Source organism: Emys orbicularis, chromosome 2 (assembly GCF_028017835.1).
Source record: "Emys orbicularis isolate rEmyOrb1 chromosome 2, rEmyOrb1.hap1, whole genome shotgun sequence".
In the NCBI taxonomy this organism is placed as follows: Eukaryota; Metazoa; Chordata; order Testudines; family Emydidae; genus Emys; species Emys orbicularis.
In genome coordinates, this window is record NC_088684.1 from 294763497 (window position 1) to 294897626 (window position 134130).

Here is a 134130-nt window from a genome sequence, read left to right on the forward strand (position 1 = left end):
TCCTCCAAAGGAGGCCACCCCACCAGGGGCCTGGCCTGCACACTCCTGGTATTTCTAATGTTAAAACATACGAGAAAGATGACAACCCTTCAGGTCTTTTCACCTGTCGCAAAGAGGCCCAAGCTCTGGTTTCTTTCCTCTGCAGCTCACCTGTAACTTGCACACTCCTGCCCTGCCAAGGCGTTGCATTTTTCAGTCAGGGAAACAAGTTCTCCTAGTTCAATTAACGAACGTGTATTTTATCTTCCTCTCTGCCCGATGACTCCTCTACCTTAGCTAGCACTAACCTTCATTCTAGTGAACCAAAGCAGTTTGTCACTAGCCCAGTTTTATTTTCTGAGAAGTCTCTCGTGGAAATCAATGCTGACAGTTTTCTGAGGTCAATTTGTTCATTTCCTTGTATAGAACACAAGGCAAATGGCTCTGTCCTGTCCCTGCTATATGACATGGAGCGCCGCCGGGGGTTTGTTCTTCACCGTAGCCATGATGAGTCCAGGTTTCTTGTGCATTTGCTGGAGGGCGGCCATGGCTCTAAAGTACTTGTGCTGATAACAGAAAACAAGATCTAGTTATTAAAATGGCGGTGGTTCTTCAGGCCTATAGTTTAGATGCAGAGATGGTTAGGGGATCCGGCACAAAATTACTTTCACCAGCGTCACGCTTATTTGGAAAAGTCGTCCTCATCAGGAACATGGGAACTGCCAGAGCCCTTCCCAGTAACCCAGCTCCAACACAGGCCCATTCCACCTGATTCAGAAGAAGGGGCAAGAAACCCATTAGTGGGCAGTTATGGGATAACCTGTCCCCAGGAACAGTTTTCTCCTAACCCCCCATCAGCTAAGGGTTGGTTTGGGGGTGTTTGGTTTAGAATCCATACTACTGTAAGCCTGGACGTGGCCACTACTGTAACGTGGTGGCCACCACCCAAGCAGCCTGTGGGGCCAGGGGTGCCTCTGCCGTGCTCTGCCCCGTTTCCCCTTCTCCAGGGCTCCTTGAACAAACTCTACACAGCCTCTCAGCCAATCACAGCCCTTCTTGGGGTTTGGTTTCTGTATTAACACAAAGTTGTCAAACGCAACCACAAAAACACATCTTCCACCCCGCCTTAAGCTCCCCGAGGTATTGCCCCTTCCTGCTGCCTGAGCAGATGCAGGGCTTGGCCTGTCTTCTTTGCCTTCTCCCAAAGGAAAAACAAAGCTTTCAGCTAGGTTATATTGCCTGGCCCCAACTCCCTGCATGAGACCCTCTCTCCCTGCAGCTTCACTCTGCAATTCCCTTTCTAGCTGTGCCCTCACCTCATTAGCGGAGGTGACGGGCAGAAATTCAGAGTTCATCCTGTAGCATACGACCACCAAGCGCCAGTGCCCGGGGTGGGAGAGGAAGCGGTGAACGGGGCTGCAAACAGCTCCTTGTGCAGTATAACTGAACAGGGGCCGTTTCAGAGGGTATTGCCGATGCCCCATCCTGCGCACAGGGGGAGTTTACCCCCAACAGAAAATCCTGGCACAGGATTGCACTACCAGCCTGGCACCGACTCACACTACCTTCTGATCAGTCTTCATTTTGGCATTGTAGAAAGAGGTGGAATCTGGACAGGCTGGCAGCACTTCCCCCTGCAGCCGGTCAAACCGCTCCTGCTCATCTTCATCCTGGGAGGAAGAGAAGGCGAGAACCCAACTGTCACAGGGTGACTGGCCCCTTGGAGGGGGATTAGGGCCAGCCCCACCTGTGCAGCAGTTAACTGCATTCCAGCCTGAGGGGGTGGGACTAAGGGGTCAGGTGTTAGCAGGGTGAATGCCTGGGCCCCAGAACTAAAAGGCTCAAGGAAACACAGTCAGAGACCCTGTGATCAGAACCCCAGGGAAGCCCTGAGATAAGGGGAGGGGAAACCTGCTAAGAAGCAGGGCCTCCGGGGAGAATGCCCCGGGAGGCCGTGCTCCGCCTCAGGAGTGGAGAAGGAACGGTGCAGGGCCTGCAAGTAGGGGTGTAGAGCAGGGAAATGCAACATAACCCGAGAGGGGCAGAAGAATCATTGTTTGGACATTTAATTGGATTCTTTAGTTAGACTGCGGTTACCCTGGAATGGGATCGAGCTTTACCTGTGACCTGTCCAGAGGGCTGAATTACCCAGAACAGATAACTGCAGAAACAGATCAGCTGACAAAAGGGGGCGGGGGACAGAGTGGGAAAAGTCCCTGCAATGCTGCGTCCTGACCTGAGGGGGCGCTCTGCTGGTGAATGCGCCCCATAATGCCAACCCTATATGAACAACGAAGGATTAGACAAGAGGCTGCAGAGGTATCTGCGACTGCAAATGAAAGAGTTGATTCTCTTATCAATTAAGGGCAATCTAGGTCCTTCACATGAATGGAAGTTAGTCTCCTGTGATACTGCACTCGGATAGTATGATCTTGGGGGCCATATAAGAGGCTAGAAAGACATGGACCGGAGATGAGAGCTCTTCCCCTTTCAGTGCCTGGGGTATACGAGGAACCCTGGGCAGTTTACAGGCAGCCAGTCAGCACCTTAGACTCTGACAGGAGGTTCCGTCATTTCTCTATTGGCGGGCCACACCAGCAGGTGTAGGCAAGGAGCAACTCTTCTCATAGTTGTGCTCTATCGATAGCTACATCCAGGACAACCTGTTCTCCACTGCAGGCTGGAAGATGACATGGGGCTTCTTGGAGCAGAAAAAGGACTAATCTGCAGCGTCTAAAGTCTAATGCCACATGTGCATGGTGGGCTTTGACTCACTGGAGCTGGTGGACAGACACCCACCGATGCGTTTATCTGAACAGCCCTCTCCTTTAATGCCCACCTTCTAAAGTCTCCTTGTCCAGCACTTGTCCAGCACGCCAGCATGGAGGGCATGAGGACACTGAAGAGAAATGTGCGTTCGAAGGATACCCAGATCTGACAGTGATTGGGAGTGCGTTGGGGTCAGGTCTCAAGTGAGCACCCTCAGGAATATATTTTGTCTTTTCATGAATGGCTTGGAGAACGTGGAAGTCAAGTTCATGAACAATATAAAAATGGGAGGGTCAGAAATTAGAGGATTAGGCCAAAAGAAACCTGATGAGGTTCAACAAGCACAAGTGCAGAGTCCTGCACTTAGGACCGAAGAATCCCATTCACTGTTACAGACTAGGGACCGAGGGGCTAGACAGCAGTTCTGCAGAAAAGGACCTAGGGGTTACAGTGGACGAGAAGCTGGATATAAGTCAACAATAGCCCTTGTTGCCAAGAAGGCTAACGGCATTTTGGGCTGTATAAGTAGGGGCATTGCCAGCAGATCGAGGGACGTGATCGTTCCCCTCTATTCGACATTGGTGAGGCCTCATCTGGAGTACTGTGTCCAGTTTTGGGCCCCACACTACAAGAAGGATTTGGAAAAATTGGAAAGAGTCCAGCGGAGGGCAACAAAAATGATTAGGGAGCTGGAACACATGAGTTATGAGGAGAGGCTGAGGGAACTGGGATTGTTTAGTCTGCAGAAGAGAAGAATGAGGGGGGATTTGATAGCTGCTTTCAACTACCTGAAAGGGGGTTCCAAAGAGGATGGATCTAGACTGTTCTCAGTGGTACCAGATGGCAGAACAAGGAGTAATGGTCTCAAGTTGCAGTGGGGGAGGTTTAGGTTGGATATTAGGAAAAACGTTTTCACTAGGAGGGTGGTGAAGCACTGGAATGGGTTACCTAGGGAGGTGGTGGAATCTCCTTCCTTAGAGGTTTTTAAGGTCAGGCTTGACAAAGCCCTGGCTGGGATGATTTAGTTGGGATTAGGTCCTGCTTTGAGCAGGGGGTTGGACTAGATGACCTCCTGAGGTCCCTTCCAACCCTGATATTCTATGATTCTATTAAATTGGGTGGAGAATGGTCTTAAATCTACAGTATGAATGCCAGAGGGTGACTGGCCCTTTAAAAGGGAGTGGGGGAGGCCAGTGCACCTGTGACTGATTACCAGCTGCCCAACTGGGCTAAAGGGAAAGCACCTCAGCCTTATCAAGAGGGACACAGCAGCAGGGGTGAGGGGCTGCCTGCTGAAACCTCCAGGCACAAGGGTAAGGCGAGTGTTTGGGCCTGGTAAGAAGCACCTGGAATCCTGGGCTAGAGAAGAAGCTCGTATCCAGGGCTGGAGCCCTGAAAAGGAACCAGCTGGGAAAAGGTGGCAGGACCTATAATATTAAAAGACTGTGTTTGAATCCTGGGCTAGGGAAGAAGCTGGTCTCCAGGGAGCGAGCCCTGAGAATGGGTGAATGGGGAGAATTGTAAGGAGGAGAGGCTGCTGTTGTCCGTGGATGCTGGGTTTTAAAACAAGGTAAATCCTCTTGTTTGGGGGAGGGATAAGGTGACACTGTACCAATAAAGAAACTTGGGTTGGGCATAAATGCAGATAATCCTGGTGTAATCCAAATCTGGAAACCCTAATTTGTGGGGGAAACACAGGCACGCAGAGTGCTGCAGAAGCATGCTTGCCCAGAAGGGGGTGCTCCAGGGCATTGGAGCAATGGCATGGAATCATTAAATTAAGATTCAATACAGACAAATGCAAAATGTTTCAAAGTAGGACGAAATGATCAAATACACCACTCTAAACCAAAGGGCACAGGCCTGGGTGGTGCTCCCATAGAGACAGAGCTGAGGCTTGCTGAATAGAAAAGAATTAATGCAATGCAAAGCAACTGCTGCACTGGGTTGTATTAACAGGGGCATCCGTGTGATGTAAACCTGTAGTATCAAAAGTCAGAGGGAGCTACGAGACACATTTTACGCACCTTTTGGGCCCGACTCATAAGGAGGACAAGTAGTCCAGGGTCGGAAACCACTCAGGAAGCCTGTGTGGGGAAAGGTTTTGATTCAAAGTTGGGAGCCCAGAGCTAGAAAACACACTTTAAGGAGGTGTTTGGTGGACTGGACTTTCCGAGATGGTAAACAGCACAGGAGAAGCCAGGATGTCTGAACTGCCGACTCTAGGCTGCATGACCTTAGCTGGTTTTCTCCTTTAAGAGGTGTTGGAAGAGAAGCCCAAAGACTGTCTTCCGGGTGAACCAAGACTAGGGGAGATGAGATGGTCCAACTTCTGACTAGTAGGGCCGCCCGGGGGGGGGCAAGTGGGGCAATTTGCCCCAGGCCCCGCAGGGGCCCCCACGAGAATGTCGGAGGCTCCTCCCTGCCTCCGCCTTCCCCCATCCCCTGGTGCCTGAGCGCGGCGCGTCCAGGAGCGGCCCTGGACAGCGCTGCAGCGGCATGGCTCGGGCGGGGCCTGAGCTCCTCCCGCTCAGAGCCGCGTGGTAAGGGGGCGGGGCTGCGAGCTGCGTCCGAGCAGCGGGAGCTCAGGTCCCGCTGGAGCCACACCGCTGCAGCGCTGTCCAGGGCTGCTCCTGGACGTGGCGCGCTGAGGCTCTGGGAGAGGGGGAGGCGGGGGTAAGCGGCATGGTAAGGGGCCGGGGGGGTTGGATAAGGGGCAGGGAGTCCCGGGGACAGTGAGTGGGCAGAGGTTCTTGGGGGTGGGGGGGCGCGGTCAGGGGATGGGGGGTTGGATTGTGGGCGTTCCGGGGGTCTGTCAGGACTTGGCGGGGGGGTGGATAGGGGTCGGGGCAGTCAGGGGACAGGGAGCGGGGGGGGGGTTGTGGGGGGTGGGGTCCCAGGGTGGTGATTGGGGGGGTTTTGGGGGGGCAGTCAGGGGACAAGGAGCAGGATGGGTCAGGGATTCTGAGGGGGGCAGGAAGTGGGTGGGGGTTGGATAGGGGGCAGGGCCAGGCTGTTTGGGGAGGCACAGCCTTCCCTACCCTAAAGCTCATTCAGCAGTTTGAGGCTTGCAGACAGCTATTTAACACAAAGGGCCAAGCTGTTCTCTTTTCCTTTAGGGCTACCATCCCTTTCACTTCTCAAATGCCAAATTATAGTCTACATTTAATTTCAGTGCCATAGGGAGATTCATGTCAGGGGAGGGGAGCTTCATTTAAAATTAGCCACTTTAGATTAACAGTGATAGAGCCAAGCGAGCCATAGGGGAGGGATCACATGAGAAGAGCAATATCGTACACCACCTACATCCTTCCCAACCCTACCAAGGGAGACCCCCCCCCCCCCGCTGCATTCCCAGAGGCTCCAGAGGGGTTAATTCAGTGGTTCTCAAACTTTTGTACTGGTGACCCCTTTCACATAGCAAACCTCTGAATGCGACACCCCCCCCCTTATAAATTAAAAACACTTTTTAAAATGTTTAACGCTATTATAAATGCTGGAGGCAAAGCAGGGTTTGAGGTGGAGGCTGACAGCTCACGACCCCCAGTAATAACCTCGTGACCCCCTGAGGGGTCCCGCCCCCTAGTTTGAGACCCCCTGGGTTAATTTAATTTTAGCACCCTGTGTCCATTTACATGCATGTGCTATTTTGAGCATTTCAGTTTTCACAACATAGGCTCATCCCAGATTCTGGAACAAGCTCAAATGCTCAGTTCGTGGAGTATGTACATAAGCTATACTAAAGACAAACCCACAGTAACTGTCTCCAGTTTCTGAGGGACCCCATGGAGCCAGTCTCTAGGAAACAGATAAATTCATGGAGGTTAAAAATGGAGATATCCTATCTCCTAGAACTGGAAGGGACCTTGAAAGGTCAGCAAGTCCAGCCCCCTGCCTTCACTAGCAGGACCAAGTACTGATTTTTGCCCCAGATCCCTAAGTGGCCCCCTCAAGGATTGAACTCACAACCCTGGGTTTAGCAGGCCAATGCTCAAACCACTGAGCTATCCCTCCCCCCCATTAAGTCCATTAGGAATGGTGTCCCTAGCCTCTGTTTGTCAGAGGGTGGAGATGGATGGCAGGAGAGAGATCACTGATCATTACCTGCTGGGTTCATTCCCTCTGGGGCACCTGGCATTGGCCACTGTCGGTAGACAGGATACTGGGCTAGATGGACCTTTGGTCTGACCCAGTATGGCCGTACTTATGTTCTAACCTAAATGAACTCAAAGTTATGTAGACAGATGTGAGTCAAGGAAGCCAGCAGAGAATCAGAAACCTGGACAAATCTCTGACTGGATGGGCTCAGGCGTTTGGTCACAAGCTGAGGTGGTTCAAAAGTTTTGGATTTTTTTTTAAGCAGAATTTTTATTGTTTCTTTAAACAATCAAACACAGCAAGCAGCAAATATTTGGCCACACACTTCTGAAACCCCAAACCATGTTCAGGTTTTGGCAGACTAATTTCAGCTTTTCAATTAAAAAAAAAACCACAACAAATTTTGAAGGAAAGCAGACATTGTCCGTGATTTTTTTCTGCTTTCTAAAAACCCCTAGTTTTCGATCCAAAAAAAAGTTGAGACGGAAAATATTTGGCCAACCCTTTTAATGAGCTTTAGTGCCTTTTAGCACTAGCTGATGCTGAGAACCAGTGATACCTTGTAAAGGTGACTTGAAAAGAAGTTTCCTCAAAACTGGGTTTGTGCCGAGATACGGAAGGTTTTTAAATGTTTATTTTTCCCAGAGCCGCCCGGGGGGGGGGGAGGGGGGGAGGGGCGCAAGTGGGGCAATTTGCCCCAGGCCCCACAGGGGCCCCCACAAGAATATAGTATTCTATAGTATTGCAACTTTTTTTTATGGAAGGGGCCCCTGAAATTGCTTTGCCCCAGGCCCCCTGAATCCTCTGGGTGGCCCTGCTGAATTGTTCTAGAACTGGACAGGGTTATGTTACTTCTAATAGAAGTTACTTTTGATGTGTCTTGCTATGTGAACAGTGAAATCTAGTCCCATTGGCATCATGGGAGTTTTGCCATTGACTTCAATAGGCGCATTCACGCTGAGTGTTTATCCCCTTTGGGCTGGTCTGGACACCTTTTTTTAAATCTACCATGATCCTTGTATAAATATTTGTCTGTAGTTCAACGATAACTTTAACAAACCTGTTTCATTTGCCCTCACTTTATACCTGCTCTTTATACTCTGGAGGTGGAGTAATTCAATAGGGAGGGAAGGCACCTACCATGATTGCCCTTGAAAAACACTCTAATGTGTCTTTCTAGAGCAGTTTGGGAGGTAACGCTTAACTCTGAGCTTTATATTCCAAATAAGGGTACATTTGGTGGCAAAATAATTCCTTTTCAATTTTTCTTCTAAAAAAGTAAACCTGCCAGATCCCCTTGCTATGGTCAGGATCTGCAGAATTAAGCAGGGATAATGCAAATATGTAATACAAAGTAACCCCACCCTTCTCAATACTATTTGGGTCTCAGCTGTCATGGTATACCCCAGAGGTAGCTGCATTTCAGTGATACTGTATGGATATAGAATGAGAAGTGTTTTGAGCTTCTCTGGGATTGGTGGCCCCAGGTCAATGTCAAACAGCATTATAGCTTTGAATCCCACATTTTAAAAAAAGAAGAAGCCTGGAGAGCGCGTTCAGAGGAGAGCAACACTAATGAGGAAAGGGTTGGAGAATGAGAACAATTAGGAGAACTGCCCATGCTCAGGCAGGAGAAAGTTCAGGGATTGCATCTCTCTACAGCGGTCTGGCTAAGTGGCAGTGGCCAACAGGTGGAGACATGACAATTCAAGAACTAGGGGTCACCCAATGAAATTAATAGGCAACAGGTTTAAAACACACAAAAGGGAATATTTCTTCACACAACACACCGTCAACCTACGGAACTCCTTGCCAGAGGATGTTGTGAAGGCCAAGACACTAACAGGGTTCAAAGAAGAACTAGATAAATTCATGGAGGATAGGTCCATCAATGGCTATTAGCCAGGATGGGCAGGGATGGTGTCCTGAGCGTCTGTTCGCCAGAAGCTGGGAATGGGCGACAGGGGATGGATCACTTGATGGTTACCTGTTCTGTTCATTCCCTCTGGGGCACCTGGCATTGGCCACTGTCGGAATACAGGATACTGGGCTAGATGGACCTTTGGTCTGACCCAGTATGGCCAGTCTTATGTTTTTAAATTAGTTGATGATAGAGACTAGAAACAATGCCTCAGTTACTCCCTGTGCCTTCTTGACCACCCGCCTGGTTGTTGACATCAAGCGGATGGTCATGCACTTGGATCAATAGATGTTTTGTTCGTGTGATCGTGAACAAAAGAAAACAATACCACAAAAACAAGACACGTACCAGTAGCTGCCGTCTGCTTCCCCTGGCTGGCGTCCCAGTGCTACACCTCACTGACCCCAAAAAGTGCCAGAGCTGCAAACCTCCCTCCTCCCCCTAGCACTGGTAGTGCCTGTGACGACAGTATGACACACCGCTGTCAAGCAGGGAGGGCAGCAGGACTCCCCAGCACAACTCACCAGACACAGGACTCTGTTCATGGGAATCATTCCAGGTCTGATGTTGCCTCCAGGCTTTATCGCTTCCTGCACATCCTCAGGGATAAGGAAGGACTCATTGTACCAGATTTCAAATTCTGTAAGACAAAGGGGGGAGGGGGACAATAACCAGGGCTGTGGTAACAAAGGGGGCCAGGTTTGTATTTTTCCTGGCATGCTGCACAATGACTAGACATGCACCTCCACAGCAGTCTAAATCTGTACCACAGTTAGTGACCTGAGTGGCGCAATCAGTTGAAATATGCTGTTTAGGGACTGGTCATACTCCTCCACCCTTAAATAGGAAGCAGGCACTAAACAGTCTCTGCCCCCTGCGACAGCCATAGGGAACGTGCGGATTAGAACAATCTGAGTGGCCTCTAGAGGTCGCTCTTCCTACACTGCTAGAGATGAAAACAGTTTTCAATCTGACATTTGGAAACTTGGAAGAAGCAATTTTAAGCAGTCAGCACATTTTTGGTCGGACTTCGCCTCCAGTGCTAAATGAGCATCATAGCCCCTTGCCATCCCATAATAGCAACTGAGAATGCACAAGAGGCAGAGCAGTGCTGCTGGAACCTGTGTTCTTATTACTAATAATATGCATTTCCCAGGCACACGTCTCTAAAGCCTCGTTCCTCTGGCATGCTCTGCCTTAGGGACTAATCCGAGGGAACTAAGCCTTGAGAAGCACTGTAATCCCCCAGGAATGTCCTGTGTTCGTTTTATGTCCTGGAAAGTATGGAAGAATGAAGAAAGCCAAATACAGAGCCCTGCTTTTCCTAGGCACTGCTGACATGACTATAACACCACTGACTTTATACCCTGGTCCAAATGAGTCACCTCCACATTCCATGAAAACACCAAGTGCGTTCATACGAATCGTCACACCGTTGTTTGCACATTCAAATTAACACAGACATCGGCAGCTCCAAATATGGGCCAAATCCTGATCCCACTTAAGCCAATGGTTAGGAATTGGCTCTATGTGTACTTACCTGAATAACACAAGGCATTTGTTTCAGTGTGGGCTGCTCCTGAGAGATGCAAACTTGTGCCCTGGCATGTTTGTAGAAAACAGAGCATTGCACAGCTTCCAAATGCTGAGGACTTTGATATTGATACATCTAATGTCATCAAACATACTGGGTCAAATCCAGGCCCCAAGCATAGACCCAGGCCCAAACTGGGTGCTGCATATCTGTCCAAGTTAACTTGTACCAGAAACAAGTGTCATCCGAGTGAGGAGGGTACCAGTGAGGAGGTGCATGCTAAAATGTATGGACCAATGCCCCAGACACAAGGCCCCATCCTGTAACACTGGGACTTGAGGCGCACTGAACTCTTACGGGCTTCGGAAAGGTGCAAAAATTGCAGCGCCTGGTTCAAGCCTTGGCCCAGTGCTGTGCTAGCACCACAAGTCGCTGTGCCAAACAAAACAATGGGTGAAATCCTGGCCCCACTGAATTCATTGATTACTAGTTGCATCTCGACATCTGATCCAGAAGTAACTGTGTTAACATGGGAGGAACAGAATCGGTAGGAGCTAAGTGTCTCATTAGAAATTGGGTAACATTTATAGAATATGAGCTGCAATGATGATTAACGAAATCACATTACAGGGTCACTGGGACTCAAGGGTCCCTGAATTTTAGAGGCTTCCAATTCTGCAGGGACAAATGATGTCATTTAAATATATGCCCACCTGTTCTGTGAGCACAATGCAGGGCTTACAGATCTGAGTGCGATCGAATGCACTAGCGAAAGTGCATGCCATTTCCAAACCTCTGGCCAGCAACATGAGTACCTGAGATTAGTCTGTTGCGGCACTGATCCACCAGATGCTGACAGTATTGGACTTCTGCTTTCAGGTCCCGCAGTTCATCAAAATCACACCTGTACTGTTTCTTCAGATCCTTAAGTTTCATGACCAGTAAAAATTCCTCCTCGTCAATTATGATCTGTCCTTCCTCATTCACATACTCGCCTGCAAGGTGAGAAGGACGTGACAGGTTCTCATGAGTGGAAGGAGAGTGCCAAAGAACAGGGATCATACATGGAGGTTGACCACACAACTGACATTTCCTTAGATACACTGTTCTACTCCCAATGGCATGGGGATGGAGTGGTTACTGAACTAGCTGAGATCTCAGTTCCTCTTCCAACCCTAATCTTCTATGATTCTATGATACCTCCCTAATCCAAGAGGTACATGACTAAGAGTGGGCCGATTGGGTTGCCCTGCTAACTCTTGCAAGACAGACTGTGTGAAGGTATCACTTAGGGATTGCACACATTGTTCCTATTGCAAAACTCTCACTGGTGTCACTGAGAGCAGGACTGGCCTATTAAGGCAAGACATTGGAGATAAACTGGTCACTCCCCAGATACCGTTAGCATCCAGCTACCTCCCACATTAAAAACCTCTCCTTGCTCATAGTTCCATAGAATCCTAGAAATGTCAGGTTGGAAGGGACCTCGAGAGGTCATCAAGTCCAGTCCCCTGAGCTGAGGCACGACCAAATAAATCTAGATCATCTGTGACAGGCCTTTGTCCAACCAGTTCTTAAAAACCACCAATGATGGTGATTCCACAACCTCCCTTGGAAGCCTACTTCAGAATTTAACTATCTTTATTGTTAGAAATTTTTTCCTAATATCTAACCTAAATCTCCCTTGCTGCAGATTAAACCCATTGCTTCTTGTCCTACCTTCAGTGGCCATGGAGAACAATTGATCACCACCCTCTTTATAACAGCCCTTAACATATTTGAAGACAGTTATCAGGTCCCCCCTCAAACTAAACATGCCCAGTTTTTTTAACCTTTCCTCATAGGTTGGATTTTTTTAAACCTTTTATCATTTTTTTTTTGCTCTCCTCTGGACTCTTTCCAATTTGTCCACATCTTTCCTAAAGTGTGGCACCCACAACTGGACACAGCAGTACAGCTGAGGCCTCACAAATGATGAGTAGAGCAGGACAATCACCTCCCGTGTCTTACATACGACACTCCTGGTAATACACCCAAGAATAATATTAGCCTTTTTCACAACTGCATCACATTGTTGATTCATGTTCAATTTGTGATCCACTATAACCCCCAGATCCTTTTCTGCAGTACTTCTGCCTAACCAGTTATTCCCCATTTTGGCTGCCCATTTGATTTTTTTCTTCCTAAGTGTAATACAATTATCTTTACTGAATTTCATCTTGTTGATTTCAGATTAATTCTCTGATTTGTCAAGGCAGTTTTGAATTCTAATCCTGTCTTCCGAAGTGCTTGCAACCCCTCCCAGTTTAGTGTCATCTGCAAATTTTTATAAGTATACTTTCCACTCCATTATCAAAGTAATTCATGAAAATATTGAATAGTACCAGACCCAGGACTGACCACTGCGGGACCCCACTAGATATGCCCTCCCAGTTTGACAGCAAACCATTGATAACTACTCTTTGCGTAGGGTCTTTCAACCAGTTGTGCACCCACCTTTTAGTAATTTCATCTAGACCACATTTCCCTAATTTGCTTTTGAGAATGTCATGTGGGACTCTACAAAAACAACAAGGAGTCTGGTGGCACCTTAAAGACTAACAGATTTATTTGGGCATAAGCTTTCGTGGGTAAAAACCTCACTTCTTCAGATGCATCTGAAGAAGTGAGGTTTTTACCCACGAAAGCTTATGCCCAAATAAATCTGTTAGTCTTTAAGGTGCCACCAGACTCCTTGTTGTTTTTGTAGATACAGACTAACACGGCTACCCTCTGATACTTGACACCATGTGGGACTCTGTCAAAAGTCTTACTAAAATCAAAATACACATCGTGTCTATTGCTTTGCCCCAAACCACTAGGCCAGTAACCCTGTCAAAGAAGGAAATTAGGTTGGCTTGGCATGATTTGTTCTTGACAAATCCATGCTGGCTATTCCTTATAACTCTATCATCCTCTAGGTGCTTACAAACTGATTGTTTAATTTATTCCAGTATCTTTCCAGGTATCAAAGTTAGGCTGACTGGTCCATAATTGTCTGGGTCCAATTTGTTCCCCTTTTTAAAGATAGATACAGTAAAAGCTTTGTTATCTGGCATGTTGGGGAAATGGGGGGTGCCGGTTAATCAAAAATTTTGGTTATACTTACCAATGGAACCAGTTTTCAAAGAATTCGAATACAATAACATGAATAAAGTACAAAATAGTATACAGGTACACTGTACTGCACTGCAGAGTGGTTGATTTCTTGAAGCACTTAGGTGTATACAGGTAAAGTTTTCTATACAGCAGGTTATTTTATGATGCTACATATCACTATGGGCAGCGCATGGCCTACACCCAGATGACTAAAAATACACTTAACACTAAAACTAGACTGAACATACTTTAATCTTTCTTTGATGATTCAGATGGCACTTCAGGATCTTGCAATGCCTGAGGGTCATCATTATCAACAGCAATTATTGTAGATGTAGACGGTATAGGAGATAGGGTCATTACAGATTCAGCCCAATGACACCCTGGAAGCTGCTTTTTTGAATAAATCCTTGATATCAGCTTGCTTGCTTGTCTTCTTCCTCTTTTGCATAAAAGTAGAGTGCAGAATGTGCAACTGCATAACCTCCTGGGCAGTATACTAGTCCCAGTTACTAGACTGAAGATTTGTATTGGGACATATCAGAAATGCTGGTTAATAGAGCTTGACAAAGTGCCGGATAACACAGCTTTTACTGTACTATGTTTGCCCTTCTCCAGTCCTCTGGGACCTCACCTGTCCTCCAGGGGTTCCCAAAGATAATCACTGACGGTTCCGAGACTGCTTCAGCTACTTCCTTAAGTACCCTAGGATGAATTTCATCAGGCCCTGCTGACCTGAACACATCTAACTGATCTAAATATTCTTTAACCTTTTCTTTTCCTATTTTGGCTTGCGTTCCTTCCCCCTTGTTTATATTGTGCTGAGTATCTGGTCCCATTAACCTTTTTAGTAAAAACAGAAGCAAAATAGACATTAAACACCTCAAAAATAACAGGAGTACTTGTGGCACCTTAGAGACTAACAAATTTATTAGAGCATAAGCTTTCGTGGGCTACAACCCACTTCTTCCATCCGAAGAAGTGGGTTGTAGCCCACGAAAGCTTATGCTCTAATAAATTTGTTAGTCTCTAAGGTGCCACAAGTACTCCTGTTATTTTTGCGGATACAGACTAACACGGCTGCTACTCTGAAACCTGTCATTAAACACCTCGGGTTTCTTGATGTCATCAGTTATTAGTTTTCCTTCCCTGCTAAGTAGAGGACCTACGCTTTCCTTCATCTTTCTCTTCCTCCTAATGTATTTAAAGAACTTCTTATTTCCTTTTATGTCCCTTGCTAGGTGTAACTCATTTTTAACTTAGCCTTTCTGATTTTCTCCCTACATGCTTGTGCTATTCTTCTGTACTCCTCCTTACCAATTTGTCCATGTTTCCACTTTTTGTGTGATTCTTTTTTGATTGTCAGGTCATTAAAGAGCTCCTGATGGAGCCATATTGGCCTCTTACTATTCTTCCTGCCTTGCCTTTGCATCAGGAGTCTCTAATGTTTGCCTCTGATCATGTTACTTTAGTGATTTCCAGCTTCCAGAATAAACCCACCAGTTTGTAGATATGAAATACAAGAGTAAAGACCCAAGTCACTAAACTAAGGGACTGATCTTAGGAGGTGCTAAACACCCTCCTTTCATTATGACTTCAACAGGAGCAGAGTTTGCTCAGTAGCTAGCCAAGAGAGCTCAGCACTTTGCAGAACTGGACCCTACATGAAGATGCTCCTGGTAAAAAAGTTGCTATAATGATTGGGCAAAAACCAGTGGTGTGATTGCTGGTGGAATCCGGTGTCCAGTTCTGGCGCCCACAATTCAAGGAGGATGTTGATAAATTCAAGGGGTTCAGAGAAGAGCCATGAGCATGATTAAAGGATTAGAAAACATGCCTGATAGTGATGGACTCAAGGAGTTCAATCTAGTTAGCTTAACAAAGAGAAGGTTAAGGGCTGACTTGATTAGTCTGTCAGTAGCTACATGGTAAACAAATACTTAATAATGAGCTCTTCAATCTAGCAGAGAGACGTATAATGATCCAATGCCTGGAAGATGAAGCTAGACAAACTGAGACTGGAAATAAGGTGTATATTTTTAATGACGAGAGTAATTAACTGTTGGAACAATTTACCAAGGGTCATAGTGGATTCTCCATCACTGACCATTTTTAAATCAAAGTTGGATGTTTTTCTAAAAGCTCTGCTCTCGGAATTATTTTGGGGATGTTCTCTGGCCTGTATTATACAGGAGGTCAGACTAAATGATCACCATGGTCTCTTCTGGACTTAGAATCTCTGACTCTATGAACCTGCATGACAGCATGCAGGTGTAGCAGTACGCATACGAGCAAGAAGCTGCAGGATCAGGGCCTGAAAGAATTGACACGTCTTAGAATTTGGTGCTGTTTAGAGTCTTCTTTCCATTTTTTTTGTTTTAGAGGGTTTTATGCTTGAGGTATTCTCACGCAAACGGGGAGTGTGGTGTTTCATATGTCAGGGTCTGAGCCAGACCCATCAAATCAAATAGAATGACGTATGCCCAGAAACAAAGTCACCATTACTCTAGCGTGGTAAGAGAACCCTGCATCGAATGGCTTTTACAGTGAATTGGCCTAATTCTCCATTTCATTACACCAATTTTATGCCAGCATAGCTCCGCTGAAGTCCATGTGGAGAATTAGACCCTATATCTTTGATGTGTTCAGTCTGGCTGAAACTCACTTCGGCTGCAGAAAGCCTGAGTGACTGGGCTCCGTGTGGTTGAAGTGCAAGGGGATGAGGCAGTGGAATTGGCTGCTGAACCCGAGGCCAGGTTGCAGAGGTACAGCATAGACCCCTCTGGCTGCCCCTCCAGCCTGTGGCACAGCAATGGTGTCCTGTAATGTGTTCCAACAGTTACAGCTCAGAGAAATGAAACAAACTCTCCCTGCTCAGATCTGTGTTGTCCGATCCATTCTGTATGCCACTTACCCTGCTCCTCCCTCTCCTTCTTCTGGGCCCCGAGGGCCTGTTTGGTGACGTCCATCTCCTGTTTTATTAGGTTGAGTCTGTGGGTGATCTCGCTCGCTTTCTTCTTCCTGTTGCTGAGGATGGCTTTGTTCTCCTTAAAGATCCGGTTGATCTCACTTCCTCGCTCGTTTTTAAACTCCTCAAATGCCACTAGCTTAGCGGGAGGGGAACTGCGCCAGGGTTCAGAGAAGGAGAAAATACAGGAAGGGTCAGTTGTTCCAGCTTCAGGTTTCCTTATTGCACCTGAGTGGACTGATAATCAGTGTCTGCAAATTACACCTCATGGGGCGTTTTCAGAACCTATCGACACTTGCAGCCTCACGGTGCTCTCACTGTGCTAACCTTCAGGCCTCCTTCTCTCCCAGGATGGCTTGGCCTATACTAGCAATTTATGCTGGTATGACTCCATCACTCTTCCACACCCACCTAACTCCCAGTGGAGACGGCGCTATGTCAGCGGGAGGGCCTCTCCTGTCGAATAGCTCCCACCACTTGCGAAGGTGGCGTACCTGCGCTGACGGGAGAAGCCCTCCCATTGACACACACAGCATCTTCACTGACACGCTGCAGCCGTTCAGCTGCAAAGGTACAGCCTTTTAAGTGTAGACAAACCCGACCACTCCAAGAAGGAAGAGTTACTTACACAGAAGCAAAGTTCCCTAGCAGCTGTCTCAGTTGAATCGTCCCAGAAAGTTGGATCTTATGGATCCAAACTTCTGAGTCTTGTTGCCTCTGAGGCCAGTCTGGGAACCCAGGGGAGGAGAACCAGAAAGTGGTCAGCAAAGATCTAAGATGGTGCTAGTATTTTCTATGGATCTACATCTTAGGTTAACCTCCCACGGTCTCCCCTAGGGAGCCACGCCCTTGGGCTAACCTCCCACGGGAATCCCCTAGGGAGCCAGACTCTTGCGCGAACCTACAAGAGGGGTGAGGAGTGTGAATCCATAGAAATAATGGTTCACCTTCAGAGAACTCTTCTGACACGGGCAAGTCATTCATCTCTTACCTTAAAGGAGCCTACCCTGTATTGATCCCCTAGAAATCGCAACAAAACTAGACAGATGCCTGTCAGATGGCATCCTGCCCGATCTTGGTCAAGCCTTCATATCCCCACCATGAGAATGGTGATAATACAGCCTTACCTCATAAGGGGGATGTGAGGCTTAATTAGTTAATGTGTGTTAAGCGTTTGCGAATGTAAAGCCCCAAAGCAGCACCAGCTCTGTTACTGAGCAATGGTAACATTTTAGTAGTTCAGAACAAAATGTTAGGGCTGCTACCGCTTACTGAAAACCATGTCTAATGGGACTGATTCCTTTGCTGGAAGCAGGGACGTGTTTTCGACAGCAGAGAGCAGAAGCAGGGCGGATGCCGGGTGCAATGGCTGGAATTTACCCAGCAGCTCACTTCGAAGCTAGTGGGAGCTGGACCCAGAGCGGGGAATGCAATGGCAATCCCCAGGTGGCAAGTGACAGGAATGCCAAATCCAAGAGAACCAAAATCAGGAGACACACCACACTGATGTATTACTGCACTGAAATGCACACACGAGCCACTCCCATGTATGTGCATGGTGCCCCATTACAGTACCACTGCAAACAGCAAGGTGTAAGAGCAGGAAACCTAGGCCAAAATACCATGGAGTGAGGACAGCTAACACTACGCGTCCCTTTTGCTAAACGGAAACTACTTCCTCAGCCTTGGCCCTGTCCCCTCTGCCCCCATCACAGACCGAGCCTCCTCAGACCCAGCTCAGCGACTGGGCACTCTGTTTGGCTTTGCACCCTGAATGACCCCACCTGTTTAACTTTGCAAATGGAAAGTGCCTCATTAAGGTGAAAGGTTACCTCGGTCGGTGGGACTCCTCCTTGGGCACTGACTCCGAGCGATGTGTTTCAATACTAGCTGCATCCTGCTCCCGTATTAGTCCCTCCTTCACATCCAAATCCTTTGCGGAAGTTACCAGCTGACTCCTTGATGGGGAAACAGAATCCAGATCTTTCCCCAAAACAGGGCTTCCTAATCCTTCCTTCCTGGTAGTGGGGCTAAGAGGAAAGAAATGGTTAATTTCCAGCATATGACAAAACACTGATACTAAAACTACACTGCAGAAACCAGTTCTGATTCAAGAACTGGAGGTCTGAGCCTGCTCCTCTGAAGTTAACAGTGAAAGTTCTGCCAACTTCAATGGGGCAGGAGCCATTGTCTCTATTGTCACAGCTCCCTGCTTGCAAACCTAGAGGGACCTCCCTGAATATAAAATCTGTAGGAATAGCAGCACACGCAGGATCAACTTCTTGTGAAGGTTCCCGAGAAGTCCATTCGCATGCACAGGTTACACGGACCTGGCTAGGGCACATTAAGAGACTGAATATACAAGTGTCTGCTTGGAGCAAGCAGCAGGCAGTGGACCCCTATCCACCCTCAATGGAGCCCCGTAGCAGAGTCCAGAAGACCTGGCTTAGCCCCCAGTCCAGTTTAAGGAAGAAGAGCGGAGAGTCTCCTTAAACTGGCCTCCGGGAGTCTGTTCAGCAAGGGACACCCAGTGTGAGATGTAAGAGATGACAATGGAAGCTGCATGTTAGTGTGGAGAAGCACTCTGGCATCAACCAGGGCAGCACACTCCAGCACCCCTCCTGGACCCAGAAACGTGCAGGGGAGATGCCCCCCACTCAGGGGTACTAGGACTGAGGTGGTGCCTCCTTCCCCCATGCAGTCTTGGGGAACAGCTGCAAGGAGAAACCAGCCAGAGACTCCAGCCAGCAGGAGCAGAAGCAGCTAGAACAGGGGCCTCTGGACATTCAGAGAACGTTTTACTGTTCTGACTGGACTTTCTCTGCCCTGTGCTGATGGGCTGTTTGCGCCAACCCTCCCTCTAGTCTCTTTAGCTCAGGTTCACTCCACATTTGCGCCTCTTACTCTCTTCTCCCCCCCCCGTCCCTCTCATCCCCCTTCCCTTTCCATTTTGCTGATCCCCTTCTAACTAAACCAACCCAACAACAAAATCATGGCACTAACATGCCATGTGCTGCCATCACATTGGTCACTCTGCTGGTGTGTTCTATCCCTTCCCCATCCTATGCCTGCCTGGGGGAGGGACTATCTACTACTCTGTGTCTGTACAGCACCTAGCACAATGGGGCCCCATTCTTGGTTTGTCCTTAGGTGCTACTCATAATAAACATGAGTAGCCGTTTGCAGTAAATCCTGCACATACCAGACTTCCACAAAACCAAACGGATTTGAGTCTGACGCTGACTGTGCAAAGACACATTCTGAGGAGCAGGTTTGATCTTTGTCATGGGCGGTACGTAATGGAGGCTCAAATCTCATGCCGCCAGTGGGGCAGTAGTGGATTTGAGGCCCCCAGAAAAATCTCCCCCTGCCACAGCCACAGGGAAAGAGGCACTCTCACTCCCTGTTATGGCCGTGGCAGGGGCACAGAGCTTTTCCGGTCTTCGGGCAGCAGCGGGGGGGGGGAGGGAGGGAGGGAAGGAGCAAGTGGGGGCAGGGCCTGGGGGGAAGAGGCGGAATGGGGGTAGAATGGGGGCAGGGCCACGACGGAAGGGGCGGAATGGGGTGGGGTTATGGTGGGGCCACGGTGGGGCCGTGGGCAGAAGGGGCGGAATGGGGGAGAGGCTTGGGGCTTGGAGCTCCGGCCAGGGTGGAGCTCTCAGCCCCCTTCGCGCCCACCCGGGCCAGGGCCATTGTGGGGAGGGGCTGAGAGCAGCGAGTGGGGACGTGGCCTTGGCCAGAAGAGGTGGGGCAGGGTCTAGCCTCCCCAAGGGGAAGCTTCACCCGCTGCCCGTCGTCTTTGTGATCAGGCCACAACCATGTATCAACACCAATCCTAGTAGGCCGGGACCTCCTCATTGAAACAAGCACAGAATATCACAAGGGCTATTGGGGCTGTTTCTCCACAGCCTTCTCCCTTGGGTAGCTACTTACCCCTGTAGGTGTAAAGCAGCCCATAAATCCCTGGTTATGTCACTGCCATAGGGAAGATTTTCATGAGTGGAGAAAGACACCTGACTAAAGGAGAGGGAACCGCTGTTTTACATGTCAACTCACCTAAGCTGCTCTTTGGCTTTCTTGGCTTTAACTTTCTTCCCGCCGGGTTTGGATAAAGGAGCAACTCCAATCCCGAAGCCCTGTCCGTCCACTTCCCCCACTAGATGGCCCTCTGCATCAACCAGGCCTGCCTGAAAACAGAGGGGGCTGAAGATGTGAATACAGAAGTATTAGCCCTGCAGATGTCCAGCTTGTGAGAATTAAATACTCTGCTCAGAGGGGTAAGTCTGTCCAATTCCTTAATCTAAATCCAGATTCACCTCATGGCATCTTGGTGGAAAAAATCATCTTAAAGGTGAATTGAGAAGCAAAAAAGCCCTTGGAATTATTTTCAGATTCATGTGCTGAGTGCTCCCACTAACTAGGTTTGGAAGAAGTAGGGACTTACATCACAGAAACAGGTTTAAATTAACGTTTAAAATTTCTTCCCCACGCCTTTATTAAATCCTGTTGTATTTTCTGTTTCTTTGAGGATATCCCAGAATGCTTCATTCTGACACCTCACAAACAGGGCCGGCTCTGGCTTTTTTGCCGCCCCAGGCAAAAAAGCCTCCGGCCGCCCCCCCCCCCCCCCCCCGCGGGGGGGGGGGCGGAGCTGGGGGGGGGGCGAGCCCCGCCGGGGGCTCCGCTCTCCCGCCGGGGGGAGGGCAGCCGGAGCCCCGGGGTGAGGGTGGCGAGCCCCGGCGGGGGCTCCGCTCTCCCCCTGCCGGCCGGGGGCAGGGCGCCGGAGGGGAGGGCGGCCGGAGCCCTGGGAGGAGGGCGGCGAGCCCCGGCGGGGGCTCGGCTCTCCCCCCCCCCCCCCCGCGGCCAGAGCGCTGGGGGCAGGGCGGCGAGCCGCGGCGGGGGCAGGGCGGCGAGCCCCGGCGGGGGCTCCGCTCTCCCCCCGGCGGCCGGGGGCAGGGCGCCGAGGGGGAGGGCGGCGAGCCCCGGCGGGGGCTCCGTTCTCCCCCCCGGCGGCCGGGGGGAGGGCGCCGGAGCGGAGGGCGGCCGGCCGGAGCCCTGGGAGGAGGGCGGCGAGCCCCGGCGGGGGCTCGGCTCGGCTCTCCCCCTGGTGGCCAGAGCGCAGGGCGGCGAGCCCGGCTGTGGCCCCGCTCTCCCCGGCGGCCCGAGCGCCGCGCCGCCCCCCTCCAGGTGCCGCCCCAAGCACCAGCTTGGTTGCCTGGTGCCTGGAGCCGGCCCTGCTCACAAATACCAGAAATCTCACTGTAATCATGGTGTCACTAATAATATCAGAGAATGACGCACTCTGGGTTATCTTCATTCAACGAAGGAGAAGTTTGCAAGAGGATTTCATAAGTAAAATCTGATTTCTGTCAGTGTCTCAACAGCACGGCTAAATGGCCCATTCAGCACAGAAATCTGCTTAACTCACATTTCATTTCTGTTTTCCAGATCAGCTTCAAATTAAAGCCTGGAATGGGGTCTGCCTGGAGATTGTGCAGTTTTGTGTTATAATAATACTTCACATTTCTATTGTGCCTTTCTTCTAAGGATCTCAAAGCACCTATAGTTAAGCCCCACAACTCTGCAAGGTAGATAATTATTCTTATACCCATTAAGTGAATAAACTGAGGCATAGTCGAAGCATGGAAGTAATCAGCTCAGAAGGTGAACGTTTCAGAAAGTTAGGACAAACTAAAAACAAGCTGATAGTGAAAAATGTCTTGCATCCTAAGCTACATAAGGAAATCCACATCTGCCTTTAGGGTGGGGTACGTCTCCTTTATGCTGCTCCAACAGTGCTAAGGGATCATAGCAGGGCCAGAGGATCTAGCCCAGTATTTTACAACAGACAGACATGCAGGCAGGCATTTTTGATGTAATCGTTCTCATGTATTTTCCTTTTCTCTATTTTATAAACCACCCTGTTAAAATACTGGGCCAGATTCTCTGCTGGTGGAAACTGGTGCAGCTCTATTGACTTGTAGCAGTTCTGTTCTTCTGTAATGCCCATCACCATGGTAGCTCAGGGCCTTGGATTTCAATGGTTCCTCTCAAGTAGTGTAGGAAGAATTTGAGGCAGAAGGTCAAGTCTCAGAGCCCTACCTTCTGAGCAGCAGTAATGGCTGCAAAGTCACCTTTGTCTATCAGGGTGTATTTGTTTCGTAGTCTGGCTTCCACTTCCTGCTCCTGTTGGCTGGGGAGAGATAACCGCCCTTTTCATTGTGCTCAAGGGAACATTTCATACAGCCCCAAACTTGTAAATGTGTCATACTTCAAAAGAAAGCTGTGTCTAATATCACCCCATGTCTATCTCTGCTCTCCTTTCCTCCTACTCCCCCTCCTGCTTCCTGCATTCTTCCCAAGCTGCTCTCCTTCATGCACCTGTTCTGACCTCCTTCTATTTTCTTCTTCCCACCTTTTTTCCACACTGTCCCTTAGGCCTGGATATCTCTTCTGTTAAGACACGTATACATTTCACTAGCTTTTGAAATACTTTAGGGAGCCTTTTTTATGGCCCAAATAACATGACTCCACAGTAGTTTAGCCCTGGAGGGTGGAACCACCATGAGAAGACCTGATCTTCTTGCTTTATTTTAACCCCATAAAAGGATTCCCCGAGGTACAAAATCCATGCAAAACACGAACACATAGATCTGGACCAGTTTGGATTCCTGTGGAACAGGAATGCCCCCCCCCCCGTGACATACCACAGACTTGCCACTTCCCTCCTCAAAGCCCAAATCTTCCTGCAGTGACATCGTGTTACTTTTGTAACTGTAGCATCAGACACCAGAGCACACTTAACCAATTCATGGAGCCCATCATCCAAGGACCAGCCTCATGATCTATCAGTGCCACGGGGTTAGCCAGCAGCAGCTTCCCCCTGACCAAGCCATCAGGAGCTGGGCTGAGCGTCTCACAACTACAACTTATTCGCTGCATATTCTACAATGACATCACCAGCGGTGTCATGACACCGTGCTGTGCTGTCACAGACAGAAGCTTGGTGGAGAGTTTCTAAATCTCCGTATCCAATGCACATACCCCGGCTACACCATCTTACCTTAAAATCACTTTGAACTGGTTAAATACCTCTTGGATTTGCCTGATGTTCATTATCTGAGGAAGAAATCCGTACATTGAAGATCTAATGGGAGACAGGTCACATTCACTGTGCAATGTTTAAAAAAACTTGCTCTGTAAGGCTGGTTCAAATACTATAGAATCCCAGGGCCCCCTTCTCTAGCCTCAGGCTACAGATAACTTAACCCTGTATCCTGCACCGGGAAAATCAGGCCCCGTGTGGCTCTGACCATCACTCATTGTTTAAGAACAGAGGAATCTATCTGATAGGCTGAGGCAGGTGCCAGCTGTGAAGGTATCCTGTAGGACCCCAGCGGTCAGGAATTGTTAGCCAATTATCAGCCAAAGTGTAACACACAACATTACGCAGGAGGCAGCTTCCAACCCTCCAGGCCATGCAGCTCTCTCCTCACTCACAAACTGCTGAGTCTATCTAAAGTACTTCTCTGGTTCCCAGCGCCAGAGCATCTGAGCCCCTCACAAGCTTTAATGCAGTGCTATTATCCCCAGTTTACAGACTAAGGCCCAGATCAATCAATAGAAGTTAGGAGCTTAAATGCCTTTGCAGATCTGGGCTTAAGGCACTTACACAGGGTCATACATAGAGTCTGGGACTTAGAGCTCCCAAGTCCTAGGCGAGTGGCCTAACCACTGGACCATCCTTCCTCTCTAGGAAGTCTTGAAGTACATTCTCCCCACTCCCAGAGAAGCATCATTCCCGCTAAAAGATTCCATGACCCCACTAAGGACATCTTTCCCTATAAGAAACTCCTCAGTCCTTCCCATCTCCTACTTAGGCTGACCATCCCTGACCCTAAAAGACTCCCTGGATTCCACAGAAGCCAACTCTCCTCAACCCCCATCAGCTGCAGGAAAATTTTCTGGGACCTTTGAGGGTGGGAGAAAAGCAAAGAGTAGAGAGACAGGGCTGTAGTGCCCCAGAAGTTCCCCTCTCCCAAAAAAGGTGGAACACTTTTTGAACAATACTTTGGGAACACATCTCTTTGCCAGAAGCTGGGAGTGGATGACAGGGGATGGATCACTTGATGGTTACCTGTTCTGTTCATTCCCTCTGAGGCACCTGGCATTGGCCACTGTTGGAAGACAGGATACTGGGCTAGATGGACCTTTGGTCTGACCCAGTATGGTTATTCTTATGTTCTTATGACATGGTTTTACCCAGATGGAGAATTCGGACACTGTCTTTTTAAGGACGTTCAAAGCAGACCATCCCACTGAGTTTGAGGCCAGGGTGGAAGCCTCCTAGAGCTTCCTACTCACTTAAGGGGAGATAAGAATGAGAGGAGAAGGCAGGTGTCCAGAGTTTCCCTGTAAATAACAGGGAAGTGTTCAAAAAGTTAGTGCCACCTTTAATTCTAAATTCAGTTCCTCCACAAACTGATTTCATTCCCTCTAGCTGAAAGAGCCTGGAATCCAGCCAACTATAACCAGCTGAGCAAGTTGTCAGTTAGGTAGCTACTCACATCAATATCATCTGTGGCTCCTTCTAGGTACCTGCGGACTTGAGAGTTAATCTCTGCTATCTGGATTTCATTCAGAGGGTCATAATTCACCAGAGAACGGTTGACCTAGGGATGAAAAGGTGAACAGCTGAACTGCAACAATTTACAATAAGCTGGGCAAATGCTAGCCTGACGGTCACCTGGCTGTGCTCTGCCTTGCCATGGCAGGTTTAATTCTTAGACTTTGCTTCCCACCCTGTGGACTGGCTGGGCACTGGACTCTGGAGTTGGCTGGGAGTGGTGCACTCCCTGCCTCTCCCTTCTGAGCAAATTAAGGACAGGCACTGATGGGTTTTGAAAGGCTATACTGTCTGGCATCCAGGACTCTGCGGGTTAATGACTATGACATGGAACCTTGTGGAATGGGAAATGAACAAGAGGGAAAACTGGTGGGGACCCCTTAGAACTCTGTCTAAACTCAAAGGACTCCACTGGGGACACAGTGGGAAAGCAAAAGCTTGACAAGCATGGATATAACTGATCCTAGAGATAAATTAAAATCAAGATAAAGCACACACTAATATCCCCAGCAAGTTGGCTTAGAGAGAAAGCATAGGCAGCAATTAACGGCTGCAGCCTGTTCCTTACCAAGCTGTCATGCATGGCTAGTTCCTGCTTCAGAAGAACAATCTCCTTCTCCAGATTCTTGACCATCCGCTAGCAGGAAAACAAAAAGATGCCAAGTGACCAAGTGCTACTAGAGAAAGAACTGTCCAAAGCCACTTCAGATTGGCTGCTGGCATGGGCGTAGTTTGGTGGGGGGCAGGGGAGGTGTTGCCCCCCCAAATTGCAAGCCTAAGGCAGGCGTGGAATTTGCCTCCCCATTGGCTTGACTGGAGCTGCCCCCCACAAATATAGATGTCAAACTACACCTATGGCTGCTGAATAAAATCTCAGCTGCGTACCAACTCCCAGAGAATTCACTGCTGGGCTTACAGCACTGAAATGGTGAGTAAGTGATCTGGAAATCACTTGGCCTTAGTATAGCTTCCAGCAGGCAGCCTCCTTTGCTGTGTCTTGAGCCACCCTCTGTAAAGTCACTTTAAGCTTTCAAGGGAAAGCCACCTGTTAATCTAGTCAGTGCTTCACCGATCTGATGCCCCTATACTGTGGTCTTTCTGGATTACATGGCATTATTTTGAAAACAGAAGGCACAGAGCCCCAGTGCTGCTTTCACTGAAGGCAATGCCAGTTTTGCCACTGACTTTAACAGCAATGCATTATGCTAGCAGATTCACACGGCATACTTGAGACCTGCATGTCTCCCTAATCTGGAATATTTTAAAGCTTTGGCTATTGAGGGGGCAATTCCCATTGAAACTCAGTGGGAATTAATTGCCAAACTGCCCTTTGTGCCTTTGCAAAGCTCCCACTTAGCATCCACATGTAATAATCTCATTAAATGCATTTCAGTTCTTTTCCACTCAGTTCATCAGGCAGCAAAAGAAAGGGAGCTGAAGAGGAAAAGTTTGTTGCACAGTCCACAGCCTCGTCTGAAAACTCTTGGAGGAAGCTGCTCTATGTGGTTCTCTGCTTCCACCTACTGTGGACAGACACGTGAAATCGGACAGTTCAGTACAGCAAGGTTTTCTCCTGCCACGTGTGCTGTGCAGCAGTGGTTCCCATAGTGTGGTACATGGACCACCAGTAATTCATCGAGCACTTGCTGGTGGTCTGAGGAGAACTGGTTGTACACAAAATGCCAAGTCTCCTCCCTATTTTAAAGTGCATTAAAAGAAACTAAAAGATATTGATTACTTTTCTAATGTTACTTTTCCATGTGAATAATTGCTGTAGTTGTTGCAGGGATGTTGTGTGACCAGCCGTGGGAAAGGAGGTGGTCTGCAGGGTCTCAGATAGGACTGGAGATGATCCTCTCAGTGGGAGGGAAGGTGTCCATGGGACAGTTTCTCTATTAAGCTGTGATACACATGATGACGAAGCTTGGGAAGTGTTGTCTTAATTTTTCCTGGATCTGAGAAAAAGAGAACCTCCTTTCTTCCATTTCCCTTCAAAAATATACATACCTCTGGGTCGTATTTCTCATTGATGGCTGGCTCCGTTGTGACCCATTTCATTCTGGTAGCAAAACGGAGAGAGGACAGCTGAAAAACATTACAGTTTGCCTATCAACCACGAAACAAGTTTGGGTCACCAGACCAGACTCAAAAACCTTTGCTATTTTAATGCTATAGGATCCCAGAAGCTAGAAATGGAAAAGCTATATCATTGTAGGCCACCATTCTACACTATCCCCATTCCAGGAGTAAGTTGCTTCTAGATGATTATTCATCTTTAGATGATGACTTTAGATGGTAAATTCTTCGGGGTGGGGGACTGTCCTTTCTGTTATATGTGTGTACAATGGGACTGGGGCTTCTAGGTGTCACTGCAGCACGAATAATAAATAACAATAATGATATCCAATAGCAGAGAAGATTGTATGATAGGTCATTTAGTTTCAAAAAATGTCTGCTAGTTAACTCCTTCCCTGGTAAACTGCAGAATTCTTCCCTTCAATACTTTATGGTAGTGTTTTGTTCGGCCCAATTTTAAATGACTCAAGCAATGAGGCTACCACCAACTTCCTGTGGAGAATTATTCCAAAGCCTAAGTGATCTCACCATGAGGAGGTTATTGCTGGTACTAGCATACCAAATTGTTTGTGTAGTTGCTACCAAGGACCAAATTCAGCCCTGGTGTAAAGTGGGATGGCTAAGGCCCTATGGAAATCACAATTTCACAGACTGAGCGGAAATCACAAAATTAGCCCATTACCGTGATTTTTCCAACAGCGGGGAGATGGAAGCAGGCATCTGCGTGCTGGTCTTGTGCATTGTGTGGCTCATAGTGCGGGGCAACGTCACATTGGAGCAGCAGTTCGGGGGGATATGGCAGCCAGCTTTATGTGAGGAGAGGCACAGTAGCCAGCGCCACTGCCATTTGGAACATGAGCAACCGCGGCCTCAGCGGGGAGGTGGAAGCAGGCATCCGTGCATGCCAGTCTTGTGCTCTGTGTGGCTTGTAGGGCGTGTTCCAAGTGGCCGCCGCACTGGCTACTGTACCTCACATAAAACCAGCTGCCACGTCCCCCCAAACAGCTGCTCTGACATGACACTGACGTGTGCCAGGCATCACACTGAGCATAAGACCAGAGCACAAATGCCCATTTCTTCCTCCTCACTGAGGCCACAGCTGCTTGTGTTCCAAGTGGTGGCAGCACTGGCTACTGTGCCTCACATGGGTCCCCCCCCGCACTGTTCCTCCAAGGTGATGCTACTGCGCACTACCAGTTGCACTGAGCACAAGACTGACGTGCACAGATGCTCACTTTTGCCTCCCCATCGTTGGAAAAATTGCAGCACTTCGCGAGGGACTTGGCTGCCAGGCATATTCTATGAAAATCAACACTTCATGCGTGGCACTACTGGGCATTTTCAAAAAAACATCTCTGATTATAACAGGGCCTTAAGTATAACTATTGACTTCACTGTGTGCTGTACAGTTCCACACCCATTGTTGGAAAGGTACAAATAATAATAATACATAACAAAACTATGCATGCTTAGATCCAGGCTGAATTTGGCCTTGAGTATTTATCTGGGTGAGTCTCGTTTTCCCCTTGGAAGATTAGCATCCTCAATGGATGGCTTATGTGGCCACAAAGTGGCCTTAGCAGACTGGAAAAACCAGCCCCATATAGTTCCATGCTGCATTTGATGCAATGTCAATGATTTTGTTGAATTCGACATGATACTTCCCTTGGACCTCAAACTACAGCGCTGTGCATGCTACAATTTAATCATGGTTATTGCTAGCATGATTTTGACTGTAGCGCAGACAGGACCAAAATGTCTTTAAATGAAGGACATCATTTCTGAAGGAACTCTCTCCACTTACAGGTTTCAGAGTGGTAGCCGTGTTAGTCTGTATCAGCAAAAACTGACCCCCCACTTGGTTAGGCAACTCCCATCTTTTCATGTACTATGTATATATATATATATATATATATATACACACACACACACACACACACCTGCTACTGTATTTTCCACTCCATGCATCTGATGAAGTGGGCTGTAGCCCACGAAAGCTTATGCCCAAATAAATTTGTTAGTCTCTAAGGTGCCACAAGGACTCCTCATTGTTTCTCTACTTACAGTCTCCTCTATCTGAGCAGCTTCACCATAGATATTTGCCACCAGGACTGTATTGCAGTTTCCCCCTGAAAAAGACAGCAAGGGGGAGGAATGTGACTTCCTCTGTGTTGGGTTCCCTCCTGGAGAATTTTACATTCTGTAGTGAGTGAAGAATGAAAGACACAGCACGACTACAATGAACATAGCTAGTTTGTAATTTTTCCTCCAAGGACACAGGAAGGGTTATCAGTGGTGACCATGAAAGATAATGTTCATAAGCATGGTGGTATGGAACGAGTTAAGGGAATAGCCAATATTCTGGCTCCAGCCTTCTGAGTTAGTGTGAAGTATGCGGCAATGCAAACTGTAAATGGTTGGAGTGGGGTAAAAGCTGAAAGATGGAATTTTAAAAGCACTCAGTGTTGGCCTCTCATCCAATGAAATCAGAGGGAGGAGCAGGATTGGGCCAATGCTGAGAGCTTTGAAATTCCACCCTAAATTTGTATGATATCAGTTCCTTACTGCCAACGTCTACAGCCTGTCTTCAGTTGCTTTCTCTATTCAGACTGTGTTATACAGTGTTGTTGAAGTGGATTCCTGTCCTACAGATTCCAGATGTAATTACAGTTTTTGCATTTATCATGTTTGCCCAGGTCCTGATCATCCTCAACTCCTGCAGGACTCAATGAGAGTTGATAGCACCTGCAGGATCAGAACTTTGAAAGGACTGTGGTGTGTTTTTAAAGTATTCTCAGCTGAGAAAAGTTTAGTAAAGTTTCTACTGGCTTGATCAGTATGAGGCTTGTGTGTACTGTGACAAAGTTCCTCCTCTATCTTGGTGGGTCCTGCGCTTATTGGCGGATTTTCTTGCCTCAGAGATTCACCATGTGGGTTGGGGAACAGCCCAGAGACCTTCCCCTCTGGAAGAACCCACAGTCCAGGTCAATTGGGAGGTTTGGGGGGAACCCGGGCCCGCCCTCTACTCCGGGTTCCAGCCCAGGGCCCTGTGGACTGCAGCTGTCTATAGTGCCTCCTGTAACAGCTGCATGACAGCTACAACTCCCTGGGCTACTTCCCCATGGCCTCCTCCAAACACCTTCCTTATTCTCACCACAGGACCTTCCTCCTAGTGTCTGATAACGCTTGTGCTCCTCAGTCCTCCAGCAGCACACCCTCTCCCTCTCAGCTCCTTGCGCCTCTTGCTCCCAGCTCCTCACACTCGTCCCACAAACTGAAGTGAGCTCCTTTTAAAACCCAGGTGCCCTGATTAGCCTGCCTTAATTGATTCTAGCAGCTTCTTCTTAATTGGCTCCAGGTGTCCTAATTAGCCTGCCTGCCTTAACTGGTTCTAGCAGGTTCCTGATTACTCTAGTGCAGCCCCTGCTCTGGTCACTCAGGGAACAGAAAACTACTCATCCAGTGACCAGTATATTTGCCCTCTACCAGACTCCTGTACCCCACTGGTCTGGGTCTGTCACAGTACGTATGCCTGATGTTTCATTAGGGTAAGAAAAACAGAAACCACTGCTAATTTTTCATGTTAGACTATTAACTGAGGGCTTGTCTCCACAGTGATTTAGCGCATGGCCAGCCAGGGCGTGACTCTATCGTGCACTAGCTTGCCGCGCACTAACTGGCCGTGTGGACAATGCTACAGCACACTGTAAGTTCAGTAGTGCGCTTTGACATACTGCTGTTTGACATGGGTGCACATCATTGAAATGGTGAGTGATCTGGAAATCACTTTGCCTTGGTTTAGCTTGTTTGGAATGGTAGGAGGTCAAAGTGCACGATGGAACTTTTAGTGTGTTATAACAGGGTCCACAGGGCCAGTTAGTGCACAGCAACCTAGTGCGCTGTAGATTCACACTCTGGCTGGCCACGCATTAAATCACTGTGTAGACAAGCCATCAGATTGACTGAGCGTGTTTGGTCGTGGCTTGATCTCCCCAGGAGAACCGAAACCAAGGTATTTTCTCGTCCCTCTATTCCGATTCCAGGTCCTTACCTAATGAATCCTTAAGGGCATGGGTGAGCTTGCTCTGCCGGAAGGGGACGTGGTCCCTCTTACGATCAGCCAGTGCAATGATAGCTTGCTCAAGGAATGACAAAGATTTGTTGATATATGTGGCTTCTTTCAGAACCTGCCCCTCGGACTGCAAGAAAGACCAAAAGGCAAAAAGTTTCCACATGCATCTTTCTGGGTGAACTGCGAAAGAGTGTGTCCCTCACTGGGCTTACAGCTCTGATTGAAGTGGAGGATAAATGAGATGATGAGTCCAACACAGACTAACTATGAGATTCTAGATCCTGAAGGGCTTCCTGCAATTTGAGAACAAGTTCTTCAGGGCTGTGATTTGGCAATAACAAGTCTGCCAGAATATTGGCTTTCCTAGTTCTGAAAGGGGAAATCCTCCCTTTGTCACAAGGCTGCCCGGGGATTTCTTGCTCAACACAATATAGTATATCACAGGGGAGCACTGAAGGTTTAAGTTGTTCCCTATTCTTCCAGAAAGGCGATTGCATCAGTCTCCATAGTATCACCAGAAGCAGAAGGATTTCTGCTTTCAGTGCAGTTGCAGAATGAAGCTGAATTACAAAGAGTTCCCCATAAGGCGGATGGCTCAGGCTCTTGCCTAGACTGAGCAATGGCACTGTTGGAAGGAATGATCGAGCAGGAGAGAGTTGCATGGAGGATGGAGTTTTGCACATTTGGACTTGATAAAAAGACATTACAGCTACTGAAGATAACCGAGCTCCTCTGATGCTTTCATGGGGTTGAGATTTGTCATGGTTCCTCCTATCTACTGACCAGGGGGTTGATTCTTGTGTCAAGCACAGATTCTGAAAAATCTTCAGCTCCTCATGTGCAACTGTGGTAAGGGGTTGCTGACACATACTTAAGGATTAACAACTGAAGAGTATATTTAACACCAGAATCAAGCCCCTTCTCGTCCTGACACCAGATTCCCAGAAACAAGCTAGAATAAAATTCTGTTGGCTAAAGCAGAAATATAAATTATGTTCACTATCAGCCTCCTTTAGAGGTAAATGTTCAATGTGACATAAAGGGAATTGAGTTTTGCTGTTTCCATTAACTATAGTGGGAAATTCCTCTGACTCCACAGGCATCACTTTAACAACTGGACCCATCTCTTAGAGAGCAAACATTTTTTCCCATCTGCTTACCCCAGTCTTCCCCAGTCTCTCTGAACCTGCCAGATCCACTAGGTTAATTTTTGAAGCAGTGTATTTGGCATCTGACAAAATTCTGGAATGAGACTGGGAAAAAATTTGTATTTAGCATTACACACAACTGAAGTAGAGTACACATTTAAATTCTAAAGACCCCTAGATTTCTGAGCCCCCAGGAAACCTGCCAGCAGACTTACCTCAATATAGATAGTGAATATGCAATGGGACCTGGATGAATTTTTATTCAGAGTATGTTCACCTATTATTCTGTTGGTCTCACCCTGAAAATGAAGATAAAATAGAGGACATTATTTTTATTAAAAAATAAAATAAATACTAGTAGAATAAATGTGAAGGGAAGACTATTGAAGTCACAGTTAAATAAACAATGCTTGTATCTTCAATACGTAGAGATAATAATAAAATTGGTCACTTATCCACAGCCTTCTATCTGAGGCGCTCCCAACATCTGTCTATGGTAGGCATTTCTAGCATGGCTCTCGAAGCACATTACAAATATTCCACTCATGAAGACAGGTAAGGGATCACTACTTATCTCTCATACTGCTTCTTTGAACATTCCATATTAACTAGATTCCCATCCTTGGGGCTCAGGTTCCTAGTGTGAAAGGGGCCAGAGCTCCCCTAACCCTCAAAAAATGTGGCCCTTTGAGGAACAGGCAGGCAAGGCTTAGTGCGTCCATGCCTGCTTCCGTTCCTTGATAAGCATGAGGCAAAGATCTCCCCTAAATGTAATAGACACCCAAGATTACTTATAGGATAGGAAGGGACCACAAGAAAATGAATCAGTCACTGAAAATGATGCTGTGACAGTCTGTGATGGCTGACAGGGAGCGTCACAGTGGAGCATGGTGAGAAAGGAACTGAAGTTCTAGAGGGCACCACTAAGGCACCTGTAGTGGGTCTCAAAAGGCGGCCAGCCTGCTTGTGTCTCAAAGCCTTTGAGAACTAGAGGAGTTCTTCCCTGCCTCATGGTAAGGAGTCGAGACCCCAAAACAGGAACCCAGTCAAGTTGGTGTCTTTAGAGAAATGTTCTTATCCCTCAAGTATCAGAGGGGTAGCCGTGTTAGTCTGGATCTGTAAAAAGCGACGAAGAGACCTGTAGCACCTTATAGACTAACAGAAGTATTGGAGCATAAGCTTTCATGGGTGAATACCCACTTCGTCAGACGCAGCATCAGACGAAGTGGGTATTCACCCACAAAAGCTTATGCTCCAATACTTCTGTTAGTCTATAAGGTGCCACAGGACTCTTTGTCGTTCTTATCCCTGTTTTACAGATGAGGAAATGGAAGCACAGAGCTCAAAGGACAAATTTTTCAAAACTCAGTCTCCCTTCTTGTACCCACAATTTGCAGACACAAATTACGGTGGTACTGTTTAGATCATTTTGATGTCTGTGTGCCTAGTTATCTCCAAAAACTGCTCTGGCATTTCTCTTGACTCCCAGGTCTTGTTCAGTGGTTTGAGTACTGGCCTGCTAAACCCAGCGTTGTGAGTTCAATCCTTGAGAGGGCCACTTAGGGATCTGGGGCAAAAATCTGTCTGGGGATTGGTCTGGCTTTGAGCAGGGGGTTGGACTAGATGACCTCCTGAGGTCCCTTCCAACCCTGATATTCTATGATATGTCTCCCGTTCTAGAAATCAAGAATGATTGTTACTAGTAACCCAGCTGACTACCCAACGTGAGCTTTTTCAGAACACCTGAACATAGGCTCAGCAATTAGAAAGCAAAAAAAGGAAGGGTTTAAAAGGGCTTGTCAGTTATTGGTGAAACATGCTTTCTACATAGGGAGCTAACTATTCAACTTCCTCTTGTCCAAGCTAAGGCCCCTATGTGCGAAATTGGTGCAGATGTATGTATGCCTCCTAGTTTCACCTGCCCAGCTATCTGAGTGTCCCCTCTGTATGACTGACTAGATGTAGGCATGCCATGACTGCCCCATTTATCTGTAGAAAGTGTCAATGGTAGGTGTCTTCGCTTGGTATGGGAGAGCGTTGACTCAGCCAGGACAGCTGGCAAGCATTTTTTCAAAAAGGAAAGACAACACAGTTCAGACAGTGGTTCTGCTCATTAGGATACCTTACAGACTGTCCTTTGCACTCTGCTTAAGCTGCTCATTGACTTCCTAAATGTGATCACCAGCGCACTGGAAACAAGCCAGCTTGCACTCCCAATCCTGGGCTGCTCTAGGGCTAGAGAGGCCCTCAGCATAATTTAGACAACCCTGGGGACCTGTCTAAGTTACAGCAGCCTCCCTGGCCTGCCCTATGGGCCACAATGCTGCCTGGAATCTCCACAGCACTGTGTGCTGCAGCCCCATCCCAGACACACCTCTTCCACCTCCAGCCTCACCCCAGCACTGCCAATATACCAGGACTTGCAAGGGGGTTCTCAGACAGCAGCCGTATGCTGTTTTCCACAGTATCTGCACCAGGGGAACCCTCCCTGGCCGGAACCAGGGGTTTTATGCCGGGGCTGGAGAAGAAGTGAGGATCTCACCCATGACTTCCCATCTTCTGCTCTAACCCCAGACAACTTTCCTTTCCTCAGCTAAATCAGCAAAAATAAACATAAAAAATAAGGATGAGAAATAATAGTGAGTCATTGTTTTATCTTACCTCAAACAGGAGATTTAAAGCATCTTCCTCGTGGCTGGCTGGATGCATAGATAAGCCCTTCACAAAGACACCCTGTGGGTACTCCACTACAGCCATGTGAGTGTCACCGGACATGTCATGAGGCATAGTGGAGAGAAGGTCGAAGAGAGTCTCATTGTAGATTTCCAGGTAGGACATTCGGACAGTGATGGACTGATCGATGCGTTCTTCAACTGCCCTGAACACCTGCACAGATCATATGCTTGTCAATGACAGTCTGAGTTCACAAACAAGGTTCCTATCAATTTGTGGCTTTTCAGGATGTGAATCACTATAAATCAGTCAGTCAGTATATGGCACACTCTCAGCAGGACTGCAGCGGCTCTAATAAGATTTTCAAAATTATTCTGGTTTTGAAAATATTATACCTTTAAAGGGACACTGTCAAGGGTAGGAAGCCTAAAACAAGAGTTTTCTGTGATTTCTCTAAACAGTAAAGAACATTCCATTTGCTGGCTGAATTGCTTTTTTCTACTTGCATGAACAGCACTTACACTAACACCAAGGAATATAACTAGTAAAAAATTACTCGGGCGGGAGTTAAGGACAATATAACAATGAGCTAATGAGATCAGCTCTGTGATGCAGGAATTAGTTATTTTTTATGCTCGGAAAACACCTAACCCAGTAGCTACTGGAAACAAATAATAAAACGTTCTGTTGCAAAACACCTTCCAGCTTTGGTTTGTGTAGGTTATGTCAGCCCTTCACTCTGCTTTTCAGCTGTGCTTCTGTGAGCAGGCACACAAGAATCTTCACCCAACAGAGTGCCCTTTTGAGAGGTTAAGAAAGTTGCACATCATGACATCATGTTTATGTTGCAACAGGATGACATGTCCGCATGTCGCAATGCAACGTCATCTCATTGCATTGAAATGTCACCTCTCTCACGGCACAAGATCACAGTGTTACAATGAAAAATCACAATGGAACATCGCGATGCAACATAATGATGTTTTATTGTCCCACAACTTCTTTAAGGACCTTATAATATCCATCTCCTGTTAAAATGATTGGTGGTGACCTTGTAGCCCATGTTTGGGGTGGTCAACAAATTTCTCAGGACTGAGAGGACAACAGATGATATGACAGATGTACTAGTTTCTCCTTCTTCCTCTCCTTTCTAATTCAAACCTTCAGTACCTGCTGTATAGCTCGGGGTATGATTCCTCTATGCTTGTAGTTTTCAGTTGCTCCTGTCATGGTGTATGTTTTACCAGCTCCTGTTTGCCCATAGCACATTATAGTGCCTAGAAAAGTTTTAAAACAAAAGAATAAATTCAGTAGAACTCATTCATTTCTCCAATGTAACATCAAAGGGATCTTATCCTCAGATGGGGAGCCCCACTATTTCTTAAAATAACACAAATATCAATTAAAAAATTACCATTATAGCCATCCAGAGCTTGGGATACCAAGTCCCTAGCTACTGCATCATAAACCGAATCCTGGGAGGCATTGTGAAGAACACCATCCAGTTTAAAGGACCAATCAGTCTGCTTGTTATTGACGACTCCTTTCTTAACATCTCTCCTGATGTAAATATCTATGCTCTAAAAAGACAGAGATGAAGAATGTTGATGTGCTACAAGAGATATTGGGCCAAATTCATCCCTGGTGTAACTGCAGCAGGGTTAGTCCTCATTTCTGCTACCATAACTTAAATCAGAGTCTAGATCCATTATGCTCCTGATGTCTCTTGTTCCTTTACCTTATTGTCTGGCCCATACTTGATCATGTCTTGAGGAAAATTAGCTGTTGGCTTGACTCGCACAAATGCATGTACTTTACTTTCTTTTGCACTCATTGTAACTAAAAGAAGGGGGAAAAGGGAAAATCAGGTTTACAAGAAAATACTGTGTTCCCTAAAATACAGTTTAAATGCTTTAATCAGCAAAAGGTAGGCTGCAGTGTCATCAATTTTTAAAATAAACTGTTTACAAATGTTAAGCTGTAGTTTCTAACTATGGTTTATTAAGAGGAACTATAGGCACATATCTAGCCTAAGCAGGGAAATTTTTAAAGTCAGAAAAGTGAACATGTAAAAATAGAACATGCAAAAACCTTCTTAGTCATTACAATTTCTTCTTGTGCATCTGAATTCTAGCTATTTACTGACACAAACAAGCTTCTCTTCCTGCTAGTCCTGCAGAACAAAACAGCTACAGGAGAATGAAATGGATTCTATTCTGCCTCATGCATCATCAATGCAACTCTCAGCTAACGGCCGGATTCTGCTCTCTGATACAAAACCATTGACATTGATGCAGTTAGGCCATCTTTACAGTGGTGTACCTGAGTGCAGAATTTGGCCCTAGGTTCTGTCAGCAAACTTTTGATCACTGGTGAATTGAGAGGCAGGGAGAGCCCAGCTTGATTTTCAGATCCCAGCGTGAATAAGTGATGCTGACAGCTGGAAAAATAACCTTTTCACCTGTAAACAGAGCACTGGAAGTCACTGAGAGAGTATAAATGCAAAGACCGAGCCATGTAATTCTTACAGTAACAGGAGGATGTGTTAAAGGCGCAGTGCTACAGCAGCAACAATTTAGCCACAAACTTTTAATGAAAATGTTTTACATCAGACATAGGATTTTGTGATCCATGGACAAAAGCTGCTATGTTATTTATTCATTATTAATTATTATTATTATTTCACTATGACACCCAGATTCTCTGATTAAGATTATGGCCACTTTGTGCTAAGCACTATACAGACAGAGAGATAAATGTGGTCCTTCCCCAAACAGCCTGCAATCTGAGAGTTGCCTTAACTTGTGCAACTAGTATGGGCACTGTGGGCCTTGAACAAAAGGGAATAATTGAGAATAACTAGGAATGCTCTGGCCACACCTCCTCCTGCCCGGCCCTACCTATTCATGGACCACTCCAGAACACCCCCCTTTGTAGGGGCTCTGCACCTCCCAAGGGCATAGATAGCATAAAGTGGCCATTACACAGGGGTGAATACCCCTGGGGTGTTGTATGTTAGCATATCAGCTTTCTAGGGTGATCATTTGTGTATTGTTCACCTAAGATCAAATGACCTGAGACAGGGTTACAACATTACCGATACCATGTAGAATAAGGCTCTGCATTCCTTACACTGCTTTAGGTGGTTTATTATCCATCTGATTCATTTTTTAAATTAATAATAAAATATAGACATTTCTTTGTCTCATGATCATTGAAAAGCACCTTTCATGTGAGGCTCTCAAAGCACTTTACAAACAATCTGAATGGCTCAAGAAACACAACCCAGGGCATGGATGTGTATTCATTTCATATGAGGGGGATTTCTCTTTAATTGTACCTAATGATTCCCTTGTCATTTTCTTTGGCTCTTTGGTTTCGCACGATTCTGCACCCTGGTTCTCTCTCCCTAGAGTTCAGTAATGGTTGGATGCAAATGCTTTTGGTGTGCACTCCTAAAATAGAGGACATCTGGAAGGTCAAATTCTAGTTTCAATTAACCCTCTCTTAATGCACCAAATGACAATATTCTTTTCATTCAGATTCCTCCTTAAAACTAAACGAGGCCCAAACCTGGCACCCTGAACCCAAATCCAATAGGATTTTCTGGAATGGGGATCGGATCCAATGCACCACTACAACCGTGTGTTTTCTGGCTCTGGTTTAAACATGGCAGAAATATCATGAAAAAAGTTATTTTTGTCAAATTTTAGCCCAAGACATTGAAAATCTCACACGAACAGCTGATTTTCAAGAATTTAAAATGACCCAATCCAAACCCAGTTCAGTTTATATCCCAAACTCCTAGCATAATCCGGATCCAAACACCTCAAGATTTCCTTCTTTATCAACACTCCAGCATAGAGGATTATTAAAACCTTTACATTGCATTGACATATGACCATTGTCTGGTGGTATGTCAGGCACTGTGTCTAATTCATACTGTTAATCTAATTTAGGATACAATCCTGTGAGCCCGAGATGCACAAAACTCCCACAGGACTCAATGACAGTTTCACCAACTAAGGACTTGCAGGATTAGACCCTTAGATTGGAAAATTCTCACCATCTCATCAGACTCATGATACTCACCAACTAATACAGATAATGGCTAGTGGGGACACCTGGAGGAGATGAAACAGATACACATGAATATGCACTTTCTATGTTATTACTTTAAAATGTATTTAGTGCTAGTGAACAACTGCTAGTCCCGGAGAGTGAAGTTCTTTCTTTATCCAAAGAACAGGTACAGTTCAGGTAGTGGTACTGTAATCTTTCACAGTACCACAGCAATAGGCTTCTACCTTGACAAGAAGATTGTGAGGATAGGTGCACTGTTTCTTTAAAGCCGTAGCAAGAAGCCAGGCAGGAAGAGGGAGCTGGAGAAGGTTCTAAGCAGAAGCTCTAAGGTGAAGCACAGAGAGGGAGAGAATAGCCTTGGGGCTAATGCAATTTTTCTTATTCTAATAAAATTCCTCGTTCAGTGTTAGAAGAAAGTGACTCCTGTGACTCTTTACCATTGACAGAAGGTTCACAGCTATGGATAAGAAAGGGAGTTCAATCTCCACAGCCCGTTCAGTCCTTGCAAGGCCTTTCTGCTGTCACTGCAACAAGGATGCCAATTAGTGTCACTTGTGATGGTTGTTTTTGTCACATGGGCACCTATCCACTGATTGAGATCCACCAAAGTCATTCCACACAGGCCACCAAATAGCCTTTCAACTTTGTCAGCAGACAGGCTTTTAATCAGTGACCTAGAAGTACAAGGCTCCATAGACCATTACCAATCTCCCAAGCCATGTAGTCAACCAGGTTTTTTAAATGCCTGGGACGTGGTTACAGAGCCAACAGTGACACAGGGCTGTGGGATTAGAGATGGCATGAGGATCGTTGGGATGTGGGTACAGAAATGGAGGTGATGCAGGGGTGAGAACATGGGATGCAGGAGCCGTGGCAATGTGAGCTCAGGAACAGCTGGGACATTGGGGATGGAGGCAGATATGCTACAGGGATGAGGATGGTGGTGACATGGGAGCAATGGCAATAGGAGATAGGAGATGGCTGGGACACAGGGAAGAGGACGGTGTGATCCAGCAAGTGAGGTTGAAAGAGGTGATGATGAGGGGTTGGTTGGGATGTGTCGATGGTGGCGGTCATGCAGGGACAGCGAGATGCATAGACAGTGGCAACACAGGGATGGCTGGGATGAGGGGGAAAAAACAGTGGCAATACAGGGATGGGTGGGAAGCAGGGATGGTGGTGGTGATAGGGAGATGGTTGGGATGTGGAGACGAAGATGGGGACACTGGGAAAGTGGAGGCAGTAATTGTTATGGCTGAGAGATGGGGGTGGCTGAGAGGTGGGGACGAGATGGCTGGGAGATGGGGATAGTCACAGGGAGATGAGGATGTCTGAGAGATGGGGTTGGTGACATGGGGACAGAGATGGCTGGGGAAGGGATGGGGACAGTGACAGGGAGATGGGGATGAGGACAGGGAGACAGGGTGGAGACAGGAGATGAGGACAGGGAGACAGGGTGGAGACAGGAGGATGGGGATGCTGGGAGGTGGGGACAGGAATGGGGATGATAACAGAGGGATGGAGATGGCTGGGAGGTGGGGATGAGGCTGGGGGTGGGCACAGAGGGATGGAACAGCTGATGAGGATGGGGACAGTAACAGGGATGGGGGTGGCTGGGAGGTGGGGATGAGGTTGGTGACGGGGATGACTAAGGGGTGGGGATGGGATGGGGATGATAACAGAGGGATGGAGATGGCTGGGAGGTAGGGATGAGGCTGGGGGTGGGGACAGAGGGATAGAACAGCTGGTGGGGATGGGGTCGGTGACGGGGATGGTGACAGGGGAATGGGGATGCCTGGGCGTTAGGGACGGAGGGCAAAGATGCTGGACGGTGAGGGTGGGGATGGAGACAGGGGATGGGGGTGCTGGGAGGTGGGAAGGGGCCGGGGGATGGAGACCAGGACACTGGGAGTGGGGATGGGGAGAGGAGATGGGAACAGGAGTTCTGGGGCCGGGGGATGGAGACAGGGGTGCTGGGAGGTGGGGAGAGGAGATGGGAACAGGGGGGTGGGGAAGGGGGAAGTGGGGCCGGGGGATGGAGACAGGGGAAGGGGGCGCTGGGAGGTGGGAAGGGGCCGGGGGATGGAGACCAGGACACTGGGAGTGGGGATGGGGAGAGGAGATGGGAACAGGAGTTCTGGGGCCGGGGGATGGAGACAGGGGTGCTGGGAGGTGGGGAGAGGAGATGGGAACAGGGGGGTGGGGAAGGGGGAGGTGGGGCCGGGGGATGGAGACAGGGGAAGGGGGCGCTGGGAGGTGGGGATGGGGAGGGGAGATGGTAACAGGAGTTCTGGGGACGGGGGATGGAGACAGGGGTGCTGGGAGGTGGGGAGAGGAGATGGGAACAGGGGGGTGGGGAAGGGGGAGGTGGGGCCGGGGGATGGAGACAGGGGCGCTGGGAGGTGGGAAGGGGCCAGGGGAAGGGGGCGCTGGGAGGTGGGGATGAGAGATGGGAACAGGAGGCTGGGGACGGGGGTGCTGGGAGGTGGGGACGGGGGATAGAGACGGGGCGCTGGGAGGTGGGGACGGGGGATGGAGACAGGGCGCTAGGAGGTGGGAAGGGGCCAGGGGAAGGGGGCGCTGGGAGGTGGGGATGGGAGACGGGAACAGGAGGCTGGGGACGGGGGCGCTGGGAGGTGGGGACGGGGATGGAGACAGGGGCGCTGGAAGGTGGGAAGGGGCCAGGGGAAGGGGGCGCTGGGAGGTGGGGAATGGAGACAGGGGCGCTGGAAGGTGGGAAGGGGCCAGGGGAAGGGAGCGCTGGGAGGTGGGGATGGGGAGGGGAGATGGTAACAGGAGTTCTGGGGACGGGGAATGGAGACGGGTGCTGGGAGGTGGGGAGAGGAGATGGGAACAGGGGGGTGGGGAAGGGGGAGGTGGGGCCGGGTGATGGAGACAGGGGCGCTGGGAGGTGGGGCCGGGGGATGGAGACAGGGGCGCTGGGAGGTGGGAAGGGGGCGCTGGGAGGTGGGGACTAGGGTGACCAGATGTCCTGATTTTATAGGGACAGTCCCGATTTTGGGGGCTTTTTCTTATATAGGCACTTATTACCCCCCACCCCCGTCCCGATTTTTTACACTTGCTGTCTGGTCACTCTAGTGGGGACGGGGATGGAGACAGGGGCGCTGGGAGGTGGAAAGGGGCCAGGGGAAGGGGGCGCTGGGAGGTGGGGATGAGAGATGGGAACAGGAGGCTGGGGACGGGGGTGCTGGGAGGTGGGGATGGGGGATAGAGACGGGGCGCTGGGAGGTGGGAAGGGGCCAGGGGAAGGGGGCGCTGGGAGGTGGGGCCGGGGGATGGAGACAGGGGCGCTGGGAGGTGGGGACGGGGATGGAGACAGGGGCGCTGAAAGGTGGGAAGGGGCCAGGGGACGGGGGCGCTGGGAGGTGGGGACGGGGGATGGAGACGGGGCGCTGGAAGGTGGGAAGGGGCCAGGGGAAGGGGGCGCTGGGAGGTGGGGACGGGGGATGGAGACAGGGGCGCTGGAAGGTGGGAAGGGGCCAGGGGAAGGGGGCGCTGGGAGGTGGGGATGGGGAGGGGAGATGGTAACAGGAGTTCTGGGGACGGGGAATGGAGACGGGTGCTGGGAGGTGGGAAGGGGCCAGGGGAAGGGAGCGCTGGGAGGTGGGGATGGGGAGGGGAGATGGTAACAGGAGTTCTGGGGACGGGGAATGGAGACGGGTGCTGGGAGGTGGGGAGAGGAGATGGGAACAGGGGGGTGGGGAAGGGGGAGGTGGGGCCGGGTGATGGAGACAGGGGCGCTGGGAGGTGGGGCCGGGGGATGGAGACAGGGGCGCTGGGAGGTGGGAAGGGGGCGCTGGGAGGTGGGGACTAGGGTGACCAGATGTCCTGATTTTATAGGGACAGTCCCGATTTTGGGGGCTTTTTCTTATATAGGCACTTATTACCCCCCACCCCCGTCCCGATTTTTTACACTTGCTGTCTGGTCACTCTAGTGGGGACGGGGATGGAGACAGGGGCGCTGGGAGGTGGAAAGGGGCCAGGGGAAGGGGGCGCTGGGAGGTGGGGATGAGAGATGGGAACAGGAGGCTGGGGACGGGGGTGCTGGGAGGTGGGGATGGGGGATAGAGACGGGGCGCTGGGAGGTGGGAAGGGGCCAGGGGAAGGGGGCGCTGGGAGGTGGGGCCGGGGGATGGAGACAGGGGCGCTGGGAGGTGGGGACGGGGATGGAGACAGGGGCGCTGAAAGGTGGGAAGGGGCCAGGGGACGGGGGCGCTGGGAGGTGGGGACGGGGGATGGAGACGGGGCGCTGGAAGGTGGGAAGGGGCCAGGGGAAGGGGGCGCTGGGAGGTGGGGACGGGGGATGGAGACAGGGGTGCTGGGAGGTGGGAAGGGGCCAGGGGAAGGGGGCGCTGGGAGGTGGGGATGGGGAGGGGAGATGGTAACAGGAGTTCTGGGGACGGGGAATGGAGACGGGTGCTGGGAGGTGGGGAGAGGAGATGGGAACAGGGGGGTGGGGAAGGGGGAGGTGGGGCCGGGTGATGGAGACAGGGGCGCTGGGAGGTGGGGCCGGGGGATGGAGACAGGGGCGCTGGGAGGTGGGAAGGGGGCGCTGGGAGGTGGGGACTAGGGTGACCAGATGTCCTGATTTTATAGGGACAGTCCCGATTTTGGGGGCTTTTTCTTATATAGGCACTTATTACCCCCCACCCCCATCCCGATTTTTTACACTTGCTGTCTGGTCACTCTAGTGGGGACGGGGATGGAGACAGGGGCGCTGGGAGGTGGAAAGGGGCCAGGGGAAGGGGGCGCTGGGAGGTGGGGATGAGAGATGGGAACAGGAGGCTGGGGACGGGGGTGCTGGGAGGTGGGGATGGGGGATAGAGACGGGGCGCTGGGAGGTGGGGCCGGGGGATGGAGACAGGGGCGCTGGGAGGTGGAAAGGGGCCAGGGGAAGGGGGCGCTGGGAGGTGGGGATGAGAGATGGGAACAGGAGGCTGGGGACGGGGGTGCTGGGAGGTGGGGATGGGGGATAGAGACGGGGCGCTGGGAGGTGGGGCCGGGGGATGGAGACAGGGGCGCTGGGAGGTGGGGCCGGGGATGGAGACAGGGGCGCTGGGAGGTGGGGACGGGGATGGAGACAGGGGCGCTGAAAGGTGGGAAGGGGCCAGGGGACGGGGGCGCTGGGAGGTGGCGACGGGGATGGAGACAGGGGCGCTGGAAGGTGGGAAGGGGCCAGGGGAAGGGGGCACTGGGAGGTGGGGACGGGGATGGAGACAGGGGCGCTGGGAGGTGGGAAGGGGCCAGGGGAAGGGGGCACTGGGAGGTGGGGACGGGGATGGAGACAGGGGCGCTGGAAGGTGGGAAGGGGCCAGGGGACGGGGGTGCTGGGAGGTGGGGATGGGGATGGAGACAGGGGCGCTGGGAGGTGGGAAGGGGCCAGGGGAAGGGGGCACTGGGATGTGGGGACGGGGATGGAGACAGGGGCGCTGGGAGGTGGGAAGGGGCCAGGGGAAGGGGGCACTGGGAGGTGGGGACGGGGATGGAGACAGGGGCGCTGGAAGGTGGGAAGGGGCCAGGGGACGGGGGCGCTGGGAGGTGGGGATGGGGATGGAGACAGGGGCGCTGGGAGGTGGGAAGGGGCCAGGGGAAGGGGGCACTGGGAGGTGGGGACGGGGATGGAGACAGGGGCGCTGGGAGGTGGGAAGGGGCCAGGGGAAGGGGGCACTGGGAGGTGGGGACGGGGATGGAGACAGGGGCGCTGGAAGGTGGGAAGGGGCCAGGGGACGGGGGCGCTGGGAGGTGGGGACTGGGGATGGAGACAGAGGTGCTGGGAGGTGGGGAGAGGAGATGGGAACAGGGGGGTGGGGAAGGGGGAGGTGGGGCCGGGGGATGGAGACAGGGGAAGGGGGCGCTGGGAGGTGGGGATGGGGAGGGGAGATGGTAACAGGAGGCTGGGGACGGGGGTGCTGGGAGGTGGGGATGGGGGATAGAGACGGGGCGCTGGGAGGTGGGGCCGGGGGATGGAGACAGGGGCGCTGGGAGGTGGAAAGGGGCCAGGGGAAGGGGGCGCTGGGAGGTGGGGATGAGAGATGGGAACAGGAGGCTGGGGACGGGGGTGCTGGGAGGTGGGGATGGGGGATAGAGACGGGGCGCTGGGAGGTGGGGCCGGGGGATGGAGACAGGGGCGCTGGGAGGTGGGGCCGGGGATGGAGACAGGGGCGCTGGGAGGTGGGGACGGGGATGGAGACAGGGGCGCTGAAAGGTGGGAAGGGGCCAGGGGACGGGGGCGCTGGGAGGTGGGGACGGGGATGGAGACAGGGGCGCTGGAAGGTGGGAAGGGGCCAGGGGAAGGGGGCACTGGGAGGTGGGGACGGGGATGGAGACAGGGGCGCTGGGAGGTGGGAAGGGGCCAGGGGAAGGGGGCACTGGGAGGTGGGGACGGGGATGGAGACAGGGGTGCTGGGAGGTGGGAAGGGGCCAGGGGAAGGGGGCACTGGGAGGTGGGGACGGGGATGGAGACAGGGGCGCTGGAAGGTGGGAAGGGGCCAGGGGACGGGGGCGCTGGGAGGTGGGGACGGGGATGGAGACAGGGGCGCTGGGAGGTGGGAAGGGGCCAGGGGAAGGGGGCACTGGGAGGTGGGGACGGGGATGGAGACAGGGGCGCTGGAAGGTGGGAAGGGGCCAGGGGACGGGGGCGCTGGGAGGTGGGGACGGGGATGGAGACAGGGGCGCTGGGAGGTGGGAAGGGGCCAGGGGAAGGGGGCACTGGGAGGTGGGGACGGGGATGGAGACAGGGGCGCTGGAAGGTGGGAAGGGGCCAGGGGACGGGGGCGCTGGGAGGTGGGAAGGGGCCAGGGGAAGGGGGCACTGGGAGGTGGGGACGGGGATGGAGACAGGGGCGCTGGGAGGTGGGAAGGGGCCAGGGGAAGGGGGCACTGGGAGGTGGGGACGGGGATGGAGACAGGGGCGCTGGAAGGTGGGAAGGGGCCAGGGGACGGGGGCGCTGGGAGGTGGGGACTGGGGATGGAGACAGAGGTGCTGGGAGGTGGGGAGAGGAGATGGGAACAGGGGGGTGGGGAAGGGGGAGGTGGGGCCGGGGGATGGAGACAGGGGCGCTGGGAGGTGGGAAGGGGCCAGGGGAAGGGGGCGCTGGGAGGTGGGGATGAGAGATGGGAACAGGAGGCTGGGGACGGGGGTGCTGGGAGGTGGGGATGGGGGATAGAGACGGGGCGCTGGGAGGTGGGGCCGGGGGATGGAGACAGGGGCGCTGGGAGGTGGAAAGGGGCCAGGGGAAGGGGGCGCTGGGAGGTGGGGATGAGAGATGGGAACAGGAGGCTGGGGACGGGGGTGCTGGGAGGTGGGGATGGGGGATAGAGACGGGGCGCTGGGAGGTGGGGCCGGGGGATGGAGACAGGGGCGCTGGGAGGTGGGGACGGGGATGGAGACAGGGGCGCTGGGAGGTGGAAAGGGGCCAGGGGAAGGGGGCGCTGGGAGGTGGGGATGAGAGATGGGAACAGGAGGCTGGGGACGGGGGTGCTGGGAGGTGGGGATGGGGGATAGAGACGGGGCGCTGGGAGGTGGGGCCGGGGGATGGAGACAGGGGCGCTGGGAGGTGGGGACGGGGATGGAGACAGGGGCGCTGGGAGGTGGGAAGGGGCCAGGGGAAGGGGGCGCTGGGAGGTGGGGATGAGAGATGGGAACAGGAGGCTGGGGACGGGGGTGCTGGGAGGTGGGGATGGGGGATAGAGACGGGGCGCTGGGAGGTGGGGAGAGGAGATGGGAACAGGGGGGTGGGGAAGGGGGAGGTGGGGCCGGGGGATGGAGACAGGGGCGCTGGGAGGTGGGAAGGGGCCAGGGGAAGGGGGCGCTGGGAGGTGGGGACTGGGGATGGAGACAGAGGTGCTGGGAGGTGGGGAGAGGAGATGGGAACAGGGGGGTGGGGAAGGGGGAGGTGGGGCCGGGGGATGGAGACAGGGGCGCTGGGAGGTGGGAAGGGGCCAGGGGAAGGGGGCGCTGGGAGGTGGGGCCGGGCGATGGAGACAGGGGCCGGGGGCGCTGGGGATCGGGATGGGGACAGGGGAAGGGGCCGGGGGCCGGGCAGTACCAGGCAGGGCCCCGGGTACCTGGTACTGACTGGGAGCGGCCGCTCTTCCCCCCGCCGCCGCCGCCGCCTGCTCCTGTCGCTCCAGGTCCCGCAGCGCCGCAGGCACCGGGGCGAAGCTGAGGCAGGTGGGTGTACACACCGTTACCATGACTACCGCCACTTCCTGCCGCGTCCGGAAGTGCTCCGGGAGAATGCGGAAGCGAGGGGAGTCCGTTTCCGGCCGGGGCCCGAGGGCTCTGGTTGGTTACGGCGGCCGGGAGGGGCCAGCGTGGAGCTGGAGCGGACGGAGGCGTCTCTCTCCTCGCGCGTTGCCCTCCCTGCGGCGAGCGCGGCGGCCGCGGCCCGGGCTGGGGCTCGGGGAAGATGCTGGAGGCGGCGGCCGAGCCGGAGCTGGACCCCGAGGACCTGGTGCATTTCTCGGTGGGGGACCTGCCCAGCCGGGGCTACGGGGTGATGGGCGAGATCCGGAGGCAGGGCAAGCTCTGTGACGTGACCCTCAAGGTACCGGGGGCGGCGCGGGCCGGGCCGGGGGGAGCCCCCGGGGGGTGACATGGGCCGGGGAGCCCCGGGCCGGGGGGGGGGCGGCGGTGACATGGGCCGGGGAGCCCCGGGCTGGGGGGGGGGGCGGCGGTGACATGGGCCGGGGAGCCCCGGGCTGGGGGGGGGGGCGGCGGTGACATGGGACGGGGAGCCCCGGGCTGGGGGGGGGGCGGCGGTTACATAGGACGGGGAGCCCCGGGCTGCGGGGGGGCGGTGACATGGGACGGGGAGCTGCGGGGGGGTGGTGACATGGGACGGGGAGCTGCGGGGGGGTGGTGACATGGGACGGGGAGCCCCGGGCGGGGGGGGGGCGGCGGTGACATGGGACGGGGAGCCCCGGGCGGGGGGGGGGCGGCGGTGACATGGGACGGGGAGCCCCAGGCTGGGGGGGGGCGGCGGTGACATGGGACGGGGAGCCCCAGGCTGGGGGGGGGGCGGCGGTGACATGGGCCGGGGAGCCCCGGGCTGGGGAGGGGCGGCGGTGACATGGGACGGGGAGCCCCCGGGATGGGGAGCTGGGGGAGGGAGCCCGGGGGTGGGGGATGGGAGGGACGCCCTGGGGTGGGAGGTTGTCTCTCCTTAACCCCCCACCCCCGTCTAGCCCCTGCCTCTGTCTGCACCACCAGTGCTGTCTTTTATAGGGGTCCTTCTCCCCGACCTTATGCAGGGTGGTGGGGGTTTGACAACCCCCCCCCCCCCCCGCATTGGGCTCTGTCCCTTGGTGCAGAGCCAGGGACCCATTTGCCCTGGTTGGTTTCTGTGCCATGGTGAGTGAAGTTGGGGAGGCTTTGGAGTTGGGGCTGCTCCCTCCATGCACCCCCTTGGACCTCTCCTAGCTTGGTGGAGCTCATCTGTCTTGGATGACTGAGACTGGTGCGCACCCCAGCACCGGTGTGCAGCTTGTGTGAAAGTGTATGATACCTGTCGCCACTGGCCTATAACAGCTGGTAGTTCCGATCCCATGTGCTTCATCCCCACAGGAGGCAGAAGCAGCAGCTCTGTATAAACAGTTGCCCAGGCTAGAGACTGTCTCCCATACAAAAGGGAGCTGAAATCCAACCCAGTCACAGTTTGCTAATCTCCATTCACGTCATATGCCTTTGGGTGGAAAGGGGCATCCAGTGAGTCATCTAGCCCAGCTCTTCTCACCCTAAATATTTGTTTAGATGACTTGCCACTAGTCATCCTTGCATGCCAGGAGTGGCCCCATAACTAGTTTTGAGTTCTCCATTGAGGTGCCGTAGGAAATATTTGTTAATTTGAGATGTTCCCACTGCTATCAGTCTTGTAATTCTCTCTAATGCAAGACTGGCGAGCGCTGTTGTGACGCAGGAAACTTCGTTAAAATGGTCACGCTACAAATTAATATTGCTCAGGGAGCTTATGTTTTTGCTGCTTGGAGATATTTATTGTGTTACAGTAGCTTCTAGGTCCCACAATCAGGGATCTGTACGCGCACAAAATGTAGTGGTGGCTCTACTAGAGAGAGACTGATTTAAACCCATAAATCAGAGTAACGGGTTGGCATAGGATTGGCCCTTTAATGCTACATGTATGTGAGCCATAGGCCTGGTCTACATGGGGGGGGGATCGACCTAAGATATGCAACTTCAGCTACGAGAATAGCGTAGCTGAAGTCGACGTATCTTAGGTCGACTTACCTCGCATCCTCACGGCGCGGGGTCGACTCTGCCTCGTGCCGCGGTGGAGTACAGGAGTCAACAGCAGAGCGATCGGGGATCGATTTATCACGTCTACACTCAGGCCTGGTCTGCACTACAGAGTTAGGTTGATGTAAACTGCCTTGCATTGACCTAACTATGGAAGTGTCAATCTTAAATTTGGCTCCTGGTGACGTAACGGCCCCGCTACGCCAACTTAATAACTCGACCTCCATGAGTGGCGTGGAGTCAAGGTCGATGTGGTTAGGTCGACGCGGTGTCACTGGAGGCACTGCGTTGCTTGCGTTGACTGTTACTGGCTTTCAGGAGCCGTCCCACGCTGACAGCACGGTCGATACAGGCACTCCTGGTGAGGACGTGCACCTCCGACACAAGGAGCCAAGTGTAGACACGTACAAGCTATGTAATTACTGCGGCGGCTGTATGCTGATGTAAGTTAAGTCAGCTTAATTTTGTAGTGTAGACGTGGCCTCAGGCCGACAACACTACATCAGTTTACATTTGGCTCATGTTTGAAAAAATACCTTCACAACCACAATGTCTAGAAACTTTAATTTTAAAATGAAAGAATCTGAATGTGTCATTAAAGCCACATAAATGGGCTGGGTATTTGACACCTCTACTCGTCTAATGGAAAAGTGCACGATTAACAAACAGCAGTATTCAAATGATCATTGCCAAAAGAAACCTGTAAGGTAAGTTTAACGTTGTACCAACACTTCTCTTCCAACTTGTTTTCTCATCTGAGAATCACTGCCGCTGCAATTCAGGTTGCTCAATAGACCATGGTGCTGTTTCAGCAGCAGATGGCAGCTTGGTTTAGATGCGATTAGACAAAGAAGTGCTGATTTGACTGGATCTGTCAAATCTCTGATTATTCTAAGCTGGGTTTGGGGAAGTCTGTCACTGCTCCGCATGATCATCTCTGTGAACACAAGGTTTCTGGGCCAGAAGTTAAGCTGTATGTCTGGCAGAAGCGCACCCTGCTAGGGTACAAGGTGCCCATTGAGGGCTCATAAAGGATTTGTCTGGGTTGCTGAGATCAGGGGCTTGTAACACCATTCCTTATTCCAGTCTTTCTCAAACTGTTCCAGATTGTGGATCCGACCTTAAGCTAGATATCATTTTGTGGGCACCTCTCCTCCCAGCCCCCATTCCACTACAGTAACTCCTCGCTTAACATTGTAGTTATATTCTTGAAAAATGCGACTTTAAGCAAAACGATGGTAATCAAATCCAATTTCCCTATAAGTATTAATGCAGGGGTTCTCGAACTGGGGGCTATTGCATTGGGGGTCACGAGCCGTCAACCTCCACCCCAAATCCCGCTTTGCCTCCAGCATTTATAATGGTGTTAAATATATTTAAAAAGTGTTTTTAATTTATAAGGGGGGTTGCACTCAGAGGCTTGCTATGTGAAAGGGGTCACCAGTAAAAAAGTTTGAGAGCCACTGAATTAATGTAAATAGGGGAGTTAGGTTCCAGGGAATTTTTTCTCTGCCTGCTAATACAGTACTTGGTCCACTCCTTGCGGGATTCTCTGGAAGAGCAGCCCGTCAGAGCTACTGGGTGGCGGCTTGGAACCAGGGTGGTCTGGCAGCCCCTCTATCAGCTCCCCTCCACCCATCCCCCAGCGTCTCCCGCCCCACAGTGGGCCCCAGGGATCAGTGCCTGCCCCGCTTCCCTCCCCTGCTTCCTGAATGCGGCAAAACAGCTGATTGCTGCGAGCAGGAGGTGCATGGCGGGACGGGGAGTCTGCGTGCCGCAGTCTCACTCCTCTCCCCTCCCCCCTCCCCCCCCGAGCCTCCTGAACATGATGAAACAGCTGTTTCGCTGCGTTCAGGAGGGGGGAGGTTCTGATCCATGGGGCTTGCGGGCGGGAGGCACTGGGGGTGGTGGAGGGGAGCTAGTGGGGGGCTTGCGGCCCACCCTAGTTCCAAGCCCCCACCCGCAAAACGACATAAGCGAACATTGCACCACTTAAATGAGTATGTTCCCTAATATATCAGCAACATAACGAAACGTTAACCGACAACGGTAAGTGAGGCGTCACTGTACTTCCCTGGGGCAACTAAGTTACTTGGTTCCATGAAGAAAAATTTTAGCCTGTCTTTAAGGAGACAAAGGAAAATCAACTGGAGCGTGGCTGCTTGGATGTATTCCCTGTTCTGTCACTGTGCTGTTAACTTCCCTTTCCCATATAAGGGGATTTATGTTTAATAGAACCAAATCTTTCCTAGTTCCCTGCATCTCCCACTGCTCTAATCTCTTCAGGTTGCTTTGTTCTTTGTTTCTGTCTTCTTCTGTAGCCTTGTCTGTTAGAAATCTTGCACCAGTGCAGCTATTCTAGATCAATTTTAGTTACGCTGGGGCGAGTTTCCTAACAGACGAGATGTGTCCTAGGTTTCCAATGTTAGTACTGTCCGTGAAATAGACCAGTTCACTTTACACCAGAGAATCACCAGAGGCGAAGAGGGGCTCTTTTTTCTGAGTTCAGCGTTTCTAGAGGCTTTTTTGACCGAATCCTAGAATAGAGTACAACTACCAGGAATGTCACTGTCTGGAAACTGACAGGTGTTTTGCCATTGACTACTGTGAGGCATTTATACTGCCCTGACAGCCATGTATCTGGGTGCCTCTGGTGGTTTGAGAACTAGTGCTTGCTTTAAACTGCTTATCTGCAAATTAGGTTCAAACTAGATATCTTGTGAGATGTGGTGTTCTAGGTTGGTCTGCAGCTACAACAGGAGCAGCTTTTCTCTTGCTTTCTCAGAGCCAGAACTAGGGAGTGCAGAGGGACAGGAAAATGAACAGTGTTTGGATCATTTAAACTTCTTTAGAGGCTTTGAAAAGGTTTAGGAGTGATGAAATTCATGCATTTAGCCCATCCCTAAGCAAAAGATGGCATGGCCTAGTAACTTCAACAGTACAGCACAAACTGCAGTACTGAGGTCTTCAGGGATTATAACCCATTGAGTCAGATACGATTTAATAATTCTTTAGTTACAGCTGTGTTGTTTTTTAAACGGAAACCTAATGATTCGATTTTTTTGGTGTGCGACCTTCTGGTTCTGTACAGGAACTGGGTATAAAAACAGTTTTATTGGGTGGTCATGTGGCGTTAGGAGCTGTTCCCTAGAGGAAGGAGATCTTGGTGTTGTAAATTCTTTCATTTCTCAAGCTGGTGGGTGTGTTGTAGTATTGGCATGTTCCCTTCCTTCAGACAAAGCGGTGTGGTTCTTGCTGGGGCAGTTTGTTTGGAAGAACAGGGGAAGGAGAAAATGTGGTCTAATGGTAAAAGCAGGGGACTGGGAACCAGTGGTGTTGGGTTCTAGTCACGTAGCTCTGCTATTGATTTGCTTTGTGGATGAATTGAGAGATTAGAAATGCTGTGCTTGGAGAGATTTTGGCCAGCTCACTTCATCTCACTGTTTCATTTTTTCTCATCTGTAATATGGGAGTGGTCATTCTTGCTCATCCCTCACAGGGGCGTTTGAAGCTTTACTAATGGTGTTTTTGAGATCCTCAAATGAAAAGTGCTATGGAGGTGCCAAGAATTACAGTTAACTGAAGAAATTAGCTATTACGATGAGGTTAGACTCCATTCTTGCTCAGCTCTGGTTGAGACACCCACTGGACTTTTAAGTCAAATCAAAAAACAATTGACAAGGGTTTGCATTCTTACTAAGCCTTCTCGGACACAGATACCTTGTTAGGATAAACTAGGGTTACCATATTTCCACAAGCAAAAAAGAGGACACTGGGGGGGGAGGAGCCCCGCTCTAGCCCCGCCCCTGCCCCACCCCCATCCTCTCCCTCCCACTTCCCACCCCCTGATTGCCCACCTCAGAACCCCCAACCCCCCCCGCTCCTTGTCCCCTGACTGCCCCCTCCTGGGACCCCTGCCACTAACTGCCCCCTAGGACCCCACTGCTTATCTAAGCTGCCCTGCTTCTTGTCCCCTGACTGCCCCCTCCTGAGAACGCCCTACGACCCTACCTGTCCCCTTACTGCCCCAACCCTTATCCACACCCCCACCCCATATTCACACCCCCGCCCCCAGACAGACCCCCGGGGACTCCCATGCCCTATCCAACTGCTCCCCGCCCCCGACAGGACCCCCAGAACTCCTGACCCATCCAACCCCCTCTGCTACCTGCCTGCCTCGACCCCTCTCCACACCCCTGCCCCCTGACAGCCCCCCCAGAACCCATCTAACCTCCCCTGCTCCCTGTCCCTGACTGTCCCAATCCCTCTCCACACCCCTGCCCCCCTGACAGCCCCCCCAGACCCATCTAACCCCCCAGCTCCCTGTCCCTGACTGTCCCAACCCCTCTCCACACCCTTGCCCCCCTGGCAGCCCCCCCCCCCCAAACTCCCGACCCATCCAACCCCCCCTCCCTGTCCCCTGACCAGGGCCGGCTTTAAAGAGCCCAGGAATCGGGCTGTGCTCCGGCCGGGGTTGCGGGGCTTGGGGCCGGTCCGGAGGTGCTCGGCCAGCGCTGCTGGGGCCCGAGCCAGGCCGGGTCCGGGCCGGCGCTGTTGGGGCCCGAGCCGGGCCGGCACTGTTGGGAGCCGGGCCGGGTCCGGGCTGGGGGTGCTGGGGCCCGAGCCGGGCTGGGGGTGCTGGGGCCGGGGCCGGGCTGGGGGTGCTGGGGCCCGAGCTGGGCCGGCCGCCGCTTGGCCAGGGCCGCGCCTCCCCGGAGCTCTCCTCCTCGCGCCCCCCCGCCCCAGCTTACCTGCTGCTGCCTCCCGCTTGCCCCTGCTTCTTTTCAGACTTCCCGCGAAGATCTGATTCGCGGGAAGCAGGGGAGGGGGAGGAGCAGGGGGGCGGAGCGTTCAGGGGAGGGGAGGAGTGGGAAGACAGCTGCGGGGCCGGACAGCATGGTAAGGCTGCAGGGGATGGAGGGAGCCGGGAAGGGGCTTTGGGTGCCCAGCGGCGCTTGGCCGCCACTTTTCTATCTATAAATAGCCGACCGGGGGGAAATCCCGGACATTTTTAGATTTTTAAAAATCCCCCCCAGACGGCTATTTATAGACCGAAAAGCCAGACATGTCCGGGGAAATCCGGACATATGGTAGCCCTAGATAAACGTCGTCTGGACGGGTCTGCTTTCTACAGTTTGCTTTTTTGCTTTGTTCCAAGGTTCAAATAAAACCGTGGGCCACATTAGCATATTGGTGGAAGCCCAAGGACTGCACCCAATTTATATACAATGGAGCCAATTATAGCAGCATTCATTGTTATTACAGAAGTCTGTCTTACAAAAGCTATAGGTCCCAATATCTCTCTCTTGATCTCCAAGCTGAGACAGATCAAGATTGAAGAATAGCCTGCCGGGACATGTGCTTTCTATAAACTATATCTCTTTCAGAAATGACGCCCCCCTCCCACCACTTTAACACTAGTTAGTTCTACCAGAGTTAATTTCTGTTGTTGCTGTTTGTCACCTGGACTGGAACAGTAGGAAGGCCTCATTCAGATTACTACTAATTGCATATGGCTGATTAGAATATTTGAAAGTGGACAGGTCTGGCAGGATATCCTACTCTTATGCGGCACTTAAATGATATACCTTCACTTGAAGTGTAACCTTGCTAGAATAAAGCCTTTATCGGAAACGTCTCCCGATTAAATTGACTGCAGATAGACTTGTTGGCTCTGCTCCAGTGGTTCAGACAATCCTAATCATGCTTATCCCAAAGTCAGCTGTGTCGGTGTCAGAAGGGTTTCACATCAATAAATGCACAGATCTGATTGTCTGTAGTTGTGGAGCATGTTAGAAAACAGACTCATAAAGATATCAGAACTTTCCTTCATCCTTCCATGGTAGATGAATGGAATTCCGTGCAGTTTATTATGCGTATAATTTCAGATGAGACCTAAAAAATCCCAACCCCAAGAACACAACCCTGCACCTGTGTGCTCTGTGCAGATGCTGAAGATCATTGCAACTTTTCTTAACAATGCAGATTTGTTCCAGTGTCTTGACAGAACTGTGCCCCCAATTATCTCCAGCTCGAGGCACCCTCACAATTTAAAATAACAATTCATTCAAGGATTAGCCAACCTCCACTATAACACACACCTCCCAGTACATTTAAAACAAATCCCTAGAAAAACGAACTTGATGTTAAGGTTACAATTACATTACATTGGCTTTTGCAAATTTCAGATGCTTACAGTCAAGTCTCAATTTTTTAAAGTGCTTGGATCAAAAAATTAACAAATCTTACATTGTATCAGCCGGATTCTGCAGACCCATAATCATGTAAATAAGGGTTTGTAGAATGGGGCCCTGGGTATGAAAGGAACAAAGGAAGGGATGATTGGAGACCGGTGTCCCTATAGTGGCAGAATTAATGTCCAAAAACTGGAGCAGGGCACTGGTGGCCCAGAACAAATTCTGAAACATTAGGAAAAGGTACGAGAGTGCTCAGGCAAAGGTGTTGCAATTGAAACCTACTGCGGACAGGGGTGGTGATCAAAAAGGGAAAAGACGCAGTAGAAGAACAAGAGTGCCAAAGAAGTCCATGGACAACGGGACTGTCTTTGAAGACTGACTAGAATGTGTTAAGGGCAGTGTTTATATGCTATGGGGATGTGGTGGCACACAATGTCCTGGTTCTCGCTACCCTATTACAGCTGCCCTCAAGTGTCAACATTCTTAAGGATTTGTAGGAATTCTGGTGGCCTCACACTTGGAAGCTAAGAACCCAAAGGAAGAATGTTGGCTGAATTATATCTTCAGAGAAGCAGTATTATAAAAATGTCCCCATTCCAGTTACAGCTGTTTGAGACTGTAATCCGATTTATTTTTTAATCTCAGCTAGGCACTCTTCCCCAAAACACTGAGATGAACGCTTTGTCTACTTTGCATTGAATTTAAATCTGCGGCATCGCCCGAAGCAATGTACTTCTGTCCTCCTGGGGTATCTTTTATCATTGTTTACCTACGGCAAATAGACCTAATAGGTGATTCTCGAATTCATCTGAAACTAGTGTTTTTAGGCTGTCTCTCTCTACGTGTTCCTAAGAGAAATTACACGGGTAGTCTGTCTTCATCTTTGGAATCAGAGCCCACTTCAAACAATAGCTCAGCTGTATACTAGCACCAAGGCTTTTTGTTAATATAAACTTGCCTCATTTAAACCCTCCCGGGCAGACAGGAAATAGAGCTCATGGTTTAGAGCTCCCTTGGGTCTTGCAGTAAAGGTTGTGAGTAGGGCGTAGTTCTCTGCATAGTTCGAACTAATCAACAGCATTCCCTTTCACTGGAATGTAAGAAATTGGAGTCCAAAAAATCCACCTGGCTCCTCTGAGTTTAAAGCACAATACCACAGTGTGCTCTATTTAAATTTCTTGTTGATGCCATTTTCCCTCTGTTTTAAAGCTACCAGTTGGCCCTACTAATTCCAGTAGGGCATTTTTCCTTCTGTTGCTCTAGATGCTTATTGGTGTCTTTGCTGGTGGTTGGGTTTGATGAGAGATTTTTTTACGTCTAACTACTGTTATCCTGTATCGAACATGAGGGGATCTTTTTATACATAGTGATTGGCTGAATGGTGACATGTGACAATACCCTAAACTGGGATCTTTGATTATCTTGTAGTTCCCCGTCTGTAAAATGGGGATAATGGTACTTCTGTACCTCATTGAAGATTATGAGGTGCTCAGATGCTGTGGTAGTGGGGAGCCACATAAGTGCCATAGATAGATAAGGTTCCATCATTTGGAGATGTCACCAATACCAGAACTGCTTGATCTCTTGGTGTCTGATGTCCTGGTATGATGGGTGCTGTTGTTAGAATGTGTTTCAAATAAAAATTATTCCTTCCCACACTGATCTGGAGTCCTGGGCTAGCAACAGCTGTTTAAATGACTGTTGCTAGCATACTTTCAAATGCAGTGTAGGAAGGGCACAGAAGAATGCAGAACCTGCTGAACAAGTCTGGCATCTCTGACATCTGGTTTGGAATCTAGACTAGCTGAACAACAACCAGGTTACCTCCGGCAGCCAACCCTGCTGCTGTTTCTTTCTAAATCCTTCGCCAGCAAAACTACTGCCCAGGTCAGAGGTTTTGTTCTAAAGTCTCACGAGGTGTAACGGGGCACCGACGAGGCAGTGCGTTCTGATTTAATTACAGTGCTTGTACAGGTTGTTGCGTTATAAGCAGGTTCCTTTCCTATTCTAGGAAAAGTTGCGTGGTGGAAACCTAGTCTCGTTGCAGTCTTCTGCTATCAGTGTGTCACTAACATTCTTGCAGGTGAAGTGCTGTGCAGGCAGGCGTGTGAAATATGTACAGGGAATCTAGCAAAACTCAGCTGAATCCAGGCTGTCTTCTCAGTCTGTAATGTGATCCCACAGGTAATCTGGCCAGGGATGCGGTTATAAAGTGGTGGCCTGTACATGGATTATTGGAGTCAATAAAACAAATGGGGTCCAAGTATGTGGCTGGATGGAAATACGTATTAGTGTGTGTGTGTGTGGCGGGGGGATCATTTGCATAGCAGGGCATCCTGTGACATGGGATCGATCATATGTTCGTTATTGCTTCAGCACAAAGGAGCTGAGTTAAGAGGATCGGGGTGACAATACCACTTTACTGTTGCTACATGTACTAAATGTGTAGTAGTTCAAAGAACACTGGCTCATGCTGTCGCACCACAGGCCCTGCTGGCTTTGGAGAGTCAGAGCCATCATGTTGGGTAATGTTTTTAGCGAGATCATGTTTTACCAACACCCCATGGAACTGATACTTTTTCTTGCTTTCCACCACTTCAGACTCTTGATCTACTTTTAATACATTTTACACCTTCAAACTATGGTAGAAGCACTTACCTTCAATGGTCCTGGCAGGTGGGTGATAGTCAACTCAGTCATATAGGTGAGGGAAACTGAGGCACAGCAGTGCAGTGATTTGGCCAAAGTCAGCTGTGGACAGATTGAGAATAGAGCCCAGCTGATCCCACATCCCAGTCGTGCATTCAGACCACTAGATAACGGTGTCTCACCTGAAAGCTGGCTCAGTGGCTGTCTCATTTCCCCTCTGACTGCTCTTCGTTGTGCACTGCGTAATTCCACAGCCTGATGCTTGTGGCGGGATTTGTTCACCCACATGGAAGTGATTATGCAAAAGCAAAATCTCTTCCAACCTTTAGACACAGAGCTCGGTAATTCACCATGATGGAAAAGGAAATGCAATAAAAGAACATTTGCATAGTAGGAGGCTGTTCCGCTCATTAGCTTCCTGAGGTGCAGAGGCTCTTTAACTGAAAATTTCCTTCCTCTTTGTGGGCTCGGCTCACCAAGCCCCCTCTGTTGGTGTACTTGTGTGAGTTCAATGGGTGTTCCCAGGTAGGCTCAGTGCAAGATTTGGGTTCACTTTTAAGCAAAAGTGGCTTTATAAAACCCTTAGTAGGAGCCCTTCTACTCTCCTTAGCATCCATGGAAACAAATCTTTGGGGGTTAAATAAGCCTGAGGAACTAGCCTGGGACTCTGGAGATTCACGTTCAGTTCCATTCTCTGCCACAGACTTCTTGTCTGACCTTGGGCAAGTCACTTATCACTCTGTGCCCCATTGCAAGACATCTGTGGTGACGTTTGTGAGGCACGTGGGTACTACGGTACTGTAGAAGTATGTAGAAATCTGTGTAGTGGCTGCAACCCAAACACGGCAGAACTGTGCGAGCTGCCGTCTTACTACGTCCTGTTGCTTCAATACCTCCAAAACCAATCCTTTCCTCGCTGTCTCTACTTTTGCTTTGATTATTGTAACCTTTCCTCACTGCCTCTCAACTCTCCCCCTGCCCAATCGGTTCAAAGTGCAGTTGCTGAATAAGCTTCCTCTTCCCTTTTCAGCCAAGTCACGCCATCCCACGGGGCTACTCAAGTCCCTTCGTCGGCTTTCTGTCTTCTCCCACGTCTGATTCAAGTTCACTGTCCTTGCTTGGCATAATCTGACCCCCTCCCCAGCCTGTCCTCATTTTCTAGTTCCCCATTCGTAAACTCTTCCCAGTCCTCCCTCTGGCCTCTTCCCCACTCGCGGCTTCCTGTATGTTCTCAGGCTGCCCTTACCCCCGGACCACTCTCCTTGCTCTCCTCTGTCAGCCACTTCTAATTCCCGTCTGCCTCTTTCTCCTCCACACTCGGCCTCCTTTGAACTCCTAGCTAGTGACTTGTCTTATTTTGTTCAGACTAAGCTCTGAAGGGCAGGAAATGTGTATAAATAATACCGTAGAACTAGAAAGTGACATATGGCCTGCATCTGACTTAACATGATTTATAGACAGAAAAATAATAGGGAAATACCTTTACACTATAGAGCTGGCCTTCCTAATTGTTATTTGTGGTGTTACTGTCTAGAGCAGGGGTGGGCAAACTATGTCCCGGGGGCCGCATCCGGCCCTTCAGTTGTTTTAATCTGGCCCTCAAGCTCCTGTCGGGGAGCAGGGTCCGGGGCTTGCCCCGCTCCATGCGTGCCGTGGCTCTGTGCGGCTCCCGGAAGCAGCAGCATGTTCCCCCCTCCGGCTCCTATGCGTAGGGGCAGCCAGGGGGCTCCGCAAGCTGCCCCTGCCCCAAGCACTGCCCCCGCAGCTCCCGTTGGCCAGCAACCACAGCCAATGGGAACTGCAGGGGCGCTGCCTGTGGATGGGGCAACGCACAGAGCTACTTGGCCATGCTTCCGCGTAGGAGCCAGAGGGGGGACATGCCGCTGCTTCCGGGAGGTGCTTGAGGTAAGCGCCACCTGGAGCCTGCACCCCTGGACCCCTCCCATGCCCCAACCCCAGCCCTGATCCCCCTCCCACACCCTGAATTCCTGATTTCTGGCCCCACCCCAGAGCCCGCACCCCCAGCCAGAGCCCACACCCCATCCCCCAATTTCGTGAGCATTCATCACCCTCCTTACAATTTCCATACCCAGATGTGGCTCTCGGGCCAAAAAGGTTGCCCACCCCGGTCTAGAGGCCTGCTTGATTATTTGCAGTTTAAATAAGGTTATTTTAGTAGGTGAGAGATGGAAAATGTGTTATACGTATGGATAGGATTTATTCTGTTTGTGTGGAAATGTGAATTAGGTCTGTTACAAAGGATAAACATCTCTATCATTGATTGTTGATGACAAAAGTCTCAAGTGAAACTTTATTGTACAAGTTGAGATGCGGTAAGCAACTTAGTGGCAAAAATAGACTTTTAAAACCTCTAGCCATCTGTTAATAACATAGGGAAGGGTATTTGTGTTTTAAAGAGAAATAAGCATAGATTATAAATGCTTATGTATATTGTGTGACTCTTCCCAGTTTGTTTGACTGTATTTCTAATGCGCTCATCACATGAGTCTAAATTTGATGGCTCTTCTTTGGAGCCAGTCATCCAACTGTCTGCGAAGCGAGGTTGTGTTGATATGGTGTAACCACGCAACCATTTTGCTAATGCACATGCCAGAGCGTAAAGTGTGGTTAAGGGCTGTACAGAGAACATAAATATGAGCAGATCTATTAGGGGTGAGGAAGTGAGCTTATGTGGGAATGAAGGTAAATGAACAGATGAGGCATTGGGGTATAATGACCATGATGAAGAAAAAGGCAGAGGCTGAAATCACAGACCGTAAACCCTAAAAAAAGATATGGATTTAAGTTGACCAGCAGCTAGGAATAGGCGGCTGAGGGAAGAGAAAACTAATGACTTGATTCATGTCAGATCTAACTGACCTGGCTGTTTCCCTGGCGTAGGGTGCCCCGACAGCAGAGGGGTGATATGAAAAAATATGATTATAACAGTTTCTCCAGGCAGCTTGGTATTTCCTGTACTGAAGCAGGTCGGGGAGACCGGTCGGGGACTAGAGAAGTCGCGCACTATTGAACTAGTGAATTATTGTAGCTAAACTGACTCTACCGACCTTGGTTGTTGATCATTAACAATCCAGAGTTGACCCCGCTGTTAATCTACAACAGAGTCCAGCAGGTGCCAAACAATAGGCAGTCACAATGGCGGGTAAAGGAGATTGAAAATGTTCCAAACATTAAACCGGGACAGGAGGGAGGTGTTTTTTGGTGTCTACAGTTAGAAACTTATTTCCACATGTAGGCATCTAAATAGAAGTGATCTGATTTTTTTTCAGAACTGCTGAGCACATGCAGCTCTCAATGACTTTAGCTGCAGCTGTAGGTGGTAAGCGCCTTTAAAAATGAGGCCACTGATTTAAGTGCCTAACTCTAGAGGTCAAGTCAGAGAATTTTTGCACAGCCTTTTCAATCCCTGGTTACCCGTAAATGTGTCAACGCACTGAAGTGGATCTTCTAGACCAATAGTTATGCTGACTGTCCTTGTTCCCCTTCTGTCTGTTCATAGGTAGGGGACCACAAATTCAGCGCCCACCGGATCGTACTAGCAGCCTCCATCCCTTACTTTCATGCCATGTTTACAAATGACATGATGGAATGCAAACAGGATGAGATTGTCATGCAAGGAATGGATCCAAGGTAACTCCCTGGGACAGCCAAGGGACCATAGCCAATACGGCTTGTCAGTGGTGTTTTTGCCTATATCTGCAGACAAATGCAAGTGTATAGGTTTAGAAAAATGCCTTAAAGGGTTAAGATAAATCACATTTTTAAATAAATTTATGTTGCTACTAGCATCTTAGATTGTTATTAAGTTGAAATAATCGAATAGAGCTGAACGCAACTGACCCTTTTTCTGCTCCTCTCCACCCTGTTTAGTGCACTAGAGGCGCTGATCAACTTTGCTTACAACGGACACCTAGCGATTGATCAGCAGAATGTTCAGTCTTTGCTGATGGGGGCAAGTTTCCTTCAGCTGCAAAATATCAAAGACGCCTGCTGTACCTTTCTCAGAGAGAGGTAAGGGTACCCTGTGTCCTGTGCCTTTGACTGGTCCCTTGGAACGTGGGGTCATGGGTTCTGGTCTTGCTGTGGAACAGGGTGGTGGGATTGTGCTATTAGAGGACAAGATGCTAAACTGTGGTCCTTCCTTCCTTCCAGTTGCTTGTGGTGGGTTCAGGAAAAAGTTAAATGTCCTTTGGTCCTTTACGAGAAGGGTGGAGGACTCTGTATCTTCATTCCATGTCTCAGTAGAACTGGTTGTCCAGCTGTGGGTGGTGGAGCAGGCTATGAGACCTTAGATGGGCATGAGTTACTATCTGGAACAAAGGTGACCCATCCTGATCACTCCAACTGAAAAATGGAAATGCTAAACGGACATGTTTTACTGCACTCGGTAAGGTTTCATTGTGCAGACTCTCGTACTATGGGCTCTGCAAGTCTACTGCACTCTCTTGATCCACTTCTTGAATGCAGCTATAAACCAGCTTTATCGCAGCTTTAGATCTACCCTTAAAATGTTTCTTTGGGGTTTGATGTAGGAACTTGTACTCCCCATCACGATAATCTATCTGAGCACCTCAAACAGTGATTTTATCCTGTGAAATAGGAAGGGATTGTCCCCAGTTTACAGACTGGGAAACCAGGCACAGATTAAATGATTTATGAAAGGTATCTCAGGGAGCCGTGGAAGAGCAAGGAATTGATCCCAGGTCTTCTGAGTCCAGTCCAGTGCCTTAGCTACAGGACCATCTTAGTAATAAATGTCAAGATCCTATAAAGCAAGGAGTTCGGTTAGTGTCTGGAAATATACCATACGTTCATCATTGGTAGTGTCAGGTAAACTTCGTTTTTGTGTTTTACTATGCCATGTTCTTCCGCAGCTCCTCAGTTCATTCCATGATATTGCACCAAACATACGTAATAAATGCAACATCTCGACCAGTTTTTTTCATTCTGTATGGACTTATCCTAAAATGCATGATTCAGAGAAGAAATCTTCTTTGGCGCTGTTTCAGATGTTTCCATGTGAACCCAGGGGTTCTCTGCTATGTGTAAAACATAGATACTTAACTCAAATAATTAGTCAAATCATTACATACTTGGTTTTTCTGGCAAAAAATAAATTTTTGCACACTGGGCTCGGTACCAAACGGAGAGAAGTGGATTGCACTGGTGAAGTGCTGGGGCCAAGCTTAGAGACTCAAATCCATTTTTAGGCACCTAAATAAAAGTGGCCTGATTTTTCCCCCCAAAGGTTCTGAGCTGCCGCAGCTCCACCTAAACTTAATGGGCGGTGCTTATGCTGAGGACCTTTGAATGGCGGGCCACTCTTACTGAGCTACTAAATATGGATTTGAGAGTTTGAGAGGGTAGTTAAGGTTTTTATGTATAACGAGATACATTTGAAATTCAGTGGGCTCTGATCACATGCCTCAGGAATAGCCAGAACATGCATGTCTAGTTCCAGTTTTTACAAGAAGGATCTGATGACTGGGGGTTTTTCTACTTTGACTTTACTCTGTGTTCCTGGGGATTTTCTGGGTATTGGTGACCTCACAGTTTGCGAGGATGTAAAGTCCAAGGCTGTGTAAACCTTTGCTTGGCAGGCAATGGCTGCTCTTTCCCTCCACTCGCAATATCTAACTCTTTGCTTTGTAAAGTACTCTTGGTTCACCCCATTATTAAACGTGCCACAGTGTTGTTTTAGATGTTCGGCTCTTTATGCCCTGTAAGAGCTTGGCATTGCCAGACCTTCAGGGTTCTGTACTCATCCTCTCCGTGGTCATTGCTTGGATGCTCTGCTGATGTGCGCTCAGAATTGGTTATCTAAAGTTTGAAAGCAACCGAGAAGATTCCCTCTTCAGAGGATCAAATCCAAAAAGGCAGCTTCCTTGTGGTGGATCTCCCCTTGACCCCTTCTGAAGACTGCGGAAACTTGCGCCTAGGGTTTATTTCCGTTCAGACATCAGGACTGAAAGGAGGAGGAAGAGCATAAAAGGAAGATGCCCAAAATTTGACCTTTGGGCTAAAGGCAGTTTATGGAGTTTTTGAATGGTAACACACAGCTAGTAGGCTCTTAAATATGGAGGTATGGTCCCTGGAAATGCCAAGCATGCATGGCTCCATCTTGATCAGAGCATTCTGTTTGCTGCTGCTGTAGTGAATGGTCTCGGCTCAAACCACAAAGTTTGCCCTGCTGTGGTACGGGTGACTTTGTGGTCCCCAGTTAGGCAAAGTTGAGGCATTTCTGTCAGAGTCTGATTCTGGGCATTGTAGGGCTAGTTTAATAGTGAGGCGAGAGTGGTACCAAATGTTTCCACAAACTATTTTCATTTGGGTTAGAATAAGAGAAACTAACAATAGTATTCTGACATGCCTCATATCTATATGACCCATAAATACTGTGAAACAACCAGAATGGTCATCTCTTGTTGACGGATCTGGTGGCAGAATTTCTTCCTTAGATGGGAGTTTCCAAATCTCCCATAGCGTGGACTTGATTTTCAGCATTTTTGCAAGTTTTTAGGAAACATCTGTGCCGAAAGCTCCTTGCACCACACAGGTGCTTAGAGCAATACATTTTCGGTTCTTTTGTGCTGCTTATGATGGCATGCAGCAGCACCTGTTCAGCTGGTCTGATCACTAGTTCATTTCTGCAGGGATTGTTCCTGCATTCTGACCTTTAATTGCTAAAAGACATCCTCAATAGAGCTTTGTTGGCCAGGAAAATCAAGTAAGAAGAGGTGGCCAACATCTCACTTCAGTAATTAGCAAAGGTGTCTGGTGAAAACAAACAAGGTTTGTAAGTTTCTGAAGAACACACTTCTCCTTGCTGTCAAACCAACCAGTTTCATTCCTGGAATCTGAAGTCAAACTTGTGCATGGAATAGACATTGTGTAGACCCTTGCACTGCTACTCCTACATGTCACAGCCTTGACTTTAGGAGGCCCGCCCGGGGAGAGTGCACATCAGTCTCTAGGTCCAGTCAGTCCTTGGTACTTCAGAGAATGTCAGCAAGGGGGCTTATTGTTCGTATGGTGCGATTCCCCGTCCTCTTAATTTGGCATGTGTCAATCTTCATGACTGTGCATACGCTGGCCAGTTTAACCTGCGAACTGGTGTCTGTTGGAAGGGTGAGTTCTCTAATGTGGCACATCCATCAGTTTCATAAGGTTACATTTTCCCTTGGTTCAGTTTCACATTCACTGCTTCTTTGGACCGCATTAAAAACGTGTAAATTGCTAACCTTTCTATTAAAATAACGTTATTTTGCATCCCCCCCCAAGGCTTCATCCGAAGAACTGCCTGGGTGTATGTCAGTTTGCAGAAACCATGATGTGTGCCGTGCTCTACGAATCTGCCAATAGCTTCATCCACCAGCACTTTGTGGAGGTGTCCATGTCCGAAGAGTTCCTTGCTCTACCCTTCGAAGACGTGCTGGAGCTGGTTTCGAGGGAAGAGCTCAACGTCAAGTCTGAGGAGCAGGTATGTGCACCAGCTGGTATATGGTATAGCAGAGGCACCTTTTGCCACCAGAGGATTTGAAACCATTGGGGCAGTCGCATGGCAGATCTGGGTGAGAAGTTGAACTGGTCCATGCAATGATCAAAGCTGAGAAGATGGTCTTGTTGTGGATGGTGGGTGGTGCTCCGACTCTTTCATTCTGTACATAACTTGTAAGAATTGGGGCTTCTCTCAGCTTAGTTATCAGAACACTGTTCTGGAGAGCACCCGTTATTTGCCAAGCATGGCACTGAACTGTGCTGAAATGTTCGTGGCAGAGAAACCTTGACATCCTGAACTCTAGTGATTGTGCCTCTCGCTTTAATGAGTGACTTTCAGTTCTGGAGAAAGGTGCCGACATCTCTGCCCTGGAGGCAATCTCTAGAACTACAGAATAAACAGTGTTTCAGCCTTATTCTGGCGGGATTTCCTTCGAGGGTTGAGATGCTCTACAGCATTTTGTAATGAATCTTCTTCCTGAAATTGCCAATGAGAGGGTCGGTCAGGGTGGTGGCTTACATAATATGGAGGCCTTTGTACAAGGAACTGGACTGAACCACACCAAGTCACTTCATGTAGGCCACTGAATAACCGTCGCCACTTTGACCCGTAGCAGCAGCAATCCCGGTTTGAACGGGAGATCTGCAGCTGAAAGGCTCCGCGTCCTGCTGCCAGTGCTCAAGCCATCGCATCCCCTGTGGTGGTGCTGGGGGCTTATTCCTAGAGAGAGAAATCAGACTTCTAGAAAGTCCGGGTTGGAAAAAGAGGGCCCTGGTTAGAGGTATAAGCATCAGGTCTGAAACGTTTTCTTTCCTTAGAACCTCTTGTTCAAATTTCAGGCATGCTCAAATCAAGCCGCCTTCTTTTGAGGCAGGTAAACTTTAGCGCAGGCTTTGTATCTTTCATAGGATTTTAAAATGAAAGGTCCTCCCCGCTGCTTGAAGCAGTTATGATCCCATGACTCTCCTTGTGAGCGGCAGACTCTGTTCCAATGTCCTTGGTGACCGTTTCCCTTCTAACTGTTGTGCAGCAGGCTGGCTGCCACCCTCCACCTCTGAGATGGTTGCATTTTAGTGTGGTGCAGCATGCAGTTGGATTGTACAGTAGAACCTCAGAGTTATGAACACCAGAGTTAGGAACTGACTGGTCAACCACATGCCTCATTTGGAACCGGAAGTACACAATCAGAGAGCAACAGAGACGAAAAAAAGCAAATGCAGTACAATACTGTGTTAAATGTAACCTACTGAAAAATACAGGGAAAGTTTTTTAAAAAAAATTTGACAATGTAAGGAAATGGTTTCTGTGCTTGTTTCATTTAAATTAAGATGGTTAAAGCAGCATTTTTATTTTGCATTGTAAAGTTTCAAGCTGTATTTAAGTCAGTGTTCCGTTGTAAACTTTTGAAAGTACAACCGTAACATTTTGTTCAGAGTTATGATCAACCTCCAATCCCGGGGTGTTCGTAATGCTGAGGTTCTACTGTACAATGTTTTGGGGTCTTCTGTGGTGCAAGTTGCGTTTAAAGATATGACTACCAGCTGATCTGTGGGAGAAATACTTTATGCTAGAAACCTCTAGAGAACGGAAGTGAGAGGTTCTGGCTTTGACCAGGGTAAAATGAAAGGCTTGGAAACTTTGGTTTGATGTGTGTGGCTATCCACATTTTCTCCATGACAACCCAATATTTAGCAAGTGTGCATGATGGTTAGTGGCCTGTTTCAGTGGCAAGGTTACACCACAAGGTGGCAGCAGTAACCACAAATGCCAATAATCAGATGTTTACAAAGGAAAACTTTTTCTGGTACTCTTAGTTCAGTTCTTGGGAGAAGGGGGCGGAACCGTGTAAACTGTTGGCCTTAAAGGCACTAATTCTGTTCCACATCAGTATTGTGGAGACCTCGGTTCAAATTCTTATCTGCTGCTGATCAGCCCAGCAGGATCTCTGGATGCAGTGGCAGCAGCCTGGTTAGACCAATGGGACAATGCCCCCTGAAAGGGAAGTTCTCAGCTGCACGCCCAGAAGGTCAACAGAGCAATGGGTGGGGAATTGATTCCAAATCTGGGCCCTTATGAAGAATGCCCTGCGTTATAATGGACCCCTCTGGTGGATTCAGGAATGGGGTTGATGGCCTCTGTGATTGAAAGGTGTATGCTAAGAATGGGGAAAGGAATAATGTGGTGAGCTTGGGTGTTAGTTGAGACACGCTGGTTCTGAATGGTGAAGTGTAAGTATCTTTGCTCTAGATCCCTTGAGTAACTTCTGTTTTCCTGATCACCTGTGCACCTTGGCGAGACGTTCCTTTTATTACAGTCCATCTGTTCAAATTTGTCTTCATCCCTCCTTTTGTGAGCAGCCTCAGGACAGAGAAAACAAAATCTCATGTCTCCCCCAAGCGCAGAGACCTAGCAAAGAAATGGCTCCTCTCTCTTCTGGCAGGTATTCGAAGCTGCGTTAGCCTGGGTACGGTACGACCGAGATCAGAGGGAACCCTGCTTACCTGAGCTACTGTCCAAAATCCGACTGCCCCTTTGTCGACCTCAGTTCCTCACTGACCGTGTGCAACAAGATGACCTTGTCCGCTGCTGCCACAAATGCTGGTGAGCGCTTGTTGGCTGTTCAGGAGTTGTCCAGTGTGTGTGGGCCTCCGTGCGGATAGTGTGTTGGATTGGCTGTCCCAGAGACTGAAATCCTCTCTCCATGAAATGGGAATGCCACATGTAGCAGAAGAGCGATTCCCTCATGCTGCCCTGCTGAAGTGGCTAAACCATCATCTAGAAGGATTAGCTCTGTAAGGTAGAGAAGAGATCAGTTGCCATAATCATTGGCAGCTTCAGCAGAGGGGCCAGTTTGGATGGTGGTCCCAAGACCCACCAAACTATCGTTCTAACGTTTGGTCTTAATTTCAGGGACCTGGTGGATGAAGCAAAAGACTATCACCTAATGCCAGAACGCCGGCCGCACCTCCCGGCATTCAAAACGCGTCCCCGGTGCTGCACGTCAATTGCAGGATTGATTTATGCTGTTGGAGGTCTTAATTCAGCAGGTACCTTGCATATCCACTTCTCACAACTACACAGTGACGTGTTTACTGAGTAACGGCATCAGACTGTAAACTTCATTCTTCACCCATAAAATGGGGAGCAGTTTCTCCTGCTCTTCCCTTTTTCTGCAGCCCTTTGTTGACACTCATGCCATCCAGCCAACAAAATGCTGATGGGGGCTGTTGCCAGTTGTTGAACCTTTATCACTCTAGGAATGCTGGGTGGATTGCTCGGGGATATTGTTTCCAGTTTTTGTGAAATTGCACCGAACACAAACTTGTTGCATTCGTCTCTTTAAAATCACGGGGTCCTGTGTAAGTGTGGAGAACCCTGAAGGCAGTAATAGAAGAACATTTTGGCAGGATTCATGCATTGCATTCAAGCGTACAACAGCTAAAATAATTGCAGTGCTCTTTGGTCTCTTTCAAAGAAGCAAAGCCCGTGTAATAAAGGCTGTTTCCATTTCCATTATGAACCTTTCTGTTGTACCTTGACCATGAAAACATGGCTCGTGCCACGGAAGGCTTCATTGTGGGAACAAGAGCACGTGTTAGTTGTTCAGCTTCTCTTTGATTTAGGTACACATGTTGTCGCTCCAAGGACAGTATGCTCCCCATTATCCGAATAGCAGGGGGCACACAAGTTTTATTCGAATAATCAGGAGTTTGGATGATGGAGAGGACAGGAGCCTCTTCCTTGCAGTCCTGGCCAGGGGTCTCTGCGCTGCCCTGCTCATTTGCTCCCATGACACTGGGGATCCAGAGGGCTCGCTGTGCTGCCGCAGAACCATTGACACCCAATCCCTTCAGACACGAACACCCCCGACCAGGACTCTGCCCCGTCAGGACCGCAGCCTTCCCTGCACCTTGTGCCTGCAGGGATCGGATGTCAGTGGCCCTGCGGCAGTGGAAGGATCCCTCTGCAGCTCTGCTGTTACTACCCCACTCGTTCCCTCCCATGACTACCAGGCTGCAGAGCGTTCCCCGCACTGCCACAGGAGCCATTCAGCTGCAGGGCGGCCTCCCCTGCGGCCGGGGACTCGTCCTCCTCGCAGTCCTGGACAGGGGTCTCTGCTCTATTTTCCGAGCCTCCCGGTTATCCAAATCCCTGCCTTGTTTCCCCAGCATGAGATCCATGGGGGACAAGGAAGGGATTTGATAAAGCGGAGGTTCAGCTAGTAGGATTTCGGATAAACTGGACTCTACCATAGTTCTTTAGGCCCACGGTCAACCTGCTTAAACCCAGGAAACTTACAATAGCTTTTAAAATGGGCTGCTGCATGGCATTTATCCTACTCACTAATGCCCTGGATCCAATGAACACATGCATATTACAGGGCTTCCTCCTGAGGCCTGGATTCCCTACCCTAGAAGGATGAAGACAGCCATGTGGGAATGTTGTGGCCGTTATTCCAGGGAGTCGACTGGCCCCTGCGATGTTAATTGTTAAGTCTCAAAGCCTGCTACCCGCTCTGAGGGTCCTGCCTGTGGTTTGATTGCAGGGGCCAGGCAGGGGCAGGATGTCAGGAGTCTGCAAGCAGTTTGGATTGTGGAGCCCAGATTTACAGGAACTCCCTCCAATGTTGAGCAGTTCCCCATCGGGGTTGGGTGGAGATGGGGTGTTCTTGCATCTGCTGACATTTATGTAGGAATGTGGAGATGCAAGGGCTGAGGAGGCTGCACTAACCTGGAGACTCGAATAGGGACCATTTACAGGCTCCACTACCATTTCATAGCCTGGGGGCAGATCCCTTCTCTGCTGCCGCCTGCACAGGCCATCCCTACAGATACTCAAGGCACTGAGCCCAGGTTTTGCCCTTAACACTCAGAGCGCAAACCCTGTATCCCCATTATCCTTCCGTGCATGGATGAACAGATGGGAAAAGTCCATCGCTTTCTGCTTCTGCCCCTGTTCAGCAGACTCAAAAAAAAAAAAAAAAACTATCACTTTTTTTAATTTGAGTAGCAAATTTTTATGCAGGTGTTGCAGTGAACGTGGTGGAAGTCTTTGACCCCATTGCAAATCGCTGGGAGAAGTGCCAGCCGATGACGACGGCACGTAGCCGAGTGGGTGTGGCTGTGGTGAATGGACTCTTGTATGCCATTGGTGGATACGATGGCCAGTTAAGACTGAGTACGGTGGAAGTTTACAACCCAGAGATGGATTCTTGGTCCAAAGTGGGAAGCATGAACAGCAGACGAAGGTACGTGAGACATACACTCCGTTCTGTACAAAGAATTTGAGCGGGAAAGAGATGAAATGGTCACAATGGCAGGGAAAAATCTCAGAAGCAGTAGTGCTGAAAATGGCTGAGGTGACCTGGGAGATCAGAGTTTGCAGTGCGATACAATAGGAGAAAGATCAATACACATTTTGGGCTGCATGCAGAAAGGAATGGAACAGGAAGGGAATGGTGGTGCTTTGCATAGCTCTGGTGCAAGCGCACTTGGAATGTTACATTCTGTTCTGGGCTCCTCTTTACCAGAATGACTCACCAGAGGGGGTTCAGAGAACATCAGCGTGAGTCTAGAGGGATTGATGTACGAGGAAAGATATGAAGAGCTACATATGTATGGTGTGGCTACACAGTGACCAAGGGCGGGGACAGAACTCTATTGGTGTAAGTGTTGGAGGGAGAATTATTTGTGGTGGCACAAAGAAAAATAAGATGAAATTGAGACAGGGAAGACAGGCTGAATATCAGAGAGAATTGCTGGTAGATCTTTAAGGATGTGGAATAGATTCCCAAAGGAAGTAGTGGAAGTCATGTTGCTTGCGACCTTTTAAAAACTAGACTGGATAAAGCAGTGGAAAATGTGTTGTAGGGAACGCTCATTCACTGGCAGGCAGGGTGATGGACACATGGGTCTTCTGTCTCTCTGGTGCACTCATGCATCGCTGAGCGTATAGGCTCCTCCACTGGAAAGCGTAGCCAGTTTACACAATGCAGGGCTTGCAGTCCAGGCTTTGCAAAATGAGACCTGAGTGATCTTATGGCTGAGCGGAAGAGCTGGTGGTTTATATGCTGAGCAAGGGGAAGTTGGTGCAGTTCACACCAACCTAGGAATTATGTTGTGGTGGCACTTGGAAAGGCACACAGTGTTATGTGGCCAACAATGTTGAAAACCCACCTATTAACTCTCCTGGCAGCACTGTCCCTCCTTCCGCAGCAGCCTGTGGCTCGTTTATCTCCTTCCAAATTTAAACATGTTTGTGGCTTTCAGTGTTTTTACTCTGGTTTCTTTTTCCTGCTCCTTGGTCGCTGAGCGTTCTTAAATTGCCCACTTCTGCTAGCTTTGCAGCACGTTTTCCCCATAATCGTTTGTGCGCCTTATTTTAATGTGGTTTCAAATGCTAATCACTTGGGAAGGGCGTACTGCATATATCTTGTTACTTGAAATTCTGTGTGTAACCCGGATGCTTGGTGGCATCAGTGCGATTCTGCTGGGATTGCGCTTGTTCAGGGTGGTTAGCTGCTCTGTTCAAGCAAATACAATTTAAAATCTGTAGTGCATAGTCCGGGAGTTAAGCAGGTTGTGCCAAGTAAACCCTGTTCAGACTGGTAGCTGGCCAAGGCTTTAGGTCTGGCTCCAGGGACGATCTTGAGTGTGAAGTCCTGAAACCATTTCCACGCATATCATAATCTCTAATAGGAAAACTCTGTTTTTCCATAGCTACGAGGTTCCTTGTATGGAGCTTTTCCCACAGTAAGACGACCGCTTTTCTTCCGTAGCTGTCTTATTCTGTTCTTTGCACCAGGAACGAAGCGGCTGAGTTTGCTAATCCCCTAAACAACATTCTGGGCTGCAACCCTGCCATGAGGATCCTGTTCTGCTTGCACTTCACTGGCGTGTGCATCATGAGAGTGTTGTCGTTTCATAGATTCATAGATTCTAGGACTGGAAGGGACCTCGAGAGGTCATCGAGTCCAGTTCCCTGCCCGCATGGCAGGACCAAATACTGTCTAGACCATCCCTGATAGACATTTATCTAACCTACTCTTAAATATCTCCAGAGATGGAGATTCCACAACCTCCCTAGGCAATTTATTCCAGTGTTTAACCACCCTGACAGTTAGGAACTTTTTCCTAATGTCCAACCTAGACCTCCCTTGCTGCAGTTTAAGCCCATTGCTTCTTGTTCTATCCTTAGAGGCTAAGGTGAATAAGTTTTCTCCCTCCTCCTTATGACACCCTTTTAGATACCTGAAAACTGCTATCATGTCCTCTCTCAGTCTTCTCTTTTCCAAACTAAACATCCTCGCTAAAACTTAGTCCTTTGAATCCAAGCAGAGTGGGCGTCCATAAGAGGGTGTTTTACATAGAGCAGAGTGTGCCTGAAGGATTGTATCCAAGAGCTTGGCTTTTGCGGTCCATAATGGTTTTCTCATTGCATGATGAGTGCTGAGAGGAAGGGGGTGGGGCTTTAAGAGAAGAACATAAATGTGAAGCTGCAGGTTTAATTTGAAGGTGGAATTCCATTATCCCATTGTCCCATTCCTTAACGTGTATTGCGAGCCAAATGTTTAAACCTGTCAAATACAGGGGAGGGCTGACCAACTTAACGGAGTTGACATTGGTACAATAAAGCAATTGCTGCCTATATAAGGGTTTTGTACTGAAGCCCATCACCATCTTCCGCACAAAATCGACAGCAAGAGTAAAGTCCCTAGTGGACTTCATGGAGTCTATGGCACATCTCCTTTTTCAGGGTCAAAACTCTTCTTGGGGTAAGGTTTGTATTTTGGGATAGGAGTTGGAAGGGGTAGGGGAACAAAAGGGGACATTTGTATTGGGACTTAATGTAGAAAGGTCTGTTAGTGTGAAACCTGCTTTGGGGGCAGACAAGTGGTTTAGCACACCAGTGATGGAATACTGAGCCTTTCGCTCCTAGGCTGGTTGGTTGATTCCATATTAGGTCAATGGTGACCAAAGTGTGCTCGGTTGAGTTGACCATCTTAGACCACTTTCTAGCTTGCTGAACCTCCGCCACCAGTCAGCTCCATGGGTGGCCACAGTTGATAGAGGTAAAAAGGAGCAAAGTCTAAATGTTATGCTCCCTCGAGTTGATTCTTTCAGGGCAGGGTTGAGGCACATTTGCATAAACATTTCTCTACATCTCTCAAGCTGTTTTCTAATTGGCTGCAGTTGACTTTATTCATGAACATCTCAGTGTTAGCCAGATGCTATGGTCATGGGGGCTATATAAATATGTAGTTCAGTAGCTGTATCTATCGACCTGATTGTCAAACTCCCATTTCCACGTTAAGCTGTTTTATCAACCAGGTGTCAGCCAAGATATGTTGAAAAAATGTGTTTTGTAATTCAACGTGTATCATTTGCCCAAAGCAATCTAACCTGGTGTTGTGCACTTCATTGCAGCGCAATGGGAACAGTAGTGCTGGATGGGCAGATCTATGTATGCGGTGGGTATGACGGAAACTCATCCCTCAACTCCGTGGAGACGTACTCACCAGAAACAGACAAGTAAGAGCTTCTAAACGTACTCCTGCTTCTCCCACTGGGCTCTGCCCATATCCTGAAGCATAGAAGTAACAGCTGAGAGCACTGTTCTTAAAACAGATGAGCTACAATATGCTGAAAAACCTTTTATTTCCTGTATAGCAACTAGATTTGACTTCAGACCATGCGCACTCGCTCGAGAGAAGTGAATCGAGTAAAATTTTGATACAGAGCTAAGGCCCTTCGTTTTCAGTTTTTACTGATTTCCCCTTCTCCCCCCCCCCCCCCATCTAAATTCAGGTACATGGAAATACTGATTTGTGTTAAGAAAATTCAGTACATTACATGAGAGAGATCTATTTGTTGACATCCAAATAGTTAAAGTGTAAATGCACGACTGTTAAAGTAAAGTGACACAGTCAAAGACACCCATGTGCACGTCCTGTTAACATACAGTTCATGAAATAAACCACAGCATTACGTTTTTTACTTTCAATACTCTTTTCCCTATTGCTGCTTTTTTCTGTCCTCCCGTTCCCCAATATTAACTGCAGTATTTACCCAATAATCGGTGACACTAATTTATTGTGCTGGTATTCACCCAATTATTAATCTTTGTAATAAACACTGATAAATTCTAGGGAAATGTTTTGTTTATTTAAACAGAATAAAATCTGAGAACGAAGGGCCTTGTCCAGAGCTTATAGATGGTTGCTTGAAAAATACTAGAAACTCAGTACCTGAAAGGCTTCTGGGTCTTCTGAAACCTTTGTATAATCCATGGAGCAGCTCATTGAATGTGTTTATGTAGAGCTACATGTGCTCTGCCTGTGGAAAGAAGAGACTCTTGCACTTCTGCTGTTTGCTTCTCTTGATAAGGTGGACGGTAGTGACTCCCATGAGTTCGAATTGCAGTGCGGCTGGAGTCACCGTGTTCGAAGGCAGGATCTATGTGTCTGGAGGGTACGACGGTTTACAAATTTTCAGCAGTGTAAGTCTGAATCTCAGCCAGTTCTGCACCACGTTGATTTCTTGTAACTTTGTGCCGATGAAGTTGGACTAACAGCACTGACCAGAGATCGGTAAAAGGGCAGGTGGGAAAGCTTACACAGCTCCCTAAGCTAAGCATACAGCTCCTTAGTCCTTCTCTTTAACGTCACCTGCTGATCTAGTCCTGGATGATACCGGAGCAGGGACAGCTAACTGAGCCACACAAATACCCACTAGGGGCTAGCCTGAGACACTGCAACTCCTGCTCACTTGTGGCCTGAGCCGAGAAGTGAGGCTGCTGCACTAGTCGACTCTGTTCTCACCAGTTCCTCCCTCTTCGTTTAGTAAATCATTTTAGCCTCGTGTCTTTGGTCCTTCGTGTTTCAAGCACCATTAAAACTCCCAGGTGCCTACGTTTGTTGCATCTGAATTCTTTGCCTGTTTGTGGGATGTCGTTTCAGAAACTATTGTGACCCTTTAAACAAACTCCAAAGGCAGCGGGAGTTGACCGTGCAGAACAGAGCTGCTGTTCCTAGTCTGATTCCAGTCTCAGCCCTAATTTATAGACTTCCTTATATTTTTTTATTATTCAGAAAAGGCTGTTATGGGGGTTCTCTTCTGCCCTACTGGGCACAGAAGTGCGGTTTGTTGTATCTGAATCAGTCTTGCCACCCAGTAAGTGCTCTTGGAACATTAGCTTGTTAATTGGAGGTCCAGCCTTTAGACTGGGCTGTAATATTGACTATTACTGCCTTCCCTAGCAGACTAGGAAAAAATCCTATTGTCTGTCAGCCTGAGACACCCAAAAGCTGAATCTGGGATATCGGCCTGCCTGGACCACGACTTTGCCATATTCCTCCTTGAGCTCTGTCAGTTAGGTCTATTGCTGCTGCTCAAGAAGAGGAGTGACTGACCATGCACTCCAGATCTACCACAGAGACATTCTGGCGACCCTCTTTTCTTGTTGAAAAACCATTTTGAGGTCCAAGTTGTCCTTGTAGAAGTCTAGATAAAATTATTACATGGTGGGAGTGCACAACTGGTTGAAAAACCATACTCCGAGAGTGATTGTGAATGTTCACTGTCAGTCTGGGAGGAGATCATCTAGTGGGGTCCAGCAGGGGTCTGTCCTGGGTCTGGTACTATTCCATATTTTTATTAATGACTTGAATAATGGAGCTGGGAGGGGGTGCAAGCACTTTGGAGGACAAGATTAGATTTCCAAATCACCTTAATAAACTGGTGAATTGTCTGAAAACAACACGATGTAGTTCACTAAAGATAAGTGCAAAGTAGTATACTTAGGAAGGAAAACTTGAATGCACAATTACAAAATGGGGACTAACTGGCTAGGCAGTTGTACTGCAGAAAAGGAACTGAGGGGATTACAAATTGAATAGGAGCCAACAATGTGACAGAGTTGCAAAAAAGTCAAATATCATTCTGGAGGGCATTAATAGGAGTGTCGTGTATAAGACACAGGAAGTGATTGCCCCAGTCCAGTCAGCGCTGGTGAGGCCTCAGTTGGAGCATTGTCCAGTTTTAGGCACCACGCTTTAAGAAAGATGTGGACAAACGAGAGAGTCCAGAGGAGAGCAACAAAACTGATAAAAGGTTTCAAAAACCTGATGTAAGGTTATGAGGAAAGATTAAATAACACTGGGCATGTTTCTTCTTGCGAAAAGGAGACTGTGTGGGGGGGGGGGGAGAGGATCTGATAAGCTCTGATATGTTAAGGGCCATTATAGAGAGGATGGTGATCAATTGTCCTACCTTTGGTGGACATGGAGAACAAGGCTCAATCTGCGGCAAGGAAGATTTAGGTTACATATTGGGAAAACTTTCCAACTATAAGGATACTTAGGCACTGGAATAGAGTCCCATTGGAGGCTGTGGAATCCCTATCATTGGAGTTTTTTAAGAAAGAGGTTAGACAAACACCTGTCAGGGATGGTCTAGGTTTACTCGGTCCTGCCTCTGGCGTGTGGAGGTTGGACTAGATGACCTGTGCCAGCCCTACAATTCTACGCTTCTATAAGCCATAAGACAGGTTAGCAAGAATGGCTGAAAGCTGAAGCCAGACAAGTTCAAGTTAGAAATTAAGCCTGCTATTTTTAAACTATGAGGGTGATTAACCATTGGCGCCACCTACTGAGGGAGGTGGTGGAATCACCACCACCATATCTCCAAACAAAGACTGGCTGCCTTTCTGGAAGATGCTTCAGCCAAGTGCAAGGTATAACTGGGTGAAATTTAGTGGTCTGTGTTAAACAGGAGGCCAGACTAGATGAATTGATGGTCCCTTTCTGCCTTAAACTCTAAATCTATGAAGTCATGATAAAAATTTCCTAGTCTGCCTGTAATTATCTTAGTGACATATTACCTAGGCTCCAGTGTAGCTCTCATTTCTTGTCCGTGTGCTACCCACAATGCAGGTGTACAAATGCCAGAACCCACTCAATGTGTCGACACTCTCTTAACTGCAGGTGGAGTACTACAACCATCACACAGCCACGTGGCACCCCGTCGCAAGCATGCTGAACAAGCGTTGTCGGCATGGAGCCGCCTCCCTGGGTAGCAAGATGTTCGTCTGTGGCGGCTACGATGGGTCCGGCTTCCTCAGCATCGCCGAGGTGTACAGCTCCATGGCGAATCAGTGGTACCTGATCGTCCCAATGAACACCCGACGGAGCCGCGTCTCCCTGGTAGCCAACTGCGGCCGCCTGTATTGCGTGGGTGGTTATGACGGACAGTCCAACCTGAGCTCGGTGGAGATGTACGACCCAGAAACCAACCGCTGGACGTTCATGGCCCCTATGGTGTGTCACGAGGGAGGGGTTGGTGTGGGGCGCGTACCACTCCTGCCCATCTGAAAAGGAAGCATTGGTGGCCGTCTCCAAGCAACAATCTCTGGAGAGGTTTAGCAAGGGTTTTATGATGTGATATATCAAGAGGTACATTTCTAGGTGCTCAAGTGTCATTCGCGAACACAAACGGTTCAAAAGAAAGTTGCCCTGCGATTTTTTGGGCTGAGGCCCAACAGCAGATGAATAATTCACCGTTCAGATCATGCGTGTGTAACCTACTCCCTTCCCTTCCCCCACACTTTGGTCATTACATGGATCTAAGGCGAGGCAGATGCTTCCTTCTCCTAGCCTTTGCTTCGGGTTCTGCATTGAACCAGATGTGGTCTACTTCTGGTTATGCTGTTGGGAAGCAATGATGGAGTCTGTATGTTGGTTTGACCCTGTGTAAACTAATATTGGCCAGATCAGTGGGAGAGAGTATGCATGCAGTATGTTCAGGGCAAATTACCCTAATGCCACGATCCAGTTTATTATTAACTACAGGAGCTTGAGTATTGCAAACAGTCCTGTTCATTCTGTTTAGTTACCAGGCACACTGGATTTTACCCACGCTTACAAAACAAGAGGGGCTTTCTCACCAATATCGGTTCTTAGAAGCCCAGGAGTGGGTAGTCCTTGGAGATGTGTAGCTTCCTTAATTTCGGAGGATCTATCCCTATGACCAGTGTATTTCATTTGCTTTATTCTGCTGGATCAGGAAAATTTGATGTAACCATTAAGAGAGATGACAAATGTTTTCCCCTCTCAAATTCTCCAAAAAAATAGATTAAAACATCCAACAGTACTAAAAGCCTGCTGAAAAAAAGTTGAATATAAAAGACACTAGCAGCAAACTTGTATTTAAATAGGAAAATTGCCAAAATGTTAATTATACAGATATCTTTTTTTTTTAAATTAAATCTGTTTTAAAGCTTTTTTCCTTTCACAAAACTTAGGCATTGGTTTCCAAAATACATATTAGAAACAGCTGGATTGCAGTATGGTCAATATCTATCCAGCACCTCACATGTGCTTTGTTTTGGAAAGTTCCTGCTGTGCATTCAGATGTTTTTGATTTCACAAAAAGGTTGTGTGGGTTTTGAAATATGCACGTGGTCCGCTGGCTTCTGAGATCTTACGTCTATTGTTGGTCTGTTTGACAGCTGTCATTCACTTAAGAAAGCTCAAATACAGACTTGGCCTTCACAGAGAAATAATGCATAGGGACAGACAATAAGGGTTTGTGCAAGGGACATAACTTGGGCCCCAGGAAAATCGCACAGCCACAGACTTTCAGCACAGCCGAAGGTTTTGTTAAATCAGTGTCTAGCTTTTTCTGTTTAGCTACACTGGAAAGATCTTTACAGCACGCTTGGTTGATGCTCTGTTAACCTAGCCATGCAGCCATTTTTTTACAGCCAAACAATGACCGTTGCAAAAGTGTGAAATTGTCAACATCCTTCACTTAAAGGAGAGATGAATGTGAAAGACTATTAGCGACCAAGCAGTCAGTCCGGTCTTTCCCCAGGAGTCCGTGCCCATATGTTCCCCACTGTTGTTTTCCTGTCATGCAGCCTACACTGGCAGAAGATAAGGCGTTCTCTACCCCTTCTTCCTTGGTTCTTTGCCTTTTTAATATCCCTGTCTCTCCTCTTCTGTAACTATTGCAAATGGAAGGACACATGGATCCTTGTGTTCTTACTGCAGCTGCGGTGGCACGTACCACCTGACAAAGAGATGCTTTGGAGTCTCCGCGCCTGCACCTTTGCCCTGGAGACTTGTCAGATGCCTTTATGTTGCCTGTTATCCTTTGTAGACCTGAAGAGTGGATGACTGGGTCCAAGTCTAAGGAGTCTCGTCCTACATTGCTGCCCGTGTAGCTACTTCAGGCACCGAGATCCGGCTTTACAATGATTTTTATTTTTTTTAATGCCTCAAGGTTACAAACTTTGCCACTTTTTTGGAAGTAGATCATCCCACAATGATTTGATTCAGTGGCCAGCACGTTGATATGGTTGTGTATTCTAACTGGACAAGTCGTCAGAGTTCTCTCACGTCTGAGAGGGGGACAATTCTTTGAAACCTTCTTTTGTGCTAAATCAAGAAGCAACAACGTTTTCAAAATCCAAGTAGGTCTATGACCACTTTAGTCAGTCCAAGCGTGAAGCCAGCACTCTGCTTTAACTTACATCACAGAGGGGTTAGAGTAATGCATGACACTGACAGCCTATGTGGTATATAATATCTAGACGCAACAGGACGAGGGAAGGACAGCATGGCTAGGAGAGACCCCTTTGAACTCGGGGATAATATTATAAAATGATGTGAAATGTATTTATTAGCTCTTCAGTATTTCACTTGCATGAATATGGTCTGTCACTAATCTAGGGCTTCCTTCTCAGCCTACTTCCCCCTGTATGATCCTTTAGTGAAGCCCTGGGCACAGTCTGTGAGGACGCCAACACAGGCTTCTGATGGAACGAGCAGCTGGGAAGGAAAGGACGCTGTATTCAAACACTAATCTCTTCCATTGACACAAAGGGATACGGGGAAATGATAAATATAAGTCCATTTCTTTTCGTGTACGCTTTTTTATGTTCGAACCTTCCTCTGCAAGGGCCAGATCCTGAGAGACCTGGAGCACCCTAATTTCTGTCGTTCAGTGGGAGCTGAGCGTGCTCTACATCTCTTCAAACGGGGTCCTGTGTCTGAATTTCTGCGCGTCGTTGATTTTTTTGTTTTGTTTTGTTCATATCAAAAACCTCAATGCTGCTTAGATATATATATATTTTTTTTTAGTTTGGGTGTGGATGTGGGCGTCTCTATATTCAGGTACCATGTATATTGTAGGTGTATAATATGAGCATGTGTGGTTCTAAATGTGGGTGGTTTGTCTAGGGATCGATATCTATTTCCTGTTTGTATACATTTACCAACCAATGGATCATGCTTGAGGATAAACATTCGTTTGGCATTTCCATGCTGCTAAGACTTTTTTTTTAAACATTGGCATCACGACTAAGGTGGTTTTCGGGCCATGAACTGAAAGATGGTAGAAAAATAAAATTGTTGTTTGCCACTAGCTGCAAGGCTTTTAAACTGTGTATCCTGGGGAAGGAGTGAGTGTGTGTGGCGGGGGAGGGGGGATTTTAGGTTTATTTGCATTTGAAAGTAAAGTGTGGAGCAAGGAAGGAATCAGCAATTTCTTTCTGTCCTATTCATCTTCCCAACGTGTGTTTTCCACTCTCAGCCAAGCCTCACTAGCAGGGGTCTGATTGAGCAGATTTCTTTAGGGGCCCATGGACCTGTCTATTAATACCGGAGTTTCTGTGTCTTTCTTAGCATGGGCGTTGCATTGATACAGCAAGGCTCAGCAGCTGTCGAGTCATTTGGTGCCCGCTTCCGTAGAGCAACCATGGTGATAGTCATGGGGTTGCTCTCCTAGGGGAGAGGATCGTTTGTCCCCTGCCCATATATTAATCCATCATCCCAAATTGTTCCCCTCAGCGAGAATGTATTTGCATCACTGAGTATGTAAATATCCTGCAGGCCCATCAAAAGTTACCCAAGGGGAGTGGAGGAGGAGAACTTTTTCAAAACTGCATTTACCCTTGTGACTCTCTTTCTTTGAGAAAGGATGAACTTTACTGCCACCCTATATGCAGAATGATTGGTAGGTGCAGTTCTAGAGTTCCACTGGACCTACTTGGGGTAGATCTGCTTGTTCCATAATGAGTAGATGAATGTGCCTTGTTAGGAATGAATTAGATATACTGAACAAGGGAGTCCTAGAGGAATTAGACAACTCGTGTTTTGGCTAATGTCGAATCGCGTTGGGTTAGTTCTCATAGTTTCTCGAGCCATCTCCATTAGCCTTGCCTTGAATGCCTCCCATAATGGTCATTCCATGAGTTCACTTGGCAGGGAGGTTGGAATGCCGATGATGAGATACGTGGTTCTAGTTGACTGGGAATTGCCTGACCAAACCCTGTTTCATGCCCATAAACAGCTGGTGGGCTAATGGTTACTCCAGCAGCCTGTTTGCTAATTAGGGAAGCTTTGTGCATTTTCTGAGTCAATCTTATGCCTGTTAGATCTGTTTGCAGAGAACAGATTCCTAACTGTGTTCAGAGCAGTTCTCAGGGTTAGCTAGACCAGGAGAGATCTGGATAGTAAGTGTTCCGAACACATCTTTAGTAATGTCTTTAATGCCATAGGGTTGCAGGAATCCTCATCCACTACAACTGTGATTTAGGGACAGTTAAGGACTCATATTCAAGTTCACTTCCTGGCTAGCTGAACCAACAAGAGGTAGCAAAGAGATCACTTTGGAGGATGGGGCGGGAAATGTTGCTAGGGGGTCTCTGGCTGCCTGCATTCCCACCTCTTCGGACACAGGTTATGCAGCGTGCATCCAGCAGTTTCAATATCTTATAACCTTATTCCCCACAAAGTGGGCAGCATCCTCTCTTCACCATGTATTTGTATTACAGTTAACAGCCAGGATCAGGGCCCCTGTGCTGGGTGCTGGACAGGTGTCTGGTAAAAGATAGTCCCTGTCTCAGAGAGTTTCCAGTCTAAATGGTGAGAGGGTTAACTGAGGCACAGAGTGCACAAGGTCACACAGCCAGTCCATGTCAGAGCCAGGAATAGACCCCCAGCTCTCCTGACTCCCAGTGCTGTGCCCTAGCCACTAGATCATACTGCTTCCTTTTTCGGGTCACTGTTACAAGGGGCGAGGAAGGGGAAATAGCCTGTTTTAAGATTCCCAAATCCACAGCAGAATGAAATTACAATAATACAGCTGTAAAGCGAAGTCCTTGAAAATCAGCTCTTCCTCTTCTCGCCAAGACTTGAGTTCACCTTTGTTTCTTGGCCTTCTACAGTTGAGGGTCTCCCTAGCCCCAAAAGCGGTGGAAGGAGTGCTGTCCCTCTGGCCTGGTGTCTGGGATAGCACCAACTGCTGCAAGGGAAATGCACAGCCCTGAACTTGTCAGGCCTAACTGTTAGCTAGCCTGTCTGGTCACCATTCTGTCCAAAATACATGTAGAAGAGCTATTGATCAAAGCATTGAAGTCCGTAGAGCAGGGAGCATTTACACCAGCTGAGAATCTGGCTCCGAGCGTACTTGAACTGCTGCACCTTCTCCGATCCCCTGAGCTCCATTCCTTACTTCTCTCACAACCTCCATGCCCATGGTCAGGGTGTGATCTGTCCAAACGTGGAGGAGCTGGTAGAAGAGTCTATATGCCCATATATACCCAAATATGGTGGTCAGGAGGCTGTTGGCCCATTAGCTGGCATGGAAGAGTGCAGAGTTAGGTCTCTCGCTGATAGGTTACTAATGGAAAATTAATAGTATTTACAAATTTAATATTCTAATCAGTTATCCAAACAACTAAAAAGCCATACGGATGGGGTGTGCCTGTGACAGCCTGGGAGGGATGAAGTTGCAAAATCAACTCTAAGCTTCTGATAGGTTGGAAACATTCGGGCCACTCAAATTCTTTGATTAGGTTCTTCCTAGAGCCTGACATGGCAGCACAGTGTTACAGATCTTGCTGAGCGTTTTCTCTAGGCTTTTAGCACACTTCTTACAGTGGTGGTACCTCCCCAAAACAAGGCCCAGACAGCTGGGTTGGGGAGTTCTAAAGCACGGCTCGCATGACCTCACAATTTCCTGCTGGCGTAGTCCACTTCTTAATCCAAGTGACATGCAACTGTGGGATGTACTTGCCTTCTGTTTTACAAAGTGCTTTTTGCTTCCTCTTTGGCAGTCGGATATGTTCATTAACAGAAGGACTGTTACAATGCAGAAAAGCATATGGAAGTATTTATGCTAGGCTAATTGTATAAGACAGCGGGGGCTTTTTCACTGTTATCTGATAACCAGTATTTGAGAATCTGGCTCTTCGCTTTTTTCTTTATTGGATTAATCTAAAACCTGTCATGGTTGGTTAGTGTCACAGCTGATAGGCATCAAGATTATGAATTCAGCCAAGCTAATGCATATTTTGCTCCAGGTCTCAGAGCAGCTGGTGGGAAGAGGTTTGCTTCAAGGAAGTTGGGAGATCTGTTAATGTGATAACTGTGTCCAGTTGTAACAACTCTTGGAAAGGATAGTAAATGCCACCTTTCCTCTGACGTTCTCGATCCTTGCCAACACAAGCTTACCTGGGTGTACATCCATGTGCCATGACAGAAGACTAAGCCAGTCCTTTTGACTCTTCCTTTTTGTATACATGATCTGATTAGGGTTTCTTGAGCTATTGAAGGTTGGGTGAATATTAACTGCTAAAATGATGAGACTAGATGGGTGACCGAGGGCTCTGTTTTTGTCGACGATTGACCCTGATCAAAGTATTTTATGTCTAAATTTTAATGGCCACAGCAGGAGGTGGGATACTGGGCTTGATTGGCTATTGATCGGATCTGATTTGACAAATCTTTTACGTTCTTCTCTATCCACACCAGCTGCCTTGGGCTACTGCAAATAACTGAGTCAGCTTAGTTCTCCAGCTTCAGCTTTCAACAGGCATGACAGCACGTGGCTGGCAGTGTCGGCTCTGACCCCATTAGTGAAGTACCGACACGTACCATGCATTCTGCCTGGTGCCTGTGGCAGAGGTGTTGCAGGTCCCATCTCTTGTGCGGTATTGGAGGGGGACTTTTGTTCCCCAGTAGTGCAAGTCGCCCATTCCCAAAGGAGAAATTAAGTGTCTAACGCCTCCTGCTCTTCCAAGGTATAAACAGGTCCAAAAAGTGGTCTCCAATATGCAGTCTCCCTGCTCTGGGTTCAGCAATGTCTTAGCCTAGCATCTTCCCCCCGACACCACTACCCAATCCTTTCTTCTGAGTGTCTGCCGGACCTAGCAAGCTGAGTCCCATCTGCAGCCGCTACCTGGCCTTCCTGCCTGGTTCCAAAGCTCTGCAGACCAGATGGGAGAAGAGGGGATCTGGGCCTTGTTTGCACCTGGCCGGCCACATCCCCTAAGGCTATAGTGGAATAGAAGCCTTCTAAGGATTCCCCTTGTGGTATGTCCGTCTGCTCCCCACGCTTGAGACTCTTCTGTGTGAATGGTTGTTCCGTGTTCCTGAACCAAAGAGAAATGAGAACTAAGGTTCCCTTGTTCTTCGAAGGCGAGTATGATCCTCGTCCTTGTGCATGTTTTAGGTGGCAGGTGAGCTGCTCTCATGAGAGGTTTACAAGGAAGAATTGAGTTTGTTTGAATGAGTTCCTCTCTGTTAGGGAAACTTTAAAGGTCTCGTTTGCCATTAGTCTATCAGGATGTGTGTGTATTGGGGGGGAGGGGAGAGGTGCATTGTTACACACCTGCCCCGTTAAAACCTATATTTTCAAGCATGAAACATCCAGGGCCTGTTTTTTGGCAAGTGCTGAGGACTTGCGGTTCCCACTGAAATCAGGGGGAGTGGCATGTTGTCCTCCCCTCTGAGGATCAGTCCCTAGGCACCTCAAGTTTGGAAAGCTGAAAGTTGAGGCTACCTTTGAAAGTGAAGGCCTTAGCGACACATCTTGAGAATGAGCCTCAGCTAGAGAAGGGTCTATGGGTGGGATGCCTTCTGTACTTAGCAGACCTGCATTTAAGACACAGCGTATTTCTCTTGTCTAGCGGACAAGGCTGGGCTGCTCAAATGGACGATGCACATTAGCTCTGATGTGCAATAACAGAGGGGGTAAGCGCAATTATTCCTACCAAGGATGTTGTACAGTGTCAAATCAGCCAACCTCCTTTGCTATAGAAACCTAGCCCTAACCTCCCCGCCTGTTGTCCCACCCTGAGGGTATGTGTACGGATGAAAGTGGTTTTCTAGGGCAGCTGCTGTGACTGTATCCGACAGCATAAATACAGCTTTCGGGGTCATTTTATTCACTTTAAATAGCTTATTGAGGCACAGGATTGGCACGTTCCTCCATAGGACAGTTGTCTACATCACCATGATGGTCCCAAACTTTATGGAGATCCGTACCAGTATTACAGGTGGAATGTTAGTGAGCCTTAAGAAACGGAGGAAATTGCCACCTTAAATACACGTTGGATGGCGGGGCTATGGTTTTCTTAGCCTCTCGTTGCAGGACCCAGCTGTGGAGGGAATATAAACCTTCCAAGATGGTCCCAGTCATGGGTGATGGGCCTCCTGGACTTCCACCCACTGTCGAGCCGGTGTCTACGCTGAGCTCGTTCCGAAAACCTTCCTCTGGTGCCATCACACCAGTGCTAGTGGTGGTGAGAAGAGCTAGTGTAGACCAGCTGCCAACATCTTTACCATGTCAATGAAACCTGCTCAGAGCAGGGTGTCCGGCCAATCCAGTGTTAACAAGGCCTGTCTACACCAGTGCTCCTGCTATCACTGGCAGTGGTGGCACGGTGCAGAAACTTGTGGCCACTCTCCGTAGTGGGAGAGGGAAAGAATGTTCAGTCTAAGCGTCGGTCTGTGAATTGCGTTAAGATGGCTATTCGCGCCTTGCTGATCTGCAAGCTCTGAGAACGAGTTTGAAGGTGTATGTCGGCACATCCCTCTTCTACACAAGTTGCTCTGATGCTAGTGGGTCTGCACATGTAATTGGACAGGGTCTGGCGATCAGTGGTGTTATGCTGCCTGACCACATTATGACATCATTTGGTTCTTAGCTCTGCTGATTGGACCAAAACGTACGTAAACCACATTACCTAACTGTTCCTGCCCTGATCTTACAATACTGCCTTGCAGCCCCGTTCTTGTTTGACCTTTTTGTGCATGGAGTAATAGGTGGCCTCTGTCCCCAAGAGCTTACAATCTGAGTGACTTTCCCACCGTCATACAGTCAGTAACAAAGCCATGAATAGCGCCTCGATCGTCTGACGGCCAGTCTAATGCCGTGTTGACTGTAACACAGTTTGGTAAGATGGCTGAAGCATAGTTTGGTACTATCTATGTGGACGAGTACTGAGCCCGTGACTCTCCAACAGACCTTTGTAGCTGGGTCCTTCGATACCAGAGGAAATTCTCTGTGCGATGGGGAGAACTTAAAAATGTTTGATTCTGGAAAATGAACATTAAGGAAGCCAGTGGGACATAAACTGAGTGGGAATGGTGCCATTTTCACCTTGTACATCCCTTTTGTTTCAGTGCATTGTACTATAATCATGACTTTAATTTGAAGAAAACCAAAACTTTTTATAATTTTAAAATTTGCTTTAAAAAAAACAAAAAACGCATCCCACTCCTGGTTCTGCAGCTTCTATTTATTGTCATCGCGTGGCAGAGCGATAGAAATGTGAATTGCCTTGATTGTATTTTTTGGTGCACAAAGATCCAATTCCTCTCCCGCTTGGCTAATCGTGTTCTCTATTGTGTGTATGTGAAAAGGGCACTTTTATGGTAACTTCATCCTTTTTTTATATTAAAAAACGGTAGAAATGTATTGTCTATCCGACTCTTGTGATGTCCAACTATTGTATAGGACAGTTCTGCGTATCTAGATTGCAAGTGTCATCTTAGTCATGAAACATGCTCTGCCCTAGCGATCACCTGGACAGGAGGAGGTTTTCCACCCGGAAGTGACGAATATATTAACCCTGATCTCAGTGTGGGGGGATGTATATTAAACCTGAGCGCAGCACAAGCTGTGGCCTTGTCTAGGATTAAGCACTTAAGAGTTGGTCTTTAAACATGGCTCCAGCTAAGGCAGTTCACAATGCTGGGGCAGCCAGATGGCTTTAGAATGGTGTTTAAAACCCTAGACTGAACTGTGGTTCCCATTTGGCTTGGCCCCATCTACACTGCCTGACCTAAGTTAGAAACTGGTTTAGCTGGCATGAGTGGGAGGGATAGTTCAGTGGTTTGAGCATTGGCCTGCTAAACCCAGGGTTGTGAGTTCAATCCTTGAGGGGGCCATTTAGGGATCTGGGGCAAAAATCTGTCTGGGGATTGGTCCTGCTTTGAGCAGGGGGTTGGACTAGATGACCTCCTGAGGTCCCTTCCAACTCTGATATTCTATGATTTTAACTTTAATTTGGAAGCACACAGGGATGCAGTTTGAGAAATTGCCTTCCAAGGGGAGACCTGGACTTGTACAATGTGATGGGGGTTGGAAGATCTTGTGTTGTGTGTCAGGAAGGTAGGTAGGTGGGGGGGGGGGGCAAACAAAACAACTATTTAGGCAGGGGATGGGAGTTTGTGCGTTGGCATTTTACCAGTGGAGACCCGGGGTCAGATCCTGCTTGGGGTATGAGGTGAGTTTCTCTCCTCATAGTCCATATTCCTGTATAGCACCACACACCCCAATACCATTACCAGCACAGTTGTGTCCCAGTCTTTGCTCTGTGATGGGGAATACTCCTCCTTTGCTGTAGGAGTAAAGTGAAATGGCAGAGCCTGGGACTGAGGAGGAACCCATCCTGAAATTGCAGATGGTACTGAACTACATTGGGGAAGCTTCTCGCCCTGGTAGAAGCTTCTTCCGTGCTCTGCTCTACCCAGTGATATTAATCCCATCACCCTTGTGAAGCAAGGTGTAATCGCAAACTTAAAATCCAGCCGATCCCTTTCCCTTGAACTGATTCATGTTCCCACCTTATCCCTTCCTCCTGCCTCCCCCACCAAAGTCATGGTATGGAAGTTCTCCGACATCCAGTCCATCCTCATGCGAAAGTGTGCTGCTGTATCTGGATGTGGATTTCAGACCAGGCTTCGTTAACTTCCTGCCCCTCTGAAGGCTTCTAGTGCAAACCAACAGGATATGATGATAAAATAGACCAGTGGATTCGTTAGGCCCTCCTCCAGAAAAGTCTGAGGAGGAAAACAGTGGGGCCAAATTCACGGCCAAAATCAGTGGGCTTACACTAGCTCGGCGGTTCCCAAACTGGGTATGAGAGTATATGGGAGAAATTGTGTAAAGGTGGATTTTATGTATTTATTTCATTTTCCTAATAGATTACTCAGTGGAAGCTTTAAAATTTTGGGAATTTGTTATATAAAATTACGGCAGCTAATTTACTTCAAGATGTACCAGTGAGAACACAGATACAGAGATGCTGGTGTACAGAGCAATCCCCTCCAATCACCATACAGGGCGGGTTCAGTTGCCGTGCAACTGTCTAGTCTGAAAGAACTCAGAACTTAGGGGTTTTTTTGGTGGTATACGTTGCACTGTAACTATAACTGTACGTAACCATGAAGTGTGGACAGATGGCTAAAGACAGGTAGTGTTAAGTATCATACAAAGTATCAGTGATGAGAAGGGTGAGGGTATGCGGGCAGCTGGTGGATCTGGAAGGGGTACGCAATAAGAAAAAAGGTTGGGAACCTCTGCACTAGCTTAGTCCAGAGTCGTTCAGTGGGCCTAGTGCCTGGAATGAGAACTGAATTGAAAAGGCCGTGCATATGTTCCCCTTCCCGGAACTATCTGCACTTTTTCTCTTGTTGCACTCTGTTTCCATTTGTCGGAAGAGGCACCGTAGACGCTTCGAGCCATTTGTCCCCCAGGGTGAAAATCTAGAGCTCAGAGACTTCCATAAAGCACCCCTGTGTGCAAATAAGAACATACATAAGAGCTGCCATACTGGGTCAGACCAAAGATCCATCTAGCCCAGTATTCTGTCTGCTGACAGTGGCCAATGCCAGGTGCCCCAGAGGGAGTGAACCTAACAGGTAATGATCAAGTGATCTCTCTCCTGACATCCATCCCCACCCTCTGCCAAACAGAGGCTAGGGACACCATTCCTTATCCATCCTGGCTAACAGCCATTAATGGAATTAACCTCCATGAATGTATCCAGTTCTCTTTTAAACCCTGTTATAGTCCTAGCCTTCACAACCTCCTCAGGCAAGGAGTTCCACAAGTTGACTGTGCTCTGTGTGAAGAAGAACTTCCTTTTATTTGTTTTAAACCTGCTGCCCATTAATTTCATTTGGTGGCCCCTAGGAGTGTCCATGTATGATAGGGAGGTCCTTCCTTGTCCTTCGCAGGCTGAGGAGGAGGAGCCCGTTGCTGTTGTAAAGCGCCTCCTGCATCTAAAATAATCCCAGCAGTCCAGGCTTTCAGTCCGTGGCCATTCCAGAGTTGAAGCATTTAGGAGAGCATTGGGGCGTGTGACAGCCAAGTAGCTGGTGGTAGGAGTAGGGCAAGGGCTGAAATGTCTGAAGTCCCTACATAACCCACGTACCTCATCACTAGTGTTAACTGCTGACTCCCTTCTTCAGGACCAAGACAAGGTGGAGGTGCTATTTCTTTTGAAGCAGGTGATGAACAATAGGAAACCAGTGATCTTACCACAATGGATCTTGGGGGATTTTGCTGCGAGGAACGGGGGGGGGGGGGGGGACGGAACAAACTTGCTCAGTGAATTGTAATTTAGTGGCAGGTGATGGTCATTGGAAAGAACAAGTTAGACAAACACCTGTCAGGAATGATCTTAGTCCTGCCTTAAGTGCAGGGGACTGGACTAGATGACCTACGGAGGTCCCTTCCAGTCCTACACTGCTGGGATTCTCTATTTCAAGTGCACAGATTGTGCGGCATCCCCAAGGAATGGGCCGGTCGGGTGCACTGATTCGGAGTGCATTGTAGACGTGACTTTGATAAGAGGGTTTGGGCAGTGCTCTGGATCAGCCCTCCCTTTGGATGCTCTACTTAGTCTTTGAACCTTTTGGTGCAAGGTCAAAAAATGACTAGCATTGGTGACCACCTCAGCTGTCCTGATCTCCTAGCACTGTGGAGCTTTCCCCGGCCTGGCTGTGTATGCTGGAGTACTCAGAGTAATATCTAGCACCTCTCAGCCCTTCTGGAGACTGATTCAAAGACAACTGAAGCCAATTTGCTTTGCAACAGGTTCTTGTAGCACTTGCATCTCCAATGGCCCATGCAATCATTAACTAACGAACCCACCCACAGCAGAGACTGGTAAGCATGATCTCGGTTTTTAAAGACAGGAGAATAGGCACAGTGAGATTATGGGGCCTATTCCTGGCCCCACAGCAACTGAGTGGCGGAACTACAAACTCCCAGCCCTATGGTCCGTCCACTAACCCACACTACCTCATTAGCTAGCGAAGGTGGTTTTGGCTCCAGGTGGGATGTTCCATGGCGGCTTCAGCAGGGGGAGACATGCCTTCAAAAACATCACATGCTTCTCTAAACCCCTTACAAAGTTTTCTCTCCCATGATTGCCAGGCAACTTTGGCCGTCACTCAGCGCAGCTTTATGGTTCTGACTCTTGGACCAACGGAGACGAAGCTCCTCCCTTCTACTCAGCCCTCCCAGCCGAATATTAATCTGCATAAAGCATGGTTAGTCTCTCTGTCAGTACAGGAATGACTTCACCCGAAGGTCTGAGTTTCCAGTGCCTCTCGGCCAGTCTGCTTTTGGCCAGCTGGGAACCTTCCCTCTCTGGGAGGAGAAAAAAGGAGCCCCACAAACTTCGCTGCACATCAACAAACCTCAAAGGGTTTGGCTGCGTTTTGTTTATCTTTAGCCAAGGCCAGAATTATTTCCAGCTGCATAAATACAAGCGCGTCTTGCCAAGTTTGATGCAGTGAGTTCAGTGACACTGACCCATTAGCCTTGTTGTCTTTAACTCTGGGAATAAAGTGCTGCGTCGGCGTATTCCCCCCCACTGGAGTCAGTGAAGCGGCAGCAGCCATGGCGGTGGTGCTATTCCTGGTGGCCCTCCTGGCGTCTCTCGGGGTGCCCGTTACTGCCAGTTCCCTTTTGGAGGCTCAGCTGCTGTCCCCCCGAGATGTGGCTCGTTCTGCGGTCGAGGCCTATAATCAAGAAACTGGAACGCAGGCAGTGTTCAGGCTGTTCAAGCTCAAAAGCTTCCACAAAACAGTAAGAACTCATTGGTTTTGGATTTTCCTTTTCCCCATAGACGTTAGCCCATAGTGAAGGGGGGGGTGGGAGGGGGGGGAGGCTTTTAAAGTATATGTATAATAGCGGGAAGAACTCCAGGAACAGAACTGAGGCAGGAATGTAAGTGCTGAAGGTACAATGAGGAGTGTGATATAGGCAAGCCTATAAATCAAGTCCTATATAAAGCCAGATTTCCTGCTGAGTTCTCCCCGTGGGCAAAGCTGGTCTACATGGGAGTTGAACTGGTTTAACGGAAGGTGTGAATTTAAGCCAGGATGGGGGGCACTTATTTCAGTGTAGCTTTAAGTAGACCGGAAAGGGATTTAATCTAAATGGAAATAAGCCACCTTGAAATGGAAATGTCTCCATGTGGGTTTGCACCACTTTTACCAAATTGGTTTCAAAATTCACTTTAAACTGGTGCAACTTTCCCATGGAGACTTACATTACAGTTACATTAGTAACTCCTCCTCTCCTAGGAAACTAGGCTGTCCTTCTCCTCTAGCCCGGGGGCTTGCAGAGCGCTGGACAAACCAGTTCAGTGTGGCTTTGTTGGGAAGAGGGGCTGTGCAGAGGATTCTGCAGGGCTCTGCATTCGCTCTCTCCTGGACTCCAGATCAAGGGGGCTGCAAATCCCCAAGTGTGCTGGAGGCTGGTGGGTCGAACGAGCCATGGGAACCGTGCAAGTTGGCTGCTCCGAAGCAGCCTCCTGGTGTTCAGAATGGATTTTTTTTTAAATGGGGACCCCAAAACAGCTGCTCTGGGGCAGGGGGTCCTAGAGAGCTCCAAAGTTTCTGGAGCCATTGAAGTGGGGTGTGCTTGACTCTTGGAATGTCTTTTTTTTTTTTGGTGCATTGAGGCAGGGTGGGGATCAAAACTAGCAGGGGAGAGCAGGCAGCAGCGTGCGCGCTCTCTCTCTCTCACACACCCCACCCCAACAGAGCTGCGGAAACAGCTGGTGGAGTCTGGAGGGAAACTGCCCAGAGCTGGGTGGGGGAGAGGCCAATAGCAAGCAAGGCAACAACTGGCACCCGAAAAGAAGGGACACAGTATGTGGGGAGCCAGTGGTGGGGAAGGGAGCTGTAGCAAAAGGAAGAAAATGACCAAACCAAAACAGCCAGAGAGCATAGTAAGGCAAACAAGGGGAAGTGACAGGAATAGAGAAAGTGTCCGAGAGCTACGGGCCTGTAAGCCAGAAAGGACGGGAGGGAAAATAGCCAGCACATTCCATCAACTGTAAAGAAAGATTGCACAAGAGGATTGCTCAAGATCTAACTAAACCTCTGAAGAACTTTTCCTCCAAACTCAGGGCTTACAGAGGATGGAAACTGACAAGGGAACGTAGAATGGTGGGGTTTATGTTCCAGAGTGCTGTTTTTACCAATTCAGAGTTCTGTTTATTTCACAAATGGAGGTTAGCTACAAAGTGAGTTTAATTAAGATAGCTCATTTCCAACAGAGAACAGTAATTCACCCTGGAAGCCTAAGTAGTGGTTCCTGCTAAAACAACTCACTCTGGTTTACTTGTGATTCTTCCCCACTTAATTGATCCCAACTAATTGAGATAAAACATAATTTGCCCTCTCGATTGCTGCTGCCTCTCCTTATCGCTTTGATTCAGAACGCCCCCACGCCCCCTACTGGTTGGAGTGTTCTCTTTACAAAAGAGAGAAAAATCCATCTCCCTGAGTTCTGAGAGTCAAGCTGGCTGGCTGCTTGCTTTCTTCCGTGTGACCTGTAACACCGATGCCGTAAGCCACCGTCTGGCCCTCCGTGCCACCCACTGAAGCCCCGTGGGCTCCAAAAGGCTTGCCCAGATGTGGCCAAGTGGACCTTATGCATCCCGAGACCTCTCTAAGGAGGAGCGGACTGCAGCTCCCTCCCCCCTTAGCCATGTCCCCTCTGCAAGGCTAGCAGGAGTAAGGAAGAGGTATTTCCGTCTCCGCAGCCGTGACTCTGAACAGGGGAGGGAGCTGGCGTTGTCACATAGACGCTCTTCAGCACAGAACTTTACTGCCTGTCTGACTCCTGTATGTACCATCCCTATTTTACAAATGCATAAACCAAGGCCCTGACGTGAATCAGCCTCAGTCACCGAATGAGTGAAGGGGCTGGGGCTGGATCCAGGACTCCTGACTTCCAGGCCCTTGCTCTGCCTACCAGCCAATGCTGCCAGTGTAAACAGAGCTGCTTGGAAGTGCCAAACGTTTGCTTACGTCTCCTTTTGGGCCAGGTCAGCCTCTGCCAGTGTCCCTTTTTGCTGGTCACGCCTACCCGTGGGCTGCTGCAGAACCGGCTGGGGGGAGGGGACAGCAGAGCTGGGAATGAGAGGAGAAATTATAACGTGTGGGCAGGGGGACAACCTCCTTCAGCGGTGAAATCTCTGTTACACCCGTCTTGAATGTTATTTGACCAAGGGTTATTTTACCGGAGGAAACCCAAGTAAATCAACCCCCAGCCACTGGAGGATGGGAGCATTTACACTCCCAGCTAGGGCCAGTCCCAGTTTTGGCAGGGCCCTATGTGAATCAGGATGAGCCAGGTGCCATCTGTTTCTTTCCCCATCTCTCCATCCCCACAACAATCCCCCTGCCCCAATGTGCCAGCTGCCTGCAAGTGCCCCTCCTGCTGCTGGCTGAAGTTCCCCCGGGGCAGAGACCTATGCACCATTTAAATCAGGGGTGGGCAAACTATGGGCTGCAGCCGGCCCGTCAGATGTTTTAATCCAGCCCTCGAGCTCTGTGCGGTTCCTGTAAGCAGCAGCATGGCCCCCCCTCTGGTTCCTACATGGAGGGGCAGCCAGGGAGCTCCACACACTGCCCCCGCAGCTCCCATTGGCCAGGAACCACGGCCAATGGGAGCTGTGGGGCAGTGCCTGCCGCCAGGGCGCGCCTCTGCATAGGAGCCGGAGGGGGTACATGCTTCTGGGAGCTACTTGAAGTAAGCACCACCCTGAGCCTCCCCCTGTGCCCCAACCCCCCTGCCCCTCTCCTGCTCTCTGAACCCCTTAGTCCCAGCCTGGAGCATCCTCCTGCACCCCAAGCCCCTCATCCCCATCCCACCCCAGAGCCCTCACCCCCCCAACCTCCTGCCCCAGTCTGGAGCCCCTTCCCACACCCTGAACTCCTCGTTCCTGGCCCCACTCCGGAGCCCATACCCCCAGCCACAGCCCTCACCCCCTCCCGCACCCCAACCCCAATTCCGTAAGCATTCATGGCCCACCATACAATTTCCTTACCCAGATGTGGCCCTCGGGCCAAAAAGTTTGGCCCACCCCGATTTAAATCCTCAAAATAGGTTTGGGCAGGACCCAAGTGGCACAGATGCCGGTGCGGGCGCTCAGCTCCCAGGTGAATTTCACCTTCGGTGGATGTCTTGCCGCTGCTCCCTAGCGTCTTCCACCAGTCTGGGTCGCTCTGTGGTGGCCTGGCCTGACCCAGGTCCCAGCACGCACCAAAGGACACCAAGAAGTGCTGGAGGAGGAGGGGCAGTGAACAGGGGCATGCAGAGGAGTTTGAGAGAGACTCCTTTTGGGCAGGCACGTTCTGTTCCCCCACCAAGACCTGGGGTCGAAGGAGCTCGCTCTCCTTCCCCCCCTCCCCCACTGCCCATGGCTGGAGAGTTCTGTGCCGCTGATGATTATTGGGGGGAGCGTGTGCCCTTGCTTGCCCCCCCCCCCCTTGTGCATGCCCCTGGCAGTGAGGGAATTCCATCCATCTTGACCCACTGTGACCGGAGTCAGGCAGGGCAACAGATGGGAAAGCAGGGATGGCTGGTGAATAAGGGGAGTGTGTGGTGCAGGTCTCTATGCTACCCCCTTGCCTAAGACCACCGTGTTAGGATAGTACGAGCGTGCACCATTAGACATGCACCCAGAGATCAGTGCCTTATAGACGCCTGATTGCAAACCGGATGCGCGCACAAGTAGCTATTGGTCTCCTTAAAGACCCCTGTGGGGTTGCCATGTTCCTCGAAAAGCAAGCGGCTTCCTTGACAGGAGCAGGTGCAGCGGATGCCTGGGGAGCCCTGGCTTGTGCACGAGGCATCGTTTTGTGATGCCATTCAAAGATTTGTCCTTGTACCTGTAGCAATTTGACTGGGGCACGCACTTCAGCATCAACTTCACCATCAAAGAGACGAACTGCCGGAAAAGCGTGGCTAGCTACCGCATCGAGGACTGCAGATATCGGCCAAACGGGGTAGGTGTGAAACACAGTTACCAACTTTCACGTGGTAAATAAGCCCCCCGACTTTCACAATAAGCCAAAAATCAAGCTAATCCCATTTCAAAACAAGCCAATCCCTAAGAACCCCAACACTCCATGTGTGCAGTCTGGGACTGCGGTGGGCCCACTGTGTACCCCTGACTCTCTTCCCCCCCTCTCCCTCCCCCCGCTTGCCCCTGCTTCCCGGGAGCCATGGAAAAAAAGAAGCTACAAGCCAAAAACTAGCCAACCAGCAACTCCCAAGCCAATTGAGCCAAAAACAAGCCCAATTTCTGCATTTTTCTCGTGGGTTTGGCATGTCTGTTGAAACTGTCCCCTTTCTCGTTAGGAGCATTGCACCGCTGGGACATAGTAGCTGCCAGCCTGGATCAGACCCCGGGTCTGTCTAGTCCTGTCTCCTGCCTCCAGCAGTGGCAGGTGCCAGCTGATTCAGAGAAAGGTGCACAAAGCCCCCCAGTGGAAGTGTCCTCCTGACCCCCAGCAGAGATTGGCTTGAGCCCTGACGCATGAGGGTTCATATCCCTTCCAAAACTCATGTTTGTTTTTAATACTATCGCTCTGGATATCCTCATTACCCATACAAATGTCTGATCCCTTTTTTGAATCCTGCTAAGCTCTTGGCCTCAGGGATGTCTTGTGGCAGTGAGTTCCACAGGCTGTTGTGTGAGGGTAAAAACATGCATTTCCTTGTGCTACCTTTTAAATGTCATTGAACGTGCCCTTGCTTTTCTGTCATGGGGCTGGGAGAACAAAAGCCCCCGATCGCCCCTCTGTACCATTCATTTTGTTCCAGTTTTCCCTGTTCTAGTTTGGGCGCTCTTGCTCATCTGAGCTAGACATTTACACACAAATTATCGTTGTGGCTGTTGCCATAACTCAGAAAGCTCTGAAGGTGAAAGGAGGCGTAAGTGCAGCCTCAGCCATGGAGTTTCACACCAGTCTGCCACTCCTGCTGACCTGGCATTATATCACGCCTAGCGTTTTGCTAAACTCCTAGAAATGAAATCAGGGGCAGATCATCTGGTTTCGGGTTTCACTGGGCACGGATCTGTTCCTACTTGTCTGCACGCTGTCCAGCGCGCCTGGGTCACATGACGGGAATCGGGGACAATCAATGGGTTTTGTTGGATGGGAACTTTGGCAGGTTCAGCTGCATTTGATCAAATCAGAAATTCAGAGGGAAACTCTGGGCACGGCCCCCTGCAAACCAAACCTGCCCATGCTTCACGTGGCTCCGGTCACGGCGAGATGTTCGTGCCTCACCACGTCCATCGTGTCACATCCTGACGCTCCTCCCCGATTTAGGAGGAGTTTGCATGCCAGTGGCTGCAGTTGTTGTATGTAAAACACCCCTGTAAAGCATTCTGCATGGCCCTGTGCCATCTTCATGTCTCGGTAAAACAGCCTCAGAGGGGAAGTGTGTGGGGCTGGTACCGCCGCACGATGGTGGACCCAGGCTTTGACCCAAGCGGAATGATGTGGCATGGGAACACATCACGAGAAGGGTGGTGAAGCACTGGAATGGGTTACCTAGGGAGGTGGTGGAATCGCCTTCCTTAGAGGTTTTTAAGGTCAGGCTTGACAAAGCCCTGGCTGGGATGATTTAGTTGGGGGTTGGTCCTGCTTTGAGCAGGGGGTTGGACTAGATGACCTCCTGAGGTCTCTTCCAACCTTAACCTTCTATGATTTGCCCTCCAGGGCCTGTGTTCTTATTTGCACGCACAAGAGGGTCTCCTCCCCAGACTCTCTAGTCATGCTGTTATTTTAGTAAGCAAGTGAATGTAGGGCTGGTGAGTTTCTTTGTACTATGGTGCTGTCTAGAGGCCCCAACCGAGATCGGGGCCCCAGTGTGCTAGGTGCTGTACATAAAGTAAGTCTCTGCCCCCAAGAGCTTGCAATGTAAGGAGCTAAGACAGAGGAAGGATAGCAGGGCAAACAGACACAGAGAGAGGTAGTGACTGGCCTGTGGTCACCCAACCCAGCAATGGCAGAAGAGAAGCCAGTTCTCTTGACCCTCTTCACATAGCGCCAACGAAGGAAGGAGGAAATTGGTGTCCAGCCCTCTTCAATCATTGGCTTGTGTCTGCAAGGTTGCCAGTTCCAGCGGTAGGTGTTGTGGTTTTTTTGTTGTTTGTTTGTTTTTGTGGTCACCTCTAGGGAACACGGTTGAATCCACTCGTGCTGCAGAACCTTTCTTTTGGGCATGTGTAGTTTGTATCCTCGATGGACAGTGGTGCTGAGCTGGGAGTGTATTCACTGTCAAAGCTGCCTGCCCTTTATCTTTGAGCTGTGGACTGTTTAGGATCCTGTACTCCAGGGGTAGTCAATAGGCCAAATCTCAACCACCAGATGCTTTTGAACAGACTCCATAGAATCATAGAATATCAGGGTTGGAAGGGACCTCAGGAGGTCATCTAGTCCAACCCCCTGCTCAAAGCAGCACCAACACCAACTAAATCATCCCAGCCAGGGCTTTGTCAAGCCGGGCCTTAAAAACCTCTAAGGAAGGAGATTCCACCACCTCTCTAGGGAACCCATTCCAGTGCTTCACCACCCTCCTAGTGAAAAAGTTTTTCCTAATATCCAACCTAAACCTCCCCCACTGCAACTTGAGACCATTACTCCTTGTTCTGTTATCTGCTCCCACTGAGAACAGTCTAGATCCATCCTCTTTGGAACCCCCTTTCAGGTAGTTGAAAGCAGCTATCAAATCCCCCCTCATTCTTCTCTTCTGCAGACTAAACAATCCCAGTTCCCTCAGCCTCTCCTCATAAATCATGTGCTCCAGCCCCCTAATCTTTTTTGTTGCCCTCTGCTGGACTCTTTCCAATTTTTCCACATCCTTCTTGTAGTGTGGGGCCCAAAACGGGACACAGTACTCCAGATGAGGCCTCACCAATGCCGAATAGAGGGGAATGATCACGTCCCTCGATCTGCTGGCAATGCCCCTCCAAAATCATTATTGTTATTTTCTTCTCTGGAGTCTGGACCTTGACTATACCTTGACCAAGGAATTTGGACCGTGACAAAAAATAATTGACTCCCCCTGCTGTACTCAAACCTGACTCAGAACAACACCGGCCGGGGGCTGTGTGGCATCTCCAGAGAATTACACCTGCCACAGAACTTAAAACTAGTGACGTGTTTAAGCCATATGTTCCAGCCTCTCTAGTGGCCTCAAGAAGATGTTGCTTTGCAAAGGATCTATTGTCCCAAGCTATAAGGCATTTGAATCACTACAGTTACTGCAAGGAGTAAAATGATTTGAACCATCTTAAATATTGTTGCAAAGAAATTAACAATTCAGGCAAGAAGGCTCCATCTCCAGCAGTATGAGGTACAGGACTCCAAAAAACATAGTTCCCATTTTAATAAACAAAAAACCAGCATTGTCCCATTTGTGGTCAGATAATTTACGTTCCTTAGATAATAAAACCAACTGCACAGCAACCTTGGAAAATCAGCCTCCAAACAGAGGCTCAATTCCAAGGTGTTCTCTCTGCTTCAGCTGAGGTAGACATGGTCGCTATTGATCACGGTGAACATAGCGAAATAGTGAAAAGTAGAGCTTGGAGCTGTTTCAGTAGAATAGTGGAGTGGTAAGGTAACGCTGCTAGAGCGGAGGTTGAGAACAGCAGAGTTGGATAACGTTTTTCTAAAGGAACTTTATTCACACAAATTTGGGTCGAGTGAAACACTTTGTGAATTTGTGTCGAATTCACCAAATGGAGTCAGTCGGGGAAAAAAACAATTCCAAAAAAGTCAAAACATTTTGTATTTATGATCCTAAACAACCTTTTGGTTTGAATTTTACTTCATTTTTATTAAACTAGGTTAAAAACTCAAACAAAACGCTTCATTTGACCTGATGTGCAATTTTTCTGATTCTTTTATTTCACCAAAAAAAATTTTTTTTTAATTTGCTTTGGGACAACTCAGGAAAAAACTTTGATTCGGCCACTGAACTGACAAATCAGTTATTTGCACAACTCTAGAGATGAGCTCACTGTTTAACTGCCAATGTTTCTAGTTCAGACATAATTCTTTACTTAGCTTGTGAGGCCTGCTCTTTGGGGCAGGAACTGGCCTTTGCAATATGTCTGTCCGGCTCTTGGCACGATGGGGCCCTGACCTCAGTTAGGGTGTTCTGTATTACAGTAAAAAGCAACAAAGAGTCCTGTGGCACCTTATAGACTAACAAATGTATTGGAGCATAAGCTTCCGTGGGTGAATACTAGACATGCATCTGACGAAGTGGGTATTCGAAAGCTTATGCTCCAATACATTTGTTAGTCTATAAGGTGCCACAGGACTCTTAGTCTGGATCTGTAAAAAGCAACAAACACGGCTACCCCTCTGATACTATATTACAGTGTTACATAGTATGTATTCACCATGCTTATTACTGTCACTGGAGGCTTCCTCTGAGTTGAAAACGATTGCAAAACTGCACTTCCATGAAGCTTTGAAATGGGGCTCCCTAGATCCCCTCATTGAAGTACTTCTCTCTCACTCTCTCCCCAGATAACAAGGGATTGTTCCGCCAACGTGTCAGTTCTTGACTTCGTACAAGAGGCACCTTTGACATCTGTGAAATGCACCCAGCAGCAGGTGAGCTGTTACCTGTCTAGGTAGGCACGCTCCATTGGGATCACATAGCCAGGTACACTCTGCCCCCACGGTGGTTTGTGTTGTCCCTTGACTGTCCCTAGAGGAGACTGATACAGAACCAGCATGGGTCAATGAGGGAATCATTCCATGTTTTCCTTGGCTGGCTTTTGGTCATCTCATCCTTGGACAAACCTACATGGAAACTCTTCTTTAAACATATGGGGCCACCAGAAGGAAGAGGCTATGGCAGTCCCCATGGTTACGCATGGTGCTGCTGGGCCCACTCTGAAGGCCTTAGACCTATGTAAAGATGTGTAGCTGCATCGTGGGCCCACCAGGTGTCTGGATATTAGTCGCTCCCAAGACAGAGACCCATATTCTGCCCTCAATCTGCAGCTCCGGTGGGCATCAGTGGAAGTTGCTCACGAACTCTGATGGCAGCGCATGTCCCTGTGGGACTGGGTTTTCCTTTCTCTGGTGCGAGAGGGGAGGGAAATGCAGGAATGAGTCACCATAGGTTCCTCCGTCCTTCACTCTGACCATGGCTGGAGGGGGTAGAATCAGGGTTAAGATGAACGACCCTGTCCAGTTTTCAGAGAGGTGGCTGCAGCCCCAGAGGTGAGGTCAGGGATAGAATTGGTTTCAATCCAGGACCCATTCAGGATTGGGCAAGGGCCCGGGGAATTATTTGCCATTCATTCCAGCAGGAGACAATCATGAGCTAACTGGGTAGATGGACGGTTTGGTTGAAGACTATGAAATAGAAACCGGACCTTGGGGGGGAAATATTGACCCTTCTGATCCCTTTGAATTCCAGCGGCCGAAAAAACCCAGCAAGAAACCAAAACCCAAGGCCCAGACTGTCCCCAAAGTGACTGTAAAGTACTTCACGTCGTCTTTCTCTACCGCGGCCCTGACAGCACCAGAAGAAGACTAAAGCACAGTCTGCCTGAGGTCGAATTAGGTTGCTGCCATCGTCTTCAAACGGCCTGTTTGCTTTCCTGCCATGCCACCATCTCATCCGACAGATAATTTGAGAGCTTTTGGGTCCATGTTATTCTTGGCTAGTCTCTTTCACTGTTTTTTTTTTTTTTTGCTTCGCTTTGGGATGACTGAGAGGCAGGCCTCAAAAAGCCCTTGCAAAATAGGGGAAGCCTTTTCATTTTGATATTCTCTGCTAAGCCGCAACAAGGACTGAAGTGTGTGGCGGAGTTGCCCCTCGCTTGCAGACCTCAGACACGTTATATCCATCCCCTCCGGCTCCCTGCCAGGTTCCCTTCCAGAGACAGCCATTCTCACGGGCCCTCCTTTGCTTGAGTTGCCAAAGATTTAGGCATTTTGGTGCCTTCATTTTCAGGTGCCAAATCTGAGATCCTTTAACGGGGCCTGATTTTCTGCAGGTGCTGAGCAACTGCCTTCTGAAAGCCAGGCCTGTTTTAAGGTATGTGAAACGGAACACCCCAAAATTGCTAAACACTTTTGAAAACCTTGGCCTTAGTTGAATTCTGAGCCCGTGACTAAAGGGGTGACACATGAGATTGCTGGGAAGAGATGGAGCTTCTTGTGCGGTGCGCCAGTCATACCAAAGGCTCGGCCCTAGTCACAAGGTAGGGATCCTGGTGATGGTTACTCCCACAGTTACTGGCCAACTCTCGCGGTCTCATTGCAAGTGTCATGACAGCTGGTGCTTTCCTTACAGACCCAGCTCCTGGAGTCACGTGATGATGTGAGAATCTGGGCTTTTCATTTTAAATCTATAAAAGCAGGTTTCTAGCCCTTGTGGGTGGGAGAAAAAAGCTTGAAATCGTGGTGCCCTGAGGCTCAGAAATCAAAAGGCTAATAAAAGAGCTCCAAGGATAGTAGCTTTAAAACCTCGTGATTTGCTAAGTCCATCTCACGAGTGTCAGGACCCTTGAGCTATGGTTTTGGAACGCTTGGGGCTGGCAATAGGGAGTCAAGGATTTCCCCAGGTACCACTCCTATATGATAAGCAGAGGGGAAAAGCAAGGCAGACTCTTGCAGGGCCAGAGGCTCTGCAGGGAAGGGCCGTGCTGCATGGAGCTGTTCTGAAGGGAAGGCTGAGAGGAATAGACAGAGCCAGAAATACGTGTGTGAGGAGCTGAGCAGAACTTCATTCCAATAAGACTGAAATGACCCCCTGCTGTGGTTTCTCCTGGTGCCCCAGTAACTCCCCATGGCCGGGCCTCCTTCTCTGACAGCCCTTTCCAGCTTTGCTTTGCCCCGAGTCTCCTTTGGACTGGGCTTCTCTGGCTGTCCAACAGCTTAATCCATAAAGGGGAAAAGGCTTCCAGTCATGTTGAAGGGCTCAATCTCCCCCAACCTCTTCCCCACAACCTTGCTGCTACTCCGGCATATGCTACTTTCTACCAGGGCCGGCTCCAGGCACCAGCTTAACAAGCAGGTGCTTGGGGCGGCCAAGGGAGAGGGGCGGCACCTGCGGCAATTCGGGAGCGGCAGGTCCCTCACTCCCTCTAGGAGCAAAGGACCTGCCGCTGAACTGCCGCCGCCGATCGCGGCTTTTTTTTTCCCCCCCCCCAATTGCCGCCGCTGATCGCGATTGCGATCGCGGCCTTTTTTTTTTTGCTTGGGGCGGCAGAAATGCTGGAGCCGGCCCTGCTTTCTACATATGTTCCCAGGTCAGCTTCTCTGGCCTCGCACCTGCTCCGAGTGGGGCTGCTGGTCAGTGTGGAGCGATAGTAAACAGTGCCCCCTAGTGCTCCAGTTTGGAACCGCCCTCCCCTGGTAACTTTTTCCTTTTTTGGCAAAACACTCAGTTTAACGTCATTTTTAAGCCTGCTTCTGCGCAATCTCACGATCCTCTATAGAAATAAGCACCAGTACAGTATAGCCTTGTTCCTCCCCGGCCCTACATAGACGTAATCAATTGCATTCCTTGATCATAGCATATAATCGGTCGTTTCCCCCCAGAGCATGTAATCACTGCCAATATTGAAGATCCAGAGCAAAAGTTTCAAAAGTGTCTAAGTCCCATTTTCAAGAGACTTAGGAGTCTACGACTTGGTGTCAATCAGTGAGACTTGGGCTCCTAGGCGCTGTTGAAAATTTGCCCCCGGCTGTGTCTTGTCTGATTTAACGTATCGTTGTAATAATTGTTATGATCGTTGTAATGTTGTAATAAAGATATCGGCTACGTTGTGTGTGTGATCAGCTGTGAGCTGTAATGTCAGCCTGGTGACTTGTGCCCTCACCAACACCCCTGTGGTTACGCTCGTGTGCGCTGACCAACGCACCTTGTCTTTTCCCGTTCAAAGAGAATGGGCCTTCTTTTTCTTTGCTGCAATGTGTGCACCGGTCTAATCGGCAACTCCACTGGTCTTAGCTCAGCAGGAGAGCTCCTTTCCTAGCAACCTCGGTGAGGACGAGGAATGGAGACTGATCCTGCCTAGTGTTTTTCATTTGCTAATAAAGACAGGTGCCTTCCTTAAGTTCAAATCCCCACCTGAGTGTGTCCTCTATCCCTCCCCAGCACAGACGGGAAAGCCACAGCTCGGTGCTGGGATGTAGAGACAACGGCAAATACATTACAAATTAAAATGCCACCACACTTTATTGTAACAAGCATAACGAGCCACATGGAATTAACAACCCAGCTATCACTGGCAGGAGTTTGCCCGAAGAGGGTCAGCTGTGATTCTTCAGGCCTCTTGTTCCTCCAGTGTGGGGCTATGGAGAGCTGCTGTCAGGTTCAATGTGGCGGCAGTCCTGGGCTCTCTAGTCCTGGTCTCCCTTCTTGGGGGTGGCCTTGTCCTATACCAGCCAGGAGACTCTGGATCACTTGCTTAAAACTCTTTTGGATTTTCTTCCCACGTTTTTTGGATTTGGACTTCCTCCTGACATGAGCACGCTAGAAAGAGAGAAAAGCTGGTGAGCATTTCCTGGGAGTCTGGCATCTGCTCTGCAAGGGCAGGGTTTGCTTTCACTGTGGCTCTCTGCCTTCCCCTACACCGGCCCCGCTCTTGCATGTTTCGTCGTGCAATGTGGCGAAATCTTCTTTTAGATGCGGTGCTCGGTCTCCCCTTTTTTAAGAATGTAGCAGAACTGTCCTGCTTGGGTCGAAAGCAGGAACCGAACCTGGGAAGTCTGGTTCTAAGAGCATCGCTTCATCTGCTTGACTAATCCTTCACCAGTAGCTGATGCATAAAACGCTCATCTGGGCCAGCCACTCGAGGGGGACAAAGACCCACATGCTCCCAGTGAGGGCTGCCATAGGAATTGCCACCCTGTTCTGGAGCCACAGCAGTGGTCCCTGTGGTACGGTGTCTTTGTCTCCAGCACCAGGTGCTTCAGGTGAAGAAACCCCTTAATGGTCAACTCTGGAATAACCTGCTGGCTGTGGGGGAGGTATCATCCTAGCTCCAGCCACTGAGGGTCGGGCTTATGCCCTGGAGCAGAGAGTTTATATCCCCTGGGCGTTTTTATCCTAGCTAATGTGACGGAGCCAGGAGGAGATGGAGTGCGTAGAGCGGGGGAGCTGTGGTTGGAGTGGCTTCTGCCCTCTTGGCTGCAGGATGATCCTGCGCTGTGGGGCTTGTCCAGAGAGGGATGAGTGTTCCTGCTGGAGGTCTTGAGTTCTGGGGGAAAGCTTTCAGTCAAGCCTCAGGCCCTATATCCCCTCTTATTGCTGTGCAGGGTCTGGCTGTGTTGGCCCACTTGTGTGGTGTAATATTCCAGCTCCGGGTGTGTTTGAGAGGTGGTGTCCCCTAGTGGCTTGGCCTAGAAGAAGGAGAAGAGGCCTCGTATTGCCATTAGCTAAGGGAGTGTTAGGGGGCTTATTCCTTCACCCTCTCACTTCCCTGGTCCTTCTCGCATGAACAGAGAGCAACAATACCCGAAGTCTGACGGTGCAAACAATTCGATGTTTATTGGGGTGAACTTTCAGCAAGCATGATTCCAGTTTCCTTCCTCAGTGTCCCCCTTCCCAGCTCTGACACCACAGAGCCATCCCTGTTCCCATTCCGTTCCCATTCCCCCCCCTTAGCAAAACATGATTCCAATTCCCCCACCCCCATTCCCTGTTCCCATTCCCCCCTTAGCAAAACATGATTCCAATTTCCCCACCCCCATTCCCTGTTCCCATTCCCCCCTTAGCAAAACATGATTCCAATTCCCCCACCGCTATTCCTTGTTCCCATTCCCCCCCTAGCAAAACATGATTCCAATTTCCCCACCCCCATTCCCTGTTCCCATTCCCCCCTTAGCAAAACATGATTCCAATTCCCCCACCGCTATTCCCTGTTCCCATTCCCCGCTTACTTCCTGAGTGACTGCAGACTATATAGTAAAACTTGAGTTCTGCTTAGCTATACCTTAACCAATCATTTTACTGAAATTTAACTAACCAATCCTGACATACTGTAACATGGTTATTTAACCAATTATATTCCACCACCACCAAAACTAAATTTCCTTTTACATGTTCTAGGCTCTTTCCTTTCTCTGGAGGTGACAGGAATATCAGGACAGGATTGTATTCCTAACAGCCCAATAGCACCTTATTTCCATGTGACTAGTTTGGAATGTGAGGATGTGACTGTTCACTTCTCAGCTTATGGCTGCCTCTGCCGCTTAGCCGAAGGCCTTACTTAGCCTAAGAACAGAGCCTCAGACTGTCAGAGTACGAGAAGGCCCTTACACAGACAGACAGTGATTTTGATTCTCTCTTTTATACCTCTATAACTAGCTAAGTGATAAGAATACACCTAAATTCTTAAAGTATAGGCCTTTACAGACAGGCCTGAATATCTATATCCTAACCGGGAGGTCTTGTGAGTTTGGAGCTAAGGGACCTGGTGGGGGTTCTATTTAGAGCAGTCCTGTGTTGGAATCAGTGATTCTATCCCATAATATTCCTCAACGTTCATATCTGGACAGTGCTTTGAACATGCAAAGTGCTCTAGCACTGACTCTCCAAACCCTGCACCCACCCCTCAATCCTGCAAAGTATGGGGCGTGTCAGACTCCTTATGTAGCAGCAGCCGCCATCCTGGGGATAGCATTACTGGGGGGACTCTCTGACCCAGCCCAAGTCCGCCCCAGACCAGCCAAATGGAAAGCTCGCCTCCTGCGCCACCGTGTGGCAGGTGAGCAGAACCCAGAGGGCCTGCAGCTCAGTGGAGAGGAAAGGAGGAGAAGACAGATCAGTGTCACAGGACGTCCCATCGGTTTATTTCCAGCGGAGGGGTGGGTAGTGGAACCGAACCCCCATGGGACTGAGGGGGGATGTTTAGCAAAGTGTCTGGTCCGTTCCAGGTGGTCTGGCGTTTGATGTCCCTCTTGTTAACACGTCACAGAGGAGACAGGTCTTGTTCCCAGGCCTCTTGGCAGACATGTCGTCTAAGGAAGGGCCTGTAAGTCGTCTTAGAGTGGTCATGCGGGGACCACGGCCTGCCCGCTACACCCTGTCCTAGCTGCCTGTGGGGACCAGGCTCAGCAGTTAAGTAAATCACCACAGATAACGTGTCACGTACAGATCAAGGGGGGATGCAGTCTTCCCTCGATATGAAGCCACATCTCCGGGGACACTCACAGGGGCCGTGGGTATGTATCAAAGGGAGAGGAGCGGGACGTGCCAGAATTTCAGTTCTTGAGCTGCATGAAATCTCTTTGAAATGCCCCCGGTTTGTTGCTCGGGAGAGAGACTCGTTAAAGAGGAGCCGCTAAAGCTGTCAATCACGTCCGCTCTGTCTGCCTCTGGGATCCATAGTCACGCTGCTTGCTGTCTAGACTCCTGAGGACAACAGGATTGGAAGGCTTGACACTCTTTGGGGCCTTTTTGTTAAGCGCCTTCAGCAGGAATTATTGTTACTTATTCGTTGCAGAGGATGGCTGGTCCAGCAATTGAGGACTGCCCTTGGACTAGGGATACCAGGATTCAATTCCCTGGGGCAAGTCACTGCGTCTCCCCGTGTCTGTAAATTGGGGATAACGCTTCTCTGAGGATAACTACATTAAAGACCAGGAAGTGCTTTGAGATGTCCGGCTGAAAAGTGCTGAGTAAGAGCTGGGTAGTAGCCGTATGATGCGAGAGCCACGGTCAGACACCCCCAAAGAGACAAAGGATGGGAGACGGGATATTCCCTGTTTGACGGGTGGGGAGCTGGGGCACAGAGAGACTGGGGCTTGCCCAGATGCACAGGCAGAGCCAGAAGTTAAACATGTCCGTCCATGTCCTGTGCTCTTCACCACAAGCCCATCCTCCCTCTCCTGGAACTGCTCCTTCTCATCCCACTTCTCGAGGGTCCCTGGGGAGGCTGCCACACAGCTAGGACAGGGTGCATTGGGCAGCCTTTGAATATTGTGTTTGTCACGGGTGTGCTGGCTTCTGGAGGGGGTTGTTTACCTGGGCCCAAATGACCAGCCAGGAGCTAGCACTTTATCCCAGCCCCCTTTAACTGAGGCGAAGTTTGGATTCTGATCTGAATCCACCAGGGCTCAGGACCTCTCTGCCTCAAACACAAGGCTGCGGAAGGCTGCAGTTTATGGGGCTCTCCCAGATGCTCCCAGGGAGACCTGATAGAATTTAGGAATAACGAGAATGGATGGACATCAAGAGCCCAGTCCTGCTCCCGCCATGACTCCTTAGGGGGAGGAAATGGAGCACTTCAAAACACAGAGCATCTCCTTACCCCGTTGCCCTTGAAGTTGCATTGATCGAGGAGCAGGTTCTCGGACACGGGGCACTCGGTCTCTTTCACTGTAAACTCCAGCAGGTGGAGGGCTTCATTGGTCGCGGCCTGAGAAGAAATTAAAACGTGGCATTAACTCTGCGCTGGTCAGTAGCAACGCACCAATGTGCGTTCATCTTCTAGGGAGCATTAGCTCTCGTCAGCGAGATGCTCTGCTAAATTAACCTCTCCAGTGCGTGCAGCAGGAAATTCCTCTGCTGTCAGGTAACCAATACACAGCAAAGGGCGCTATTGCAATCGAGGTAGCTTAGAGAGACAAGGTGGGGGAGATCATATCTTTTATTGAGCCAACTTCTGTGGGTGAGAGAGACACGTTTGTGAGGTATCTGTCAGTATTCAATCGGGCAGTAGCTGTACACTGAAAATAAATCATATTGTTGCACATGGTTTAAGGATATGTAAATAAGACTTCTCTAGCCTATTAATTACCCAATGAGACATAAGCCACTCAATGAGCATAGGGTAGGGGTGCAGGGGGGGTGAGGTCTCTGGCTGGGGGTGCGGGCTCTAGGATGGGGCCAGGAATGAGGGGTTTGGGGTGGGAGAGGGGGCTCAGGGCTGGGGCAGAGGGTTGGGGTGCATGGGGGGGGGTGAGAGCTCTGGGGTGGGGCCAGGGATGAGAGGGTTGGGGTGCAGGCTACACTGGGGCTTTGGTGGGGAGAGAGGACTCCCCCCAGCCCTCTGTCGCCACAACAGCCCGGGGCTGGGGGAGAGGCGCCTCTCCCCACCGCAGCCCTGCACGCCCCAACCTGCTCCCCGCCCACCCCCTACCTCTCTCCTCTCTGGGCCCCTGTGGCTGCGCGCCTGCGTGGCCCTTGATAGCCTGCTGTGCGGCCACGTAGCTCAGAGTGAATTTAGGAGGTCAGACTAGATGATCATGATGGTCCCTTCTGGCCTTATAGTCTATGAGTCTAACACTCAAGGAGACTTCTCCTGACTTCGGGCATCGCTGTTTTCCCACGCTCCTGGTGCTCACTTTGGAACTAGACCGCGAGGGTGCTGGGAGGCTCCTGGGATCGGTGGTGAGGCGGAGAGCCGTCCCCTGCAGCGTGCTGATTCGGTAGCGGTGTCCGAGCCTGTGCTGGACGGCGCTGCTGGCCTCAGGCAAGCAGGTGCGGTGATGCTGTACAGCTGGCAATGAAATACACGGTATGAATCACCAAGATACAGGCCGGGCTGTGATACTCTCTGGGGGTTACAAAGGAGCAGACGGGAATTAGGAGCCCAACTCTCGCTGAATCTCAGTAGCATTCAGGGCACCTAACTCTTAGGTTGCTTTGCAATTCCCAGCCAGCGAGCCTCGGGCAGGAGCCCCCCTAAGGGGGGAGTGGGGATTAGCACACGCCTGTGTCTGACGGGGGGCCGGCAGAGAAGCAACTTCAAGTCAAACCTGTGGGAAGTTCTATTGCGTTGCAGAGCAGCTGTTCGTGGGCTAGCTAGGGGCTACAGCTTTGGGGGTGGGGGTTTCCCCCGTAAAAGGCTCAAGGGCTTATGCAAGCAATAGGGGACAGTGCGTTCAATTGGGGAATGACCAAGAGGGACAGGGACCAAGGGAGTGTAATGAATGACACTAGAAAATAACCTGACTCCAGTTTCCCACTGGAAGAAAAATCAGTGACTCCTGCTGGAAGGCTCCAGAATCATCTACTGCTACAAAGAGGCCACCCCGATGAAAGAGGTGGGGTGAGCTTGCCAAGCAGAGGGACGCGGTGCTGGCATTCCTGTTGAACGGAGATGTCACTGTTGAAGTGCTTATAGAGATCAAAGCTGCCCTAGAAGCAGTAAAAAGCAGGCCAGCCTGAACTAAAACAAGATCTAAAGAAGGAAACTTAACCAGGGCTCCTTGGAGCCACTCAGAAGGAACATAAACAAGAGCTGGAGACTTCTTAGAAGGAATGAGGATCTGGTGACTTCTCAGGAAGGATTGTGAGATGGCCGGAAAGCAGAGAATAAATCCAGTCAGCTGGAAGCAAAAACTTTATTGGGTAAACAGTTGCAAAACTGTCTGAGTGGACTTAGGAGCTCACAGAATGCTCTGCCTGGCATTATTCTTATTTCACTGTCTGTTGAAAAGATCATCTCAACGGCGTTATGCAGCTGTTATAACTGTCTCGTCAGGCCTGCCTTTGGTTTTTCACTCAGCAATTCCTGCACCAAGCCTGGTAGCTTGTGACTGAACCAGAGTGGGCCGTTTAGAAAGATGGCCACTCTTGATTGAGAGACTCTGGGAGATGAGAAGCCACCACATCCCTTGGGTGAGGTCTTCCAGTGCTCGGCTGCCCTCATTGTTAAAAACGGGCACCTTATTTACAAGTTAACATGAGTGACTTCAACTTCGAGTCACTGGATCTTCACTCTGGGTCCCTGAGTGATCTTTCCACAGGAAGCTTCGCTTATTGCAAAGCAAATCAGCTGCCACTCAGCCAACTTTTGTGTGTGTGTGTGTGAGACAGAGAGAAAGAAAGAGAGAGAGAAAGAGAGAGAAACTGTTTCACTAGGAGGGTGGTGAAGCACTGGAATGGGTTACCTAGGGAGGTGGTGGAATCTCCTTCCTTAGAGGTTTTTAAGGTCAGACTTGACAAAGCCCTGGCTGGGATGATTTAGTTGGGGATTGGTCCTGCTTTGAGCAGGGGGTTGGACTAGATGACCTCCTGAGGTCCCTTCCAACCCTGATCTTCTATGATTCTATGACCCTTAAATGCCCTGTGTAAGAGCTAATATTAATAGTACTAGTGCACAGATGGACCTAAAATAAAATCCCAAGGAAGCCCGAGGAATTCAGATCCTGCCCCAAACTCTAGGGCACTAGTCTCTTTACGGCCAGTTCTGTCTTTTACTTGGCGTGTGAACAGGCCCAGTCCAATGAGACCTGGATCCTCAATGGGACCTCTGGGTGTGACTTCAATAGTAATTAATGAGTGTTTAGATTGAAATCAGAAGCCCCAGGACTGTGTCTTGTCCTCATCTGGAATGTGCAGTGTCCTGTGTCAGTAACAGGGGATGGGATCCCGGGTAAGTTCACCCTGCCTGGTGTTCGTCAGAGAGGCTGACAGGGAGCCTTGCACTGTCCCACGAATGTTCCTGGGAGAGTGATTCACTGCACAACGGTGAACCAGGCCGAATTCTTAGCATGCCTGACTGGAGTCATTGCCTTCCCAGTGCTGGTTGCTGCTGTTTCCAGCTCATCTGTGCCTCCGCTGCTGGGATCCTCCCACCCGAGTCTCCACTGGGCACTTGCATCAGCCCTGCTCCCCGCGTCTCACCGCAGCTGGCATCATTCAGACAAGCCCCGATGGCAGGAAAGATGCTGAGACTGCGTGCGGTGTTTGCTGCTGGCTCAGAGACCGGCTCAATCGTCGGCGAGCTAGTTTCGTTCGGAGCAGCACTGGGTGATCTGGGAGGTCTGCAGTGCGTTTAGTTCCAGCATGTCGAACAGCTGAGTACCAATGAGCTCTGCAGCCCCCCGCTCTGGAGGAAAGACAGACAGACCCGTGCTGGTGGCTCTTGGAAGGCAGCACGGTCCAGGGGATAGAGCACTGGACTAGTAGCCAGAGAAACTGGGGTCTGTTGCCGGCTCAGCTACTGATCTTCTCGCTGCCTCTGTTTCCCCTCCTGCCCTTTGTCTTCTCTAGACTGTAAGCTCTTCGGGGCAGGGACTCTTACTATGTGTCTGTACAGCACCTACCACCATGGGACACTGTTCTTGGCTAGGGCCTCTCAGGGCCCCAGAACATAACAACCTGGTCATGGCAGTGCTGGGGTAAGGCCTTTTAGATGCAGCACGGGGTGCTTTTCAGGCCATCCCAGGAACACTGAGCCAAGTACCCTGGATGCTGCAGACTCCAGACTCTAGCTAGGAGTGGATGGGTCATTACACAAAGTAAAACTATTTCCCCATGCATATTTCCCCCCCCTACTGTTACTCACACCTTCTTGTCAACTGTTGGAAATGGGCCATCCTGATTACCACTACAAAAGGTTTTTTTTTCTCTTGCTGATAATAGCGCACCTTAACTGATCACTCTCGTTATAGTGTGTATGGCAACACCCATTTTTTCATGTACTCTGTGTACATATATATATATATATCTTTCTACTGTATTTTCCACTGCATGCATCTGATGAAGTGGGTTTTAGCCCATGAAAGCTTATGCCCAAATAAATTGGTTAGTCTCTAAGGTGCCACAAGGACTCCTCGTTCTTTTTGCTGATACAGACTAACACGGCTACCGCTCTGATAGCTAGGGCCTGTGTCTCGTCACCATCCCATTCCATATCTGTTATAAGAAACATGGCCACAAGGGGGCAGCCAAACCCCGGGCTGGAATGAATCCTCTATGATGTCCGTGAGAGATGGGGATAATGGATTATCATGTTGTGAAATCAATCCCGCCGGCCCGGGGTTCTCTTCCTGCCTCTTGCTCCTTTCCCTGGGGGCAACAGGGGCTCTGCATTTCCATCTTCCAAGTGCTGGGTCCACGGCCCAGGCCGGTGTCCCTTCCATGTGGCTTGTTCATAGAATCATAGAAGATCAGGGTTGGAAGGGACCTCAGGAGGTCATCTAGTCCAACCCCCTGCTCAAAGCAGGACCAATCCCCAACTAAATCATCCCAGCCAGGGCTTTGTCAAGCCGGGCCTTAAAAACCTCTAAGGAAGGAGATTCCACCACCTCTCTAGGGAACCCATTCCAGTGCTTCACCACCCTCCTAGTGAAATAGTGTTTCCTAATATCCAACCTAGACCTCCCCCACTGCAACTTGAGACCATTGCTCCTTGTTCTGTCATCTGGTACCACTGAGAACAGTCTAGATCCATCCTCTTTGGAACCCCCTTTCAGGTAGTTGAAAGCAGCTATCAAATCCCCCCTCATTCTTCTCTTCTGCAGACTAAATAATCCCAGTTCCCTCAGCCTCTCCTCCTAAATCATGTGCTGCACCCCCCTAATCATTTTTGTTGCCCTCTGCTGGACTCTTTCCAATTTTTCCACATCCTTCTTGTAGTGTGGGGCCCAAAACTGGACACAGTGCTCCAGATGAGGCCTCACCAATGTCGAATAGAGGGGAATGATCACGTCCCTCGATCTGCTGGCAATGCCCCTACTCTGTTCTCCAAAGCAGCATCAGGGGTTGGCCACCTTTTGACGCGGGGCTGCCTGGCAGCAGAACGGGGGGGCTGAGAGCCTGGAGCACTTTCAGAGGGGCCTTCAGGCAGGGATTAAACTCATCAGGGAGCTCCCCTTTGCTGCCCCCCAGCTCCCAATCCCCTTCGGCTGGGCCAGCGCGAGCTGTTCCCCCCTTGCCCCCATTTCACTCTGCTCATCCCAGCTGGTGGGAGTCCTTTTGCACACCTCCCCTGAGCTCTGCTATGATGGGGCAGCACGTGCAGGGAACCAAACCCTTCGACTGCTGGCTTCGCAGCCGTGTGACCCCAGGAGGGGAGAATCGCTCGGCCTGACAGCAGCTGAGACTGGGGGGAGAGAGGGGCCAGTCTGAGGCCTGGGGCAATGACAGGTCAGTGATGGAGGGCCAGTCACAGACCCACCCTCAAAGGCAGCCTCTGGAACGCCAGTGATAACATGCCAAAAGGAGGGAGACTCCCCCTGCACAACCACCCAATTAGGAGTCAGTTTGCAGACCCTTAGCTCCTCCAGCCTTTAGGAAAGGAAGGCTGGTCTTGGGGGTAAGGCACACGGCTGGGAATCAGGAGGTCTAGGTCCCAGACTCCCTGTCTGGCCTGGGGCCTCAGCTCCCGCTCTGTAAACTGGGGCTAATGATGCCTCCTTTCCCCCACCCTTTGTCTGTCTCGGCCATTCAGCCTGTCAGCTCTTCTGAGCAGGGCCCGTTGCTCACACTGGGTTTGTACAGCACCGAGCGCCTTGGGGCCCTGATATCGCTGGAGGCCTCTGGGTGCAAAGGTGGTACAAGTAACTAATAACCATCCTCCAGCCCCCCCAGCTCCTGGCTCGCTCCCCCACAGCCCCAATCCGGTCCCCCTTCCAACCCCTCCCCCCACCCCCACCCCCCCCCGCTCTCCCTCAACCCCTCTCCAGCCTCCATCAGTCCAGCCCTAGGCTCTCCCAGCCCTGATCCCATCTTCCCCGCCCCAGGCCCTTTTCGCTCCCCTCCTGACCCCGCTTCCCTGATCCACCCCCAGCCTTGGTTCAGGCCCCCACAAGCCCTCCCCCAGCTCCTCCCCTCAGACCCCTTCAGCTGCTCCAATCCCGCGTGGGCCCCAGCTCTGATCCAGACCCCTGAGCTCCACTCGTCCCCTTCCCCAGCCTGTGCAGCTCCAGTCCAGCCCCCCAGTTCTGCTCCCACTGCCCTCCCTGTCCCCCTCTGGCTCCAGTCTAGCTCCCCCTCCCCTATTCCACCCCATGCAAAGGGGCCGATGCTTTTACCTTGTGTTTCATCTCTAGGGGGCCCCATGCCCCCTGTCTCTGCCTGCTGTGCCCCCCGCGTGTTCCAGCGCTGCCATGCCACCATGCCTTCCCCGTGTGTCCTTGCCGGCTGCTCATGCCTGGAGCCACTCCAAACTGAGCCCCCCCCCCACATCCTAGCCACCCCCTTTTCCCTGGGGGGCCGGCGGGTCCTGCTGTCCTCTGGGGCCCCTCTCCATTGCGGAGATTGTGGCTCAACTTCTGGGGGGCTGGTAGTGGCAGGAACACATGTGGTCTAGATCCAGGAGCCCTCCATGGGCAGCGGGCCCCTGCAGCACCAGCACAGACAGCCGTCCCCCCCGGATCACCGGACGCCTGGGTTCTATCTATCTATGTCACACCTTCAGGCAGCGGGTATACAGGCTTCCAGATGCCTGAGTCCTATCCACCGTACCAGTCAGGGGTGCAATCCCCAGAGACCTCCAGCCTGGGACTCCTGCATTCGAAATCACACCCTGGTTGGGCCCCCATAACTTTGTGGGCCCTGGCGCGGCTGGTTGCACCATTGGAGCTGCAGTGATGGAAGCCGGAGGCGCCCAAGGTCCATGTCACTAAGGTAGGTGAGTCCAGGGTACGGGCCTCTTACGTTGGCTCTGGCCGCGTGCTGGGCTTCGCGCGGTGACTCAGCTCCCTGCTGGACTTGAAGTCCAGATGCTAAAGCCATTCCAGGCATTGGGCTTCTGGCCCTCCCTGGCAATGAGCCGAGGAAGAGGGGCAGCCTGGTGCCTAACAGGGGCTTTTCACTGACCGCAAGCCAGGGCCGGCTCTAGGATTTTTGCCGCCCAAGGCAAAAACAATTTTGGCCGCCCCCCCCCTGTTTTTTAATTACCCCACCCCCGGCCCCGCCTCAACTCCGCCCCTTCCCCAAATCCCCAGCCCTGCCTCCTCCCCCCAGGCTCTCAAGCCTGGGAGGGAGAGCAGCGGCGCGCGAAACAGCTGTTTCGCGCGCCGCGGCCGCTCGGGATCTCCCCCTCCCTCCCAGGTTTGAGAGCCTGGGAGGGAGGGGGAGACTCCGAGTGGCCGCAGCGCGGGCGCCGCTTCTCCCCCTCCCTCCCAGGCTCTCAAGCCTGGGAGGGAGGGCGAGTAGCGGTGCGCGAGCGGCAGCAGCAGCAGCGGAGGTGAGCTAGGGCGGCCAGGGCACATTTTTAGGGGCGGCATTCTGGCGCCGGCCATGCCGCCCCTAAAAATGTGCCGCCCCAAGCACCAGCTTGTTTAGCTGGTGCCTAGAGCCGGCCCTGCCACAAGCACAGGTGGGGGGCAGCATGGAAAGGCGAGGGGTGAGGGGACGTGTGCGGGCGTGCAGGAAACATGGACAACCATACGGGTCTGCGAACAGCCATTTATTGTACAGAGAAGCCCTAGCAGATGCAATTGGACTAAGGGGGTAGCTAGGCCGTGAGGAAAAGTGTGATCCGTGAGGCGGTTCTGACTTGTGCCTTGATTCCTGGTAAGCTTCCAGGGTGCGTCACGGGCAGGTCTGCCAAGCTTGGGTTCCCCTCCTCACTCTCTGGATTAACCCCTCTTGTGGAAAAAGGAAATGCCATGACCCAGGATTTTTGCGCCTATGCGCACAAGGGGCCACCACCTGGTGACGCGAACGGGCTGTATGGGGGGAAAAGAAGTGTGTTAGCATCTCCATGGAGACCCACCTGGCTTCTAATGGTGTTTATGTTCAACTTCATCATCTGCACCTTGCCAAATCTCTGAGGGCTGGTTTGGGGGGCGGGGGGAGAGGCCTATTCTAACATGCTTTGTGCAGCCCCTGCTGGGGAGCTGCGTTTGAGACTGGAGCTAGACCAAGAGGAGCTGGGAATGGCCAGGAAGGGATGGCTGGAATTATACATCCCAGGAGAAGCGTCTGCCATAGCAGCTGGGGCTCTTGCTGGGCACGTGGGGAAAGGGCTCGCTGTCAGGAGGTCAGCTCTCTTGGCTGCTGGATGACACCACACTAATGGGGTCTGTGCCGGGGAGGAACTGGGATTCCCAGCTGGAGGGTTGATGTTCTAGGGAAACCCTTTCATATGGGGATCCAAATCACGTACTACTGTCTCTCCAGGTCTGAAACAAAGCTCATTGAATTCAATGGAAAGACTGTCATGGACTTCACTTGATGTCTGGATGAGGCCCTATGACTTGGACTGAGGGTTGGCCCATCCCAGCCAAGGCAGATCCTTTCGTGGGAGAGACCGGGAAGCCAACCTGGGGCCTAATGTCTGTAGTGTGAGGTTAAGGGCGTCTTCTGCTGAAACCCAGACACTCGTTTTCTTAGACCCGGCCGTGCAGTGACAAAGAGCCATCTCAGGCATCCGCCTCCCCTGGGGTGTCTTGGTCCCACGTAGGGGGAGGATTTGACTCCTCTCTCCGTTTGGCAGAGGTGGGTTTGCAGGTGAATGTACCCAAAGCAGAAGGAGACGCCCCAGTGGCATTTTCACCTTGGGGAGATTCTGCCCCAGCTCCACTCGTTCAGGGTATAAGTTCTCCCCTCCCTCGCCCCCCGAATCAGCTGGCTGGACAGCTCACCTGCGGAGGGGCGACGTCACAGGTGATCGCGAAGACAGGGCATGCTTCCTGGGTGGAGAAGTGTCCTGAGCAGTCTCTGACCAGCTGCAAGGGAGGGAGAGGAGGGGACAATAGCTTAGAGTCTGTCTAAACGGCAGCTGGGGAGGTGTGGTTGCAGCTCACTTCGGGATAGCCCAGCTCACTTTGATTGAGGCAGATCTAGGGGAATCTGAGGGCTGGTCTACACTGCAAAGTTACACCGGCGTAGCTATGTCTCTTGGGGTAACACCGCACCCCTGAGAGATGTAGCTATGCCCACCTGGCCCTCTGTGCAGACAGCGCTGGGTGGAGGGAAGAATTCTTCCCTCCCCCTAGCTGGGGCGGTGGATTATGGACAGCGACAGGAGGACCCTGCCCGTCACTGCTGTCCACACTGAAGCACTGCAGCAGCTCAGGTGCACTGTAGTGTCGTAAGTGCAGACATGGCTTGAGTGCACCCCGCCGGGGAGCCTGGGTTCACACGGGAGCCGCTAGCCCGTGCCGCCCTGGCTGTACCGCTGCGGCTCTTCGAGCTCGCTTTGATCTAGCTCAATCCAAGCCAGCCGGAGTACGTGCAGCGTTGACGTACCTGACTTCCGCAGGTGGGCTGAGGTCAGATCTACGCATTCCTGGATGCCTGCTCCTAGATGTGGGGGGTTTCCATGGGGGGAGAGGAGGGTCTTGTTTCTGCTCATCTGTTTTACTGTTTCTTGTGCGAAAAGCAGAAAGAAATAGGGTGGTGCTTCTTTCGGCTTGTAGCACATGGTGCAGTAACTCAAAACAGATCCGTTTAGCAGAAAAAACACCCTCCTCTTCTCTCCTGATGGAACCCCCCCCCGCCGCCGCTCACATCTGGAAGCAGGTGTTCAGGCAGCAGGTATGGATCAGATCTCACCCTTCCTGTAGTGCTAAGTCGCTGACTCTGTGTCTTGTCACTGTAGGGTGAGCAGGTGTCCCGATTTTATAGGGACAGTCCTGATAATTTGGGGCTTTTTCTTATATTGGTGCCTATTACCCCCCACCCCCATCCCAATTTTTCACACTTTCTATCTGGTCCCCCTATGTCACTGCCTTGTCCACTAGACCGTGCAGCCGCTGCAGTTTGAAGTGAAATCCGGTCAGCAGCTGGCATCACTGACTGACTTCTTTAATGTGTTTCTATTTGATCTTCCCTGGAGCCTTCCCTTTGTTCTGCTATTCAGTCAGTCTGGGGGCTGCTGAAGACATTCAGGGAAGTTAGGAACTGTGGGTCTGTGGTGTGCTTTCCCCCCAGAGGTGCTGAGCACCTGGAGCTCAGACTGACTTCGACTGGGGCTTCAAGTGGGCGCTCGCCACCTCTGAAAGTCAAACGCTTAGTTAGGGGCCTAACGATGAATGGCAGGTGCCTAACTTTGGGCATCTACATGCCTAAAGCTGAGCACCCCAAAAATGGAGACGCCCAAAACAAGAGGCCGTTTTTGAAATTCTGGCTGTGACACTGTTTGCTGAGCCCTTGGGAATCTGCGTCCCTCCCTTCACCCGAAACAAACATGCACATATTCCAGAGGGCAGAGGTGGCAGAGAACCAGTACGTCACTCGCTCCATTTCCCTGTCATTTGTTCTTTGCAGGAACTTTTCTAACCCTCTGTCCTGCCCCGTTTTCAGAATCCCTAGTACCAGGGCTTCCATCTCTTGTCTTGGGTCACAGCCTAAATGCTGGGCCACACATTTTTTCCTGAACTTCAGCGTAATTTGCCCCCCCTGCTAGGGCTGGTGGGTTGACAGACCTGAGTGAAGCTGAGAACGGCTCTTTCTGAATTGTGAGTATGACACTGGCATTGGGCTGGAACTAGGGGTGTTGGGGGGCGGGGGTTGCCGCTCGTCCTGGTTCGAAGTGCAGGGGTTTGGTTCAATGGCTCTCAGCACCCCCATGATACAAATTGTTCCAGCCCCTCTGGACACGGGGCTAAATTCATTGCTGGAACAAGCAAAAGAAACCTGCAGCTTCATTTACAGCAGTGACTGGCTCAGCAGGTTCTGTGACGACACATTGCCTCATTATAGTTCATAACGTCACAGTGTAAAGCCAAAGGCATCAGCCTGTCAGGTGTCCCCTGTAGCCCTCAGGGACTCAGGAGAGCTTGTTGCTCGTCACAGCCGATATGCGCGAAACAAGAGACCATGGCAATATCTCCACCCCAGAGCTGTGCCTTACCCCATTCTCTTTGAAGGCGCATTGCTCCACACGGACTTGGTTTGACACTTGGTCTGTCACTTGGCACGTGGTCTCCATGATGGTGAAGTTCAGCTGAAGAGTATTCGATATGGTGCCCTGGGTGCCCTGGGCCTAAGAGAAAACCAGTAAAGGAACGAGAGAACCTGCTCATGGCGAGTAGCTTCACGCTGGGCTCAACCACTGCCTTTGTTCAGCAGCCGATGGCATGCACCAAATGCAGCCTGAGCCTTGGTGCTCTGAAACCCTTGGTATGAAGCAGGGCTGCAAGGTGACCTTGATGGGGCAGAGGATAGTCTTGTGTCAATGATCTGCAGTGAGCTCACTTGTCAGAATTTCCATGGTGGATCAGACCAGTGTAGGGTGACCAGCTGTCCTGATTTTATAGGGACAGTCCTGTTATTTGGGGCTTTTTTTTATATGGGCTCCTATTACCCCCACCCCCTGTCCTGATTTTTCACACTTGCTATCTGATCACCCTAAACCAGTGAGCCAGCTACTCTGGTCTCCTGTCTCCAACATTGGTCAGTACCAGACACTTTGGAGGAAGGTATCAAAGTCCCCCTACTGGACAATTACAGAATAACCTGCCATAGGGGAAGGGCATCCATAAATTCCAGCAGGTCGTGGTTGGCTTAAACCCAGAAATAGGAAAGTTTTGTACCCTTTATACAAATTTACCCCAATGTAGATAACTCCTGTTGTTCCTTGTCAGCATCCAATCCTTAGCTAAGATGTGATAAATGCATATTGAAGCAATCCACTGGTATTCATTAGTGTGGGGTAAATGGTGCATTTACTTTAGAGATAGCTCTGAGGATGTGCCCCAGATCTCTAAATGGCCCCCTCAAGGATTGAACTCACAACCCGAGGTTTAGCAGGCCAATGCTCAAACCACTGAGCTATAGACAGCACTGCACCATTCAACCAGCTTTGAATATTTCAATAATGCTGTATGTACAGTGTCTACATGAGTATGTCAGGCTAATCCTGTTCCACCAGCACCCCCACCACTACGACCGGCCTGGTGAACCCTTCTGAAATGCATTTTATTTCAGTGTCTGTTGTTTTGGGGATAGAAAGCAATCCCGGCTTTATTAATTCCTAATGAGCTGGGGTTTATTCCTGGCTGTGCCACTGGCCCGCTGGGTGACCTTGGGCAAGTCATTTCCCCTCTCTGTGCCTCAGTTTCCCCATCTGTAAAATGGGGGCGATGCTACTGGCCTCCTTTGAGAGCTACTGGTGCAAAGCGCTAGATAAGAGCTGGATATTCTTATTGAGGACAGGCTGATTAGTGGAGTGGGACCGGTCGCCCTTAGGAAGTTGCTGCTGAGTTGTAAATTTGGGGAGTGTGAAGTCTCAAAGTTGAGAGGGTCGTCCCTGTTGTTAGCATCTAGCGGCCTCCTCTAAGATGGGGGCCCATTGAGCTAATCCCTGTGCGCACATAGTGAGAAACAAACAGAGATTTCTGCCCCAAGGAGTTTATCATCCAACTAGACAAGATAGTCGAAGGATGGGACAGGCCCAAGGTCACCCTGCAGGTCAGTGGCAGAGCCAGGTTTAGAATCCAGGTGCCCCCAGTTCCAATCCTGTGTTTCAGCCACCGGCCCACACCGCCTCTCAGTGCAGTTAGAACAGTGAAAGGTCAGTGGGTCTGATCCAACCCCCCACTGGAGTCTATTTCACAGGCTATGGAGCAGGCCCTGAGTGACCCAGGCGAGAGGTGACGGGGGCCCAGGGTCAGGGAGAATCATGTGTCACCAGGTCCCTGCCTGGGTTTCAAACAGCAGCTAACGAAGGGAACCCTTCAGTACTCACCACTTCAGGCGGAGGGGTGGCTGTAAGAAGGCGGAAGGCGTATTTCACTGTCGGTCCTTGGTTGTAGAAGTCGATGGCCCGGGCAATGGCCTTCTCGTAGGGCTCAGGGGTCTTCACGGGGACCGCGGTGGCTGCGGTGACCAGCAGCAGCAGGACCGCCCAGCAGCTCACCATCCTTGGTCCTCTTTGTTTCAAGGTAAGGTGGGAGTGCAGTGCCCGGGCACTTTATATACGTTGCCTCTTCAGCAGGTTTGTGCAAAGGGGGATGATTGGCTCATTCATTCTGCGCGCAGCTCTTCCTCAAAGCTGTGGCTTTCCCCTTCTCCCCCAGGAAAGTGTTGTCAGCCAATGAGCCGGTGCCTGCAAAGAGAGGGGCTTCGAAACCTCGCCGGGTAGCTATCAGTGTGATAAGGGGAGCAAAAAAAAAATCAACGGAGGGGACAAAACCCACTCTCCCACCCCACAGCTGCAGGCAGAAAATGGACAGCCTCTCACAGCTTGAGCTGCATCCATTACAAATAACGTGGCAAGACAGAGGACCAGAGGTGACTGGCTTGTACTTGCTAAAAGTCACTATTCTAATCTAATTTATACCTGCCTCTGGAAACTTCCACTCCATGCATCTGACAAAGTGGGTATTCACCCACGAAAGCTTATGCTCCAATATGTCCGTTAGTCTATAAGGTGCCACAGGATTCTTTGTCGCTTATTCTAATCATGTTCACTGACATATATAAATAGATGTCTAAGGGCCTGTCTACACGACAGCTGCTGAAGTGGTGCCGTTGTAGGGCCGTAGTATGGATGCTTCATACATCGATGGAAGAGGGTTTCCTGTCTATGTAGTTAAACTATCTCGCTGAGAGATGGCAGCTATGTTGATGGAAGGATTCTTCCCTTGACCTAGCCACGTCTACACCGGGGGTGAGACTGACCTAACTACACCACTCAGGGCAAGGAATTGTTCACAGCTCTGCGTGTCGTAATCTAATTTTTAAGTGTAGACCAGACAAAAGTAAAGACTGAATAACTGGTTTGCTGGGGATACATAAAGAGACCAGCAAAGAAATCAGATCCTCAGTAGCCATTAATTTAAATACCTGAGGCACCATCCTCTGCCCTGCATCCCCCTGGCTCTGTGGAGGGTTCTCTGTACAGGCCTGGGTCCTCTCTTGGGGAGGGGGTGGAATCCAAGTTGACTGGGAGGAGAGAGCAAGGGACAGCTCTAATGGTGTCACCCTGCCAGTGGCCAACACCAGAGTGGGGCTCCAGAGGCTCCTATAAATTCCCCAGGTTTGGGGGCAGGTGAGTTGTCATGGAGATTTCCTCAGAAAACGTCCCCCGACCCTGGCTTTTCGTACAGGAGGGGCAACCTGGGCCCAGGTTAAGAGAAAGAGTGCAGTGATCTAGCTGAAGATGGTAAGAGGGAATTTTGGATGCCTGGTGTTTCTATCGCAACAGTTCAACAGCACCAACGGAAAACTTGCAGTGTCTTAGTGAGGCCCCGTTCTGGCCAGTTTTCAAGGGCTTTGGGGTTGTATGTAGCCAGGAAGCCTGGGTTGCCCAGTACTGAGAAGAGGAGATGGATTATCCGATTCATAATTTTACTGGAAGCCTTCTAGCAATTTTCCAGCAGCCTTGGATTATAGTTACAATCAGTGGCTGGGAAATCCCCAGGTTCGGAGTAAGACGCAGCATAGAGAAGGTTATGCGCTCTTGTCACAGTTTCAGGGTAACTACACCTGTATCTCCCCCCACTCCATAGTCCACTCTAAGAATGCCCAGTTGGGTCTCAGGTCTCCAGCTATCACCTGTCTCTGGGCAGGGACCCTTGTCCTGCTTCCTTCTGAGCTGGGATTTTAAATCTGCACAACTCCCTGCCTTATACTGTGGTATCCCCAGCAAGCCAGTCTGCCTACCAGCCAGCACTGTGCTTTGCTATCTCCCAGGGCTATGAACAGTGTGTTGCCAGCAGTTACAAGTTCAATACTGGGCAAGCTACAAGCAGTTACAGCTCTTCTAAGCAAGCATATTTATTTGCGAGGCAAAAGTACTACAGAGATAACAGATAATGAACAATAAACAGATGTAAACACACACTAACCCTACAAGGAGTTGCCTATCAATTTTATGGGGCCGTAATGGGCCAACGTCTTTCCAACTCTTCTGCAAAGGTTGGGGCCTCCTTGAACAGAAGGTCCTAGTCGTTTGCTGGATCAGAAAGAAAGTTCTGAGTCTGTTTAAACAGCCACTTTATCCCCCAAGCCCATTCTTTGGCTGTCGGCCTCTGGAAAACCCAGTCTGAACCAGTATATGGAAGCCCCAGGGGCTGTTTACAACCTATGTGATTCACTTTTATCACCCCCCCCCCATTGTTTTTGGTTCCGGGAGGAGTTGTTGGTAACCCTCCCTCCTGGAGTTGCATACAATCCTCAGCCTATAGTGATACATACATTTAAGACACAACGGTTCCCACAGCCATTGTGTGGGGTTGTGATAGCTGTCATGGCTCTCACCTTAGCAATGAAATTGATGGAGATATCCCATCTCCTAGAACTGGAAGGGACCTTGAAAGGTCATCGAGTCCAGCCCCCTGCCTTCACTAGCAGGACTAAGTACTGATTTTGCCCCAAATCCCCAAGTGGCCCCCTCAAGGATTGAGCTTACAACCCTGGGTTTAGGAGGCCAATGCTCAAACCACTGAGCTATCCCTCCCCCAAGGGAATGAAAGGAAAATTCCATTCCACTGCTGCAGAATGGCACGACATGTCTTTTTCTTTCCAGTGCTAACTAGTAAGGCAGTATTTTTTACATTCAGAAGAGCAAATAAATCCCTCTTTTGTCCATAGGATTCAGCCAAATTTGAGCTATTTTTGGTGGGTTTTCTTTCTTTCTTAAAGGAGCTGAGAGAGATTGGTTCCTCAAGAGGCAAAAAACACAATCTGGAAATAGAAGGGGGAGGATGGGGATTTGAACCCAACTCTGGGAAGAACCTTCATTTTGTAAGCATTGTGTTAGCCTTTGCCAAGCAAGCCATATACCAAGGTATCGCCAGAGTTGAAGAACCTTTGATCTTTGTGTTAAGCAGTTTTCAGAATGCAATGTACAGAGTTGTTCCTTACACCTTGATCGCTGGGTATGAAACATACACTTTGGGCAACTGGGAGGGGAATTGTGGTTCACCAACAAAGAACTTCTGCACTGGATCAGACCAATGGTCCACCAAGGCCAGGATGCCATCTCTGACAGTGGCAGTACCAGCTGATTCAGAGGAAATTGCAAGAAACAGTGCACAATTATAAGGTATCCTGCTCTGAGGGGTAATTTCCTCCTGACACCAATTAGTTAGAGGTTGATGTATGCCCTGAAGCATGCGGGTTTGTATCCCTTCCAAAACTCTTGTTTCTTTTATAATCTTCACTATAATCTCTCTGGATATTCTCATTAGCCTTATAAATGTCTAATTCTTTTCTGAATCTTGCTAAGCTCTTGGCCTCAGGGATATCTTATGGAAATGAGCTCCAGAATTCTGCCTTGCATGGAAAAAGTATTTCCTTTTATCAGTTTTAAATGTAATTGTAACTAATTAATAATTGATTAAATTGAATTACATTCTTGTGTTTTGGCATCAGTCATCTGGAAAGAAAGAATGTTGGATTTAAATTTATTAATTTTAAAGCCAGAATCCCAATATCTTTTCCCACTGCACCTTGGTAACAAAACTGGATATGGAAAATACCCAATTCTGTAGATATTTGAGACTTTTGTTTTCACAGGCGAAGGCGAAACAACATTTACAGAGGGGAGCTGGGGCGAGGAGGTCGGAGGGGAGAGAATTATATATTGAAAGTGCAGTGCAAAACAGTCTAAAGCCCCTGATCCTGTGATCTTTACTCACACAGGTAGTTCTGTTGAAGGCAACCAAGCTATTCACATAAGGGTTTGTGGGATTGCACTCTTATGTTGTGTCAAATCCTGTTTATTTGGTAAAAAATATGTTAGGAAATAGGCCGTGGAATTAAGGGCAATATGGGAGGCTGATTTACAGGCTGGTGCTTTCAATCCAATTTGAACAATGTCCTACATTACACAGGGAAGGGACAGGTGTTATCACTAGAACTGGTCAACCTACTTTTTGCCAGAAAATATCCTTTTGACCAAAGCAAAGATGCTTGTGAAAAATGTTCAGTTTGGTCAAAATGTTTTTGGCTTTGACTAAAAATGGCAAAACAATATTTTTGGGGGATGAAAACTTTTGATATGAACATTTCAAAACTTTTGATAGGAACATTTCAACATTTCATTTCTTGTAAAGATCGTTTTGTTTCGTTTCGTGTGTGCGTGTGGGAATTTTCTTTCACTTTTCCCCCACTGGAAACAAGAGGAGGGAGGGAGCAGGATAAAATTAAATATTTAGAAAAATTTCAAATACTTCCAAAATGCCCCAAAACTTAATTTTAGTTGGAAAAAAAGACCCAAATTCACAAAAAATGTTGAATTATACCTTGATAACGTTGGTCAATCGGTCCATCAGCCCTCACAGAGAGATAGCCGATCACAACACATCATTCGTGTTGTTCTAGCTTAGGGGTCGGCAACCTTTGAGAAGTGGCGTGCCAAGTCTTCAGTAATTTAAGGTTTCACGTGCCAGTAATAAATTTTACATTTACAGGGACCGGTGGATGGAACCTCAGACTGGCAACAGGCTGAGCGGGGCCGGTGGCAGGGACCCCGACGGGCAGGGGCCAGTGGCCAGGACCCCAGACCGGCAGCACAGGCGGCAGACGGAACCCCAGACCGGTAGCGCGCTGAGTGGCTCAGCCCGCTGCCGGTCTGGGGATCTGTCTGCCAGCCCCGCTCAGCCCGCTGCCGGATAGGGGTTCCATCCATTCAGGTCGGCAGCAGTCTGAGCGGGGCTGGGACCCCGGCTGGCAAGGGGCCGGCTGCCAGAACCCTACACCGGCAGCTGGCTGAGCGGGGCCGGCGGACAGAACCCAAGACCGGCGGCAGGCTGAGCGGCTCAGCCAGCTGGCGGTCTGGAGTTCCAGCCGCCAGCTCCTGCCAGCTGGGGTCCTGGCCATCGGCCCCGCTCATCCCGCTGCCGGCTTAAGAGTCCGTTCACACAGGCAGGCAGCGGGCTGAGTGGGGACGGCGGCCGGGACCCCGGCTGGCAGCAGCGTGCCAGTAAAAATCGGCTCGCGGGCCGCCTTTGGCACACGTGCCATAGGTTGCTGACCCCTGTTCTAGTCCTTCAGCCACCTGCTGGCCAGGCTGTCAGTGACACCAGACTGAATTATACCAAACATGTTAATATCTATAGAATTTGGTTTTGCTAAATATGCTTCCTTTCCCAACCAACTCTCATTATAAATTGGCTGTGTTTGACTCCAAGGAGATTCACCGCTTTTGAAATCAGATTAATCTCTGTGCCATGTGGGGCATATATTTGCTTTCTAAATCAGTGGTTGGTAAATCCCAGTCTTTTCCAGACTGTGCTCCCATGTAACAACAGAATAGAGTTCCAGGCCCCCTTCCCATCTCATCTACCCAGGAGAGAAAGGGTCTGGCTGCTTCCCACTGAACCCTGACTACTGAGCTGGAGTATCAAATGCTCTAGCATAGGGAACACACAGGGGCGGCTCTAGGTTTTTTGCCGCCCCAAGCACGGCAGTTAGGCGGCCTTCGGCGGCACGCCTGCGGGCAGTCCGCGGTCATGCAGATTCGGCAGCGTTTCTGCAGGTGATCTGCCTGTCCCGCGCCTGTGGCGTACCTGCCACCAAATTACCGCCGAAGCTGCGGAACCGGCGGACCTCCCGCAGGCATGCCGCCCTCACAGCAACCAGCAGGCCACCCCCCGCGGCTTGCCGCCCCAGGCACGCGCTTGCTGCGCTGGTGCCTGGAGCCGCCCCTAGGAACACAGATAAAGCCACATGCTCCAGGTGTGTCAAATGCATATGAATGAAGAGCGAGCGCAGGATTAACGTTGGACACAGCCACATCCTGCTGCAGCGGGCCCATGGTGGGGGGAGGTGTCTGTGCGCTGCGGGAGCCCTAGGTTACAAGGGGCACCAGCATGCAGGGGAGTGTTGGCAACAGCGTCCAGAGAGAAAAGCCAGTGGATTTGGGAGTACACACGGAGCCCCTGTATGTACAGCGATCGCTGGCAGCTAGAAGGGAGAAGGGCCATGGGTAGGTTGCAGCAGTTCTTGAGCAGAGTGCAACACAGCAGTGGGGAAGAGAAGAATGCCATCTCCAGCTACAACAACAGGGGAATTTGAGTGAGAGCAACTAATTACCCAGTTCTAGTTTAATCAGGACATTGGGCCTACTACCCCTATTCTTGCCCAAAGTGTCTGAGCTAGCTAATAGCTCTGTGTGGTAGGACCACAGAGAGGTTGCATCTTGTTTGACAGATGCCACCTCCAGCAGCAGTTTACAGGGAAGAGCTCCAGCTATTGAATCATCCCTATTAGAGGACCTGGGTTTTCCTGGGAGATCTCCCATCCACGTCCTCTCTAATCTCCTTGCTACGTAGCTGCCGACCCATAACGCGTGCCGCTCACAGGGCAACAAATACTGCTTTGGAGTAACTACTGGCATATTCTGTTAATAGCCTTTTGCTTCCTGTCAGATGCCCTCTATGTCCTAAACATCAATGGCATTTTATTTTGTTTCCTGTTTGTTTTAATGGCCTGGGTACAAGTTTCACAGCTGGCTCATGTAGCTTTTGGAGTTTAAATAACGCAGATTTTGCTGGTGCCTGCTACAGCTGACTTAATTCATATAAGTAATCTGACAAATGCACTGTATGCCCTTGGTCTTCTCTCTTAAATTAGTGTTTCCAGCTCGCGTTCAGTACAGTGTTTGCTTCTGAATTTGTCAAATGTGTTACCCATTGTCTGGTGATAGCCTCTTTCTATTGTCATCTCTAGAGAGTTCTCTTTTGTTAGTGTCAGTTGAGATCATGAAAGAGGGTGGTATGGTTTTCCCTCTGTTTATTTGGCAGTTGGCTAGAATTCCTCTCTGTTCCTTCTTTTGACGTTCTGTAATTATATTGACAACCGATTGCTTTAGAAATAACCTTGCAACACTATTGCAGATGAGTGGTTGTGTAAAAACACTCGACTTACTGTTGACCACCCTACTGGTAACGACCCACAGACTTTTGTAATCTGGCTCCTTTCAATACTTCTAGGAACAACCCTACGCTGCTGCTCTTTCCATCTTGGATCGCTCAGTCCATTTTCCTGGCATGCCCACGACTCCCATCCGAGGTTGCAAAGTTAAACCCCATTCTGCGCCTGATTCTCCTCTCGCTTGTGCTGATGTGAATCAGGAGTTAACTCTGTTGGAGTCTGGAGAGAAAGTAGTGTATAAGTTCAAAAAGAAAATTCCCTTCTGGCCAGTTTATTCCATAATTGCTCCTTCTTGTACCTTTCTCTGAAACATCCGGCGCTGCCTTAGACAGGATGCCAGAGATGGGTCATTGGTTTGAGCCCATGTGGCAAATCCTATGTTGCTATAAATGAGCAGTGAACCGTGGCCTCTGCGTGTCAGCATCTGTACACTGCAGTTTGCTTTCTGACATAACATAATTGCCTCCTTTTCAAGTTTTGACCTATTTTGTTTTATGAAGGGCTTTTGGCCAATAGTGTGCACTGGTGCAACGTGCAGCCTGGACTAAATCTTCCCCCTTTCCCCTTCGAACTAGCGCAAGGAGTACAGAGGGCTTAGGGGATGCTTTGTCCTGGAGGACATCTTGCCATCCCTCTGTGCACAACATGATTTAGGGAATCCTGCCTACCTATGCAAGCGAGCGCAGGCCGCTGTGCCCTATGGGTACGTCTACACTGCACACGCTTCATGGCGGCGTGTAGAATGCATACACTGCGGGCCATCCTCGCATGGCTATAAATAGCAGTGTAGATGGTGAGGCACGTCTTAGGCGAATAGAGTAACGACCAGCCAAAACCTTAGGGTACGTACCCTACATCAGGGTTCTCAACCTTCTTCTTTCTGAGCCCCCCCCCCCAACATGCTATAAAAACTCCACGGCCCACCTGTGCTGCAATAACTGGTTTTCTGCATATAAAAGCCAGGGCCGGTGTTAGGGGGTAGCAACAGGGCAATTGCCTGGGGCCCCATGCCACAGGGGCCCCCACGAAGCTACATTGCTCAGGCTTCGGCTTCAACCCCAGGTGGCGGGGCTCAGGGCCCTGGGCTTCAGCCCCATGTGGTGGGGCTTCGGCTTTCTGCCCTGGGCCCCAGCAAGTCTAATGCTGCTTGGAGGCCCCCCCGAAACCTGCTCAAGGCCCCCTAGGGGGCCCCGGACCCCTGGTTGAGAACCACTGACCTACATGGCTCTCGACACGCCCAAGCAGTTCCTCCCATGTCTACACTGCTGTTTTTAGTAGTGCAGGGTCCTTGCTGCAGGGAAAGGCTCCGATAGCAGCTCACCCTTGCCAGAGCCTTTCAGAGATTCCCAAGGCCAGAAGGGACCATTGTGATCATCTAGTCTGACCTCCTGTATAGCACAGGCCACAGAACTTTGCCCAAATAATTCCTAGAGCAGAGCTTTTAGCAATACATCCAGTCTTGGGGGGGTGAAAGAGAATAAGGAATTGTTATTTACCCCTGCATGTAACACAGTAATTAATAGGCAGCAGGTTTAAAACTAACACAAGGAAGTATTTCTTCACACAGTGCACAGTTAACCTGTGGAACTCATTGCCAAGAGATGTTGTGAAGGCCGAAAGTATAACTACGAAAACAACAAGGAGTCCGGTGGCACCTTAAAGACTAACAGATTTGTTTGGGCATAAGCTTTCGTGGCTAAAATACCCACTTCTTCAGATGCATGGAGATACTTAAAAGTATAACTGGGTTACAAAAAGAATTAGACAAGTTCATGGTGGACAGGTCCATCAATGGCTAGTAGCCATGATGGTCAGGGACACAATTCCATGTTCCAGGTGTCCCTAAGCCTCCAACTGCCAGAAGCTGGGACTGGACAAATGAATCACTTGAAATGTTCTGTTCATTCCCTCTGAAGCACCTGGCACTGTCCACTGTCGGAATACAGGATACTGGGCTAGATGGACCCAGTATGGTCATTCTTATGTTCTTACATTGATTTAAAAATGGTCAGGGATGCAGAATCCACCACGACCCTTGGTAAATTGTTCCAATGGTTAATTACTCTCACTCTGAAAAATTCTTGCCTTACTTCCAGTCTGAATTTGTCTAGCTTCATCTTCCAGTCTTTGGATAATGTTACACCTCTTTCTCTTCAGTCTAGCAGACAGTTATTAAATATTTGTTCCCCATGTAGGTACTTATAGACTGGAATCGAGTCACCCCTAAACTTCCTTTTTGTTAAGCTAAATAGATGGAGCTCCTTGAGTCTATCGCTATAAGGCAGGTTTTCTAACCCTCTAATCATTCTCGTGGTTCTTCTCTGAACCCTCCCTAATTTATCAACATCCTTCTGGAATTGTGCACCCCAGAATTTGACACAGGATTCCAGTCTTGGGTCACACCAGTGCCAAATACAGAGGCAAAATAATCTCGCTACTACTCGAGATTTCCCTGTTTATGCATCCCAGGATCGCATTAGCTCTTTGGGACGCAGCGTCTGTGACCTGACAGTTCTGGAAGGCTTGTACATCGGTCTTAGAATAGTTAAAGCCCTCTTTCCTATCAGCAGAAAGAGGTTACCTCGAGTTAATTATGGATACCTGAGACTACCTGTGACCTTTAAAAACCTCTTCCAGTGAGAGAAAAATGGAAGGAGGAATGTGAAGCAAGCTGTGGAAGGGTGGTGTGCAGGGAATGGAAAAGGCTTCTCCTAGGTAAAGAGCTGTTTTTCCCCGACAAGAGGGTGTTTGGTGGAGGGGGACCTTGGTTCTCTGAAACTGGCTGCTTCTCTGACCACACAGAATACTTGCCGCTGCCCCAAGCACCCATGTTTTCCTGGTTCCTGGAAGGGAAAGCAGCTTTATTCATTCTCTGTCTAAACCCAGCGTTTATACCTGACTGAAGGTGGGAACACTGGGAAGGAGCAGTGTCCTTCTGGCCAGTGAAATGTGGGGTCTTAACAGCAAAGAGAAACTGAAGGGAACTTGGGGGTGGGGGAGTAGAAAGGGGGTGTGGTTTTGTGTCTAAGGCAGTGGATCAGAAGACCTGGGTTCAATTCCAATCTCTGCTACAGACTCCTTGTGTGACCTCGAGAAAGTCACTTAGTTGCTCTGTGCCTCAGTTTCCCCTATGTAAAATGGGGATAACACTTCATTTCTCCCCACCCCCGTTGTCTGTCTGGACTGTTCATTCTTTAGGGCACGGACTATGTCGTACTAGCAGAATTGAGCCCAATCTTGGTTGGGGCCTCAAAGAGCTGCTGTGACAAACCGTACTACTCCTGGCCCATCTGCCCTCCGCACGGAGGAGGTAGAAGGTGGAAGAATCTAACCAAAAGGGAGGGGGCAGGGAGAGATGGAAATGAGGAGGAAAGAGATGGGCCAAAACAAAGTGTGAGGGAGGTGGGAAGTGTAGTCAAATAAAAGCCCTGATCTTTGCTTGGTGCCCATAGGAGCTGCTGAGTGTTTAAAGTGAGCAGGGTCAGCAGGGGGAGCAGACTTGGAAAAAAATATTTTTTGAAATGGAGCTGGGTCACCGAGGAGCGCACTCTGAGAACAGTCTCACCAAGCAAAAGGAAAATGATTTCAGCTAGGAGTCTGATGGAGCCCTCCCTTTTTTCAGACCACTTTGAGCACTGTAGCAGCTGCAGTATAAATGCCTTGAAAATGTGCTTTCCCATGAGAGATTTAAGGAGCTTGATCTGGTCAGTTTATCAAAAAGTAGACTGAGGGATTACTTGATTACAGGATCGGTACCTTCAGAGGGTGAAAATACTTTTTAATCTAGTGGAGAAAGGCATAATAAGAAGCAGTGGCTAGAAGTTAAAGCCTGATAGATTAAAATTAGAAAGAAGGCACAATTTTTTAACTGTGAGGGTGTTCCACTGTTGGAACAAACAAAGGGAAGGGGTAGATTCTCCATCTCTTGATGTCTTCGGATCCAGCCTGGATGCCTTCCTGGAAGAGGCTTTAGTCAAACACAAGTTACTGGTCTCAATACGGGGGAAATGGGGTGAAATTCTCAGGCCTGTGTTATACAGGAGGGCAGAGTAGATGATCTCATTGTCCCTTCTGGCCTGGGAATCTATGAATCTATGAAAATAAGTAGCAATAATAATGACAGCTAATAACGATCTCGAAGTAAGTGAATTGCTTGATTTCAAAGTGAAGGTGGCAGTGGACTTTCCCATATAATTAATTAATTATTGCTGCTAATTAGATATTTAGCCAACCCCACTCCCAATAATAAACAAACGCCAACATTTTAGAATCCTCGCACTGAAAGAGAGTGAGTATGTCTTGGGGGAGAGGGAAATTTCACCTCCTAATAAACGTATCCCCCCTTTGTGGTCACTCTTGAGTGTTCACACGGGAATAGCTCCACTGACGACGGTTTGGGCTGAAGGTCTGTGGTGGTGGCGAAGAAAGTCCTGCATAGCGTCACTTTCCTGTTTGTCCAGGAATTTTTTTTTTTTTTTTTTTTGCATCTGTGACTCATTCCGCAGCGGCAGCTCCTGCAGCTCTTTCCCTGCGGGGCTGGGTCCAGGTGTTGTGACCAGGCATGCGGGATTGCAGTGCCTCTCAGGTTTGGCCCAGCTGCCCCTCCAAACCAGCCAGCGCTGCAACCCAGTACGTCAGGTTACAATGCCTGGAGTGGGCTGCTGCCCAGGTTGAGTGAGGGATGGGCTTGCTCTCCAGCCCCCTCCCCCACTTCTCCTCCCAACATGGATGGGAACTGGGGTTGTGGGGCAGGGCGAAGGGGGCTGTGGAGGATGGTTGGTGCCCCCCGTTTGTCAGAGCATTTTTTGATCCAAAAAATCACATGACTTTCACTAAACTCATGACGTTTATTAAATTTCTCATGACTGCCCTGGCACATCTGCACTCCTACGGTCACTGGTTTTATCCTGCTGTCAATGCTGATAGCAGAATATCCTTCTTTTAGATGAAAGAGCAAATTACTCCGTTCATGTGAGGTGGCTGAGCGGGGGATGAGGTGGTGGCTTAGGTAACAGACGGCTAATCCATTGTGCTCTACCTGGGCGTTTTATTCCCACCATCACTGGACATTTGTTCAGGGAAATCCCGTGGCGTGTGTTACATAGGAGACTAGACTAGATGATCAGTAGCCCACTCTGGCCCTATAAGCTCAGAATCTCTGAATCCAGAGTCATTCCCTGCTCTCAGCTACACACAGTTTTTCTTTCAGTTGCGGGTTTGTTCCCCGTTTATTACATTGGGGGGGGGGATTTTTGGAGAGGCACAAAGTAGAAGTCAGTTGTGCAAATTCATTGAAAGAGCTTTGCTCGTTGAACTGCTATTGCCTAAACTTTTCTCTTTCTCCCTTTCGGCTGACCAAAACGTTCATTTGTTGCAATATCAGGAGCAAAACCTTGTTAACGTCCACAGATAACTTACATGGTTACCAAAGCCTCTCATGATCAGAGTTTGCCTCCTGTCAGTAGCATCGTAGAGCTAGTAGATTTTAAGGCCATAAGAGAG

General features: G+C 49.8%; 4 protein-coding genes across 4 annotated transcripts; 2 read left to right on the forward strand and 2 right to left on the reverse strand.

Moving 5' to 3' along the window:
- Positions 1–437: 437 nt before the first annotated feature.
- Positions 438–47301, reverse strand: KIF9 (kinesin family member 9). Its single transcript, XM_065398489.1, is given in 22 exon segments — positions 438–545; positions 1545–1649; positions 9292–9407; positions 11117–11296; positions 16354–16562; positions 18240–18437; positions 20464–20594; positions 22510–22600; positions 23471–23526; positions 24975–25079; positions 25602–25670; positions 27041–27118; positions 29174–29238; positions 31161–31308; positions 32342–32434; positions 32545–32628; positions 34991–35215; positions 36173–36279; positions 36417–36582; positions 36741–36841; positions 39095–39161; positions 47173–47301. Coding segments are annotated over 22 exon segments (2631 nt in total).
- Positions 47302–47516: 215 nt separating this feature from the next.
- Positions 47517–78098, forward strand: KLHL18 (kelch like family member 18). The gene is made up of 10 exons (XM_065399517.1): positions 47517–47654; positions 61730–61860; positions 62101–62241; positions 65512–65710; positions 68169–68329; positions 68639–68775; positions 70754–70976; positions 74155–74259; positions 75115–75226; positions 77712–78098. The coding sequence occupies exons 1-10, from the start codon at positions 47517–47519 to the stop codon at positions 78096–78098; spliced, it is 1734 nt and encodes a 577-aa protein (XP_065255589.1).
- A 13615-nt stretch (positions 78099–91713) lies between these two features.
- LOC135873264 (cathelicidin-2-like) lies at positions 91714–101697 on the forward strand. Its single transcript, XM_065397655.1, has 4 exons — positions 91714–91902; positions 96012–96122; positions 100674–100760; positions 101578–101697. The coding sequence occupies exons 1-4, from the start codon at positions 91714–91716 to the stop codon at positions 101695–101697; spliced, it is 507 nt and encodes a 168-aa protein (XP_065253727.1).
- Positions 101698–116435: 14738 nt separating this feature from the next.
- LOC135874910 (cathelicidin-3-like) lies at positions 116436–121666 on the reverse strand. The gene is made up of 4 exons (XM_065399864.1): positions 121496–121666; positions 119657–119782; positions 117444–117527; positions 116436–116525 (listed from the first exon to the last, which is right to left on the reverse strand). The coding sequence occupies exons 1-4, from the start codon at positions 121664–121666 to the stop codon at positions 116436–116438; spliced, it is 471 nt and encodes a 156-aa protein (XP_065255936.1).
- Positions 121667–134130: the final 12464 nt, after the last annotated feature.

Excerpts from the sequence above, each read along its gene's own strand:
- LOC135874910 (XM_065399864.1), bottom strand. The coding sequence starts at position 121,666 with ATGGTGAGCTGCTGGGCGGTCCTGCTGCTGCTGGTCACCGCAGCCACC. Across the intron at positions 117,528-119,656 it reads GCGCCTTCAAAGAGAATGGG|CTGGTCAGAGACTGCTCAGG; the intron begins GTAAGGCACAGC and ends CCTCCCTTGCAG. Across the intron at positions 116,526-117,443 it reads GTGACGTCGCCCCTCCGCAG|CCCGTTCGCGTCACCAGGTG; the intron begins GTGAGCTGTCCA and ends CCCCCCATACAG.
- KLHL18 (XM_065399517.1), top strand. The coding sequence starts at position 47,517 with ATGCTGGAGGCGGCGGCCGAGCCGGAGCTGGACCCCGAGGACCTGGTG. Across the intron at positions 68,776-70,753 it reads TGGAGGTCTTAATTCAGCAG|GTGTTGCAGTGAACGTGGTG; the intron begins GTACCTTGCATA and ends ATTTTTATGCAG. Across the intron at positions 75,227-77,711 it reads GTTTACAAATTTTCAGCAGT|GTGGAGTACTACAACCATCA; the intron begins GTAAGTCTGAAT and ends TCTTAACTGCAG.
- LOC135873264 (XM_065397655.1), top strand. The coding sequence starts at position 91,714 with ATGGCGGTGGTGCTATTCCTGGTGGCCCTCCTGGCGTCTCTCGGGGTG. Across the intron at positions 91,903-96,011 it reads TCAAAAGCTTCCACAAAACA|CAATTTGACTGGGGCACGCA; the intron begins GTAAGAACTCAT and ends TTGTACCTGTAG. Across the intron at positions 100,761-101,577 it reads TGAAATGCACCCAGCAGCAG|CGGCCGAAAAAACCCAGCAA; the intron begins GTGAGCTGTTAC and ends TTTGAATTCCAG.